This window comes from Amblyraja radiata, chromosome 25, assembly GCF_010909765.2.
Source record: "Amblyraja radiata isolate CabotCenter1 chromosome 25, sAmbRad1.1.pri, whole genome shotgun sequence".
Taxonomy (NCBI): Eukaryota; Metazoa; Chordata; class Chondrichthyes; order Rajiformes; family Rajidae; genus Amblyraja; species Amblyraja radiata.
Genome location: NC_045980.1, coordinates 4,540,321 through 4,684,499, shown reverse-complemented (window position 1 = coordinate 4,684,499; position 144,179 = coordinate 4,540,321). Strand labels below are relative to the sequence as shown.

At 43.9% G+C, this 144,179-nt stretch overlaps 1 protein-coding gene across 2 annotated transcripts; it reads left to right on the top strand.

Moving 5' to 3' along the window:
• The first annotated feature begins 29,040 nt into the window (after nucleotides 1-29,040).
• On the top strand, nucleotides 29,041-94,995 carry suds3 (SDS3 homolog, SIN3A corepressor complex component). Of its 2 annotated transcripts, none has more exons than XM_033043103.1 (12): nucleotides 29,041-29,197; nucleotides 48,681-48,753; nucleotides 61,942-61,997; nucleotides 62,209-62,280; nucleotides 64,708-64,727; nucleotides 78,040-78,196; nucleotides 79,089-79,184; nucleotides 80,662-80,723; nucleotides 81,534-81,555; nucleotides 81,697-81,802; nucleotides 90,432-90,516; nucleotides 94,209-94,995. In XM_033043103.1, the coding sequence occupies exons 1-12, from the start codon at nucleotides 29,086-29,088 to the stop codon at nucleotides 94,305-94,307; spliced, it is 960 nt and encodes a 319-aa protein (XP_032898994.1). In that variant the 5' UTR covers nucleotides 29,041-29,085; the 3' UTR covers nucleotides 94,308-94,995. The 2 variants fall into 2 exon arrangements, with proteins under 2 accessions (XP_032898994.1, XP_032898995.1); XM_033043104.1 differs by having other exon boundaries at nucleotides 29,092-29,197; nucleotides 48,658-48,753.
• The last annotated feature ends 49,184 nt before the right edge of the window (nucleotides 94,996-144,179 follow it).

The window sequence follows — 144,179 nt, the reverse complement described above, 5'->3', positions numbered from 1 at the left end:
TGGAGCCTGCCTCCACATCTGCAACCAGTGCAAGCCAGGTTCTAACCATACAATGTGGAAAGGATATTTTCTTGTTAAACTTGCTTCTCTTCCTCTTTATTTTGTACCTGTTTTATCCACCCTTCCAAAAGCAAACAGCCTCACTTTATCGAATCAAATGAACAATTCTATAAAAACCTATTTGGATCCTCTCAAATGCCTTGCAATCGTTTGGCAGCCAGATTAAGCATTAAACTCCAGCCCATGCCAGATCAGTGTTTTATAAAAATTCAGCATAAAATCTATTTTTACTCTCAATGCCTCTTTTGAAAAGAAGAAAATCAGGTATGTGTTATTGACTACTTTTTCAACCTGTCAAGTCAAGTCAAGTCACGTTTATTTGTCACATACACATACGAGATGTGCAGTGAAATGAAAGTGGCAATGCTCGCGGACTTTTGTGCAAAAGACAAACCAAACAAACTATAAACACAATCATAACACACATATACCTTTACATAATAAATAATGGAAGGAAAAACGTTCAGTAGAGTTAGTCCCTGGTGAGATAGGCGTTTACAGTCCGAATGGCCTCTGGGAAGAAACTCTTTCTCAACCTCTCTGTTCTCACCGCATGGCAACGGAGGCGCTTGCCTGACCGTAGCAACTGGAACAGTCCGTTGCAGGGGTGGAAGGGGTCTCTCATGATATTGTTGGCTCTGATGTATAGTTCCTGCAGGGGGGCAAGTGAAGTTCCCATAGTACGTTCGGCCGAACGCACTACTCTCTGCAGAGCCTTCTTGTCCTTGGCAGAGCAATTCCCAAACCAGATGGTGATGTTCCCGGACAAGATGCTTTCCACCGCCGCTGCGTAGAAGCACTGGAGGATCCTCGGAGACACTCTGAATTTCCTCAATTGCCTGAGGTGGTAAAGGCGCTGCCTTGCCTTACTCACGAGTGCTGAGGCGTGTGATGCCCATGTCATATCCTCGGAGATCTGGACTCCCAGATATTTAAAACAGTTCACCCTATCCACAGGATCCCCATTTATCCTCAATGGAGTGTACGTCCTCGGATGATGTGCCCTCCTAAAGTCCATGATCAGCTCCTTCGTTACTCTCCTGTTACTCTCATTGATTTGTCCACAAATATCTCCGGGTCATTTTGTTCCTCTGTCTCTTAGAACAGTCCCCTTATTATTACCTTTCCTTTTTCTTCCTACCAAAATTCATCACCTCATGTGGATTTGCATTAATCTTCATTGACCGTACATCTGCGTACAGAGCAGCACAGTGGTTCAGCGGTAGAGTTGCTGCCTCACAGCACCAGTGACCCAGGTTCAATCCTGAATTTTATGCTGATTTCTATAAAACACTGATCTGGCATGGACTGGAGTATTATATTCAATCTGGCCGCCAAACGATTGGAAGGCATGTCTGTACGAAGTTTGTACATTCTCCCCCAACTGCATGGGTTTTCCCTGGGTGTTCCAGTTTCCTCCCACAGTCAGTAGGTTAGTAGGCCTCGGTAAAGATTGTAAATTGTCCCTTGTGTGTAGGGTAGTGCTAGTGTGCGGGGATCGCTAGTCGGTGCGGACTGGGTGGGCCATAGGATCTGTTTCCACATTGTATCTCTAAACTAAACTAATCTGCCTTTCCTATCAGCCTGTTTACATTCCTGTTGCATGATAAAAGTTGATGCCTATAACTACAGACAATAAGGTACACACAAAATATTTATGGTATTTGCAGCCTGACACCAGCATTACAGTTTCAATTTGGATGTTATAATGCAGATAAAATATTCAGATATACAATATGGCGCTCCCATCTTAATGTTACTGCACCGTCACATGATAATGAATAGCAATATAACAAAATGAAGAAGCAAAGAATTATTACAGGCGAAACTGCTCTCCAAGTGTCATATATCTTTTGCACTATGTAAATTATTAAACACAGAAAATTATCTAAAGTTCTTAGGCATTTAATTACATTAATAATCTTTCTGATGCATGGGATTTTAAAAAGGTCCAATGATGACCAACATTAATTTTTGTGCGATATTATACTTGACAAGGTAAGTGACTCATTCAAAAAGCTTAAAGTAAAACTGATATCACAATTGAAGAAGAGGCTCCAAAGCTATACAAGTCTTCACTGTCAGTACAAAGCAAAAAAAAACACTACACTAAATGGAAACAGTTTCATCTGGCTACTGGATATACAAACTGTTCCTTCACAGTGCGGACTTACCCGAGTCACCCTGCCAGATTCTGGCACTGGTTGCAGCTAAGTTATCCAATAGAGGGACATGGATCCAAAACTGCCCTTATGTGGCAAATTGGTCAAGGATCATCTAACAAAGTGTGGCATAACTAACAATACTAACTATTTGGGAAATACCAAAAATGTTATGTAATTCATAGTGGGATGCAACTGCGGTTATATTTCTTCTTAAGCAGGTCACTAAAGGAATGCATGGAGCCATCTCTTGCACAAGTCACATGAAGTATATGCACCTGCTGGATTTGGACTGTCCAAAATACAGGTGGAAATGCTGAAGATAGGGTCACATAAAAAGCAGGACCAAAGACACTCTCAATCACAAAGGAAATTTCCAAGCGGTACGAAAACCCGTTTCCAATGCCAGCTGCCCAGCCTGGGATAATCTAGGCAACAGCAACAGAGTTAAAGTATCGGGCCAAGGATACAACCTGCAAACACCACATCCTTCCCCCCTTCTTTTCCAGTTTTCATTGGTGGGATGGCAGTGGAGTTAGCAGCTTGAAATGTCTGGATGTTAACATCTTGGATGTCTTGTCCTGGACCCAGCACATTGATGTTGTCATGAAAGTGTGGCCCGTCAGTGCCTCTACTTTTGTAGACGTTTACAGAGATTCAGCATGTCAACAAACATTCTCAGTCTCCATCACAGGAAATAGACTATTGACTGACGTCTATTACAAACCTAATGACTCCTACAACTATCTCAACTACACTTCTTCCCACACTGCTTCCTGCAAAGACTGTATCCCCCTACTCCTAATTCTATGCAGCATCTGCGCCCAAGATGATGTGTTCCATACTGATGTCCTCACTCTTTGATGACCTCAGATGTCCTCATTCTTTAAGGAACGGGGGTTCCCCTTTCTAATCATAGATGAGGCCCTTACTCGTGTCTCCTCGATACCCCACAGCTATGCCCCTGCTCCCCCTCCACCTAGTCCTTACCTTCCACCCCATCAGCCATCGCATACAACAGATAATTCTCTGAAATATCCGCCACCTCAGACAGGATCCCACCACTAGCCACATTTTCCCATCTCCACCCCTTTCCGCCTTCCGTAGAGACCGTTCTGTCCACAAGTCCCTGGTTAACTCATGCCTCCCTAACCAAACCACCCCCTCCCCAGGTATCTTCCCCTGCAACCGCAAAAGATGCAACACCTGTTGTTATACCTCCACCCTCGACTCTGTCCAGTGACCCCGACAGTCCTTTCAGGTTAGGCAGAGGTTCACTTGCACCTCCGCCAACCTCATCTACTGTATCCGTTGTTCAAGATGTGGACTCTTATACATAGGCGAGACCAAACGCAGACTGGGCGATCAATTGGCAGAACACCTTCACTTAGCCTGCATGAACCAACCTGATCACCCAGTTGCTGGACACTTGAATTCTCCTTCCCATTCCTACACAGACTTTCTGTCCTCGGTCTCCTCCATTGTCAGAGTGAGTCTAATAGCAAATTGGAGGAACAGCATCTCATATTTTGCTTGAGCAGCTTACTGGTATGAATTATTGGTATGAATATTGATTTCTCTTACATCAGGTAGCCCCAGCATTCCTTCTCTCTCTATCCCTCCCCCACCCAATTCGCACTTGCTTCTCATTTTCACCCTACAAACAGCTTACAATGGCCTGTTTCCTTTATCATCGTTACTTTTTTGCAGATCTTTCATTCATTGATCTTTATCTCTCAACATCATCGTCTATATCTCTCGTTTCCCTCATCCCTAACCAGTCTGAAGAAAGGTCTCGACCTGAAACGTCACCAATTTCTTCTCTCCAGAGGAAAGATCTGACTGACTCACTACCAGCGCACGCTGACTTCAGGATGGCTGCTATGGAGAGGAGACGGTTGCCCACCTCTGTGCAGTGTGGATTCGCAAAGAGAGTCTGGAGAGGTCTGCAAGGATCCCTGTCACTGTTTATTCCGGACAGCTTCGTCACAGAGGACTCGGTGATTTACGGACTGTTCCCAGGGCGCATTCAGAGACTGACATCGAGTGCTGCTGGAAGGTCAGCAACTCAGTGAAAGACGCTCTTTGGTCTGCCTGAGCGTCGTTCACCACCCAGCGGAGCGAGATGTCCGTCGGGAAATGTTGCCGACTGGCCCGCTGCAGACTGCCGGAGTACGTGCTGAGGGACGCACTGAAGCTCGGTGCAGCCAAAACCAAAGCTCGGTGGGAGAGGACCACAGTCTAGGTTCCTTCCGCTGCTGGACATGGGGAGGGGGGGGGGCAGAGTGTAGTGGAGACGCCCCTCAAAATAAGGGAAGGGATTCCACGCCAGTGGGCCACATGTGGCAAGGATGGGGGATAAATATGTGAAATTTGAGCAATGTATGTAGACTGTATTGAATATTTTGTATAGCCTCCGAAAATGTCAGATGAATTTTTTGCACGGTTCATGTATTGTATATTTATTACCTGAATAAAGTCTATTTTGAAAGTTTAAAAAATTCTTCTCTCCAGAGATGTTGCCTGTCCCGCTGAGTTACTCTAGCTTTTTGTGTCCATCTACAGTTTAAACTAGCATCTGCAGTTCCTTGATACACATTCTAACAGACAGTTGCACCATGGCAATTCAAACGCACAAGAATGCAAGAGGCCACAGAGAATGGTGAAAGCTCACACCATCATATAAAGCATCTACATGAGACGCTGATCTAAGAATGCAACATCGAGCAAAGGATCCCTACAAAATCCAGGCCTTGCCTTCTTCTCGCTGCTAATGTCAGACAGGAGGTACAGAAGCCTGAAGTTCCACACCACTAGATTCAGGAGTAGCTACTTTCCTACAACCACCATATTCTGAACCGAACTGAACAACCCTATCCCGACCACCCCTTGCACTACCACAAACTTGTTTTTTTTTCCATTGTGTTTTGCACTAATGCACAGCTTTTCTATGCACTGTCTCGTATAATTTCAGGATGCTGTCTATGTACCTGCGATGCAAGCACAATTTTCTTGTACCTGTGCACATGGCAACAAACTCAACTTGGCCCACAGCACTCGGACTCAGACCCCCCCCCCCCCCGGTCTCTGCTCACACCCGGCCTCAACAGTCCACTGCTGGCTCTTCTCTCACTCGCACTTGGCACCCATACCCACCCCTTCCCCTGTTGTCCACTCCCACCCCACAGTCCCCTCTCCATGCTCCCGTCCTTGGGACCCTCTGATTCCTCCCGCTCCAGTCCCCCTCTCCGCCCCCTCCCACCCACGTCCCCCTCGCGCCCTAGTCCCAGTCTACCTCCCACCCATCCCTCTCTCTGCCCCCTCCCACCCGTGTCCCTCTTTCTGCCCCCTCCCACCCGTGTCCCTCTTTCTGCCCCCTCCCACCATGTCCCTTTCTCTTCCACTTCCCACCCTTGTCCCTCTCTGCCACCTCCCACCCTTGTCCTCTCTCTCGCTGCCCCATCCACCCTTGTCCTCTCTCTCTGCCACCACAATCTCTCTACCCTCACCCACCCCTGCTCTCACCCACTGGTCTCTGCCCCCTCCCACCCTTGTCCCATTCTCTTTGCCTTCTCCCACACCTTTCTCTCCCTCCCCTCACCCACCTTGTCTCTCTCTGCCCTACCTACTCCTGTCCTTCCACACCTTCACCTCCCCATATCCCTCCACACCCTAGCTCCATCCACTGATACCCCTCCGTCCATGTCCCCTCTCTGCCCCACCAGCGCTGAGCAAGGTCCCGCACCCGCCCTGGCGGGTTACCGAGGCTTAACTGGGCGGAGGAAGCCCTAGGCGGGGCAGGCGGGGGAATTGCTCCTCGGCGCCGATACCCCCCTGTACTGTGGGGCGAAAGTTGACAGGTGGGCCTGCAACTCGGTGAACCCCTCCCTCCTTGCCTGCCTGCCTGCCACCGCCACTACCGCTCTCGGGACAGACAGAGCACGACTCGACTTCCTGGTGAAGGCCACACAGCGCAGGCGGAAGCGCCGTCCGCCCTCCTCCCACACATAAACACACGGGCGCTGACAGCCGTCGCTGCCGCTGCCTCGGGGAGCACGGCGGGCGCAAGCGGCCCCGGCACATACACACACTCACACTCACGGGTCACTGTGCTAGGGCCGCCGTCTCCTCCTCCTGCCATCCAGTCTCCACTCCGGCGCAGCCCAGCGGGCGCTCGTCGCCACAACCAATATGGCCGCTCGTGCGCGCCGCCGGGCGCGAGCCAGAGATGCGCGCGCGCGCCCCAACTGCCAGCCCCGCCCCGCGCCGGCGGCAGCGCGCGCACCCCAACTGCCAGCCCCGCCCCGCGCCGGCGGCAGCGCGCGCACCCAGCGGCTGGAGCACCGGCCTCTCATCGACAACTCGACACCAAAGCAACAAGCTGGAGTAACTCAGCGGGACAGGCAGCGTCTCTGGAGAGAAGGGAATGGGTGATGTTTCAGGTCGAGACCCTTCTTCAGACAGAGAGTCTGGGGAAAGGGAGACACCGAGATATGGAAGTGTAAGGTGTACAAACATAGAAAAAAAAATAGGTGCAGGAGTAGGCCATTCGGCCCTTCGAGCCAGTACCGCCATTCAATATGATCATGGCTGATCATCTAAAATCAGTACCCCGTTCCTGCTTTCTCCCCATATCCCCTGATTCCTTTAGCCCTAAGAGCTAAATCTAACTCTCTCTTCAAGACTGTGAAAATGATAATGGGTCGCCCTTCAGGTTACTGTTAAATCTTGCCATTCTCACCTTAAACCTGTGTCTCCTGCCTGGTTCTTGATTCCCTTACCGTGGATAAAAGACAGTGTATGTAACAGGGCTGCCAACTCTCACGCTTTGAGCGTGAGAATCACGCCCTCAAGCAAACTCTCACGCCCTCACGCTGATCAGAAATTTCTCACGCTCTGTGGTGAGAAATTCGGTGATCAACAAAAGTGTCAAAACTCGGATAAACTGCATGGTCCGCGGGTGTTGGAGAGCCGGGGCTGAGGGAGGGATGGAAGCAGCGGGCGGATACAGATGCGGGGAGCCGGGACTGGTGAGTTTGCGGGGCTGACGAGTGTTTGCGCGGCTAGCGAGTCGCTCGCTGCAGCTTCGGCCGTGGAGCACTCCGGACAGTGCGAGTGTCCCGGGCCGTCGGAGGCGCTGCTGCCGCGAGAGTCTCTGTGCCGAAGGGACAGGCTCTCAAAGGGAGGTGGAGAGAGAGAGGGGGAAGGAGACAGGGAGACAGTGGGGAGAGAGAGAGAGGGTGTGAGAGGAGAGAGGGGAGAGACAGAGGAGGGGAGTGAATGGAGAGAGAAGAGGGAGAAGGGAGAGAGAGGGGGGAAGAGAGAGGGGTGAGGGAAGAAAGAGGGAGGGGAGGATGGGAGAGAGGGGTGGTAAAAGGGGGAAGAGAGAGGGGGGAAGAGAGAGAGGGGTGAGGGAAGAAAGAGGGAGGGGAGGGTAGGAGAGAATGGGAGAGGGGTGGTAAAAGAGGGGGAAGAGGGAGAGATGGGGGGGCAAAGAGAAAGGAGATAGACGAGAAAGAGGGGAGAGAGAACAAGGGGGAGTGAGGTGGGAGGGAGATATGGGGAGAGAGATGGGAAGAGATGAGAGAGAGAGGGAGGGGAGAGAGAGGAGAGAGAGAGGGGAGAGTGTGTGGAGAGGGAGAGGGGATAGAGGGAGGGGGAGAGAGGAGAGAGAAGAGGGGGAGAGAAAGAAAGGGGGGGAAAGAGGGGAGAGAGAGTTAGGGGAAAGGGGAGAGGAGGGGGGAGAGAGGTGGGACGGAGAGGGGGAAGAGAGAGAGGAGAGAGAGGGGAGGGGAGAGAGTGAGAGGGGGGAGAGGAGAGACAGAGAGGGTAAAGAGAGATGGAGGGGAGAGATTGAGGGGGGTTAAGAGGAGAGAGAGTGCATCCTGGAGGACAACCAGTGGCTGCTGGAAGTAAGTACCAAGCACTGAGTAGAAACGGTGGAAGATAGTGGACTTCAAATGGGGGTGGTTGGAGAAAGCATCTTGCTTGTCTGCTAGATTTTCACTTACTGTAACTGCAGGAAAAATGTTCCCAATGTTGGGGGCGTTCAGAACCATGGGTCACAGTTTATGAATAAAGGGGAGGGCCAGTTAGGACTGAGATGGAGGACAAACTTTCTTCACGCAGAGAGTTGTGAATCTGTGGAATTCTCTGCCACAGAAGGCAGTGCAGGCCAATTCACTGGATGTTTTCAAGAGAGAGTTAGATTTAGTTCTTGGGGCTAACAACATCAAGGGATATGGGGGAAAAACAGGAAAGAGGTACTGATTTTAGATGAATAGCCATGATCATATTGAATGGCAGTGCTGGCTCGAAGGGCCGATGGCCTATTCCTGCACCTATTTTCTATGTTTCTATGCTTGAGTATATGGCAATAAAACTCGATCACTTGATTTTGAAGCATTAATGCATGGTGGAGGTATAATGTAGTCATAGAATGATACAGTGTGAAAACAGACCCTTCGGCGCAACTTGCCCACACCCGCCAACATGTCCCAGCTATGTTACCTGCTTTTGGTCCATACCTCCAAACCTGTCCTATCCATGTATCAGTCTAACTTTTTCTTAAATGTTGGGATGGTCCCTGCCTCAACTACCTCCTCTTAAATATACTTCATACAAAAAACATTGAAATCATACTTCCACAGTGCACTAAAACATGATTTTAATACATCAAATTTCAAAACGTTCTTACCCTTGGAGGGGGGACCCCCTTCTTCCACACCCTCTCCCCACTCGGTTGCTCCACTCCCTCACCGGGTACCCCCAAGGCCAGTGATCAGTGATCGCACAGCCTCCCCCCTTTCAAAAATGCTCCAATCCAATTTAAAGCATATATATTGTATTCAAGTGTAAGTTAAAAGACTCGCTGCAGTATGCACCGTATTGCACAATTCCAATGGGAGGGGGACACCCTCCCACCCCCCCCCCCCCCCGGTCGCTATGCTCCCTCGGGTTTGGTCTCTCGCAATTTCTCACTCCCAACTCTCACCCAATGTTGGCAGCCCTGATGTATTCACCCTATTATTTCCCTTGAGGATTTTATACTCCTCCATAAGATCAACCCTTAGCTTAAGGAATAAAGTCTTATCTTGTCTAAACTTTCCCTATAGGGGGAGTTGCACCTAAGATCATCGGGTCAAAGGGCATGACGCACGGTGCAGCTCAATCCATGTGGAGGACATGGCAACTTCCGGCATATACTGTTAACACACGGAACGCGTACCTTCTTACCTGTTAAAAACCGCCAAAATTGTCATTTTTTGCGCTATAAATATTTGTGGGTGCTGTGATTGAAATCGGGAAGGTTTGCTCTGAACCCGAGCACCAAGGTGTAAGCGGCCGAAGGAGCACATCCCTCGGGACAGCCCCCACTCTGCCCCCCAGGTCCGCGCTGTCTGGCCACAGCTGCCCTCCGCCCCTTCTCCCTCTGTGCCGCACTGTCACGGGGCTGTGGGTTGGCAGCGCCCACACACGCCGGGGTCAAGCGGGGCCGGGGCCAAGGTGGAGCGGGGCCGCGGCTCCAGGCAATGTCAGCTGCAGCAGAGTTGGGGACGGACTGCTCCCTCCGCCCACCCAGTCACTGACCGCGCTGCATCGGCACCCCAACCTCTTCCAATACCGCCCCCCCTCCCCGACCCCCTCCTCCTCCTCCCACCCCTGGCCGCGGGGATAGATGGCCTGGGGGGTCCAGGGGTGTGCAACCAGTCCGGATGCTGGGCTCGAAGAAGGGCCTGCTGTGCTGAAAGCTCATCTGCAGTTCACTGCGTGTACTCCATTTGGAATTGCATGGCAACAGTACGGGTTACGGGTCGTGACCTCGACTGCGTGCAACCCCCCTTTAGCTCAGGCCCTTGAGACCTGGCAACATCCTTGTAAATCTCTGCACTGTTTCAAGCTTAATGACATCCTTCCTACAGCAGAGCAACCAAACAGAACACAGGACAAAGTCATCCTGTACAACTGTAACATAGTGAGCCAACTTCTATACAGTATTCTTACTGGTGAAAGCCAATGTACCAAATACCACCTTTACCACTCTTATCCACCTGTGACACCACTTTCAGTGAACTATGTGTAACTATTCCTAGATCCATCTGATCTACAACAATCACCAGAGCTCTGACATTGGATTTTAGGAAACCTACTATTCCAGCAACCTTGACCAGATTAATCGATAGGCTCATCACTGACTCTACTCTTAGATCTTCTACTTTATAACACTTCGCGGAGCTCTACCATTCGCTTCAAAAGTACTGCCCTGGTTTGACTTCCTAAAATGCAATACTTCACACTTATCTGCATTAAACTCCATCAGCCATTCTTCAGCGATTGCCCAGTTGATGACCCTGCTGTATTTTTTGATAACCATCTTCATTGTCTATTATAGCACCTACTTTAGTGTCACCTGCAAACTTACAAATCATGCATTTGGAGATGAATTTGGTTGAGATTATGGTGTTGAAGCTGGAGATATAATGAATAAATAGGAGCCTGCCGTGGATGTCCTTGTTATCCAGATGTTTCAGCAATTAATGTAGGACCAGCGATGTAGAGTCTGCCATGTACTTATTGCAACGCTAGGCAAACTGTAGGGGATCAAGGCTGTTTGGGATGCTAGATTTAATGTGCGCCATGACCAGCCTCTCAGCGCACTTTGTGATGGTGGACGTCAGACTCACTGGATGTAGTCATTTTAATATTACATTTCCTTTCCCCGAGTCTAAACTAGCTGTACAAACATGGACAGACGTGGAAAGAAGCACCGATCCATGGGCGATACCACTTTCAACCTTTCATGAGTTAATGTACCCCATATTAAACTTAAAACTTTATTTACGGCCCATCAATCAACTGCCACATTTTATATCATAGTGTGCAGCTGTTTTCCAATAGCCTTTAGCAGACTGAGCAAGCAACCAAGGCAGCATTACCATCATTTCTGCAACTGGCCATGTCTTGTAGATAAGGAGCTAATCAGTATGATTCTCCACTCCTCATCATTATCTTGCGATTCCTGCTGTAAGTGCTTGCACATTGCCATCAGGGCAAAAATGATAAATGTTCTTAGGAACTAAACAGCTGTAGGCACTCGGAGTCAAAGATTACATGTGAATAATAGTTACTTGGACAAAGCCATGCAATCCATATGCAGAACAAAACATGAAAGATTATATTGGGGATTGACTAAAGTGATCTATCCATGATTCTTAATTGTGAATATTCAGTTTGCACAATGTTTCAATTTTAGTTCTGGGTTTTACTTATCATCAAAGCTATTAACAATTGCTTGTTAACAATTTTGAGCTGAAATTTAAAATGTGATATGCTGATGGTTTTATCTTAGATGTGAGTTTAGTTTGTATTGAACTGCGCTTGCCATCCATTAAAATGGATACTTTACTTTAAAATCTGGAACCTTCATTCACTTTTCATACAAATTTAATTAGATCTGCAAAGAAACATGTTATTGTTTTAAAGGATTCTTTTCTAGGGATGATAAACAAGGCTTATCATAATCTTCCTGATGACCAGTGTTTACACATATTTGCATAAAAACCAGTTCCTCCATTGGAATTACGTACTTTCAGTGAGTCAATTACTTTCTCTAGCCTGAAGTGATTCACTGATCAGTGACACTTCCGAACAGAATGACTCACTTAAAGATCAGGAAGCTAGTTCTGGAAAATGTGTAGGTGGACTATGACCTACAATTGTGGCTTGGTGTGTTTTATTTGATTGTCCCCTTCCACATATCAATTCCAACACTAAATATTTCTCCATCCCCCAATGACCTTTCAACTTTGTATCTATAGATATTTAACATTAATTTTGAACAGCAAGTTCTATCTAGAATACTTAATAATTATCAATACATTTACAATATGAATATCATGCTGTGGTTGTTTCTGGTTATAGATTATGTATCATGTATTCCAATTGGCTTTCTGTCTGTTCATCTCTGCGCAATATATTGTCATGGAAACTCATTTCAAAATCTCGAGTGTGGCACCTTATCAAAGGCCAGCTCAAAGTCGAAATAAGCCACATAAACTCCTTCACGTATTTCTATTCTGCTAGTTACAAGTTCAAAAAATTCCAACACATTTATCAAACATGGTTTCTCTTTCATGAATCCACATTTATTCTTCACAATTCTATTTCTATTTTCCACCATGTGAATAATCATAATCTTTCCTTCTACTGATGTTAGGTTAACAAGTCTGTGGTTCCCCGCTTTCTCTCTTTTTCCTTTCTTAAATTGAGGGGTCTTTATTTGCCACCTTACAATCAATACAATCAGTTTTATTCATCACATTGCACATAAAGTGTTTTGAAGGAACGGGCTGCACCGTCGACCTGTCCTCGTGGCCTACCAGCGGGCCTGGAGCGGCGTTTCCTGAGGGGACCGCCCAGAACCTCGGCTTCGGCGGCGGCACAGCGCTGGAGCTCTATCGCTGAGCGGAGCGGCGATGCCTTGCCCGGGTCGCCGCGCTGGAGTTCCGGTGAGCTGAAGACCGCCGAGTAAAACATCGCGGAGCTGCGGGTCTGCGGAGCGGGCGGCGGCGCTGAACTTTTCACCGGGAGTCTGGGATCTAGCGACGAGATCGGCAGTAGTGGAGCTCCATCCGGCGTGGCCTTGTTGGCTTCGGAAGCCGCAGTCTCGAGTAAGGAGGCGGCCGTTCCAGGTGTCCCATGCCGCTGAGAGGATTCTCCCGACGCCAGAGCACCATCACCTGGCGAGAACGGCCTGGAACATCGGACCTCCGTAGCGGCAACTGCGGAGGCCTCAATAGGCCCGACTATGGGTGGACGTGGGGATGGGACTGGACTTAGTGCCTTCCCTCATAATGGAAACCATTGTGGGGGGATGTTTTTTATGTTAAAGTTCTTTATTATTGTCATGTTTCTATTCTTTTTTATGTGCTGCATTGGCAACAAGAATTTCACTACACCTAGGTGACTAATAAAATAACCTTTGAAGCTTTGAACCTTTGAAAAGCTTTTGTTGCTTGCTAACCAGTCAGCAGAAAGACATGATTACAATCGATCCATTTACAATGTATACATACATGATAAGGGAATAACGTTTAATGCAAGGTAAAGCCAGCAAAGTCCAAGCAAGAACAGTCTGCGGGTCATCAAAGAGGTCAATAGTAGTTTGTCACTGTTCTCTGGTGGTGGTAGGATGATTCAGTTGCCTGATAACAGCTGGGAAGAAACTGTCCCCGAATGCAAGGGTCAGAACCATTAGTCAACGATCTTATAAAAAGCAAAATGTTCTGTGATATTGATGGGCATTGAATTCAAACAATAGAAGGCAATGAAATAATGTACAAAGGTATACAAAATACCTAATTGATACACGGTTTTATGGTGATTCTTCTCATTGATACACGATTTTATGGTGATTTTTCACCTCCTCTCTAATGTACAACCAGAAACAACCACAGCATGATATTCATATCATAAATGTATTGATAATTATTAACTATGCTAGATAGAAATTGCTGTTCCCAAACCAAGCTGTGATGCATCCGGATAAAATGCTTTCCATGGTGCAGCTGTAATAAAATGCTTTCTATGGTGCACCCATTGTTGATTAAATATTGACTAGTTTCTTCTCCACAGTTCATGTCTGACCTGTTGAGTATTATCTCCATTTTAATTTCATTTCAGATTTTCAGTATGTGCAATATGTTGTACTTGGATGATTGTAATTGAGTCGTTGTATAAGATTAAGAGTATTTTAATGATTTTTTAAAGAGATTTGGTGAAACCCTACCTAGCATGCAATTTGACGCATACGTCCTTGTATTTGATGAAGAATAAACAGGCTACAAAGGACAAACAACAAACCGCTCTCAGGTTGTTGCATTTGTTTGAGATATTGAATGGGATGGGTTTTTAATCTCTGAAGTTTGGTAAAGGATATCACTGAAACATGACATTCTGAGAGGGTGTAGCAGGGAGATGCTGAAAAGCTGGACAATCTAACGTAAGAGCCTTAGTCTAAAGAAGTGAAGCAGTTGCATAGAGGGGTGGGAGATTGCAACCTTCACGTGGTCCACCCTGTTTCGACTAATGCAATCAACCCAACGTGCACAATCAAATAAGATCAAATAGAACAAGTTGCCCTACAACATTAGTCTGTGCACGCCATACGCAATAAGAAGTTGCATAGAAGTAAATGAGGAAATAACTCTTCATTCAGAGGATTATAAACCTCTGGATTTTTTTTTATTCCAGAGAGCTATGGATGTGAGCACATGCAAATAAGAGACATAATTTGGGACATCAAAAGAATTAAGTATTTTGAGGAATTGGTAGGAAATTGATGTGACAGTTCAGCCATGATCATATTGAATGGAAGAACTTTTGGTTATTCTTTGCTTCCCGTTTTCTTAAAATCCATTAGCAGAGGTACACAGCTGGAATTCTAATTATGAGCTGCATCAAGATGTTATCCAAATAAGAAAAGCACAGTACATAAAACAACTTCTTAATAAAATAAAGACTGCCTAATAAAGGAAAGCTAATTTTAAAACAAAGCCCCATTTCAGCAGTACTACATAATACTGGATTATTTTCCAAAATATTCTCCCCGTTTCCATATAAATAAGGAAGATCACTAATAGTGGATTAAAAATTCGAACACATTAGATGTACATGAAGAAATTGCAGATAACACAATTTTATTACAGTGAAATAAAACAATTTAAAGCACTGAAACGTTTTAAGATGGAGCTTGAATCTGCTGAGGAACTTACACTTACTTAATTTCTACAACTGCTCACTCTAATAGACTCAGTTTAATTCAGTTTTATTAATAATATGTTTTCTCACCATCTGTAAGTGTTTTGCAAGGTCAGCATTCTTTAACTCTCATTGCCTTGGTTGAGTAGCTTGAAATACCACTTTGGAGTACAAGAGTAATTCAGCCTCAAGCATGCACAACTGAAGTCACATAATCTCTAAACTGGATAAGGAAACAAGTTTTTCTTCCTTATTTAATGCTAAAATTAGTTTGGCATTTATGTCAAAGTTAGCAGTTTCAATTATAATTTTACTTAAACTTCCTTTTGGCTTATAAATTAAAAACTTGACAGTGGAATCTTAAAGGTTAATTAATTGAGATCTGTCTTGCTCAGTGGATTATTATTTCTATAGCATCGCCACATCAATGCAACCTTCCAATTAATTTTAGTACTATTAAAAACCATCTCCACCTTACAAATTCCATAAAACATTGAATGTCAGCATGAACAAAACTCACATGAGCAATGAAATGGTCATCCAATGTACAGTATACTGGTGAAAATTAAGTCATAGATTTCTACTTTTCCAAGAAGCAAAACAAGTCAAGTCAAGTCAAGTTTATTTGTCACATACACGTACGAGATGTGCAGTGAAATGAAAGTGGCAATGCTCGCGGACTTTTGTGCAAAAGACAAACAACCAAACAAACTATAAACACAATCATAACACACATATTCTTTTACATAATAATTAATGGAAGGAAAAACGTTCAGTAGAGTTAGTCCATGGTGAGATAGGCGTTTACAGTCCGAATGGCCTCTGGGAAGAAACTCCTTCTCAACCTCTCCGTTCTCACCGCATGGCAACGGAGGCGTTTGCCTGACCGTAGCAGCTGGAACAGTCCGTTGCAGGGGTGGAAGGGGTCTCTCATGATAACACCAGGCACAGCCAGAATTCTATTGAGCCATTATTCTGAAACAGTAGTGCAACTTTTCCTGATGAATGTTAAATTACTTGATATTGGGAAAAATTACAGAGCAATTTTAATTTATAAATGTTGATATAAAAGACGCTTCTCAACTGTAAAACTAGAATTATCCAAAATAATTGAATTTGCAAATGCAAAATAGAAAAGTCAAGCCTGAAGTTTACTGCTGAAATTAAATTCCCAAATTATTTATATTCCAATCATGACAACAGGAAGTAAGGCGTGGACAGGAAGTGTAAATTGTTGCGAAACTTTCTGACTGCTGAATATCAATCACTCTTTCAGCAGCAAATCCAAAACTAGACATGAGAAATAAACCGCTGGTTTATTTTCTGATTTTGATCATTTGTCTTTAACCTGATAACCAAGTACAAGGGATGTGGATACTTTATTTATCTTGATGGAAGTAATGCAGATGTACTTATAAGATTGTCATTCTAAAATTAAGTACTCTGCACAATTTCACTACTTAAATGATCTAACTGAGCTCATTAAAACATATACACTTAAGTGAACTCGATGAGTACTTTAACATTCAGTTGGTTGTGCAATAAACATGTCTCATTGCTCTTTGATTGCAGGAAGTCTTGAACATAGAAACATAGAAACATAGAAATTAGGTGCAGGAGTAGGCCATTCGGCCCTTCGAGCCTGCACCGCCATTCAATATGATCATGGCTGATCATCCAACTCAGTATCCCGTACCTGCCTTCTCTCCATACCCTCTGATCCCCTTAGCCACAAGGGCCACATCTAACTCCCTCTTAAATATAGCCAATGAACTGGCCTCGACTACCCTCTGTGGCAGGGAGTTCCAGAGATTCACCACTCTGTGTGAAAAAAGTTCTTCTCATCTCGGTTTTAAAGGATTTCCCCCTTATCCTTAAGCTGTGACCCCTTGTCCTGGACTTCCCCAACATCGGGAGCAATCTTCCTGCATCTAGCCTGTCCAACCCCTCCAACATACCAAGCCAATGGAAGAAAGGGAAGTATTGGCGTGAGTCTCCCAGAGGAATTCCAAGGAGCTGCCAAATTATTCAACAATAATTTCTATTTATATGGCATTTTTGATTTCTGAAGATGCTTCAAAGGAGTGCCAACAGACAAAATTCCATGCCTGGCCACAAAAGGAAATAGACAGTCAGGTTATCCAAAGACTACTTAAATTGCTTCTTTTATTTCCAAGATGTGGTGGTTACCCATCCATAATTACCGTTGAGAATGTGGGAGTAACTGCACTCACGAAGTGTTGCAATTTCACTAGTGCAACAACGCTCTTGGGTAGAGAGGTCCAGGATTTGGAAACGGGAACAGAGAAGAATTGGCAATATAGTCAGGATAGTGTGTGACTTGGAGCGAAACTGCAGGTGATGATGATTCTTGACACCTCCTATTCTCATTCTTACTGGTCGTGGAGGGATGGAATAGGTTGACAAAAAGCACAAATAGTGCCATGGACCAATAGAGTGCTTTTTTAAATTTATATGCTGTAAATCTGGGTAAATGTTAATGATTTAATACATTGGCAAAATGAATTATGTCTGTTCACACGTCTGGATTTTAACATATTATTTCCCAAACACATACATTATGATAGGGTTTAATGGCTAGTATAAAGGAATATTTAAGCAGATGCCCTTTGCTGATTTCTACTCTGAAGTATGTTGTACTAGGGTTCAGATTAGAGCAGTCTTTATTGTTACTGCTGAGGGTCTAGTATGAGTAATTGTCAGGAGAAGTAAAGAGCTGGATATTTCCAGACTCAACCAGATACCCATAATCACTTCTTATCTGCTCCAACCAGGACTGGATGTGGAAGGCTGATCTCACTTTGGATTAGAGATATCTTGTTTCATTGTGATTCTGTGCTGACTGATGAAGTCATTGTGGGATCCATAGACTTTAGATAGATGGGGAAGGAGGTTCCTGATGGGATGATTTGGTGGATGGCTTGAGGTGGTGCAAATCATCTGTGGTTATTGCTTGCTTCCTGTATGCTCCTGACCTCTTGGTATGAGGTTTGCAGTGCTACTCTAAAATCTCTATTTAGAGTAGTCATGGGCCAGGGATTTGCAGGAGTCAATACAATGTATTTTTTTAAGGAAGTTTTGAGATCCTTTAATCTTTTCCACTGATAGTTTGTAATGTCTTTCTGTAACAGAACTTCAAGCAGAGTGCTTCTTTTGGGAATCTGATGTCAGGCATACAACTGATGTGACTTCCCCATTGGTGCCACATGAATGAAATGAAACCAGGCCGTCAAAAGATGGATGTTGGTCTTGTTGATGTTCGTTTGTTTATTCTTCTGGTCAATTTAGAGGAGTTTTTGAAGATGGCATTGGTAGTATTTCTACAGTGCCCGCTGTAAGTGAAAGTGAGTAGAAATGTACAGAATGGCACCGATTCACGTCAACCGATGTTGTCCAAATGGCTGACTGCCAGTTGCTACTTTCATAATTAATGGCCAAAGCCAGCCAAATTCAGCCCTGCCAGCAATGTTAATGTTAATGAAAGTCAAAAGAAATTGTGATGAAAGCCAAAATTGTGCAATTGTTTGAAATGTGCAATAAAACCAGAAATTACTGTGAGTGCTCAGTGAGTCATCGTCTGTGGAGAGAGAAACAGGATCAATGTTACATCTAGACGCAAGGAATGCTGGTTTACAAAAAGAGACAAAGTGCTGGACTAACTCAGTGGGTCAGTCAGCATCTCTCGATGACATGGATAGGTGACGTTTCGGGGTCAGGAGCTGTTACCATTGAAACTAGTTTAGTGGAGTCGAGACCGTGAGTTGATTTAACGAGCTTTATTGCAAATGGTTAAACAAAGAACAACGTGAGTCTGTGAGACGGCTAAATAAACGATGTTGCTACCACAAGGGTGGTGCTCCGAATGAATGGGCTCAATCAAAAGCGCGCGAAACCTCCTCCCCGCACCCACGTGACTGGGATAGCCAATCCGAGGGTTCGACTACCCCAAGGCACCAGCAGGTGCCATTACAGGATCCCCCCCCCCCCCCCCCCCAGAACCCGAGGTACGGAACCGAGCAGGGACCCGGACGCAACGACCAGAAAGCGTGGTCAGCAGAGGCGCGGCGGGCGTAACACTCTGGACCAGCTGAACAGGGCCAGGAACGGGCAACGGGGTGGAAAGAACAGGAACAACTGGGTCGGGGGATTGCTCGGGGAACGGCCGACGGACGACCTCTAAGTCGGGGCCAAGGTGAAGGTGGCGACGCCGGATCGCAGCACCCGGAACGGCCCCTCGTAGACCCGCTGCAAGGGAGAGCAGTGGGCGTCCCTGCGAATAAAAACATAAGCACGATTCTGCAAAGCCGACGGCACATGAACTACAGGCAAACCATGCTGCGAAATAGGCACAGGAGCTAGCCCGCTCACCCGCTCCCGGAGGCTCGCCAGCAATGCCGGGGCGGAGTCCACCTGCCCGGGGGCGGCGGGGAGAAAATCCCCGGGCACCCGCAGGGCCGAGACATACACCAGCTCGGCAGAGGAAGCTGCCTAGTCCACTTTGGGGGTGGTGCAGATACCGAGGAATACCCTCGGTAACTGGTCCACCCAGTCCGGACCCGTGAGCCTTCAGCGCCGATTTAAGGTGTCTGTGAAAACGTTCAACCAGTCCATTGGCGGTGGTATGGTGTAACCGGGTCCCGTAGAGCTGGACGAGGGAAGACCATAAGCAGAGGTGAACTGTGCCCCCCCCCCCCCCCCGTCAGTGGAAATATCGGACAGAACCCCGAGCCGGGCAAACCGGACAGGGCCCGAGCACAAGCCGTGGCGGAGGTGTGCGAGAGCGAGATCGCCTCTGGCCACCGCGTAAAACGGTCCACGATGGTGAGTAGATGCGTGGCGCCGCAGCAATCGGCCCATCAGGTCGAAATGGACATGCAGAAACCTGTCCACGGGAACGTCGAACTCCTGCACCGGAGGGCGCAAGTGCCGCTGGACGTTGGAGGTCTGGCAGGGGATGCAGGTACGTGCCCAGGCCACCATCTGCTTGCGGAGCCCGTGCCAAACGAACTTGGCCGCCACCAGTGCAGAGGTCGCCCGTATGGATGGATGGGCCAGTCCGCGGATGGAACCGATAACTTGGCGACGCCAACTGGTGGGGACGATGGGGGCGAGACCGGCCTGTGGAGACATCGCAAAGGACCACGGTGCCCGCAGCTCCACTCGGGACATTGCCCAACTGGAGGGCAGAAACAACCGTGCAGTAGTCCGCCATCCATGTGTCCGCACCCTGCACCGCAGCCAGCTCGTCGTAGTCCACGCCGAAACGGAGGGAAGGGCAGGAACAAGACATCGGCAACGGTGCTAAGTTTGCCTGCGATGTGCTGGACGTTCGTGGTAAACTCCAATATGTAGGTGAGGTGCCGCTGCTGGCGGGCAGACCACGGGTTGGAGATCTTACCCAAGGTAAGGGTTTTGTGGTCCGTAAAGGCAGTGAGCACCCGGCCCTCCAGGAAATATCGAAAGTGTCTGATGGCCAGGTACAACGCCAGGTGCTCGCAGTCGAAGGCGCTGTAGTTGCGCTCAGGGGCGCGTAGTTGACTGCAAAAAAAGGCCAGCGGCTGCCAGCGGCTGCCAGCGGCCGACCACGGACTGCTCCAGGACGCCGCCCACAGCTGCGTCCAAGTCATCCACGGTGAGAACCGTGGGGGCGGAGGCCCGCGGGTGGGCCAACGTGGTAGCGTATGGTAGCACTTTCGAACGCCGCGTCCGCCTCCGAGGACCATTCAAACTCCCACGGCTTGCCTGCCAGGCACTGGAACGGGGCGCATGATGTTGGCAGCTGCCGGCACGAAACGGTGATAAAAATTCACCATGCCGACAAACCTCTGCGACCCCTTCACAGTGTGTGGCCGGGGAAACTGCCGAATGGCCTCGACCTTTGAGGGTAGCGGGGCAGCGCCCTGGGGTGTGACGCTGTGCTCCAGAAAGGAGATGGAACAGAGGCCGAACTGGCAGTTAGCGGGGTTGATGACGAGGCTGTGCTCGAGGAGGCGCTGGAAAAGGGTCTGTAGGTGGGCGATATGCTCATCCTGTGTGGGGCTGGCAACCAGAATGTCGTCCAGGTAGATAAACACAACGGCAGACCCCGCCTGACCTGGTCCATAAGCCACTGGAATGCCTGCGCGGCGTTCTTTAATCCGAAAGGCACACGGAGCCACTCGAACAAGCTGAACGGGGCGATCGTCGCAGTTTTAGGGACGTCGTCCGGGTGAACGGGGATTTGATTATAGTGCCGGACGAGGTCGACTTTCAAGAAGAAAGCAGCACCCTCGAGGTGTGCAGAAAAGTCTTGAATGTGGGGCACCGGGTAGCGGTCTGCCGTGGACATGGTGTTCAGACGCCGGTAATCCCCGCATGGTCTCCACCCACCAGATGCTTTGAGAACCATGTGCAGTGGGGATGCCCAAGGGCTGTCCGAGCGCCGGACGATCCCCATGTGCTCCATTAGCTGGAACTCGTCCCGGGCGATGCGCAGCTTGTCCGGTGGTAGACGGCGCGCCAGGGCGCATACTGGAGGGCCCACATTGGGCATGTGATGCACGACCCCATGTTTGGGGGCTGCCCCGTTGAAACGGAGAGTGAGGAGCTCAGGGAAGTCGGTGAGTAAGGAGGCATAGGGGCCATCAACCTCGGCGACGACACTGAGCTGTGTGCTGGGTGGGGGCGGGGGGCCGCAGGATCAGGGAGCCAAGGGCTGATCACGGAGTCATGCGCCCGCCCCGCACATCAACGACGAGGGAGAACATACGCAGGAAGTCGGCACGCAGGAGCGGCTGAGCGACGTCGGCCACGATGAACGTCCACTTATACGGGCGGGAGTCGAACGTAAGCGAGAGGGTCCGCGTGCCGTAAGTACGGATGGTGCTCCAATTGATGGCCGAGAGCACTGGGCCCCGCTTACCAGTATGGGTGTCGCGTCCAGTCGGCGGGAGGATACTGACTATAGCCCCGTAGTCGATGAGGAAGCGTCTGCTACAGCGATGGTCGCGGACGTAGAGGCGGTTGTTTGGGCCGATCGTGATCGCCTCTGCAGACGATCGGCCGAGGCATTTCCCTGAAACGAGCAGGGTTGACGGCAGCGTAGCGCCTCAGCGTCCCCATGTGGAGATGATAGAAGCACCATTTGTGCTTACCCTGGGTTACGGCGCGCTGCCGTGGCTCTGCGGTGGAAGCCGTGGGCGGGGCATTGTCGCGGTCACGCCGATGCGAATGGCGTGCTGGCATGGAAACTTGGTTGATGGCGCCGCCATCTTGTTATTTTCGCCAGCCAAAGTTCGTCGTGCCCGTTCGGCGAGCTGCAGGGGGTCGGTGAAATCAGCGCCAGCGAGCATAAGGCAGACGTCGTCCTGCATCTGCTCCAAGAAGGTCTGTTCAAAAAGCAGGCACGGATGTTGGCCGTCCATGAGAGCAAGCATTTCTGCCATCAGCACGGACGGCTTGCGATCGTCCAACCCGTCCATGTGCAGGAGGCGGGCGGCGCGGTCCCGGTGGCTGAGCCCGAAAGTGTGAAGAAGGAGGGCTTTGAGGCCTTCGTACTTAGCGATCGCCTGCGGGTATTGCAGGAGAGGCAGTAACCGCGAAAGCCGTCTCCTGCGTGAGCGCTCCGACGACGTGGAAGTACTTCGTATCGTCCACCACTATGTTACGAAGGTGGAATTGTGCCTCCACGTGGGCGAACCACATCTGAGGCTGTTCGGGCCAGAACACCGGCAGCTTGAGGCCGACGGCGCTCTGTTGAGCATGGGGAACGCCGTCGGGAATGGCAGCGGCTTGCATGTCGGCGTCTAATAACGATTGGGCGCGTCGGGATCACCAGTTTAGCGGAGTCGAGATTGTAAGTTGATTTAACTAGCTTTATTTCAAACGGTTAAACAAACAACACGAGTCTGGGAGACGGCTAAATAAACGATGTTGCTACCACAAGGGTGGTGCTCCGAATGAATGGGCTCAATCAAAAGCGCGCAAAACCTCCTTCCCGCACCCACGTGACTGGGGTAGCCAATCCGAGGGTTCGACTACCCCAAGGCCCCAAGCAGGTGCCGTTACACTAGGTTGTAATGTGCAATTCAGACTAATTGTAGAAGGTGGGGAGAAAGTTGAGAAAAAAAGGTGAGTCGCTGCCTCTGGTGTGGTCTGGAGGGATAATTGATACATAATTGTGAAAATTAGTGCAAAAGCAAATGAATTAAATATAATGGGCCTCAAACAAAATATACTAAGGTTGTCCGAAGAAGGGTCTCGACCTGAAACGTCATCTATTCGTTCTCTCCAGAGATGCTGCCTGTGCCGCTGAGTTACTCCTGCTTTTTGTGTTTATACTAAGATTGATCCAGGCAAAAAATGTTTGAGATTCTGAAGGAAGGAAGGAGGGTGTCAGCCATGGGTAGGAGGTATGGCAATTTCTTTCTTGGACTCCTTGCATTGTCTGTCTTCTGACGCCCCAAAAAATTGGAATATTTAGAAACGCCTTTAAAAAAGGTGTTTACCCCATTTGCTCGAGACAAGAAAGTGATTCCACATTCAGGTACCACACTTGTTACACTTTACTGTGGGCACTATGACCCTTCGCTTTTAAACTTCCATAATGAGGGGATGGGGTAGCTCTGTTGGTGAGGAATGAAGTTCAGTCCCTTGCAAGGGGTGACATTGAAACAGGCGATGTGAAGTCAGTATGGATATAACTAAGGGTAAAAATACCTTAATGGGACTTATCTACAGGCTCCCAAACAGTAGCCTGGATATAGGGTGCAAGTTGAATCGAGAGTTAAAATTGGCATGTCGTAAAGGTAATGTTACAGTTGTTATGGGAGATTTCAACATGCAGGTAGACTGGGAAGATCAGGTTGGTACTGGATCCCAAGAAAGGGAGTTTGTGGAGTGCCTCCGTGATGGATTCTTAGAGCAGCTTGTACTGAAGCCTATCAGGGAGAAAGCAATTCTGGATTTAGTGTTGTGTAATGAACCAGATTTGATAAGGGAACATGAGGTTAAGGAGCCATTAAGAGCTAGTGACCATAATATGGTACGTTTTAATCCACAATTTGAGAGGGAGAAGGGTAAATCGGAGGTGCCAGTATTACAGTTGAACAAAGGGGACTATGGAGCCATGAGCTGGCCAAAGTTGACTGGAAAGATACCCTAGTAGGGATGACAGTGGAACAACAATGGCAGGTATTTCTGGGAATAATACAGAAGGTGCAGGATCAGTTCATTCTAAAGAGGAAGTAAGATTCCAAGGGGAGTAAGGGGTGACCTGGGCTGACAAGGGGTCCGGGCGTCGGAGGAGGGAGATGGCAGCCCTGCCGGCAGTCTGTTCGTTTTTTAATCCCTTTTGTTATTTTTAGCGTTTGTTTAAAGTTTGTTTAAATGTTCTTCTGTTTGTTTTATGTGGGGGGAGAGGGGGAAACTTTTGTTTTTCAAGTTCCTACCTTCCCGGAGAGGTGATCAATTTTCAGGATCACATTCTCTGGGCTCTGCGGCCTAACATCGATGGAACTGGAAGCCGCCTTGGACTATCGTGAGCCCCACCACGGGGCGCGGACTTACCATCGGAGCGGATCCCTTGCCTGGGATCGCTCCCACCGCAGCCTGCGGACTTACCATCAAGGGCTCGCAGTCTCGGGAGAGGCTAGTCGGGAGCTCCAATGCCGCAGAAGGTTCGTCCAGCCCCGACGCGATGTTTGATCGCCCGGCTCGAGCGAGCTGACATCCCCCCAATGCGGAAGCTGAACGCCTCGACGCTGAGGGCCCGAACGCCGCCGGCTACGGGAGTCAAGACCGTCCCGTCAACGGGGGACTCGAGGCCCCCGACCGAGGAAGAACAACAAGGGAAGGACTTGGAACTTTATTTTCGCCTTCCATCACAGTGAGGAACGTGTAGTAGTCACTGTGATGGATGTTTATGTTAAAATGTGTTTTCTGAGTCTGTTGCTTTTTTTTAAATTGTTTGACTGACATGGCCAGTGAAATTCACTACACCAATTGGTGTATGTGACAATAAATGAACATATGAACTTATGAAGTCAGGGACAGTATAAAAGTAAAAGAGAAGAAGTACAACATAGCAAAGATGAGCAGGAAGCAATGTTTAATGAGCAACAGAAGATAACTAAAAAAGTAATACGGGGAGAAAAGATGAGGTACGAAGGTAAGCTAGCCAAGAATATAATGGAGGATACTAAAAGATTCTTTAGGTATGTGAAGAGGAGAAAATTAGTTAAGACCAAAGCTGGATCCTTGAAGACTGAAAAAGGAGAATTTATTATGGGGAACAAGGAAATGGCAGATGAGTTGAACAGGTACTTTAGATCCGTCTTCACTGAGGACACAAACAATCTTCCTGATGTACTAGTGGCCAGAGTATCTGGGGTGACGGAGGAACTGAAGGAAATCCACATTAGGAAGGAAATGGTATTGGGTAGACTAGTGAGACTGAAGGCTGATAAATCCCCAGAGCCTGATGGTCTGCATCCCAGGGTACTTAAGGAAGTGGCTCTAGCAATTGTGGACGCACTGGTGATCATTTTCCAACGTTCTATAGATTCAGTAATCAGTTCCTGTGGATTGGAGGGTAGCTAATGTTATCCCACTGTTTAAGAAAGGCGAGAGAGAGAAAACAGGGAATTATAGACCAGTTAGCCAGACATCGGTGGCGGGGAAGATGCTGGAGACAATCATAAAATATGAAATAGCCGCACATTTGGATAGCAGTAACAGTATCGGTCCGAGTCAGCATGGATTTACAAAGGGGAAATCATGCTTGACTAATCTTCTGGAATTTTTTGAGGATGTAACTAGGAAAATGGACATGGGAGAGACAGTGGATGTAGTGTACCTGGACTTTGAGAAAGCATTTGATACGGTCCCACATAGGAGATTAGTGGGCAAAATTAGGGCATACGGTATTGGGGGTGGAGTGCTGACATGGATAGAAAATTGGTTGGCAGACAGGAAACAAAGAGTAGGGATTAACGGGTACCTTTCAGAATGGCAGGCAGTGTCTAGTAGGGTACCGCAAGGCTCGGTGCTGGGACCGCAGCTATTTACAATATACATCTGATTTAGATGAAGGGATTCAAAGTAACATTAGCAAATTTGCAGATGACACAAAGCTGGGTGGCAGGGTGAAGTGTGAGGAGGATGCTATGAGAATGTAGGGTGATTTGGACAGGTTGGGTGAGTGGGCAGATGCATGGTAGATGCAGTTTAATATATGTGAGGTTATTCACTTTGGTAGCAAAAACGGGTAGGCAGAATTTTATCTAAATGGTGTCAAGTTGGGAAAAGGAGAAGAACAACGAGATCTGGAGGTCCTTTTTCATCAGTCAATGAAAATAAGCATGCAGGTACAGCAGGCAGTGAAGAATGCGAATGGCATGTTGGCCTTCATAACAAGAGCAGTTGAGTGTTGTAGCACAGAGGTCCTTCTGCAGTTGTACAGGGCCCTAGTGAGACTACACCTGGAGTATTGTGTGCCGTTTTGGTCCCCAAATTTGAGGAAGGACATTCTTGCTATTGAGGGAGTGCAGTGTAGATTCACAAGGTTAATTCCCAGGATGGCGGGACTGTCACATGCTGAGCAGCTGGGCTTGTATACTCTGGAATTTAGGATGAGAGGATATCTTATTGAAACATATAAGATTATTAAGGGTTTGGACATGCTAGAGGCAGGAAACATGTTCCCGATGTTGGGAGTCCAGAACAGTTTAAGAATAAGTGGTAAGCCATTTAGAATGGAGATGAGGAAACACTTTTTCACACAGAGAGTTGTGAGTCTGTGGAATTCTCTGCCTCAGAGGGCAGTGGAGGCCGGTTCTCTGGATACTTTCAAGAGAGAGCTAGAAAGGGCTCTTAAAGACAGTGGAGTCAGTGAATATGGGGAGAAGGCAGGAACTGATTGTGGACGATCATCCATGATCACATTGAATGGCGGTGCTGGCTCGAAGGGCCGAATGGCCTACTCCTGCACCTATTGTCTTTTGACCATTGCGTCATTTTTAAACTTCCTAAGTGCAGTTGCATTTTCTTGTGCATGCATAATAGAAAATAGGACTTAATCCAATGTCGTGGATGGACCGTCCACTCCATAATTTGTGGACGGGTGTCATATTATTGCCGTCACTGTTAAGCTCCTTCAGCCACTACAAAATAACCAGGATGGTCTTTTAAATGCAAAGTATGCTACGCTATTTGGAAGATGTTAACTTGGTTTGCACTAGGATTTGTCAGAATTAACTTTAACGTTGGTATGTACACTTTTTAAGCAGTGGGAGGCACGTATAAAGAGTTCGTACTAATAAGCAGACAGCTTGGCTTTAACTGGTAACTTTAAAAACTTAAGTAAACTGGGGAAACGTACTCATCTCGATCTTTTATTGTGATTTGTAAAAAATCTGAAATGAAAACATAATAATAAAACAATCAAAATAGTAAAACATTCAGCAGGTCAAGTGAGAGACATTTTGGACCTATGACATTGGAAAATAATTCATTAAGAGAGTGATCATATTGAATGGCGGTGTAGGCTCGAAGGGCCTAATGGCCTACTCCTGCACCTATTTTCTATGTTTCTATGTGAGAGAGAGAGAGGGAGAGACTGCAGCTGCTGGAATCTTGAGCAAAAAAAAAATCTATGTTTTTTTTCTGCTCTGGAACAAAGCAGGTCAGGCAGCATCTGTGGAGGCTAATACCATTGGAAGAAGGGTCCTGACTCAAAACATCACTTATCTCCGGAGGTCCTGCCTGCGTTGAGTTACTCAATCAATTTGAGTCTTTAGTAATTTAGTGGGCCAGGCAGCATCTCTGGAGAGGATAGGTGACATTTCGGGTTGAGAACGCTCTTCAGAAGGCATTAGCCTCCAGTCTCGAAACTTCACAAATTCATTTTATCCAGAGATGCTGCCTATCCTGCTGAGTTACTCCAGCTTTTTGTATCTATCTTCAGTGTAATCCAACATTGCAGTTCCTTTCTACACACTTTGTGTTTTTATCTGTGGAGGGAATAGACAGACAACATTTTGAGTCGGGACCCTTCAGACTGATCAGTCTTTGATGCCATCTGCCACAAGGGTTATAAAAGTTACAAGATTATGTGAACTGTTGCATTAATTAGGAGATAGAATTAAGTTGTTTCGTGATTGACATGACATTTTGTCTCTCATATAGGGAGAGTAATAGCTCAGTGCAGAATGTCAGCATGAATTGGAAAGATCCCAGGACTGGGACTGGTATCAAGTTGGAAAGGGTACAGAGAAGATTTGCGAGGATATTGCCAGGACTCGAGGGTCTGAGCTATAGGGAGAGGCAGAATAGGCTGGGTCTCCATTCCTTGAAGCACAAGAGGATGATGTGTATACAATGATGAGAGGAATAGATCAGGTATATGCACAGAGTCTCTTGCCTAGAGTAGTGGAATAGAGAACCAGAGGACATAGGTCATAGGACATAGGTGAAGGGGAAAAGATTTAACAGGAACCCAAGGGGTAACTTTTTCACACAAAGGGCGGTGGGTGTATGGAACAAGCTGCCAGAGGAGGAAGTTGAGGCAGGAACTATCCCAATGTTTAAGAAATAGTTAGACAGGTACATGGATAGAACAGGTTTGGAGGGATATGGCAGGTGGGACCAAAGATTGTAGACTCTTGCTCTAGTATCTTTGGGTGGGACTAGTGTAGCTGGGACATTGTTGGCCGTTGTGGGCAAGTTGGGCCGAAGCTCCGCTTCTATGATCTTTGGGCTGAAGGGCCTATTTCCACACTGCGCCGCGAGGACCCGGGAGAGCTGTCCCCATCACTGCCTGATGGCCATTTCCCATCTCCGTCTCGCTCGAACGCCGATTGCTGCTCGTCGCCGGGGGTGACCGGCTGTCGTGCTCCTCGTGTAGTCACCGGGCGGCGGCGGCGGCGGATTGTGTGGGCGGTTTAAGCGCAAGGCCCCCGCAGGCAGAGCGCCGGCCGGCCGGGCGGGAGGAGGGAGAGAGAGGGAGGGAGGATAGGATAGGGGGAGGGAGAGAGAGAGAGAGAGAGCCAGGATAGGGGGAGGGTGTGAGGGAGAGGGGGGGATAGGGGGAGGAGAGGGGGGTAAGATGTCCGCCGCTCTCCTCTCGCCCATTGTGGACTATTACAACGACGAGGAGGAGCTGGATAGCGTGGACGACGAGGACGAGCGCAGCGTCCGTTGCCGCGACTCGGATGAAGGTGATTTGCGCGGAAGGAGAGGCGGGCGGTTGCTGCCGCCGGGTGGTGGGCCTCGCGTACCAAGGCGGGCGGGCTGGGCTGGGCTGGGCTGGGCTGGGCTGGGACCGGGGAGACAGGCTCCCCCGGCGGGCAGGGACCGGCTGGAAACGGGGAGTCAGGCTTCCCCGGCGCTGCTTGGACAGTGGGCCATGGATGTCGAATACCCGGCAGCTACGGCTACGAGACTGGACAAACTCTTTAAAAGTCACCTCTGTTTCTCATTGATTAATTTACACGCCATATTTCAATTGTCTGGCTGTACGTTTGTGTATTTCTGCGGGTTGCAGTCACTCCAGGGTAGAAGGCCGAGGATGTTGAATAGCTTTGCACACATCAGTAAACAATTGAATAATTGCATCCCATCCAACCAAATCTTGGTGTGGTATTGCAAGGACACGCATTCCCACAGTCCATCTCCGTGGGGTTGTTTGTTGGTAGGCGGTGATGGTCTTTAAAGCCAGTCCTTGGTCTCCATACTTGAACATACTAGAACAAATAAAGTACCTGGAATGGTACACTGTGTTTAACCTGAATTGTCCACATACTTGAATTGTTTTTAGGAATATAAATCTACAGCGTTTTAAAAATAATTTATTACAAATAATGCAACCAGTATGCTTGCAGCAGGAACATATTGTAATTCTATGAAAGGTCAGTTATTTTAACATTGTGAGCTAAGGAAGGGATATTGGCCAGGACATCTCAACAGATATTCATGTTCACATGACTTGTAATTATTCTGTTATTTGCCTTTAGTGTCTTGTGGATACCCATTTTTTATATTTTCTGAATCTATCCTGTTTCGCACAGTGATTGTGTTGCATATGAATCCTCATTGAAGTTTGGATAATTGATCTAAAGATGATGTGACCTGATGATAGGTATGATTAGATTCTGATCTAGTGTATATTTTGTGAAAACATATTTGGGATCAGGTCATCCTTTACTGGTCTCAATCAGTACTTTATTTAGGTCAGGATAATTTATTACGGATACTGCATGTGCTCCCATTGCCTGATAATATTTGCTGTTCCATCATCCAAATTGGTCGTGATTTCAATTGTTATATTTGTAATAATGAAATGTAGCAAAAAGTACACCGGTCAAGTACATTACTGTCTTGGAAAAAACACTAATCATAGAATGGAAAGATGTCAAATCAATTTTTAAATAATACTAGACCAAGTGCAGACCCGTTGGGTCTGTTTCCCCAATAGCGTTTGCAGGGGGGGGGGGGGGGATGAGAAGAGGGGAGGGAGGGGAGAGGAGGAGGAAACGGAATCGATTTGGGAGGGAAAGGAGAGCGGGGTAGGGGGTGAGAGATGGGGAGAGATGTGGGGGAGGGGGGATGGGAGGGGAGGAGGGAGAGGGGTGGGGGGAGAGAGGGGAAAGAGTGGGGAGGGAGAGTGGAGGGGAAGGGGGAGAGAAGTGGAAGAGTGGGGAGGGAGGGGTAGCGGGTAGAGGGGTAGGTGGAAGAGGGACGGGGGAGTGGTGGAAGAGGGACAGAGGGGTAGGGGGAAGGCGGTGGTGGTAGAGAGGGGAGGAGGGTGGGGGAGAGAGGGATGGGTTGGAGAGGGAGAGGGGTGAGGAGAGAGAAACATAGAAATTAAGTGCAGGAGTAGGCCATTCGCCCCTTCGAGCCTGCACCACCATTCAATATGATCGTGGCTGATCATCCAACTCAGTATCCTGTACCTGCCTTCTCTCCATACCCCCTGATCCCTTTAGCCACAAGGGCCACATCTAACTCCCTCTTAAATATAGCCAATGAACTGGCCTCAACTACCTTCTGTGGCAGAGAATTCCAGAGATTCACCACTCTCTGTGTGAAAAATGTTTTTCTCATCTCTGTCCTAAAGGATTTCCCCCTTATCTTTAAACTGTGACCCCTTGTTCTGGACTTCCCCAACATCTGGAACAATCTTCCTGCATTTAGCCTGTCCAACCCCTTAAGAATTTTGTACGTTTCTATAAGATCCGCCCTCAATCTTCTAAATTCTAGCGTGTACAAGCCGAGTCTATCCAGTCTTTCTTCATATGAAAGTCCTGATATCCCACGAATCAGTCTGGTGAACCTTCTCTGTACTCCCTCTATGGCAACAATGCCTTTGAGCATTGGGCATTGTGACATCACACGATGGAACGTTCACCAGGGGCTGGGGCTGGGGCTGCTTCTATGGGTGAGAAGCCAGTTTAGTTTTGAAATATTGGGGGGGGGGGGGGGGGGGGGAGAAGGATTTGATTAAAAATGTGTACTTAAACACGACGAAATGTAATGAGGAGCGGATACTTAGAAAGAAAAGTGAAATCTCTACCGAAATGGAAAAGATGTCGGCGATTCTGCGTCTGGTTTCGGTGTTGCAGGGAATCAAAGGAAGAAAGGCGGCCGGCAGCCGTCCATGTAAATGGATCCATTCCGATTGGACATCTGCGAGTATTGGGCATTGTGACATCACACGATGGAACGAATCAAAAGGCAGAAAGGCAGCCGGACGGACGGCAGGCGGCAGCCACGGACTTTTATATAATAATACGTCAGGTAGCATCTGTGGAGGGAAATGGAGAGGTGGCCTTTTGGGTTTGGACACTTCAGTCTGAAGAACAGTCCAGACCTGAAACATTGTCTGTCCATTTCCTTCCACAGATGCTGCTTGATTTCTGAGTTCCTCCAGCAGTTTGATTGTTGCACAGGATTTCAGCATCTTCAGTCCCTTTTGTGTCTCCATGACAGCTGTATTTCTGGGCTTGGTTATTCATGGTGCTACTGAGATAGATTTTGAAGCTCCTGAACCAATGGTATACGCTGCCCATGCCACTCTTAGTGCATCTTCTGAAATGGATCACTGACTCATTAACTGAAGGAGAGCAGTAGGCGGTAAACATCAGAGCGTTCCGTTACCCACATTTATTCTGATGCTGTTATTAAAGCTCATAGCAATGTTGAGGACTCCAGATCCATTCCTTCCTGACTTTAATACCACTTCATTACTGAGGGCTTGTTTTTCATATTGTGCACGATGTAGACTGGGATAGTACTAGTTTGACACAAAATGCTGGAGTAACTCAGCGAGACAGGCAGCACCTCTGGGGAGAAGGAATGGTGACGTTTCGGGTCAAGACCCTTCTTCAGACTGATGTCAGGGGAGTGGGCGGTACAAAGATAAAATGTAGTCGGAGACCATAAGACTGGTGGGAGAATTGGGAAGGGGAGGGAATGGAGAGAGAGGTGGAGAAAGCAAGGGCTACTTGGAGAAGTCAATGTTCATACGGCTGGGGTGTGAGCAACCCAAGCGAAATATGAGGTGCTGTTCCTCCAATTTGTGCTGGGCCTCACTCCGACAACAGAAAGGTCAGATTGGGAATGGGATGGGGAGTTAAAGTGCTGAGCAACCAGGAGATCAGGTAAGTTTAAGCGGACTGAGTGGAGGTGTTCAGCGAAACGATAGCCGAGCCTACCCTTGGTCTCCCCGATATACAGGAAGCGACACCTGGAACAGCGGATACAGTAGATGAGGGTGGAGGAGGTGCACGTGAACCTTTGCCTCACCTGAAAAGACTGTCAGGGTCCTTGGACGGAGTTGAGGGGGGAGATAAATGGACGGGTGTTGCATGTTCTGCGGTTGCTGGGAAAGCACCTGGCGAGGGGTTGGTCTGGGTGGGAAGGGACGAGTTGACCAGGGTCTCTGCAGAAAGCAGAAAAGGGTGATGGGTAGATGTGGCTCATAGTGGGATCCCGTTGGAGGTGGCAAAAATATCAGATTATGTGCTGTATGCGATGGCTGATTGGGTGGAAGGTGAGGACAAGGGGACTCTGTCCTTGTTACGAATGGGGGGATACAAGTCCGACGTCGGGGCTGCGGGACGTCCTCAGCGGCGTGGACACCAGAGTCGGCCGCCTCCTACCGGAGTCGGCGGCTTCCAAAGTCCGTGGGATCATGGTCCAAGGATAAGTAGGAGGAGGTGTCTGAGAGTTGTCGCCTGTCTTAGCCAGGTGAAGAGGTCAGCGTGCCAGACTAACACTGCACCTCCCTTGTCGGGTTTGATCTGAGAGTCGTCGTCTGGCCTCAGCCCGGAGAGATATGTTTAAGTTTTGCCTTCCATCACAGTGAGGAGGACTCACTGTGATGGATGTTTATGTGAATTGAATTGTGTTGGTGTGTGTCTTGGTTCTTTTTTTTGTATGGCTGCAGAAACCAAATTTCGTTTGAACCTCATGTGAGGTTCAAATGACAAATAAAAGGTATTGTATTGTATTGTCAGCGCGCCAGAGTACCACGGCACCTTTCTGAGAGTTGCAGCCTCACCTCAGCCCGGTAGTGGTCAGCACGCCAGACTGACCTCTACGATACTACGGGATGGTACTGGGGATGTCTTGGACATTGGCAAAAGGTATGATTCTGTGCGAATGAATCCGTCAAATTTTGAAATGACGGATGGCTATTACAGTAACTTGTTAGTCCATTTCAAAATGAAGCGCCAAACTCAGTACTGTGTGCCTGCAGTCCATATAAATGGGACGGTAAGACAGTAAATTTCCTTCCCTAAGGGACATGTGAGTTGGATAGGTTTTATGGTAACACAGCAGTTTTATGATTAATGTTGATGATATTTGCAAAGAATGCTTACACTTTTCCCGCAGTACCAAGGAATATCAAGGCTTAGATCAGGCATCCTTTCGAATAGAATCCTTGCAGCCCTAATCATTGCAGACTAGTATTTATTAGTCCTTGGAAGGTGAACAGCACTTCACAGAGTGAAATTGGAGTGCATTGTTTACAAAAACGTCGCTTGTTGAATTATCCTGCATTGGGAGATTGAGATGTTCTAATAGTGTTAAAGCATTGGAAAGGGTAGTCAGCGAGGAAATATTTCATTCTGGGGATTCATCAGGAAAAGTGGACATCTTATAGTTTGAGCTTGTTCAATTGGGAATGAAATTAAGCGATTTTTCCATTCATCTCTGAATGAATGAAAATGTAGCATCCAAAAGTCTCACATCCTACATGTTGGTGATATTTGGTCAATTAATGCATTTGAGATTGAGAAGAATAGATTGAGTATATAAAAGATATAGAGCTAAGGTAGGAAAGTAGAATCAAGATTAAATTGATCTTGATGTAGATTTATCTGGTTGTGTTTGCTGTTTTAATTATGTAGATGAGTAATAAAATTGAGGATGCCGACTGTGAAAGTTGGTGACTTCACAGAAGCAAAGAGGATGGGGAAATCTGAGAAGGCATTGCTAGGTGAAGTTGGATGTAAACTACAAGTGATGTACAGGGAGTGAAGGAAGATGAGATCTCTGGAAGGAAGCTTTTTAGGTTCAGGTGAAAAGCAAATGACAGTTTTTTAAATGAGAAAGTTAAAATAGTATTTGTTTTGCATGAAAGTCAGTAAGACACGAATGCCACAATATCCCCACATTGCTAAGCCTTATTCTGATAGGATGTGTCAAGTGGCTGATAAAGGGTCGGGATTAAAGAATGGCCATGTCCAATTATTAATGTGATTAGGGTAGGTTGGAAAGGCCATAATTATAGTAACATGGAAACAGTGTTTCAATTTTGAAGGAAATTACCTGAAATTCGGGAAATTCCGGTTGTCTTCGGGTAATTTTAGGGAAATGAAATAATTTCGGGAAATTTCCTGGCCCGGTAAGCCTTCCCCAACTGCGCATGTGCGACTGCTGCCCCAACTGCGCACGCGCGGAATCCGGGCCCACTGCACACGCGCGGGGAGACTCCAAAGGGTCCAATCAAGCCCGCAGGATGATTTGCGGAAAAAAAGTATGTACCTGTATATTTACGATCATCCGCGCCTGCGCAGTTGGGGGAGGCCCGTTAGCCGCATTACAATTGAAAATGGCGCCGGTGACGCGGTAGGTACGCCAACGCCCCGCACGTGCGCAGTGGGCCAGGAAATTTGGAATTCTATTTCCAAAAATTGGGTTTGGAAGCACTGCTTGGAAGAAACCACATTTCAGCAATTTTGTGATAATATGGGAGCTAAATACAAGACGATCCTGTTGTAGAGTTAATGGAAAGAGGAATGTTTTTATATATTATAAATTTATAGATTCAGGCATTGTCATTGAAGCTAGCATTTAATTCACATCCTTGTTTCTCTGTAACTTCAATTTTAATCTGCAGAGGCAATCTTGAACCATTGCACGCTCTGTGGTGAGGACACTCCTCGAGTGTTTAGTTTAGAGATACAGCACGGAAACAGGCCCTTCGGCCCACCGAGTTCGCAACGACCGGAGATCACCGCACATTAACACTATCCTAATCGCACCAGGGACAATTTACATTTTTACCAAGCCAATTAACCTACAAACTAGTACGTCTTCGGAGTGTGGAACAGAAGATCTCGGAGAAAACCCAGGCGGTCACGGGGAGAACATACAAACTCCGTACAAACAGCACCCACAGTCGGGATCGAACCAACTCTAACACTATGCCACTGTGCTGCCCTTGGTGCTCCTTGATGTGGTGGAGGAATGATTTCACATTTTGTTCCAGTGATGATGATGATGGGTGGATTGTCACCTTGTCATGGTGGAGAAGCTTGTGTGGATCTGAGATCCTGAGAACGATGCCGTTTGGAGCTATGCTCCATGGCTGTAAGGTCGAGGGGGAGGTCTCTGACAAAGAGCAATCCAACCAAGACCTCAACGGTGGAACAAGTGGAGGACGATGGCTGACCTTAGTGGAGCGTCACAATGGCTGGGAAGGCGGATGAAGGCTGCAGCAGAAAAGGGTCTCCGGTCGTCTTGGACTCCATGCCACTGGATTCTGACCCAGATCTGTCGACCGTGGGGTAGCTGTCTGTGCACCAGTCTCCTCACGTTAAACAAAGTCACACAAAAAAACAGCCTGAGTTTGACGATCAACAGGGATGGAGTGGGTGCATGGAAATTGAGCAGAAAAGGAAGTGGGAATGTGCTACCCAAGGTGAGGGGCGGGGAGCTGTATGGGATGGAAGATGAGTGAAGGGTAAAGGAACTAATAAGGATGGGGGTAGACAAAAAGGCTGAGGAACTCAGCGGGTGAGGCAGCATCTATGGAGCGAAGGAAATGGGCATCATTTCGGGTCGAAACCCTTCTTCAGACATGGGGATTGGGAGGATGATGATGAGGGGAAATGGGTTGAAGTTAGTGATGCTGATTATGGTGGGGGGGTGAATTCAAGTAATCAAGGTATTGAGGAAGGGGAACTGAGGAAAATAATAAGCTAAATCTGTGCACAGAGTTTAGCCTGTGCTTGGTTTGAACTACTTTGCCATTAGACCAAGACATCACTCTGTTGTGTGGCATCTGGCGTGCAATGTATTTTTCCTGCGGAAATAAATCACATGGGGCGCACAGTGGCGCAGCAGTAAAGTTGCGACCGTGCAGCGCCAGAGACCCTGGTTCAATCCTACCTACGGGTGCTGTCTGTACGGAGTTTGTCGTTCTCCCCGTGACCTGCGTGGGTTTTCCCGAGATCGGTTTCTTCCCACACTCCAAAGACGTACAGGTTTGTAGGTTAATTGGTTTAGTATAAATGTAAATCGTTCCTATGTGTGTAGGATAGTGTTAGTGTGTGGGGATCGCTGGTCGGCGTGGACTCGGTTGGCCGAAGGGCCTGTTTCTGTGCTGTATCTCTAAACTAAACACAGGCACCTTCCATTTCTTAGCGGAAGTAGGTCATGCACAATTCCGAAGGACTCCTCAAGCAGGAGGTGTATGGTGCAGTGTGCACCCCTCTCAAGCAAATCTCTGCTGGATTACGTTGGAGCTGCACTCAACCAGGTCAGTGCACGTCACTGATTTATGCTTATGAAAAGCTGAAAGTTTAGGTGGTTTGTGCTGTGAATCACAAGGGATCCTCAATCTTTGACCTGTACTTGGTGCTACAATATTTATGTGACTGGTCCAATTGAATTTCTGGTTTGAAGAAGGGTCTCGACCCAAAATGTCACCCATTCTTCTCTCCAGAAATGCTGCGTGTTTCGCTGAGTTACTCCTTCGGTTTAAACCAGCATCTGCAGTTCTTTTCCACACAAATTTCTGGTTTTGTGTGACCCCCCTGGGATGATCATGGTAGTGGGTTCAACAATAGTAGTGCTATTGAATGTCAAAGGGAAGTGATTCGATCTACTTCTATTAACTTGTATGTTTGTGCGGCCAGATATCCTGAGGTTTACACAAACACTAAAAAGTATTCACTGCGGAATCAGTGGTGCAGGTTAAACTGAAGATAAGAACTATTAGGTTGAAGGTGTGGAATGCAGCTTTAGGAATAAAAAAAATAGTTGGATGACATTTTCCACATGAGGAAGCCTTTGTAAAATAAGGGTTCTAGGGGAATGAGGATCTTTGATACATGTTCAGAAAATTTACAGTTGTCAGATGTTAACGAGATGGGCAAATTGCATCACTTTAAGTGATTTCAAAATCGATGTAGCATCATGTCCAGAGTTCAGTTGTGGTGTGAATAGGTAGGATTATGGTTGACCGCATACTTCACGTTGCTTAGAGGGTGGTGCCATCCAGTCTGCCTTGGATTGCATGGATTTGTGACTCCCAAACCTGTATTTGTGTGAAGTGGTCCCATGACTCTTGATTACGTACGTACTGTAAACCTAGATCAAGGATAGCAAATTTTATTTTAGCACCAGTAAATCTTGTGCTCTTCCGGTTTGTGCGGTCTTTCTATTTGCGCAAAAACGGTACGTGATAGTGCTATGATTTTCTGCGAGCTCTCTCACCATTCTGCTGTGCTGTGAGTGCACCAAGTTTCGTTCCGATTGGTGGTCTATTGTGAAAGTTAGCGAGGTTTAAAAATCTTAAAAACTGCGCGGGACGGTCCGCCCCTTCCTGCGTCTTTACTGGAGCTGAGGGACACTGCAGGTGGCCAGCGGCGTGTCCAACCAGACACAATTTTTGGAGGGACCGGAAGCGGCGTGGTGCAGGAAATGTCGCCAAACGGAAAGCGGAGACTGATCCCGGTGGAGGAGAATGACCAATGACCAGCGCCCGCTGTGAGTCCCCATCGCACCGCCAGCTCCAGCCCCTCCCCCTCTGGTCCCCCTCGTAGCCTCCTGCCCCCCTCCCCCAATATATCCCCCTCTTCTCAACAACTCCCAACTTTTCCCTGAGTTTCTGCCTCCGTCCACACACCCCCCCTCCCCTACAATCCCCCCCGCCCCCACACAGTCCCCCGCCCCCACACAGTCCCCCGCCCCCACACAGTCCCCCGCCCCCACACAGTCCCCCGCCCCCACAGCCCCCCACCCATACACCCCCCCTCGCCCCCACAACCCCCACCCCATCCACACCCCTCCCCCCTGCCCACACCACCCCTCCCCCCGCCCACACATGCCCACCAGCAGCTGCAGTTCCTTCCTACATGTACCAACTACAATCCTGTTGCTCTCTATTGATACAGAATGAAGTGACAGGAATTAAATTAAGAATCTTTGTATTACTAACAGAAATGAGAAAAATATTTGATTACAAGCGGAGTTCTATTTGCACGGCAATAACTAATGTAGTATTATCTCATGGTTTAAAGAGTGAAAAATGGACAATGCTTTCACTCAAAGAACCAAACAAAACTTCAATTGCCCTTAATTGATATTCTTACTCTCAGCTTGTTGTTACACTTGAGAGATAGACTTTGCTTGTTTTACATTGTCCCATGATTAGTTAAAGGAATCCATGACTCAAGATAAAGTGTGATCAAGATACTTTAGTACGTTAGTGAATGCAAATTGAAGGTAGGCCTGAGTTTTCCTGAGGAACAGTGATAGTGGAGTACCAGTACTTTTCCCCTTCCTCGTTAAAATGGTCATATTAGGTGTTTGCCTGGATTTGCAGAATATACTTGTCCAATGGAATCCCGTAGTGACGTAGTGTCTAAAAAAGGGTCGCGACCCATAACATCACCTATTCCTTTTCTCCAAAGATGCTGCCTGACCTGCTGAATTACTCCAGCATTTTGTGCCTGTCCGGTTTAAACCAGCATCTGCAGTTCCTCCCTGCACAAGGATGTACAGTTCTCCAGATCCCAGACTGGAGAATCTGTCCACTATGGTGCAGCCTCATCAGCTCCATTTCTTTCAGTGTGGAAGGGCAAGGGACATATACAAATACAAATTAATTTTCAACTTTGTTACTTGATTTTAATTTCTTCAATTATATTTAAATAACAGATGGTGTGGCTTAGCCACTGTCATTTTTTTCAGCTAAAAGAGTTTGAAGATTAAGACCTCAGATTTGACACAAAATTGATTGTCCACCAGGGAACAGGGGCCCTCTATCCTTTTGAGGATGGACTACCTACAGCAGGCATGTCAAGGCACTGGTAAAATACTACAGTTGACGGCTGTGTAAAGTCCTTCAAATTCACTGGAAGAACAAACACATCAATGTTGGTTTTCTCTCCTGGTCTAAGGCCTATAGGGAGGTTTCACGGCAGTCGGGTCACGACCCATGACCCGTACTGTTGCTAGGCTACTCCAAGTGGAGTACACGCGATGAACTGCAGGTAGGCACTTACCACTATTTCCACCGTTAAAACCCGCTGAGATTGTCAATTTTTGCGCTGTAAATAATGATGGAAATCGGGGTAAGCGTGAGAGACATTTAGCATACTTCAGAATTCCAAAAGTGAGGAGAAATGATGGTAATTAGAAACGAGAGCTGAAGGGGACAACAACAGCCAGAGTGCTTGGTGAACATTGGCCGTTTGCTCACTGCATTTCATCAACAGTAAGGCATTATTTGTGTTTTTTCTTGATTCCTTTGGTATCTAAAAAGTTTCAGAAGTGATAAATCTGTCTGGAATTTTTTTAAATCGCCCATGGTTCTCGTGGGTTTTTACATACAAAATGAAAACGCATCGGAAGAAAAATTTACATCCAGATTTATCACTTCTGAGAATTTTTAGATACCAAAGGAATCAAGAAAAAACACAAATAATGCCTTACTTGATGAAATGCAGTGAGCAAACGCGATAATTCCCGATATTTTCAATGTTTACCAAGCACTTTAGCTGCTGTAGTCCCTTCAGTTCTCGCTTCTCTATACCTTCATTTCGCTTCACGTTTGGAATTCTAAAGTTGGGTACATGTCTCTCACACTTAGCCCGACTCCCACAATTTTTTTCAGCGCAAAAAATCAACATTTTGGCGGTTTTTAACAGGTAGGAAAGTACGCGTTTCTAGCATTAATAACATATACCAGAAGTGACGGATGTCTTCCAGTTGGATTTAACGGCTCTGTGCGTCGAGCCCTATGACCCAATGACCTTTTGTGCAACCACCCTATTCATATGGTTTGCCCTCGTTTCATTCTGGGCAGACTACCTCGTTCACAAGGCTTGTGTTAGACCCAAAAGCTGATACTCCACTCTAAGTCTTGTCATGGGCAGACACTACTAGGCAGTTTGAAGAAAGTGGTGTGCTCAGCTATGTGAAAAAAATATGCTCAGGTTATACTGATATTTCTAGCCTTTAGTGGAAACGGGTATTTTGAAAATCGTTAGTCCATGCAACAGGGGCACACAAAAGACTAGTGTAAACAGCAGAAGCAATGGATCAATTTGTAAACTATCCACCTTTCCATGTTATCAGCCACTAACTGCCACATCAAGAGAAGATCCTACCCAAGGAACCAGAGAAGACACATGTCCTCACTAGAGACTATCTATACTTTATTCAGTGCCGGTCCAGCAGCCAACATAATCAAGGACCACTATTGCCTCAGCATTCCTTCTCTGCCACTCTCCCGTCGGATAGACGATGCAAAAGCTCAAAAGAGCATGCCATCAGATTCAGGAACAGCTTCTTCCTTGCTGTTAACGGGCTCTTGAACGGATCTATCATACTCGGGATGACATCTTGATCTTCTAATCCACCTCATTGTGGCCCTTGCATTTTATTTTATCTGACTTTCACTTTAGGTATAAAACTCAGTTTATTTTCTCATTTGCAGTATCTAATTTATTCACGTATGGTATAATTTGCCTGGATGTCACACGATACAAAACATTTCACTGTCTTGGTGCACAATAATAAACTATTGCCATTTGGCCTATGCACAGTGGTAAGATTAATGACTTGTCAATGCCAGGGAATTCTGTGCCGATATTTAGCCTTGCCTTAATGTTCTTTTTCCCCTCAGTTTATTCTTCAACAATATTAAGATATTGATTCTTAAACCAACAATTTGTAATTTTTTTGCATTATTTATTTTTTAAATTTTCTTTATTGTTGATCTTTTAAATATTTTCTTGTTCTGCAATCTGAAATTTTCATGAGACAATCGCAGGTTGCAGATCACTTAAGCAGTCTGGGCTGGCTGTGTTCAGCTGTTAAGTATAAATGATGTGGCAACTCCTGGTGCGTAATTGGAAAAAAAAAGAGGTTTCTTATGGATTGGTGATGTCATAAGCAAAGGAATGTTTATTGTCTCTTTTAACTGAGTGGCTTCCGAAGCCATTTCAGAGAGAAGCTTGAGTTGACCACATTAATATTTCTTGAGTATGTAGATAGGCCTGAATGGGGCAAGTTTCATTTCCTTTCTTGAAGAATATTGGTTAATTGAAGGTGGGCACAAATGCTGGAGTAACTCAGCGGGATAGGCAGTTCTTGGGAATATAGAAGGAAACTGGAGCACTTGGAGGAAACCAACGCAGTCATAGGGCATACGTGCAAACTCCACACAGACAGTACCCAAGGTCAGGATCAAAGCTGGGTCCCTGGTGCTGAGGCAGCAGTTCTGGCTGATATGGGTGAAGTTGATGATCATGCAGTAATTTTTGCTTGCATTACTTATGATAGCCTTTCATTCTAAATTTATTTCAATTAATTGAATTAAAAATTTCTAAATGTTGTGCTGAGATTCAAAATATAGTGCTTTGGGTCAGAATTGCTGACTTTGTGTTCTAATTTGGTAACTCCTGCATATTACTGAATCCCTACATTAATCCCACCTTGCTACAAGTTAAGGAGATGGAGCTGTGCCATTTCTGTTGTCTTGTGACCCGGAAGTTCATCGTGTTGCATTTGAGCTGAAAAATACAACGCCTGATCTCATGGCAGTTCAGTTGTTGAAACTGCATTATTTCCAAAACCCTTCTGGATGAATTGTTGAACACGTCTTTGATATGTTGATTTGGAAGATGGCATTTATCAATTCACGCTGCTGGTTGAGTGCAGTGACAGTCCTTGGTCCTTCTGATAGTCCCCAGGATCACGTTGAGGAATTGTACTTTTGCATCGTGTTATACGGTCTGACATCCAGTTAATTTAATGTATTTTTTTTTGTTTATAGTTGAAGGGGGTATAAATTTCATTTAATTTATTTAAATAATTAATGTTTTAAAACTTTGTGTGGAGTTTGCTTTAGTTAATTGCTTTTAACTGTGTTTGGTACTTTGTTTTGCTTTTAAATTACAAATTATTAAGATCTATACTAGGTATGGGAGCTCTCCTGTTGCAGCTTTTATATTCAGTATTATTAGGTATAGGGTTTGCCATTTGGTAAAGACTTTATTAGGTTTTCGGCTTTTTGGTGTGACTTTGGAATCCTTGTTCTGTTCAGGCCACATGTTGAATTCTAGATTTTGAGTGTCAGATCTAAGTATGGATCCAGGGGGATTGTGGCTCTGACCCCCTCCCAGAAATTCTGCTACTATATTCGTGTTCCTATTGCACACCAAATGTTTGTTACACACAATCTCAAGTCAACTTTATTTGTCACATACACGTACAAGATGTACAGTGAAATGAAAGTGACAATGCCTGCGGGATTGTGCAAAACAACAGAACAGAACAGAACCAGTATTTACATTTTTTTTAAAAAGACACAACAGTAATTACGCCCCGGTGAGATCAGAGTTTACAGTCCTAATGGCCTGTGAGAAAAAACTCCGTCTCATCCTCTCTGTTTTCGCAGCGTGACAGCGGAGGCGCTTGCCTGACCGTGGCTGCTGAAACAGTCTGTTGCTGGGGTGGTATGGGTTCTTCATGATCTTGCTGGCTCTGGATCTGCACATCCTGGTGTATAGGTCCTGCAAGGGGGGGGGGAGTATAGTTCCCATGGTGCGTTCGGCCGAACGCACTACTCTCTGCAGAGCCTTCCTGCATTGGGCAGAGCTGTTGCCAAACCAGATCGAGATGTTCCCGGTCAGGATACTTTCTACAGCACCAGAGTAGAAGGATTGAAGGATCCTCAGATATTACCTCAGCTGCCTGAGGTGGTAAAGGCGCTGCCTTGCCTTTCTGACCAGTGCGGCAGTGTGTGTTGTGCATGTCAGATCCTCTGTGATGTGGACTCTCAGATATTTAAAGCTGGTCACCCTATCCACAGTAGTCCAATTTATCCCCAGTGGCGTGTACGTCCTCGGTTGTTGTGCCCTTCTAAAGTCCACAATTAGCTCCTTAGTTTTAGTGACATTCAAGAGGAGGCTGTTCTTCTGACACAAGAGTGCCAGGTCAGCCACCTCGTTCAGGTAGGCCTTCTCATCGTTATCGGAGATCAGGCCCACCACCACTGTGTCATCAGCAAACTTGATGATGGAGTTGGCGCAGAACCTGGCCACACAGTCATGTGTGTACAGTAGAGGGCTGAGGACATAACCCTGGGGGGATCCTGTCTTCAGGGTGAGGGGGTTGGAGGTATGTCTTCCCATCTTGACCACCTGGGGCCTGGCAGTGAGGAAGTCCAGGACCCCGGCACACAGGGGAGTGTTCAGTCCCAGTTCCAGCAGCTTCTCAGCAAGTCTGGTGGGGACTATGGTGTTGAGAGCTGAACTGAAATCAATGAATAGTATCCTCACATAGCCCCCCTTCTGACTGTCAAGGTGAGAGAGAGTGGTGTGCAAAACCTGGGAGACCGCATGATCCGTGGATCTGTTTGGACGGTGCGAGGGAGGAAGGTACAGATGGAGTTCTTGAACAGCCTCTCGAAGCATTTCATGACCACTGAGGTGAGGGCCACTGGTCGGTAGTCATTCAACCAGGCTAGAGAGGCATTCTTAGGCACTGGTACAATAGTGGACCTCTTGAAGCAGGCATGGACCACGGACTTGGCCAGGGAGAGGTTGAATATTGTGGTGAACACTGGAGCTAGCTGATTAGCACAAGACTTTAGTACTCACCCAGATATACCATCTGGGCCGACAGATTTCCTCGTGTTCACGCGCGTCAGAGGCATCCTCACATCGTGCTTGGACACAGAGAATGTGTGCCTTACTCCAGCCTCGCTAGCCAGCGCGCTGACGATGTTGTTGTTAGCCGGCAATCTATTGGATTATTAGATTTTTTGCAGTTTGTTTAAGGAAAATGTTTTAATTGTAAAATTCTTTAAAAAAACTGCTAAAACACAAGTAAATGATGCTCATTTTGTCTGAAAATTTGAGGATAAGGAAATAACCAAAGGGGCCAGTGTGTAGCCAGTTTTGAGCACTGATTCATGAGAACAAAGAGTGTACACTATCATGCCTATATAATTGAGTATATAAAAATGCTAAATATCTGAATTTCTCCTGCTGTTGTTGCTCTACCTGCTGAGTTTTTACAACAATTTCTTTTTTTTTTGCTTCACAAGTGATTTGCAGTGAATACAATTTGATTGGATTCACTGCACCAAACCAAAAGGATGTCAAAACATCGATTAATTGAGTCTTTACATTTTGTACCAAGCCATATATGGGGCAGTACAGTGACACGCTTGTGGGGTGGCTGCTTCATATGTAACTGTTCACGTCCAATTCTTGCCTTGTGTGCACTGCATGTGGTGTTTGCACTGTAACTATGTGGTTTCCTTTGGTTGCTCTGGATTTGGGGTCAGCACAATGATGGGACCTTCGGCCAAACACGTCCGTGACAACCAAGATTTCTCCACATTCCAAAAGTGGGTTGGGAGCTTAATTGATCTCTGTAGGTATGTGGGGAAATGGTAGCATCTGAGAGATGGAGAGTTGATTGATGGTAACATGCGTAGGTCTATTTGTGTTGGAATCATGTGAAAATGAATGCTTGAATGTTAGTGTGGACTTAGTGGGCCAAAGAGCCCATATATATCCTTTTTCTTTTTAGACTTTAGACTTTAAAGATTTTGGAGATATAGCGTGGAAACAGGCCCTTCGGCCCACCAAGTCCGAGCTGACCAGCGACTAATCTGTACACTAACATGATCCTACACACTAGAGACGATTTATAATTTTACTGAAGCCAATTAGCCTTCAAACCTGTACGTCTTTGGAGTGTGGGAGGAAACCGGAGCACCTGGAGAAAACCCAAGCGTTCACAGGGAGAATGTAGAAACTTCGTACAGACGGCACCCACAGTCAGGATCGAACCAGGTTCCCTGGCGCTGTGACGCAGCAACTCTAACGCTGCACCACTGTGCCGCCCTCTATGACAATGAAATGTGCAGCAAACTCTAAACTTCTGAAGTTGTATTTATTGCCACATTATAATAAGAAAAAAAGTCATGCAAGTTTGTTATTGACCAGTTAAGAGTGTTGAGTTCCACAAGAATCTTTTGTAATGTGTGAATTCATAGAGCAGCAACTGTGATAAACCATCAACTTCCTTGGAGGATACCATCCGCAATGTATGGTGAGAAAAGGTTGTCAATTTCCTCCCTGCGGTAGAGCTGCTGTCTTACAGTGCCAGCGACCCAGGTTTGATCCTGATTATGGGTGCTTGTCTGTACGGAATTTGTAAGTTCTCCCCGTGATCGCGTGGGTTTTCTCTGAAATCTTCGGTTCCCTTCCTATCTCCAAAGACGAATAGGTTTGTAGCTTAATTGGCTTGGTTTGAATGTAAAATTGTCTCTAGTGTGTGTAGGATAGCGCGATGGTCGGTGCGGACTCTGTGGGCCGAAGGACCTGTTTCTGTGCTGTATCCCTAAACTAAAGTAATAAGCAGTGCTTTGCACAGTGCCCTCGATAATGTTTGGGACAAAGACCCATCATTTATTTATTTGCCTCTGTACTCCACAATTTGAGATTTGTAATAGAAAAAAATCACATGCGGTTAAAGTGCACATTGTCAGATTTTAATAAAGGCCATTTCTATACATTTTGGTTGCACCATGTAGAAATTACAGCAGTGTTTTTACAAGTCCCCCCATTTCAGGACACCATAATGTTTGGAACACAGCAATGTCATGTAAATGAAAGTAGTCATGTTTAGTATAGGGTGGTTGCACGTAAGGTCATCAGGTCAAAGGGCGTGACGCACGGAGTAGCTCAATCCTTCTGGAGTACAAGGCAGCTTCCGGCATACACTAGTACCACATGCCACACAAACGTTCCTACCTGTTAAAAATCGCCAAAATTGTCAATTTCTGTGCTGTAACAAATTGTGGAATTAGTGGTAACCGTAAGTGAGAAACGCCAAAATCACTGCTGCTCACTGACTTGCGAAAGAGCAGCGTGCCGGCATATTTAGGGCAAGTCCCGGCTGGAGGGTGACTGAACGCTCTGAACCAAATGCTTTAGTATCTTTGCTCTGAACCCGAGCACCAAGGTGTAAGTGGCCGAAGGAGCACATCCCTCAGGACAGCCCCCACTCTCCCCTCCCCCCGGGGTCAGCGCTGTTCCGGCCACGACCGCCCACCGCCCCGGCTCCCCCTGTGTGGCCGCACTGTCACGGGCTGTGGGTCAGCAGCGCCACACACGGGGCTGGGTGGAACGGGGCCGCCGGTCTGGGCATCGGACACACGGGAACGAAAACCTGGCAACGTCCCCGTCAGCTGCAGCAGAGTTGGGGACAGTCTGGTCCCTCCACCCACCCAGAGTCACATGTGGCCCGGGGTCCACGAGTGTGGAATCAGTCAGCGTGGAGTCCGGATGCTGGGACAGAAGACGGGCCCGCTGTACTGGCAGCAATAGTAAGTGCTTACCTGACGTTCATCGCTTGTACTCCAGAAGGCGTTGCGTTTCAACAGTACGGGTCACGGGTCGTGATCTAGACTGCCGTGCAACCTCCCTATTTTGTTGCATATCCTTTGCATGCAATGACTGCTTGAAGTCTGCGATTCATGGACATCACCAATTGCTGGGTGTCTTCTCTGGTGATGCTTTGCCAGGCCTATATTACAGCTATCTTTAGCTTATGCTTGTTTTAGGGGCTAGTACCCTTCAGTTTACTCTTCAACATATAAAATGCATGCTCAATTGGGTTCAGATCGAATGATTGACTTGGCCACTCAAGAAATGACAATTTTTTAGCTTTGATAAAACTCCTTTGTTGCTTTTGCAGTATGTTTGGGATCATTGTCTTGCTGTAGAATGAACCGCCAGCCAATGAGTGTTACGACATTTGGTTGAAGTTGAGCAGATAGGATCTGTCTATACACTTCAGAATTCATTATGCTACTACCATCAGCAGTTGTATCATTAATGAAGATAAGTGAGCCAGTACCTTCAGCAGCCATACATGCCCAGGCCATAACGCCCCCATCACCGTGTTTCACAGATGAGGTGGTATGCTTTGGATCTTGGGCAGTTCCTTCTCTCCTCCATACTTTGCTCTTGCCATCGTTCTGGTTAAGTTAATCTTCGTCTCCTCTGTCCACAAGACCTTTTTCCAGAACTGTGGTTGCTCTTTTAAGTACTTCTTGGCAAACTGTAACCCGGCCATCCTATTTTTGTGGCAAATCAGTGGTTTGCATCTTGCAGGATAGCCTCTGTATTTCTGTTCATGAAGTCGTCTGCAGGCAGTGGTCATTGACAAATCCACACCTGACTCCTCAAGAGTGTTTCTGATCTGCCGGACCGGTGTTTTGGGGTTTTTCTTTATTATAGAGAGAATTCTTCTGTCATCAGCTGTGGAGGTCTTCCTTTGCCTGCCAGTCCCTTTGCGGTTAGTAAGCTCACCAGTGCTCGCTATCTTCTTAATAATATTCCAAACAGTTGATTTTGGTAAGCCTAAGGTTTGGTAAGCCTAAGCTGATGTCTCTAACAGTTTTATTGTCTCAAAATGGCTTCTTTGATTTTCATTGGCACAACGTTGGTCCTCACGTCGATAAACAGCAATAAACGTTTCCAAAGGTGATGGAAAGACAGGAGGAAAGACGAGGTGCTGAGAGCTCTCTTATACCTGCATTAAGAAGGCAATTAAACACACCTGAGCAATTACAAACGCCCGTGAAGCCATGTGTCCCAAACATTATGGTGCCCTGAAATGGGGGGACTATGTATTGCACAGCTGTAATTTCTACATGGTGAAACCAAAACGTATAAAAATGGCCTTTAATAAAACCTGACAATATGCACTTGAACCACGTGATTTTTTTCTATTTCAAATCTCAAATTGTGGAGTGCAGAGGCAAATAAATAATTGATGGGTCTTTGGCCCAAACATTATGGAGGGCACTGAATATGACCCTTTTACTTTTCACCATAATGATTGAAAGGAATACTGTTTTAAATTTGACAGATACAGAGGATGCAAGCGAAACAGATATTGCCAATAAGCAAGATGACGAAGACTACCTGGAAGTGAAGGAGCAGTAAGTATTGTTGCCCAAGTAAAAACCTTGTTTGCAACAAATAGTTGTATTTTGAAGCTATTGTGTGTGGTGACTTGATTGAGAATTCAAAATGTCGAAGGCTTTGATACTGTAATTCAAATGGACTTTGGCAGGTATTGCTTGACGAGCAGACCCTTAGCAACTGAATGTTTTTATAAAATGAAAATCAGCAAATGATGGAAATTTGAAATATATGCAGAAAATATTGTAAACAATCAGCAGGTCATGCCGCATTCTGTGGAAGGAGAAATATTTCACAGAGACATTTTGCCCGTACTGGAGATGAAAGAAAGCAAGTTAGTTTGCAATATCAGCAAATGTAGGGAAGAGATGGTCAGGACAAAGGGAATATCTCAAGACAGTGAGGCCAGGTTTGCCACAGATGCTGCCTAACTGTTAGTTTTCAGTTCTATTTAGTTTTAGAGATGTAGCCTGGAAACAGGCCCTTCGGCCCACTGAGTCTTCACTGACCAGCAATCTCCATACACTAGCATTATCCTACACACTAGGGACAATTTAAATTAACCAACTAACCTACAAACCTGTATGTCTTTGGAGTATGGAAGGAAACCGTGACACGTAGAGAAAACCCACACTGTCATGGGGAGAACGTACAAACTCTGTACAGTCAGTACCCATAGACAGGACCAAAGACAGGTCTCTGGCGCTGTAATGCAGCAACTCTACCGCTGCGCCACCGTGCCGCAACCTGCCAAATGTTCAGTGTTTTCTATTTTTAAGATTTTAAAAAAATGATGATTGCCATATCTTTTACAGGTCAATATTTAAGGCAAGGCAAGGCAAGGCAACTTTATTTATATAGCACATTTCATACACGAGGCAGACTCAAAGTGCTTCACATAAAAACATGTCATACAATAAAATGAAATAATAAAATGAAATAAAATAGAAGAACTAAAAGAAAAGAAAAGCAAAATTAAAAATGCATTATAAAAAGTGCAAAAGTTAAAAGTGCAATGTAGTTAAGATTTAGCTGAAATTTAACGCTCTCAGTATTTGCGTTTAGGTTGTAAAACTCATTCTGCAGCAGTATTTAATATAAACTAGACTAAGTGGGACCCGTTGAGTCCCTGTCACACAGGAGGCTTGGTTCCGCAACGCAATATTCCACCACTCACCCATAGCCCCCAACCGCACAGGCGCAGCTCATTTCCCCTCATCCCTAGTACTCTCTCCCCCCTCTTCACCCTCCCTCTTCTTTTCCCTCTCCTCCTCCCCTCTCCCAATCCTCCCTACTCCCCTCCTCTCCCTCTATCCCCTCTCCTCACCCACTCTCCCTCCCTAGGATCTCAAGGTTGCCGCTCCTCTCCCTTCTTGCGTGCCCCGGAAGAGCGGATCCTCGGCTCAGAAGCACCAGCAGCTACGGCCGTGTGGGCGGGGGTGGGGGGGTGGTGGGTGGTAGGGGGGGGGGGGGGGGGGGGGAAGGCTCGGAGAAAAGACGGGGGGAGGGGGGATTATCATGTGGGAGGGGGACCAGAGGGATGGGGCTGGAGCTGTGGGGCGTTGTGATGGCGGTGCGTTTGGGACTCACAGCGGGCGTTCTCCGCCGGGATCAGATTCTCCGATTTTCGATTGGCGACATCTCCCGTGCCAGGCTGCTTCCGGTCGCTCCGAAAATTGTGTCCGGTTGGAGACTTCCGCCGGCCTCCCTCAGCTCCAGTAAAGGCGCGATGGCGCAGGAAGGGGCGGACCATCCCGCGGAGTGACAGGAGAAGAGACTAATCCGCGCGGCGCTGACTACCAGGAGAGGAGATCGATCTGCGCAGGCGCGGTTTTTAAGATTTTTAAACCTTGCTAACTTTTACATTATACCACCGATCGGACGAAACTTGGTGCACTTGCAGCACAGGAGAACGGTGAGTGAGCTGGTGAAAAATCGTAGTGCTATCGCGTACTGTTTTTGCGCAAATAGAAAAACCGCGCAAACCAGAAGAGCACAAGATCAGAGTTTTAGTTATGTATAAATTGATGATTTAGTATAAATTATTACCAGTCTGTAACATTGTTTGACTCATCATAAACTATTGTATTTTTGGAAAGATTGCCTCAATCTTTGTTTCACATTAGGTTGTATTTAGTGAAATGTTGTTATTAATTGCTACCACCATTGATTTTGTTGCCTTTGTTGAGTTGCCTTCCCCTGATATGATTTTGAGTTTCTGTTCATTTCCTATTGAATTGATGAGGTCTCGACACTGCGATAAGATAAAGCAGCTGAATAAAACTCTCTATTGCTTTTGAGAATTTGGGAGAACAAATGGTTAATAAATGGTTGCCAGAGCAATAAAGTAGTATTAAAACATACCGTGCCCTCCATAATGTTTGGGACAAAGACCCATCATTTAAATATTTGCCTCTGCACTCCACAATTTGAGATTTTTAATGGAAAAAATCACATGTGGTTAAAGTGCACATTGTCAGATTTTATTAAAGGGTATTTTTATACATTTTGGTTTTACCATGTAGAAATTACAGCTGTGTATATACATAGTCCCCCCATTTCAGGGCACCATAATGTTTGGGACACATGGCTTCACAGGGTTTGTAATTGCTCAGGTGTGTTTAATTGACTCCTTAATGCAGGTATAAGAGAGCCCTCAGCACCTAGTCTTTCCTCCAGTCTTTCCATCACCTTTGGAAACTTTTATTGCTGTTTATCAACATGAGAACCAACTCTTGCCAATGAAAGTCAAAGAAGCCATAATGATACTGAAAAACAAGAATAAATCTGTTATAGACATCAGTCAAGCCTTAGGCTTGCCAAAATCAACTGTTTGGTACATCATTAAGAAGAACGAGAGCACTGGTGAGCTTACTAATCGCAAAGGGACTGGCATGCCAAGGAAGACCTCCACAGTTGATGACAGAAGAATTCTCTCTATAATAAAGAAAAATCCCCAAACACTTGTCCGACATATCAGAAACACTCTTGAGGAGTCAGGTGTGGATTTGTCAATGACCACTATCCGCAGAAGACTTCATGATCAGAAATACAGAGGCTACACTGCAAGATACAAACCACTGGTTAGCCGCAAAAATAGGACGGCCGGGTTACAGTTTGCCAAGAAGTACTTAAAAGCAGGGCTGTAGAGTCAGAGTCGTCGAGTCAGTGTCGGAGCAATTTTGGTGCTGCTGAAGTCGGAGTTGGTAAAAAAAGTCCTGACTTCGACCACAACATAAATTTCAGAGAATTACAATTTGTAATCATGTATTGTCTTTCTGCTAATAGGTTAGCACGAAACAAAAGCTTTTCACTGTGCCTTGGTACACATGACAATAAACCATATAACCATATAACAATTACAGCACGGAAACAGGCCATCTCGGCCCTTCTAGTCCATGCCGAACACTTACTCTCATCTAGTCCCATCTGCCTGCACTCAGACCATAATCCTCCATTCCTTTCCCGTCCATATACCTATCCAATTTATTTTTAAATGATAAAAACAAAACCTGCCTTCTCCACTTCCACTGGAAGCTCATTCCACACAGCTACCACTCTCTGAGTAAAGAGGTTCCCCCTCATGTTGCCCCTAAACTTTTGTCCCTTAATTCTCAAATCATGTCCTCTTGTTTGAAACTTCCCTACTTTCAATGGAAAAAGCTTATCCACGTCAACTCTGTTTATACCTCTCATAATTTTAAAGACCTCTATCAAGTCCCCCCTTAACCTTCTGTGCTCCAAAGAATAAAGACCTATCTTGTTCAACCTTTCTCTGTAACTTAGGTGCTGAAACCCAGGCAACATTCTAGTAAATCTCCTCTGTACTCTATTTTGTTGACATCTTTCCTATAATTTGGCGACCAGAATTGTACACCATATTCCAGAATTGGCCTCACCGATGCCTTGTACAATGTTAACATTACATCCCAACTTCTATAGTCAATGCTCTGATTTATAAAGGCCAGCACACCAAAAGCTTTCTTTACCACATTATCTACATGAGATTCCACTTTCAGGGAACTATGCACAGTTATTCCTAGATCCCTCTGTTCAACTGCATTCCTCAATTCGCTACCATTTACCATGTACGTCCTATTTTGATTTGTCCTACCAAGATGTAACATCTCACACTTATCAGCATTAAACTCCATCTGCCATCTTTCAGCCCACTCTTCCAAATGGCCTAAATCTCTCTGTAGACTTTGAAAATCTACTTCATTATCCACAACACCACCTATCTTAGTATCATCTGCCCATGATATGTAAACAGGCCATAAACTAAATAAGTGATGAAGGTGATCAATGCGAGTACGGTAGTGGATGTTGTCTACATGGATTTTATTAAGGTTTATTAAGGTTTCCCACGGTAGACTGATACAATACAATACAATACCTTTTATTTGTCATTTGAACCTCACATGAGGTTCAAACGAAATTTGGTTTCTGTAGCCATACAAAAAAAGAACCAAGACACACACCAACACAATTCAATTCACATAAACATCCATCACAGTGAGTCCTCCTCACTGTGATGGAAGGCAAAACTTGTCTCTCCCCTGCTCTCCATTCCTCTCCCGAAGTTGAGGTCAAAGTCCCCGGCGGGCGCTAGCAAGTCCGCGGCCACTCAAAGCCACGCCGGGCGATGTAGGGCCCTGCCCCGGGTCTTGATGTTGGAGCCCCCGGCGGGCGCTAGCAAGTCCGCGGCAATTTACAGCCGCGCCGGGCGTTGTAAGGCCCCGCTCCAGGTCACTCTCAACCCCGCAATTCGGGCGGGAGAAGTCGCCGTTGTCGGTGCAGATGAAGATGCATAAAATTCACACTGACATGGTTGTAAGGACTCACAACTGGTTTATTGATAGAAGATCAAAGGTTGTGGTTGAAGAACAATATCCAGGCTGGAGTTCTGAGACCAGTGGAGTTCCACAGGGATCTGCTCTGAGATCTCTGTAATATACAAAGAACTTGGACATTAATGTCAATAGTTGGTAAGTTTGCAGATGGCACCAAAATTGATGAATTGGTCAAGTGGGGAAGGCCATCAAAGTATACAGTGGGACATGGATCAGCTACAGAAATTGGCGGACAAATGGCAGAGTATAATCTGAGCAAGTGTGGGGTGTTGCACATAGGGAGATGGAATGTAAGGGCAATGACAGTTAATTACAAGATCCTTAACAGCACTGATGTATGGAGGAATCTTGTTGTCCAAGTCCTTTAGTTCTTGAAAGTGGCAATGCAGGTAGATTAGTAAAGAATGCATATGGCATAATTGCCTTCATTGGTCAGGGCATTGAGTTTAAGAGTGGGGAAGTCATGTTGCAGATTTATAGGTCTAAATTTACTCCACATTTGAAGTATTGTCTGCAGTTCTGATCACCCATTACAGTAAGGGTGTGAGGCTTTGGAGAAGGTGCAGAAGAGGTTTACCAGACTGTTGCCTGGAACAGAAGGTAATAGCTATCAGGAGAGGTTGGGAAAACTTGGATTGTTTTCTCTGGAGCGTCAGAGGTTGAAGGGAGATCTCAAAGTACATTGAGAGGCATAGATAGGGTAGACAGGCAAACCTTTTTACTAGGGTACAAGTGTCAAATATGTAAGCGTAAGATTAAACCAGGAAAGTTTGAAGGAGCCAAGTGGGGCAATTAGCTTTTAGTGGCTACTAGTTTGCACTGCCAGTGGTGGTTGGCATTTGGTGGTATTTGAGACTTACAGATACACAAATGGATAGGCAGGGGGTGGAGGGATATGGATCACATGCAGGCAGAAATTTGTTTAACCTGACATGTTTGATATAGATATTGTGGGCTGAAGACCTTTTTTCTTTGCTGTACTATTTTATGTTCTGTGAAAGGAGGTATTTGACTAAGCTTTGCCAGGCACTATGCAGCCTCTGGGGCTGCTCCACTTTGCTTCTGGACCTCTATTCTGGTTGCCTGCTTTTGTTCCATCTCGAGGAGTGGAGCAATTGCTACCGTGCTTGACCTCTGGTGATAGTTGTTTCTAGGAACTTTGTACAGAATCTTGTACATTGTGCACCAAACCACAACAGGCTGATCTATCTCTCCCTCCTAACCCCATTCTCCTGCCTTCTCCCCATAACCTCTGACACCCGTATTAATCAAGAATCTATCTCTGCCTTAAATATATCCACTGATTTTGCTTCCACAGCCTTCTTTCCACAGCCTTAATTCCATAGATTCACCACTCACTGACTAAAGAAATTCCTCCTCATCTCCTTCCAAGGCTTTTAAAAATCTTGGAAACCGCGCATGCGCAGATTGTTCTCTCGACTGGTCGGGATGACAGAAATTGCGGCTTTTTACACGTAAAGAGGGCGTCGAAATAGTCGTGGGAATTCATAGACATACTCGTAGGCGTTCGTGGACATAGTCGTGGAAGGTCGTAAGAGTTTGTAGATTAGCACGATCTTGATTTTTTTTTTTAGGTCCTTTAAATTCGGCAGAGGTTTTGAATTAAGTCATGAAAGTGGGACCGGCCATTTACTTCTCCAACTCTAGTTTTAATCTATCCACTACTGACAATCTTCACTCATAGAAACAGCAGCAAATTGGTGCTGGAGTTGGCATTCGGCACTTTGAGCCAGCACCGCCATTCAATATGATCTAAACTGATCATCCAAAATCAGAACCCCGTACCTGCTTTCTCCCCATATCCCTTAATTCCGTTAGACCTAAGAGCTATATCTAACTCTCTACATCCAGTGAATTGGCCTGTAATGCCTTCAAATTCACAACTCTGGGTGAAAAATGTTTTCCTCGTCTCAGTCAGTCCTAAATGGCCTATCCCTCAAATGGCCCATCCCTCACTGTGTCCCCTCCCTCGTGTGGCACCATTGTACCCGTCATCTCTCCCTCAATAGTTCCCATTTATTACCATCCTTATCAAATTCTCAGATTTTGGCTTTTGTGTCCGCACTCATTGCCCTCCAGTCATTGTCTCCATCTTTACCCTTCCCTATCTATCTATCTTCTTCCTTCTCTCCAGAGATGTTGCCTGTTAGTAACAGGGGTTAGGGGTCAGAGTCGGATACACAATAAATCAAGGAGTCGGAGTGGACTCCACAGTCCTGCTTAAAAGAGCAACCACAGTTCTGGAAAAAGGTTTTGTGGACAGAAGATATGAAGATTAACCTATATCAGAGTGATGCCAAGAGCAAAGTATGGAGGAAGGAGAGAAGAAACTGCTCAAGATCCAAAGCATACCACCTCATCTGTGAAACATGGTGGTGGGGGTGTTATGGCCTGGGCATGTATGGTTGCTGAAGGTGCTGGCTCACTTATCTTCATTGATGATACAACTGCTGATGGTAGCAGCATAATGAATTCTGAAGTGTATAGACACATCCGATCTACTCAAGTTCAAACAAATGCCGCAAAACACATTGACCGGCGGTTTATTCTACAGCAAGACAAACATTCTGCTAAAGCAACAAAGGAGTTTCTCAAAGTTAAAAAATGGTAAATTCTTGAGTGGCCAAGCCAATTACCCGATCTGAAACCCATTGAGCATGCCTTTTATATGCTGAAGAGAAAACTGAAGGGGACTAGCCCCCAAAACAAGCATAAGCTAAAGATGGCTGCAATACAGGCCTGGCAGAGCATCATCAGAGAAGATGCCCAACAACTGGTGATGTCCATGAATCGCAGACCTCAAGCAGTCATTTCATGCAAAGGGGCAAAGCGGAATCTCCAGATTGCCCGCAATGCTCAGGCAAGGGGACGTTGGAGCACATCCTGAGCTGTTGCCCAAAGGCTCTTGGGCAGGGCTGGTACACCTGGCGTCACGACCAGGTTCTTAAACACATTGCAGAAGGCATCAGCATGGGAATCAGCAGCTGTAGACGAGAACGCCCCACCACCCAGATGATCACCTTCGTGAAGGCCGGAGTGCAGCTGCTAAGAACCACAGCAGCCAGGAATCAGTCAGGAATCCTGGCAACTGCGCAGGACTGGCAGCTTTCCGTAGACCTGGTGAAACAGCTGAAGTTCCCACGGCACATTGCCACGACCACCCTGAGGCCAGATATCCTCCTGGTCTCAGAGGATACCAAAAACATCGTCTTGTTGGAACTGACTGTGCCGTGGGAGGTCCGTCTGGAGGAGGCCCACGAGAGGAAGATGGCCAAGTATGAAGAGCTGGTCATAGACTGCCGCAAGCAGGGCTGGAAGGCAAGGTGTATGCCCATCGAGGTTGGCTGCAGAGGTTTTGCAGGGCAATCGCTCTACAAAGCCTTGAGTGCACTGGGCATAAACGGAGTGGTGAGGAGAAAGGCCATCAAGAACACCACAGAGGCAGCGGAGAAGGCCTCGAGATGGCTCTGGATCAGGAGAGGAGGTCCATGGGGAGGAGCGAATGCCACCTGAACACATGTCGTAGTCTGATCAACCACGGCTGGGTCACCTAGGTGAGGGTGTCTGATGTTGAAAGTCCCGAAACACCCAATGACCCCAGGTTACATCACTGATGATGTGTTCAGGAGCATCTATCGATGTATTTCTATCAATATGACTACTTTCATTTACATTTACATGACATTGCTGTGTCCCAAACATTATGGTGCCCTGAAATGTGGGGGACTATGTATAAAGACTGCTGTAATTTCTACATGGTGAAACCAAAATGTGTAAAAACGGCCTTTATTAAATTCTGACAATGTGCACTTTAACCACATGTGATTTTTTTTCCTATTACAAATCTCAAATTGTGGAGTACAGAGGCAAATAAATAAATGAGTCTTTGTTCCAAACATTATGGAGGGCACTGTAGAATGCCTTCTCAAATTATTGTATGTCACTGTTGAATTTAGGAAGAGTGGAAGAACATATCTGTTTTATGGAATGTAGTTTGAAATCTTCTAATCAGTAGATATTGATGCCAAGCATTTTTGTTTCTTTGATAAAATGTATTTCAAAAATTATTTTGTTTTGGTCAGCGTTTAAACCTGTTTAAAACTTGTTTTGCAATGAAAGGAATCAGTGGAATTATTTTTGTTAATACTGAGCTGTAATTTTCCCTTAATTAATGCTTTCTGTATTTGGGCTATGTTTAATGTACTGGTTAATGGTATTTCTCTGAGATTTTTAGTTACATGTTTTGTCCAGGAGGAACTGATGACAAAGGTTTAAAACAATGTTAAGTACTGCAGATGCTACAAATAGAGGCATAAGATCCTGGAAATTTGTAGGAAGGGACTGCAGATGCTAGTTTAAATCGAAGGTAGACAGAAAATGCTGGAGTAACTCAGCGGGGCAGGCACCATCTCTGGAGAGAAAGAATAGGTGACGTTTCAGGTTGAGAAGAAGAGTCTCGACCTGAAACGTTACCCATTCCATCTCTCCAGATATGCTGCCTGTCTCTCTGTTACTCCAGCATTTTGTGTCTCGATCTTGGAAATTATCAGTGGAAGATAAATCTGAGAGGAAAAAAAATCAAAGTTAATAACAGCAACCCTTCACCAGTTTAGAAGTTACATTCAGAGGGATGGTGGGAGAGAATTATAATTGGAAGGTCTGTGATATGGTGGCAGCAGTAGGAATTAATTATCAGATGATGGTGTATGGCAAAAAATGATGGAGAAGGGGGACATGAAGGACAAAAAAAATTGGCTTGGAGAGCATTTTTAAATGCTTGCCAGAATCATTGTCAACAAATACTGTACAGAATATCATCTGATGGAATAGTTGAAACAACTGAACTCAGTGAGCAAAGAACAAACTGCTTAAGGAGCCCAGCAGGCCAGGTAGCATCTGTGGGAGCAAAGGGATAGTTGACATTTCAACCCTGTATCAGGGCATAGCTTTTTGCTCCAGTTTACAGCGCCTGCAGTCTGTTGTATCTCTACTGAACTTGGTGTTGAATCTGAAAGGCGGTTTATGTCCCAAATCAAAAGCTCATCCTCAAACCTAGTTCTGTTGGAAAAATATAAGACATGGACATCAGAATGTATTCTAGGCAGAAACATGAACATGAACAGTAGCGTTCAGGTGACAAGATGACCTAATCTGCTTTGATTTCCAAGTTGCGGGTAAAATCACATTGGGCAGCAAACCATTTACAAGTGTAAATATCTATTTTTTTACAGAACAGATGCACATTGCAAATAGCCCAACACCATATTTTTGTTCTTGTTTTTGAAATATAACAGCACTTAGAAACATAGAAACATAGAAATTAGGTGCAGGAGTAGGCCATTCGGCCCTGCGAGCCTGCACCGCCATTCAATATGATCATGGCTGATCATCCAACTCAGTATCCCGTACCTGCCTTCTCTCCATACCCTCTGATCCCCTTAGCCACAAGGGCCACATCTAACTCCCTCTTAAATATAGCCAATGAACTGGCCTCGACTACCCTCTGTGGCAGAGAGTTCCAGAGATTCACCACTCTCTGTGTGAAATCTTCTACAAATTCCTAGTATGTTATCTTACTGTACCACTTGAAAGGAACCGATAATACAAAATCAAAACATTGTGAGGATTAGATATCTGAAATAAAAACAAAATGCCTGAAATACTGAACAGGTGATTAAGTGCCAGTGGAAAGAAAAATGATAACATTTTAAATTGAATTTTGAGTAGTGGATTTTAAAATGGACATTTAACATATTTCCAAATTGCATTGTAATTTCTCCAAGGCCAGTGTTGGTAATTTAAGATCTGCTTTCGTATCAATTTGTTCAGTGCGTTAGGATTTTTCTATCCTTGTTTTCTAATTAAAATGGTATTAAATATTGAACAGTACAGCACAGGAAGACCACAATGTCCATGCCTACCATAATGGCAGCAGATAATCCATTTCTTTCCATTCCCTGCATATGCAGTGCCTATCTAAAAGAATCTTAAATGCCACTATTGTATCTGCTTCCACCACCAAATTGGCATGCGTTCCAAGCACCACCTGTTTTTTCTCTCTTGCCCAGCACACCTCCCTTAAACTTTGCCCCGCACATCTTAGAGCTGTACCCCCTAGTCGTTGACATTTCCACCCTGGGATAAAGGCTGACTGTACCCTATCTGTGTTTCTCATAACTCATATCAGATCTGCCTCAGATCTAACTCTTATCCCAACTACCCACTATGTCCTCCTCCTTGGTGACTACAGGTGCAAAATATTCATTTTGTACCTTGTCTACATGGTGAATACAATTGCAAAGTTCTCATTTAGTATCTCGCCTACATGCTCTGACTAGAGGCATAAATTCTCTTGTTGATTCTTGAGCGATCTTACCTTCTTGGTTACTCTCTTATTTTTAATATAGATGTGAAAAGCCTCAGGATTTTCTTTAATCTGACTCACCCAGGACATGTCATGGCCCCTTTTGGCCTTTCCAATTTACCACTTGAGTTCGTTCCTGCTTATTCCTCAACATATATCTTGATAACCATTTTTGTTAATGGTTTCTAAAAATGTTTTCCAATGCAAATCTTGTTTTTATAAGGAGAAGAGAGAGAATTAGGAAATTAATTTACATAGTCTTTTCAACAGATCTTACAAAATATTTTCCAGAAGATGTGATGCTTTTGAGTATTATCATCATTATTATTATACAATACATGGGCAGATACTCTGTGTATATATATATTACGACTATGTGGGAGCTTGTTATACTCCTGTACACAATGTTGCCCATATGTACTCTTTAACAATCGTACCAATGACCAAATAATTTTATTTATTGTTAAATGTTTGGCAAGACATCTTAACTCGCCTCAATAGCGCCCATGTGTTCTTGTTAATCAACCTGGTTTAACATCCCAGTCAATAGAAAACAGGAAGTCTCTCTCTGAGTCTGAAGGTAGTGTTTAAATAGCATTAGTGATTTGAGCACAGAAATCTTGGCTAATGTTCCAATGCAGCAGTGAGAGAATGTTGTACTGTCAAAATTGCAGTGAAAATAATGAAAGTTACTTCCATTGAAAGTAGTTTTCACTGTGATTCACTGAACTTTTCAACGTTGTTTTAAGTGGAATGGGAAACTTAACTGAGTTTTTAAATCCAGAGTGAAAAGTACAAACAAAGCGATTTGGCTTATGTTTCTGACTACTTCTAAATTAGCTTGTATTGCACACAGGCTAATCTGTAGGTTACATACAATATACGTGAACCATTTAAAAAAAAAATTTGACTTTTAGATATGAACTATTTCAAGAGATTAATATCTGAAATGTGTACTACCTACTTGCCAACTTGAGTTATGAATATTTTGGAACTTGATTTGAAGTGAGTCTCCTCAAACTGGACCATAAAAACATAGAAAATAGGTGCAGGAGTAGGCCATTCGGCCCTTCGAGCCTGCACCGCCATTCAATATGATCATGGCTGATCATCTAACTCAGTATCCTGTACCTGCCTTCTCTCCATACCCCCTGATCCCTTTAGCCACAAGGGCCACATCTAACTCCCTCTTAAATATAGCCAATGAACTGGCCTCAACTACCTTCTGTGGCAGAGAATTCCAGAGATTCACCACTCTCTGTGTGAAAAATGTTCACACAGGACCAGGACCAATATAGGATTGTGTAGGATCTTTGAGCACAATTAGAAAAAGTGTTGCGAGGATGAAAGTTTTCATGAAGATGGAAGATCATGATAATCTTAATATTTTCACCACACTAATACTCCAGTGAACTGGCCTAATATTTCTGAGTTTAGGTTCATTTCCTATCCAAACAATTTGAGACACAAGGAACTGCAGATGCAGGTCTACTAAAAATGACTATGTGCAGGAATAATTCAGCGGGTCAGGGAGCATTTTTTGGAGAACATGGATTGGTGATGTATCGGGTTTGGGCCCCTCTTCAGACTTTGACGGTTTGAACATTGTAATACATGACCATGTGGCATAAATTGTAAAATTTCATCTGACTGGAACACCTGTTTCACATCATAGTGATTTATCCCTATATCCTTGTCAGCCATTCTAAGGTATCTCTCCAACCAGGTAGAGGTTAATATACAGCCTTGACATTGGCATTTTCATGATTAATTTAAAACAAATCTATCCTGTCCATATAAATTTGTATATTAATGTGTTTTTCAGAAATAATACAATGACATTCTAAAAATAGTCAGCATTACCATAATCTATATTTGTTGCAAGTACACATTATGATCCAGAACAAGGTTACACCAGATGTATTAATTGTATATAAATTAATTTGTTTTCTTAATTTTATTCCTAGGATGTACCAGGAGAAATTAACATCTCTTAAGAGACAGCTCCAACAATTACAGGAAGGTAAGTACCATGTTTTCAAATCTTGGAGTGAATGGCTAAAACAATTACAGAACGTATGTCATTGAGTGGCGGCGTAAAATGGCAAATGACATACCATCTGTATTCATTTAGCTAATGATTTACAAAGGATTTCTACATCCTCCATTTGTTGTGTTAAAATATCATACCTAATGCAACCATTTGTTTGAAGTAATACATCTGTGTATTATAGGTACCTTGCAAGAATATCAGAGAAGGATGAAGAAATTAGATCAGCAGTACAAAGAAAGAATACGAAATGCAGGTTAATTTTAGTTTGTAATGTCTTTAAGATTAAAACTCTTTGTTTGATTGTTTCCACAATATCTTCTGCAGCTACAGATTATAGAATTCAGTAATGTTCCACAACAATGGATCTCAGCCAGTTGGTTTAACAATATTAGAAAATAACTTGATCTTGTCATAGCTAAGCTTAATTTTGGCCACTCGCAAACATTTTTGACTTTTTTGGTTACATTTATATTTTATATTACTATAAACAGAGTTAACACCAATAGTGTCTTTAAAAAATGGCGTTGACTGAAAAGACATGAAGTGTTTTATATACTTTAATCATAATAACAAAAAATATGCCATTAATTTATTGTGGCATGGTAGACTTAGAAAATAATTTTTTGAGTGATTAGTTAATGAAAATGCATGTTAAAAATGATGCCAACTGCAGATTCTGGTTTATTTATTAAAAAAACACAAAGTTCTGAAGTAATGCAGATGGTCAGGCAGCATCCCTGGAGGATATGGTTAGGCAACGCTTTGGGTTGGGATCTTTATTCATCAGATTGTAGTAGGGAGAAGAAATCTGGAAAAGAGGCGGGGCAGGACAAAGCAAGGCAAGTGAAGGATTTTTTTAATTGGCAGATAGTTGGACAAAAGCTAGAGATGTAAGATTGTCCCCTTCAACCTATATTTCTTCCTCTGGTTTCACATTTAAAGGGGCTGTCCCACTACGGCGACCTAATTGGCGAGTTTAGAAGAGTTTGCCCTCGACTTATACTCGCAGCATTGTCGACATGAGGTCCTAGGAGGTCTTTGTAACTCTCAAAAATGCCCGCGAGTAAAAAAAGGTCGCCATGGAAAAAATCAATATTTTTTTTACTCGTAGGTTTTGTCGAAGTAGGTCGTAGTAGGTCGGCATGTTATTCATAGGTAATCGAGGGTAGTCAAAGGTAATCAAAGGTAGTTGAAGGTAGTCGTAGATAGTCTTCAACATAGTCGAAGGGAGATCGAAGGAGTTCGTCTACACTCTCCACTATTCGGTGTCCAATTTTCCCGAAGCTAGTCGAAGCTAGTCTTCAACATAGTCGAAGGAGATCGAAGAAGGTCTTCTACATAGTCGAAGGAGGTCTTCAAACTCTTTTTCAAACTCTCCTAAACTCGCCAATAAGGTCGCCGCAGTGGGACAGCCCCTTTACTCCTCTTTCCTTATTTTATATTCATAAACAGTGAACTGAGGAATAAACGTAGCTGTTATTATTTAATATTCTTTTGTATGATTTTTTAAAGTAAAGTTGGAAAACATCAGAATTTCACATTGCATGATTTAGACCAGTGCTTCTTAAACTATTTCAGTGTCATTCACCCTTGAGTCTTTATCACAACATTTCATTCACCCTCGACTAAATTTTCTTATGTTTATTGGTAATTTTCGTCTTATTCTCCTTTATGTATAATTTTATATATAATTTATTTTGTCACATGAGCAAAAAACATAAATTAACTCATTTCTTAAGTGTTTATTTTATTCAACTTTTTGAACAACCTAAAAATCTGTAAATAAAACTAGGAGTAAAAAAAAAGTTTAATTACCACTGGAGTTGGAAAATCATTCTATTAGAATGATAAAAAATCATTCCAACGTCAAAACACTCGGCTTCAGCCCCATCCTACTGTTTTGGGCTTTTATTACTGCAGTTTTTGTCTTGGAAAACTAGGTCAAACAACCTTGTAGTATGTGAATTAATATATTAGTATCCAACTAATATAACTTTCTATAACTCTCCCCAACGAAAGCTCACAATACGACCAAATATCAACTCTGGTAGCTAAATTGCTGCACGTAGTAAAATTAAGGGCCTGTCCCACTTGGGCGTCATTTGTTCGTAGCAGGTGGCGCGCGAGGATTTTGAGGATCCCTAAATCCCGGGGCGCCGCGTGCTACCGCGCGACACTGCCTACGCCACCACGTCTCATCACGCGCCATGCGCATGTAATGCACGCCATGCACGTGTTACGCGTGCGTCGGATGCGTAAATGATGTGCAAATAATGGCCAAGTGGAACAGGCCCTTTACTGTTCTACAGCTCTTCTGGTCTTCCCTGAAAGGTTACATTACAGTCAATTTGGGAAATATCCTGCTACTTTGAAATTAGAAAACCATCGGTAGAGAGAAAAACATATCAAATTTCCAGCTCCACTGCCGTTAAAAACAATAAGAGTTTACCAACCACTTTAATGGCAATGCCTTTTTTAAGTATAGAAACAAATATATGAATATCTGAGTAAATTGTCATCCGCCCTTCATTCACCTCTCTAGTTCATTCACCCCAAAATAACTTCATTCTCCCTTGGGTGAACCATTCACCAGTTTAAGAAGAACTGGTTTAGACACAACAGTTAACAACTTAAAAGTGCATGTTATTGATGTGAACATTTTGTTTGTTTTTTCCTCCAGAGCTCTTTCTGCAACTGGAGGTGAGTGTTTTACAAATTTAAAATTTCCTTAGCAATTCAGTTAAAACATAACTATCTTAGTATAAATTAATGTTATAATTCTATTCCATGGCACTATGTGCTGTACTTGGAAACATTGTGGTGCCATATGATAATGGAATGGAACTTCTGTTTTATTGGACAATTATTTACATTGCTTCTACGTGGTTTTAACTATGTGGAGGGAAATAAATGTATTGTATTTCTGCTTCGCCTCATACCTAGCTGTTAGAAGTCTCTGAACAGATTGCTGCCAATGAGAGTTGGCATAGTAGTAGATTTAAATACAATAAATGTGTAGAGCAGGGGTCGGCAACATTGTTCTACATGGGGGCCAGGACGCATGTCTGTGAGCGGATGGCCGGCCACATCTATCACGTGTACACACGGATCCGGCCCCGGATGGCAGGTATCAAATCACGTGTTCACAGAAGGTAGACAAAATTGCTGGAGAAATTCAGCCGGTGAGGCAGCCTCATGAAACCCTTGCATTTCTCACCCGCTGAGTTTCTCCAGCATTTTTGTCTACCTTAGATTTTTCCAGCATCTGCAGTTCTTTCTTAAACGTGTTCATAGAAAATGCGTGGCTGTGCCGGCGGCTTTGCGCAGGATGCTGTTCAGCCAGATCTCCGCGCTCGGGGCGGGCTGGATGATTACGGGGAAAAAATCTGCCTGTGGGCCGGATGATTTCGGGTTACGGGCCGCATTCGGCCCAGGGGCCGTAGGTTGCCGACCCTTGGTGTAGAGTGTGTCTATACAATTGAAGGTATATAACCTTTATGGTTAGATGCTGTCCAAAATATTCAATATTTGAAGCAACAAAACACATGTGGGATTCTTCTCTTGCCCACGAAGGCTGGGTTTTCATTTCCTCAGTTCCAAGCATATGATGTTGGAAGAGAAAAACAATTTTCTGGAGGATTACTAATATGGTAGATCAAGATAAAAATTGCAGGCATGTGGGGAATAACTTGTGCCCTGTTTAATTAGAGGGGGTACAGCATATTTTGCAAGGAAAGGGGCAAAATGTTTTTATTCTTTTCATTTGGTTTTTAAGATTAAAGCTTGTGCTGGAGATAGAACCTCCCATATTTCTGCCCAAAAGTTGGCAAAAAGCTTTATTCAAAGGATGAATCACACTATACCTCTGTTTGTAAACTGCTGAACATCACTCAACATGCTCAGAGCATACTGCTTGCTTTAAAGACTGTCGCAATTTGCCATTCCAAGCACTTTGTCACAACCATAAGTGACTCACAATGGCCATTCTATTTTTGAAAGACCTAATGTTAAAGTTACATGCAAATCATAAAATGCTTTCCAGCATACGTGAAGGACCATTCTGCAGAACTGAAGGGTTTAGCACCAAATACCTTGTTCATCAAGGAGTCATGGTCAGATTTATTATTTTGGGAGCAACGCCGTCCATGTGAGAATTGCTCGTTTCTAAGCTTCCCCCCAGTCTAGTTTTAGGAAAAACACTGAATCAAGCACTTGAAACAACAAAATGTTATTTTACTGAAAGCGCGTCACAGATCACACACTGTACCTATCCCACCGCGGGTTCGATCCTCGCGTCTGCCTGTTCAAGCCCTCTAGGACTCGCTCAGACAGAGGCATGCCAGAAGGTTACGCGGTCTTGAGCGCTCTTCCAGAAGATTGACGCTGAGCCTCGTGATCACGGACTTTTATATGTCCCGGGACCTCGAGGGGCCGAACCACATGGGTGATCTCTTAATCACCCAATTACAGATATTGATTAACCCCATACATAACAGGTATTTCCTTAACCCAATGATACAACAATTCAATACATTGTATTCACAACGGACTTCGAGATGAAGTCAACTTGGAAACATTTACCCTGATTAACAGAAAACCCAGACAAGGCTCAACACCTCATCCAATCAACAGTTGGCTAAGTCAGACTCTGCAACATTATTTACAACTATTTACAAGGCGTATGTCTGGTTTGCAGCCATCCAATCCATTCTATGCATTTTGCACCAGATTGACAGGGTTTGTAAGGCTTCCCATTATTTGCTTGCAAATTGTATCTAAGCTCCAGCCTGTCCCAGCTCTGCAGAGAGTAATTCCAATTTGACCAAATCTCCCAGCAACCCTGAAACTTAACCCCATTTTGAACTCCTAGCTGGTCCAATTTAACCAGGATTAACATTCCTTCCTTTTATCATAATGATAACTCATCATTAATGATAACTAAAGTGGCTCAATAATCAGCTAACTAGATATACATAAGTGTGCTTAACATTTCCCATCCATCCGTAACACAAGATGATGAAGCGCCCCGAGTTTTCATGGGCATGACTTCACAAGTCCTGTCTGAAGAGTCTTCACCTCCTGAGTTTTCGTTGGCGCGAATTCCCTCCATCCTTCCACAGTCAAACCTAAACCCTAGAAAATCCTAAGAAGCTTGGGACAAAGCAAGTTACCATCACGCACTCATGCTTTCCCACACATTCACTATTTCTATTTCACTTGAACCTATCCCTATTCTATTATCTATTGAACCTCTTGTATTGTACTATATCCCTATTCCTATCTGTTCCCTAACGTACTCTTTATTATTCTAGGATCGACATCAAATAGCCTTCTTCATACTCACACGGTGTTACTATGTATATCTGGTGACAGGTAATCTTATAAATTTCAGCTGGGTTCAGTCCAGATTCCCCTCCAGGCATGACTTTAATTTGAAACAAACCATAACCAAATTCAGTCTCAGCCTTCAATTTATTATTCAAATTTCAATGCCCATTTCCTCTTCTCATTCCACAGCATTGTAGCCGATAATACAATTCCCTTCCAATTGCTGTGGAATTCCCAGCTGTTCAAATTTAAACAATTAATTTATTTTGCTCTTAATTTCATCCTAAAAAATGCCAAATCCAGGGACAATTTCTTTCCACCTTGATAATATAAACCTCTTTACTATCAAAGGTTAAACAATTCAAATCCATTGGGCGAATACACATCGGCTCTACTATTCCCAATACAATCCAAGTTTCCCCCCCACAGTTAACCAAGTCTGTCCTCCATTTTCTCTTATTTGTGTGTGCACTCCTCACTATGATATGCTAATTCTCCACTATGTTGGTTCTTTACTCGATTACCTCTTATTATGTTAGCTTTTTACTAAGTTGGCTTAGTTCTCTGTCTAGGGGTTCTCGCTTTTATTCTACTGGCTTTGTTCGTTGTCTAACCATATAACCATATAACAATTACAGCACGGAAACAGGCCATCTCGGCCCTACAAGTCCGTGCCGAATAACTTTTTTTCCCTTAGTCCCACCTGCCTGCACTCATACCATAACCCTCCATTCCCTTCTCATCCATATGCCTATCCAATTTATTTTTAAATGATACCAACGAACCTGCCGCCACCACTTCCACTGGAAGCTCATTCCACACCGCTACCACTCTCTGAGTAAAGAAGTTCCCCCTCATGTTACCCCTAAACTTCTGTCCCTTAATTCTGAAGTCATGTCCTCTTGTTTGAATCTTCCCTATTCTCAAAGGGAAAAGCTTGATCACATCAACTCTGTCTATCCCTCTCATCATTTTAAAGACCTCTATCAAGTCCCCCCTTAACCTTCTGCGCTCCAGAGAATAAAGACCTAACTTATTCAACCTATCTCTGTAACTTAGTTGTTGAAACCCAGGCAACATTCTAGTAAATCTCCTCTGTACTCTCTCTATTTTGTTGACATCCTTCCTATAATTGGGCGACCAAAATTGTACACCATACTCCAGATTTGGTCTCACCAATGCCTTGTACAATTTTAACATTACATCCCAGCTTCTATACTCAATACTCTGATTTATAAAGGCTAGCATACCAAAAGCTTTCTTTACCACCCTATCTATATGAGATTCCACCTTCAAGGAACTATGCACGGTTATTCCCAGATCCCTCTGTTCAACTGTATTCTTCAATTCCCTACCATTTATCATGTACGTCCTATTTTGATTTGTCCTGCCAAGGTGTAACACCTCACATTTATCAGCATTAAACCTCCATCTGCCATCTTTCAGCCCATTTTTCCAAATGGCCTAAATCACTCTGTAGACTTTGGAAATCCTCTTCATTATCCACAACACCCCCTATCTTGGTATCATCTGCATACTTACTAATCCAATTTACCACCCCTTCATCCAGATCATTGATGTACATGACAAACAACAAAGGACCCAACACAGATCCCTGAGGCACCCCACTAGTCACCTGCCTCCAACCCGACAAACAGCCATCCACCATTACCCTCTGGCTTCTCCCATTCAGCCACTGCTGAATCCATCTTGCTATTCCTGCATTTATACCCAACAGTTTATCCTTCTTAACCAACCTTCCATGAGGAACCTTGTCAAAGGCCTTACTAAAGTCCATATAGACAACATCCACTGCTTTACCCTCGTCAATTTCCCTAGTAACCTCTTCAAAAAATTCAAGAAGATTAGTCAAACATGACCTTCCAGGCACAAATCCATGTTGACTGTTCCTAATCAGACCCTGTTTATCCAGATGCTTATATATATTATCTCTAAGTATCTTTTCCATTAATTTGCCCACCACGGAAGTCAAACTAACAGGTCTATAATTGCTAGGTTTACTCTTAGAACCCTTTTTAAACAATGGAACAACATGCGCAGTACGCCAATCCTCGGGGACTATTCCCGTTTCTAATGACATTTGAAATATTTCTGTCATAGTCCCGGCTATTTCTACACTAACTTCCCTCAATGTCCTAGGGAATATCCTGTCAGGACCTGGAGACTTATCCACTTTTATATTTTTCAAAAGTGTCAGTACTTCTTTTACTTTGAAACTCATAGTATCCATAACTACTCTACTCGTTTCCCTTACCTCACATAATTCAATATCCTTCTCCTTGGTGAATACCGAAGAAAATAAATTGTTCAATATCTCCCCCATCTCTTTTGGCTCTGCAGATAGCTGCCCACTCTGTTTCTCCAATGGACCAATTTTATCCCTCGTTATCCTTTTGCTATTAATATAGCTGTAGAAACCCTTTGGATTTACTTTCACCTTACTTGCCAAAGCAACCTCATATCTTCTTTTAGCTTTTCTAATTTCTTTCTTAAGATTCTTTTTACATTCCTTATACTCCACAAGCACCTCATTTACTTCATGCTGCCTATAATTATTGTAGATCTCCCTCTTTTTCCGAACAAGATGTCCAATTTCCCTTGAAAACTAGGGCTCTTTCCAATTTTTACTGTTTCCTTTCAACCGAACAGGAACATAAAGATTCTGTACTCTTAAAATTTCCCCTTTAAATGTCCACCATTTCTCTTCTACATCTTTCCCATAAAACAAAATGTCCCAGTCCACTCCTTTTAAATCATCTCGCATCTCATCAAAGTTAGCCTTTCTCCAATCAAAAATCTCAACCCTAGGTCCAGTTCTGACCTTCTCCATAATTATATTGAAACTAATGGTATTGTGATCACTGGACCCGAAGTGCTCCCCAACGCATACCTCCGCCACCTGTCCCGTTTAAGTTCCTAACAGGAGGTCCAGCACTGCCCCTCCTCTAGTAGGTACCTCTATGTATTGCTGCAAAAAACTATCCTGCACACATTTTACAAACTCCAAACCATCCAGCCCATTTACAGAATGTGTTTCCCAGTCTATGTGTGGAAAGTTGAAATCTCCCACAATCACTACCTTGTGCTTACTACTAATATCTGCTATCTCCTTACTTATTTGCTCTTCCAATTCTCGTTCCCCATTTGGCGGTCTATAATACACCCCTATAAGTGTTGCTACACCTTTCCCACTTCTCAGTTCCACCCAAATAGCCTCCCTAGATGAGCCCTCCAATCTATCCTGCCAAAGCACTGCTGTAATATCTTCCCTGACTAGCAATGCAACACCTCCACCTCTTGCCCCTCCAATTCTATCACACCTGAAGCAACGAAATCCTGGAATATTTAGTTTCCAATCACAGCCCTCCTGCAACCATGTTTCACTGATCGCCACAACATCATACTTCCAGGTGTCTATCCAGACTCTAAGCTCATCATACAATGCTCCTAGCATTAAAATATGCACATTTAAGAAACCCCCCGTCTCTTCTTCTCTGTTTATTTCCTTTTTTTTCTTTCTCCTCTTGTGTCCGAGTGCTTCCCTTTTCTGCTTCCTGCCTCCCATTCTGTCTACTAGCTTTCTCTATTTGAGTCCCTCGCCCCAACCATTCTAGTTTAAAGTCTCCCCAGTGACCTTTGCAAATTTCCCCGCCAGGATATTGGTCCCCCTCGGGTTCAAGTGCAACCCATCCTTTCTGTACAGGTCCCACCTTCCCCAAAATAAGTCCCAATGATCCAGAAACTTGAATCCCTGCCCTCTGCACCAGTCTTTCAGCCACGCATTTATCCTCCACCTCGCTCCATTCCTACTCTCACTGTCGCATGGTACAGGCAGTAATCCTGAGATTGTTACCTTTTTGGTCCTTTTCCTTAACTCTCCTCCCAAACTCCCTAAATCCTCCCTTCAGGACCTCTTCACTTTTTTTACCTATGTCATTTGTACCAATATGTACCACGACCTCAGGCTCCTCTCCCTCTGATTTCAGGATATCTTGGATGCGTTGAGACACGTCCGAGACCTTGGCACCAGGGAGGCAGACCACCATCCTGGTCTCCCGACTGCGTCCACAGAAACGCCTATCCGACCCCCTAACAATAGAGTCCCCAATTACTATTGCCCTCTTCTTTTTTTCCCTACCTTTCGGAGCAACAGGGCCGGTCTCTGTGCTGGAGGCCTGTCCGCTGTCGCTACCCCCGGGTAGGCTGTCATCCTCATCCGTACTCAAACAGGAGTACTTATTTGCAAGGTGTACCGACATTGGAGTACTCCCTCGTTCCTACCTCTGCCCCTTGCCCTTCCTTAGCGTGACCCACATGTCACTCTCCCGTGGTTTTGGAGTGACCACCTCCCTATAACTCCCCTCTATGACCTCGTCACTCTCCCTAACCAGACAGAGGTCATCGAGCTGCTGCTCCAGGAACCTAATATGGTCCCTTAGGAGCCCCATCTCTCTGCACCTGGTGCAGATGTGGACGTCTGGAGGGCCATCCGACACCATGGCCTCCCACATCTGACATCCAGAACAGTACACTGCTCTGACTGTCATTCTCTCGCCTTACCCTGGATCCGATACCAGTATAATACAATAGAAACTGCTGGGAGAAATCAGCAGGTATCTGACACAAACAGCTGCTCCCTCTTGCCCTTTAAACTGCACCTTTATTATATAAACAAAAAGCACTGTATCTTTAGCCCACTGTACCCTTAGCTCACTGTACCTTTACTAATGCACTGTACCTTTAGCCCACTGTACCCTTAGCCCACTGTACCTTTACTAATGCACTGTACCTTTACTAAAGCACTGTACCTTTAGCCCACTGTACCTTTATTAAAGCACTGTACCTTTAACCAGAAAGCAGAAATGCTAACCTGAGGTTGTACCCAATCAGCTGCTTCCACTAGTCTGCTTCCGCCAATCAGCGGCTTCCACCAGAAACCCTCCCTATGGAGTGTGGAACGTTACGGGTTTTGGTAAAAGCCCTGACCCTCCTCCACTCGCTCCAACGGTCCCGGGCCTCTGTGAAAACAAGCCCCGCGCCCGATTTAAGTACTCACCGCCCTGACCCTCCTCCACTGTCTCCAACGGTCCGGGCCTCTGTGAAAACAAGCCCCGCGCCCGATTTAAATACTCACCGCCCTGACCCTCCTCCACTGTCTCCAACGGTCCCGGGCCTCTGTGAAAACAAGCCCCGCGCCCGATTTAAGTACTCACCGCCCTGACCCTCCTCCACTGTCTCCAACGGTCCCGGGCCTCTCTAGGGGTTCTCATTGCTAAGTAACTCTTCTAGATGGTTAGCATTGATCTTCTGAGGGAAACATACAGTTTCGATCTACCTCATCATTTTATTCTACCACCTTGCGATTCCAGGGTATGTCTTAATTCCTGATATCTGCTAACGTCTGTCCCTTCCGTAATGGTGACTAAATGGTCCAGTCCTATCTTTGACTATCTCCTGTGGGTGAGACAAAAGAAGAATGCTAAATTAACAGTCAATTCCCTAACAATTCTGAGACTGTATCCAATAAGCCCTTTTTGAATTAATTTACTTATAACTAAATTTTGCCGCAAAGTGAGTATTTTGCCCTGAATCACAGAGAAATTCCTTTTTGTTCTGATTCAATTCTAAAGAGGAGCCATCCCAACAGTCATTATAAGTTGTTAGTGTTCTTTCTTTTTTGGAGATGATTCAAGTGTCCTTTATTCTCTTTCCTTTTATTCTTCCAGTAGCTAGGTGATATTAAAGTTGGGCACTAGGGTAGGTCCTTTATTCCCCCTTCCTTATGATGGTGTTGGTTACTAGGGAGTGGAGATACTGAGGAGCATGTCGCTCTGCCTGCTGGCCTTCCCAAATGTCTTAAAGGGGCAGGACAGTATCAATTCGTCCTGCTGGACAGTATCAATTCATATCTGTTGTATGGTCTCCGTGAACCTTTTTCTGCGGAGCTACATTACCTTTCGCTGTCTTCTTCCCGTTCTTGGGGGTCTGTGCATTATTCTACCTCATTCCCCAGATAGTCGCTTGTTGACATACTGTCCTGCAGGCACAAAACTCAGTAATACATTAGCTCAATATCTTCTTTTCCCCACTCCCATTCCTCGTGCACAGTAAGTTTGTTTCTTCTCTCCCAAGTGCCATTTCCATTCCTCAGTTGTTATCTCTTCCCACGCTAGTTTCTTTGTTCCCTTTCTTACTTTCTTTATTGCCCCTTGATTTTTCTTCAGTCCAGCTATGTTCTGTCTTCTCACTGGACACTCCTTACTCCAGTGACCTGAATGGGTGCAGTTTAAATAAGCTCCTTGATTTACAATCTTCTTTGCTCTAGGGGGGTTTCTGGGGTAATCATAAGAGGGTTTATAATTTTCTTCCATAAAATTTCCACTTTTTACTATAATAGTATATACAATCCGCTCATTCTGGTAAATTACTTGAGAGGGATCTAGAGTAGGGGTCATGTCTCCACGCCCACAATTCCAGAGTGGGTTGGGGAGTCAGGGCTGAGAAAATGGGTTAGCTTGAGTAAATGGTGTGCTTGAGTTCTCTTGGTTCCTGACATTCGGACCATCTCTCTCTTTGGTTTCTTGGGTCCCAGTAGTTTCTTAAATTAGAGGACCTCCCGTAATTCCTTGGATTTCGGATGTCTCTATATTCTCTAGGATCTCTAAGTTCTTCATAATCCTGGAAATCCCTTCTTTGACTCCTCTTTTTCATCTGTTCCTTTATTGGACAGGCCCTACTCCAATGTCCCATCCCTCCACAAGTATAGCATTGGTTAGACAGCATTGTGGGTCTTATTCTACCCCTGGGTTCCATTGAAATGGGCTCGAGATTGGGAGTATAGTAGTCTGAATAATCTGGGACCCTAATTTCTCCTAATTTGTAATTTGCTGGCACTCTGGGGATCCATGGTTCAGATTTAGGTTTTGGTAATTCTTCCTTTGCTGTGCGTTCACTTTCTCCTAGTTACAAGATAATTTTCCTGGTTCCTACCTTCCTTCCAATAATCTCACAGCTCTGGCTATTTGACTGGCTCGGCTCTCAGACCAGTTCCTGTTATTAGTTTTAATTAAATCCGCTATTTTAGTGGGGGGGACAATTCAACAAGACCGCGCAATATTGAGGGGAACTTACTCTATTTTGATAGTCTAAATCACCTGATTGGTCTATATATAATCTTGAAATGCGGTCTAGAAATATTTCTGCTCCTTCACCCTTCTCTGGTTTTATTTCCAGGACTCGGCTTAAATCGCCTGGTTTCTGAAATGTTTTTGCAAGTACCGTTAAAACAGCCTCTTCTCTTGCACTGTCATCCGTTACCGCGCCCGCCAATGCTTCATAAGTCGGGTGTCCTAGGGCTACTAGAAATTTGGTATTCTCAGCTGGATTAATTATCTGTTGTATGGTCTCCGTGAATCTGCATGATATACACGCATGGTGGTTCGCAAATACTCTATAAAGGCGGCAGGGGACTTCTTCCTATCAGGGATTCTGTTTAGTACTGCCATTGTTTCATGGGGCTTCCACGGCATACGGATGTCTGGAACGCGGGGATTATTCATACTCACTGCGCTGGCCGAATCTGCTATACCTATTCCTTCCCTTACTGGTAACTGCCTATGGGCTACCACACGGAAACCTTGGGTGGGGCTCAAAGTCTCCAGAGGTTTCCGTTCAGGTTTCCTAAGTGGGACAGGGGCATAAGTAATCTTCTTCGTGGCGCAATCAATCAGTGGGATGACTCCTCCCCCGACGCAGCGATCGAAGGAGTACAACCCCTGATCAAACCACCCCGATTCAGATTCTTACAAAACAATCTTAAACAAATATGAATATCTAATTCAAACACTACTTAAACACACTCTCGCTTCAAGTTTTTTAATCTGTAAACACTCGCACAAGCAGCAACACAATGATGGTCCGCGGACTTAACACCATCTAAATCTTAACTTTTAATTATTCCAAATTTATTTACATACAGAGAATATTTACAAAATCTGGATCCTATAACAGTACGGAAAGCTATCTTTTACAATTTACAAAATGATTTAAAGCACTAACGCACAACTCACAAACACTCGATCTCGACGCCGCGTCACGCTGGTATCACGCAATGAACCTCTCCCTCTGATACCGAAGATTTTCCCATTCCTAGTTCACTATTTGCTGAGCGGTAGTATTCCCTAAATGATTGCTTTTTTCCCCGAATGTTACTATCCCTCTGTTAAGACTGGGCTTCTATTGGGGGACCTCTATCCATCCTCTCTAAGTTCGACAGAATTAGTGGTACCCTTCGCTATTCGGATTACTTTACGTCAAGTTGGGAGGTTCCCGTCTCTCAGGTACTCTTCGCTATCAGGTACTAATCAACAATCGACCAGAGGGTGACTATTAACTGTTGATCAGCCGCTATTCGGAATCGATCACGGACATGCACCAACTTCGAAGTTCTATATACAGGAATTCGAATCCCACCTTACGCAGAACTTCAATATGAAATCCAGTATTTGGAAATTTCACTGCAAATATAGACTTGAACTCCTAATTTTTAATGCGTATCTTTCTTACTACGCGGGCTCTCGAATCAGCTAAAATTGCCCAATTAAATTCTTGAACAAACTAGAGTATTCCGGCCAATCTATACCCAGTTTATCCAAGCTCGGTACCTTCTCGAGTCTCCTCGTCCCAAACTTCAGGGAGAGACTCAGATACCTACACACAGACACACCACACCCTCTGCTAAGTACCGAGGATCCTGTGCCTAGCCGCTTCGCGCTGTGAATTATCGATGCCGTTCTTCGAAGCGCACCTTTTCAATTCGCGCTCCCGGCAGCGATCTGATCGAGGGTGAGAGCTGTCTTTTAATACATCACCTAATTCGGAAACCAAGTCTAACCCTGGGCCTCTCCTCGCCCGATGAAGCGAGTTTGGCTCTCGTTAAAGGCAGCTGCAGTCTGCCCAACTACGACCAGTTTTAGGCCTCTAACCAAGGAAAGGGCCTCTAACCCAACCCCACCCTACCAGGGCCTCTAACTCCAGCCTCCAACCCAAATGCGTGCTAACCACTCCCCCGTGCTTGCTAGACTCTGTTCTAATGATCTTGATTAGACCCTTTCCCAAGCGAATGGTCGATCCGCTCTGATTCATGAAGTGCCGAAATTCAATGCGAAAACCGCACTGTGGGCCCAATTTCTGCACTCGTGATCGAAATAGCTCAGCAACCTTGATCGCAAACTTGTGTTTCGGGGTCTTTTGATTTCCCGGACGAGCCACCAATGATAATTGCTCGTTTCTAAGCTTCGTCCCAGTCTAGTTTCAGTAAAAACACTGATTCAAGCACTTGAAACAACTTAATTTTATTTTACCAAAAGCGCGTCACAGATTACACACTGTACCTATCCCACTGCGGGTTCGATCCTCGCGTCTGCCTGTTCAAGCCCTCTAGGCCTCGCTCAGACAGAGGCACTCCAGAAGGTTACACGGTCCTGAGCGCTCTTCCAGAAGATCGACGCTGAGCCTCCTGATCACGGACTTTTATGTGTCCTGGGACCTCGAGGGGCCGAACCACATGGGGGTGGTCTCATACTCATCCAATTACAAATATCGATTAACCCCATACATAACAGGCATTTTCCTAACCCAATGATCCAACAATTCAATACTTTGTATTCACACGGACTTTGAGATTAAGTCAACTTGGAAACATTTACCCTGATTAACAGAAAACCCAGACAAGGCTCAACACCTCATCCAATTAACAGTTGGCAAAGTCAGACTCTGCAACATTATTTACCACTATTTACAAGATGTATGTCTGTTTTGCAGCCATCCAATCCATTCTATGCTTTTTGCACCAGATGACAGGGTTTGCAGAGCTTCCCATTCTTTGCTTGCAAATTGTATCTAAGCTCCAGACACTCTGGCACCTCTCCGCAGACTGTCCCAGCTCTGCAGAGAGTAATTCCAATTTGACCAAATCTCCCAGCAACCCTGAAACTTAACCCCATTTTGAAGTCCTAGCTGGTCCAATTTAGCCAGGATTAACACATGCAAGTTGTCCTTCCTCAAGGTACAGTAGGGTTGCCAAAATAGACATGTTAATCCTGTATCTAATCCTCTCGTTTTCCCTCACCAGCCAATTGTGAGGTCCTTGGATTTTAGAAAAAGTCACGAAATAGCTCATTAGTCTTGCGTAATAGTTGCAGTTGATTTTTTTTTCTCTAGCACTGCAATTTAAACTACTCATCTCAAACATAACTGGATTGGTGGGAACAATTGTAGAAAAGCAGAAATGTGCAGCCCATGTGGAGACTCTTTTTGTTTACAACAATTGTTCAAGATAATCTCACTGATTATGCTCTTAAGTGACAATAGCAGAATTGCACTTTTTGGTATAAGATGGTTACATTTATTCAAAGATCTATCATCTAAAAGTGATGTTTTAACATTGTAGAAGAGGGGGCAGGCAAGTTATGAGGTGATGCATTTTAAAAAAAGCTTTTATATTGGCCTCTACCAGTTTCAACGTCAATATATTTTTCTACTTTTTCTCTTGATTTGTACATTCTGAAGTAAGTAATACTGAAGTTTTTGATTGGTTCTATTCTAAGCTACTTTTACTTTTAAAGCTATTATTATGAGCCATTAAATGTGTTTCTTATTGCAGACAGAGCAAGTGGAAAGGAATTATATTAAAGAGAAGAAAGCAGCAGTGAAGGAATTTGAAGATAAAAAGATTGAGTTGAAAGAGAATCTTATTGCTGAATTAGAAGAAAAGAAAAAGATGATTGAGAATGAGAGACTAACAATGGAACTCACAGGAGGTGCGTGGAACTAAAATTTATCGTCCCTTGAAGTATTGCATGGAATATTGATGTTAACAATGTTAACAAGTTGACTTGGGTTTTGACAAATTGAATTGTGGTAGCACAGTAAAAATGTGTCTCTAAGAACTGTTAAATTGAAAATTATTAATCATTGAATTTAGCTGTAGTTTAAATGGTAGAATGTGATACGATCTGAAGGGGAGAGAATTATATGCAAATACAAATGCACTTTATTAAATTTTCTGAAGTCATGCTCATTTTCAGTATTTGCAAACTGAGTGAATGCTGTTATGGGCCTGTCCCACTTAGGCTAGTTTTACACGACTGCCGGCGACTGTCATAGTCGTAGTAGGTTGCCGAATAACTGGCGAATGGACCCCCCTTCAACATAACATTTGAAATAGAATCATTACTTTAACAACAAAAAAAACAAAGTCAGCACCGGCGACCACCCACGTCACCTGGCGACAACCTACCTGGTGAACCATGATCACATTGAATGGCGGCGCTGGATCGAAGGGCCGAATGGCCTACTCCTGAACCTATTGTCTATTGTCTATTAACCTGGCAACAATTACGACAGTACCTACGTCAGGAGAAGTCAAGCTACGCTCATTGGAGTCAAACCCACTGTTGCCGACTGTCTGAAAAATTTTCAACATGTTGAAAATCCAGCAGCGACCAGAAAGACGCTACGACTCTTTGGGCGACAGAGGAGACTACTCACGATTATACAGGCGACACCCCGGCGACCATGTGGCGACAGCCTAGTCGCCTGAGTCGCCTAAAAAATAGCCTAAGTGGGACAGGCCCTTTACATGTTGTGCAGGAGTATAACATTGCTTGGGATTTTGCCTTCAATGCTGTTAACTGTATTTGCATATTGCAGATTCTATGGAGGTGAAGCCAATAATGACCAGAAAGCTGAGGAGGAGACCTAATGATCCTGTTCCAATACCAGACAAAAGACGAAAACCTGCACCTGATATCCTTTTGTTAAATTAAATATCTGTCTTTCAGATAATTCAGATACTAATGATCTGTAGTAAACCATTGACGTGATGTGTTTTAATTATTCATCTGTGTCACAATTATGAATTGAATCACTCTGCCATTGGTGGCTGTAATTTTACCAGTTAAGGGCCAAGTTATGGAATTTTTAAAGGTGGATAGGAGATTAAAATATTTTGAGGAATATTTTAGGCCTGAAAGCAAGTTCTGAAGCTGCAGCCACTAGTGGTGAATTGGTTATTTGGGGATGAACAAGCCATGTACATATCTCCGAGGATTCGAGAACTGGAGAAGAATCCAATGGTGAGAAAGGATTTGAAAATGCAGTTTTCAGAAACCTCAGGTGGTGGGTGAATGTGACATTGTAAGTTAAGTTTTGGATGAGCCTTAGAAGACCTGACAGACCAGGAGTGTTTGGAATGTTGGAACTATCTTTACAAAAATACAGTGATGATAGTTTCAGCAGTTAGATAGATCAGTTTCAGTTTAGTTTATTATCACGTGTACCGTGGTACATGAAAAGCTCTTGTTGCGTGCTAACCAGTCAGCGGAAAGACAACGCAGATTATAATCGAGTAATTTACATTATGTGGATACATGATAATGGAAACTAATGTTTAGTGCAAGGTAAAGCCAGTAAAGTCCGATCAAAGATCGCTCAAGGATCACCAATGAGATAGATAGTAGTTCAGGAATGCTCTCTAGTTGTGGTAGTTCCATGCAGGCTGGGTATTCAATGAATTCTGAGGATCGAACCTATTCGCTTTTTAAGTGTGGTGATAGGAGTGAAACAGGTTGAAATGTTTGAAATAAAAGCATGATGGTAGCGGGGAAATACCAGATTTTAGTTGCCAGTGAGACCCATAACATCACCGCAACAGGCTGGGCAGAGCAACTATTTGAATTTATACGTGGCAAGCTCCATTTTGGACTCGTTAATCCAATTATCCATACTAATCCTATGTATGAAAAGGGCCTTATTTCAAGTGGATGGAGATTTCTGATGGACCATAGCATGAGGCTTGGGACTGATGGTTGACAAGATGCATATTGTAATGAACAGATTAGCGTAGGAATTGGCCCTTTGGCCCACAGTGTTTGTGCTAACCATGATGCCAGTTTAAACTGCACATCTGCCTTCATGTCTTCTGTATCCCTCAATTACCTGTCTGTTCATGTTTGTCTAATTGCCTGTTAAACATTGCTATCATATCTGTTTCTACCACTTGTCCTGGCAGCACGTTCCAGGCACTTAACTCCGTTGCTTTATAAATAATCTTGTCACGTAAACCTCCTTTCAACTTACCCACTCTCTTAAAGTTATGCCATACATAGAAGAAGAAATAAACAAGTGTGATTAATTCAAGGAAGATATATTATATCACTACAGCGTGATATATTAATCAGAATCCTAGAAACTATTTTGGTGTGTTGTGCTTAACAATAAATACCGCAGTTAAATTACTTGTTAACAGAAGAACAGATAATGGAGGATCTGCGAACTCTTAATAAGGTGATTTACTTGCTACTCTAAAAACTGGATAATTAAGTGATTATGTGCTAAGAGTTTTTGCTAACAAAACTAGGCAAGCATCATATAAATTGAGATGCGACCAGACTAAAACTGGAGATAAGAAAATTGTAACCATTTACACAAAAGCATTTCACTTCACTACACCTGGGTGTATGTGAATGTGACTAATAAAATACCTTTGATACCTTTGTCACTGCGAAGTGGAAAATATTAACAATGATACTGTAATTATTTTTAATGTTCATAAGTCTGGATATTTTGCTCACAAGGTAATCAATACATGAGACATTCTTCTTTTCTTCCAGCAAATAAATATACTTGCACGAAGACCCAATGTCCGGTCTCGATTGCTGGGCATACCTTTTACTGGTGATGGGTCATTAGTTTTTAAATACGTTGCATAGTCTGATGAAGATTTGGCTGGAGTGGAAGATCAGCTGTTTCAGAACAAGCTAAAATGTCAAGAATTTCATCCCATTGATAGTTGTAGGTTTCTCCTATTTTGAATTGCTAAACTGCTGTTGGCAAAATGGGCATCCAGAAAAGCAGTTTATTATAGCAGCGTATTAGTCAAACACTCAGAATGGGCCAGATTCTGCCTGAAAGGAAGCTTTGATTTAAAAAGGATTTTAAATAGAGCAGCTTAGTTTGTGAATTGTTAATTGATGATTAATGTAAATATCAACCAAAACAATTACATTATTTTTTTCTTAGTTTGTGCTCATTGGTCAGTGATCTGAAGAAGTTTAATTCTCAAAGAAACTAATACTCTTGTCTCTTAATTTTCAGCTCAAATCTCCAAAAAGACCAGGTAGTTATGCTTGTTATATACATTTGCGTGATTATAAAAATGGCTTAAAAACTAATATTGCACAGTAAAAGTAAACACTGGCGAAACAGGTTTTTTGTTGCTCCAGTCTGTTCCTTCACCCATTGTTTTTTTTATTATCAGCATCCCCGTCTTCTCCTGAGCATCCCCCCAGCACACCTGCTGAAGCACCAGCACAAAGGTATGAAGCACGAATCGAAGATGGAAAATTATATTATGATAAGAGATGGTGAGTTAGAAATTCGCATTTTTTCTATACTTCATTTTATTATATTTCAGCATAATTGGCACACATTCATGTACACCATCTTGATGCTACAGCACAGACTTGGTTTATTTTGATCATTACATTTTGAAGTCAAACAGCTAGTAATTACTTTTTTATTCTACATTATTAAAGTAATTCGACTATATTTTTAAAACCATAAAAGATAACACCATTGTTTAGCTGCAGTTGTATGAATTTCTATTTCTTTAAATACTTTTCTTTAATTTGTGTGACTTGGGATTGAACAAATATCCATTTGCTCCCCTCTGGATGTAAAATAAAAAGGCCACTAGATGGTGATGCAAGTCCACTATTTCCAAACCTTCATTTGAAGCATTGCTAGCTGCTATTGTAGTTAAGATTCACAGAACAATTACCTGATAATGCTGATTACTTCCCTTGGGGATGTAGTTGATGCACACAGCATGCTATGAGTATGAGCTATAGTGATATAAAGGTTTAAGTTGTCCATTCTAGATTTTTATGAAAGAAAAAACACGAACCAAAAATGATCAAATGTCAGAGGAAAATGTATTTAAAGCGGGCATTTACTTGATCTTTGAAATGATGGAACTGAGAGTTTTATATAAACATAGGTAGTTTGGAGGTAAAGCAGTGCAAACCTCTTTAAAGATAAAGGTTAATTAATAGTGACACAAGAAGCTGCAGATGCTGGAATCTTGCATGGAACACAAAGTGCTGGAGTAACTAAGCAGGTCAGACAGCATCCCTGGAGGACATGGATAGGTGACGGATAGGAGCACATTGGAACACATTGCCAGGGTGAATGTGGAGGCAAATACGATAGTAGTGCTGAAGAGGCTTTTAGATAGGCATATGGAAGTGCAGGGAATAGAGGGAGATAGATCATGTACAGGCAGATGAGATCAGTTTAACTAGGCATCATGTTTGGCACAAACATTGTGGGATGAAGGGCCGGTTCCTGTGTTGTATTTTCTATAGGTTTAAGGTGAGAGGGGACAAATTTAATAGGAACTTGAGGGGAACCTTTTCAGATGGAGGGTGATTAGTATATGAAATGAGCTGCCAGAGGAGGTAGTTGAGGCAGGTACTATAACAACATTTAAAAAATATTTGGACAGATTCATGGATAGGAAAAGTTTAGAGGGTCATGTGTCAAATGGGACTAGCATAGATGGGGCATCTTGATTGACATCGGCACATTGGGCTGAAGGGCTTGTTTATATGTTATATGACTGTTTGGGGGCAGAACTGTGGAGCAATGGTAGAGTTGCTGCCTGACAGCCCCATGAACCCATGTTCAATTCTGACTACAGGCGCTGTCTGTAGGTTCTCCGTGAGTTTCTTTCCGGGTGTTCCGCTTTCCTCCCACACTCCAAAGATGTACAGGTTTGTAGGTTAATTGGCTTCTGTAAATTGTAAATTGTCTCTGGTGTGTAGGATGGTGCTTCTGTGAGGGGCGATCGCTGGTTGGTGCGGATTTGGTGGGCCGAAGTGCCTATTTCCATGCTGTATCTCTAAAGGCTATAGACTCGGTGACTGTCTCTGTCTCACTTGGAAGGGCTGCTGAGGTCCTTGGATGGATGTGAGGAGGAGGTATAAAGGCAGGTGTTATGTATCCTATGGTTTATGGGGAAATTACCAGGGGAGGGGGCGGTTTGGGTGTAAAGGGATGAGTGAATGGATGGAACTTGCTGACTAATACCAACATGTTCTGAACACATTGTTTTGGAGTAAGGGCTGAATTTTGGTGCTGGCACTGTCCAAACACAGAATCAGCTGACAGATTTGAGTGAGTGAATCTGTCAGTTTGCTCTATTGTTAGATTAAATGGTAAGGTATGGCAGATGGAGTGAAGAGGCTAAGATTGGATCAGCCATGATCTTGCAGTATGGTGCAGTAGTCTTGAGGGGCTACCAGACTGCTCTTGCTGTTGTTTCATTTGGTCTTTTACGGATTCCCTCAATGAGCTCTAGTTTTGCACGGTTAGACTTGGGCCTAAGAATTGGAAGCACATGGATTTCAATAGGAACTTTGGGCAAATATTAAGGAGATATAAAGGGAAGGCAAGTTTTTTTTTGTTTTTTTTTTTAAATGATCGTAATATTCTTTATTATTATTGCTCTTTAAACAAATTGAAACCATTAAAAAAAAATGTCCTGGATGTCAGACACTTTAAAAGAACCGTTTCTTCTATGTTTAAAAATCACCATCAACCTTTATAAGGCTTTTGGAGATGGGCTTTTCTCACTGCTTGGGCCACACCAGTGGAGTTACTTCTACCATAATTATTTTACCTAACAGTACACAGTTCACAATATTACATCTCTTTGTGTGATGGTTTTCTTTCTTGCCTTTGTTCCCCAGAATAAAAATATCCTCAAAATCCTGGATCAATGTTATATAAACTTATACTGAAGGTCCACGTACCGAGATGCCATTGAAATTCCATATGAATGGATACCACTATCTACATATTTTTTCCAAACATTTTTATTGCTTGGTTCAACTTCAGAATCATGCTACATTGCCATTATGGGATTGTGTTTCTTCTGTATATATTAAAATATAAGAACAACCCTTTAAGGCCATATTGTCGTTTGGATCGATCATTATTTCTTTGAACTGGTGATAGGAAATGAACATTGGCAGCCTAATGCACAGATATTAGTATGCAACCGATAATCTTCCTTTGTCATCACTCCTGCACTTTACTACTATTGCTTTGCCCGCTGGCTGATTCATACACATAAACTGCTTTCCCTGATTCCATGTTGTTTAAGCAGCTTGAAGTTGGGATCCATAAGGAGTTAGTCTATTATCATTGGAAAATCTGCCCCTTCAGTGTTAAACTTGCCTTGAATTCAAATTACAGCAGGGAGCTGCCTTGAAAAAGAACCATCATGTTTGTCAGGCTAATTGTTCAATTAAACTAATACACACCAATCTAAAAATCCTTGTGATTATGATACGCTAATGCTGTCATCATGATCAAAGCTGAACAACCTTTAAATCCTCCTGAATAATAGTTTGAGCTGATAGATTAACTGATTCATTTGGCTTTTGTGTGGTCAAATTTCCACATGCACATCTGATTTAAAAACCTTTTGTTTTGGATCTTTACCTGGGTTGTTGGTTTGCTAATCTTGAAGAAGTAAATTCCTTCCTATCCCAGTTGGGGGCATCAGATGCCTTTTTAATTCTTAATTATGTTTTGCAGTTTCCTCAATTTACGCCAGGTGGCCGTTTCAAGATTGAAGCTTCATTTCTCAGTTGTGCTTTGAGCAAATTGGTTATATTATAAGGCATTGATTTACTCTAACCAAGTAATCTATTCTCTCCAAATACACTTCTCCATGCTCAGGCAACATTTTTCCCACATGATAAACATCAGCTCAAGATATTTCACTGATTTCCTTTGCCAACTTGACTTGTGTCTGCTATCCTCAGGCTTTCAATCTACATGTAGTTATTAGCAATTGAGTAAATCTTTCATGAAATGTCTTGATATCCAAACCACTCCTATGTTGCTGACTGATTAATCTCCTCCCTGGGGCCATTAATATTTATCAAATCTTTTATTTTTTCTTGAGTGATAAATGTTAAAGCATGCAACACAATTCAAAACAATGGTAGTGAAATGAATGAGGATTAGTTGAAAATTATCTAAAATAGATAATGGTAGAAATACTCTTGTCAAGAAGTATCTGGAAGTATATTGGGAGTGAAATATAACATTTCAGATCTATGACCTCTCATGGGCACTTTGCTGGTGATTTGCTGGTTAGTATATTAATTTTGGTAAAAGCATTTTCATTTGCTTTGAATTCTGATGAAAAGTTATTAACCTGACAACGTAAACTTTTTAAAATCTGTCCACAGTTGGCTGCTTGCTGAGTTTTCCCAAAATGTTTCTGTGTATTTCAGATTTCCAACGTCTGTAGTTTTTTTGAACTTTTTTGACAAGTACCTGATTTTCTTAGTCAAATAAACAACACATCCAGTCATTGTTCTCTAAATCAATGCAATAGCTGCAGTCAACGAATCTAATTGAACGAGTAATGATGTAGTCATTAAAACAAAAACAGACAATTATGCAATCTGATTAACGTTGTAAGAATCAATTATCACCTGCCTTGAGGTAGTTTAGTTCACTAGAATTATTATTTTTGGTGTGACATTAATCAGTCAAAAATCTACCAGGCCATTCATCCAGGAAGATAGTTTTCCCTGTTACACTGGCAATACAAATAGTATCATATATTCTCTTAATCACGGAAGAATTTTTGCGGCTAATGATTGGTGGTAAATCCCGAGTAGGCCATACTGTGCCTGAAGCCCAGTCTGATAGGTTGTAACTCTATGTAACCATGTATTCGAGAGAGTTAGATTTAGCTCCTAGGGCTAAAGGCATCAAGGGACATGGGGAAAAAGCAGGCACGGAGTACTGATTTTGGATGATCAGCCATGATCATATTGAATGGTGGTGCTGACTTGGCCTACTCCTGTCAAGTCAAGTCAAGTCAACTTTATTTGTCACATACACATACAAGATGTGCAGTGAAATGAAAGTGGCAATGCCTTGGGATTGTGGAAAACAACAGAACAGAACCAGTATTTACATTTTTTTTTTAAAGACACAACAGTAATCACTCCCTGGTGAATTCAGAGTTTACAGTCCTGATGGCCTGTGGGAAGAAACTCCCTCATCCTCTCTGTTTTCGCAGCGTGACAGCGGAGGCGCTTGCCTGACCGTAGCAGCTGGAAGTGGTAGGGGTCCTTCATGGGGTGGTAGGGGTCCTTCATGGGGTGGTAGGGGTCCTTCATGATCTTACTGCCTCTGGATCCGAACTTCCTGGTGTATAGGTCCTGCAGGGGGGGAGTATAGTTCCCATGGTGCGTTCGGCCGAACGCACTACTCTCTGCAGAGCCTTCCTGTCCTGGGCAGAGCTGTTGCCAAACCAGATTGAGATGTTTCCGGTCAGGATACTTTCCACAGCACCAGAGTAGAAGGATTGAAGGATCTTCAGAGAGACTTTGAATTTCCTCAGCTGCCTGAGGTGGTAAAGGCGCTGCCTTGCCTTTCTCACCAGTGCGGCAGTGTGTGTTGTCCATGTCAGATCCTCTGTGATGTGGACTACCAGGTATTTAAAGCTGGTCACCCTATCCACGGTAGTCCCATTTATCCCCAGTGGCGTGTACGTCCTCGGTTGTTGTGCCCTTCTAAAGTCCACAATCAGCTCCTTAGTTTTAGTGACATTCAAGAGGAGGCTGTTGTTCTGACACCAAAGTGCCAGGTCAGCCAGCTCCTCCAGGTAGGCCTTCTCATCGTTATCGGAGATCAGGCCCACCACCACTGTGTCATCAGCAAACTTGATGGAGTTGGAGCTTAACCTGGCCACACAGTCATGTGCGTACAGTAGAGGGCTGAGGACGCAACCCTGGGGGGGATCCTGTGTTCAGGGTTGAGGGGGTTGGAGGTATGTCTCCCCATCTTGACCACCTGGGGCCTGGCGGTGAGAAAGTCTAGGACCCTGGCACACAGGGGAGTGCTCAGTCCTAGTTCCAGCAGCTTCTCAGCAAGTCTGGTGGGGATTATGGTGTTGAAATTTGAACTGAAATCAATGAACAGTATCCTCACATAGCGCCCCTTCTGACTGTCAAGGTGAGAGAGAGTGGTGTGCAAAACCTGGGAGACCGCATGATCCGTGGATCTGTTTGGACGGTATGCGAACTGCAGCGGGTCGACGGTGCGAGGGAGGAAGGTGCAGATGGAGTTCTTGATCAGCCTCTCGAAGCATTTCATGACCACAGAGGTGAGGGCCACTGGTCGGTAGTCATTCAACCAGGCTAGAGGCATTCTTAGGCACTGGTACAATAGTGGACCTCTTGAAGCAGGCATGGACCACGGACTTGGCCAGGGAGAGGTTGAATATTGTAAACACTGGAGCTAGCTGATTAGCACAAGACTTTAGTACTCACCCAGATATACCATCTTTGCCTACAGCTTTCCTCGTGTTCACACGCGTCAGGGCCCTCCTCACGTTGCGCTTGGACACCGAGAATGTGTGCACACCCCCAGCGGTGCAACTCCCTCCAGCCTTGCTAGCACCTATTTTCTATGCTAGTCTAAGTGCCTCCATTAAATTAACCTACAAAGGAATTCAATCTAGATTATGCAGCCATCCTAAATTTAACCACTTAGGTTTTTAAAGCTGGTCACCCTATCCACGGTAGTCCCATTTATCCCCAGTGGCGTGTACGTCCTCGGTTGTTGTGCCCTTCTAAAGTCCACAATCAGCTCCTTAGTTTTAGTGACATTCAAGAGGAGGCTGTTGTTCTGACACCAAAGTGCCAGGTCAGCCAGCTCCTCCAGGTAGGCCTTCTCATCGTTATCGGAGATCAGGCCCACCACCACTGTGTCATCAGCAAACTTGATGGAGTTGGAGCTTAACCTGGCCACACAGTCATGTGTGTACAGTAGGGGGCTGAGGACGCAACCCTGGGGGGGATCCTGTGTTCAGGGTTGAGGGGGTTGGAGGTATGTCTCCCCATCTTGACCACCTGGGGCCTGGCGGTGAGAAAGTCTAGGACCCTGGCACACAGGGGAGTGTTCAGTCCCAGTTCCAGCAGCTTCTCAGCAAGTCTGGTGGGGATTATGGTGTTGAAATTTGAACTGAAATCGAATTGTATTGTTTTGGTACCTTCTTCAAGGATGATATGTCCTTCCAGCAGTCAAATGCTTGCGACTAAATGCAAAACTTCAGATCTTGTTGGACCAAGGGTCTGTATAAATGAAGTATTACTTCATCTCCCTCATAAATTAACAGCTTGTAATGCTAAACAAGCTGGAAAGCATACTAGACACCAGGAACTGCAGGTACTGGAATCTTGAGCATAACACAAAGGGCAGAAGGAACTGAGCTGCTCAGACAGCACCTCTGGAGGGAATGGACAGGTGCTGTTTTGGGTCAGCACTCTGCGCCAGACTCTGTTTCGGGTTGGGACCTAAAATGTTAACTGTCCATTTCCTGTCAATTTCAAGAAAATTAAAATAGGAAATTTTCTCATCTCTGTTATGATTCAGAAATGTTGTGGATTTTTTGAAGTATAAAAACATGGACCAAAGTTTGGTGAACTTGATGGTGAAGTGCTTTGAGAGGTCGATTATGGTGCATATCAACTACTACCTCAATAAGAACCTGGACCCACGACAATTTGCCAACAGCCACAATGGAGGATGTGAACTCGCTGGCTCGCCACACTGCACTGGACCACTTGAACAATAAAAACACATATGTCAGGCTGTTATTCATCTACATCTCGAAGTTTAACACCAGCATGCCCTCCAAACTGGTTACCATGCTCACAGAACTGGGTCTCTGCACATCCTTTGGCAAAAGCATCCTCGACTACCTCATCAACAGAACATAATTGGTACGAATTGGCAGCAACCGATAACCTCAATAACCATCGGCACAGGAGCACCTAAAGGCTGTGTGCTCAATCCCCTGCTCACTCTACCCATGACTGTGTAGCCAGACACAGTTCCAAATCCATCTTCAAATTTGCACACAACACCACTGTAGTTGGACAAATTCGTCAGAATATAGGAGGGAAATCGATCAGCTGACCAAACAACAACTTTGAGTGCCAGAACAACTTTGCTCTCAATGACAGTAAAACCAAAGAACTGATTGTTAACTTTAGAAGAGGAAGGCCGATGGTCCACAGACGTGGCTTCATCAATGGAACGTTGGTGGAGAGAGTCAAAAACCTTAAATTCCTGGGCATGCATATAATCTGACGATTTGTCCTGGACCCTGTACTTTGATGCAGTCATAAGGAAAGCCCACCAATGCCTCTACTTCATAAGAAGACTGGGGAGATTTGCTATGTCGACAAATACTCCCTTGAACTTCTACAGGTATACAGTAGAGAAAAATCACGGCCTGGTTCTGCAACTCGAACACACGGGAGTGTACAAAATTGCATAAAGTGGTGCACACTGCCCAGTAAATCATGGGTGTACTGACCTTCCCACCATCAAAGGCAGAGGTCACGTTCACTGAACATTTTATGCTTTATTTCTCGACATTACTGCTTAAAGTTTAAAAAAATCAAAATACCTTGAATTTCAAACCGACCAGCTTCAACTGATGACGTCAACTGATGGCATCACAATGGATAGACTAGCAGGGGGAGGGCGAATTGCTATTGTAATACGCAGGGCAAGTGCAATTGGAATTTTTTTTTGTAGAACACTGCAGAGGGAGGCAATGGGGCAATGGGGGTGCTGGAATTTTACATTCGGGGACAGCTTGAGTTGGAGGACCACGCCTCCTGTGGGTGCTACGGGTAGGGAACAGGTGCGCTTGGTCTAGTTACATAAACTCTGCTTCCTGTGTTTGTGTTATATAATATACAAGACAATAATAAATCAAATTCATGTTTTACATGAATTCGATCAGAACATGCTCAGCGGTGAATTGGAGTGCCAATCTGGATACTGAACTCTGACCTAAAGACAAAGCTTGAAATGTGACGCATGAATTACAAGCAATAATTTGAACTGTCTTTACAAATATTGGATTTTTTTGTTCTTTAGGTATCATAAAAGTCAGGCTATCTATCTGGAATCGAAGGAGAATACGAAGATTGGCTGTGTAATTAGCTCTGTTGGAACAAATGAGGTACTTTTACAATTTTTTTTTGCCAGTGTGCCTTAATGTACCAGCATCCTGATCTATAAATTGATTTTGATATCTTCTTTTAAAGAAGGGGTATGGGGGGTGGATAATTGTGTGGCTAGCGGGTCGAAATTGTGTGGCTAGCAGTACACCAGGGTCAGACAGCCCAATCAGGTAAAGAGTAAAATGGTTATAAAACAATAGATTATTAAACTACTTGTGCACCTGTAATCTGTTTGCAAGATAAGTACTTAGTAGTTTAAATGTCAAGGTTCATTAGTAGTATTTGCTATTTGTAACGTAATCCATACAGCAAACCTATTTTGAAATTATAATTGTTATTAGTAGAGTTGCTTCTTGGGTGTTTGGTGCCTGTTACTTAAAATTGTACTTTATTTCATCATTTAATACTAAGGAATTTAGAAGCAACAATTTTAAATGGCAATTTGAAGGGGGGAAAACTGTTCTGTTCAATTATTTTATAATGTGTCCTACTTCACATTTGCATATCTGTCCCATTTTAATTTCACAGCTTTTCAGTTATTCAGAATCCTATCTTGAAACTTCTGGTATCCAGAGCAACCTTTTTTTACAGAAATCTTATTTTATGGAACAAAACATTGATGCAATAACGTGATTTTTGTTGATTATTTTGAAGAAACAATTTGAGACATTAGTTCAGTACATTTCAGAGCTTTGCTTTTCTGTGCACGGGGATTATTCGGACATAATGGCCATAATCTATCACTCCTGTGCTTGCCAGCCATTAAAATGAAAGGAAATTGAAGATAACTGAGCACAGAATGTCCCTATCTAATATCTTTTTCATTTTAATGCATCTTGTTGAAAGTTTTGAAAGCTTTTGAATTAGAAAGTTGTGGATAGAAGACCCAACGTTTAAATTTGAACACAGAAGTCTAGACCTCAGTCCAGTACTTGGGCATTGCTGCATTGATATAGAAGTGGCCATTTAGAAGAGATGCTTCAACAAACCATCATCTCAGTTGAGTATTAACCAAAAACAGAATAGTGGCTATATTAAAAGGCAAGTTGGAGAGTGCTACCTGCTGCTTATCCAATATTATGCCTGAGCCATGACCTTGTTATTGTTGATGAAATTGTGTTGGGCACAAATGGACTACAGCAGTAACTGCAGTTGAGAAGTGCTTAGAACATAGAACAGCCAGCCCACAATGTTTGTGCTGAATATGATGACTAGTTGAACTGATCTCATCTGCCTGCAAGTGATCGATATCCCTCCATTCCCTGCAAATCCGTCCGAAAGCTGCTTAAATGCCCAAATCGTATCTGCCCCCGCCTCTAGCAACGCGTTCCAGGTCCACGCCACCCTCTGTGCAAAATAGAAAATTGCTTGCTTATCTCCCATTATATTGTCTCCCTCTCACCTTCTTTACCACCCTATCTAAGTGCTGCCACCTTTAATGAGATATTAACTTGGACTACAAGATCTCTCTGCACAGCATTGCTAGTAAGGGTCTTGCCATTAACTGTATTCTCCTTACATTTAACCTCCCAAAGTGCAACACCTCACGCTTGCTTGGGTTAAACTCCAGCTGCCATTTTTCTGCTCATTTCTGCAGCTGACCTCCATCCTGCTGTATCTTCTGACAGCATTCTTCACTATCTGCAACTCCTCCAATGTTGGTGTCGTCCCAGTACAGATCCCTGTGGAACTGCACTGGTCACAGATCTCTAGCAAGAATATTTACCTTCCACCACAACCCTCTGTCTCCTATGAATGAGCCAGTTCCGACTCCATAGACCAAGTCATCATGAATCGTGTATATCTTAACCTTATGGATCAGCCTACCATGAGGGTCCTTACTAAAATCCATGTATACAACATCCACGCTCCCTACCTTCATCAATCTCCTTTACCACTTCGTCAAAAAACTCAATCAAGTTAGTGAGACAGAATCAGCCGTAAACAAAGCCATGCTGGGTATCCCTAATTAGCCTATTCTCTTCCAAATGGGAGTAAATCCTATCTCAAAGAATTCTCTCCAATAGTTGCCTTGCCAGTGATATGTGGCTCACCGGCCTATAGTTCCCTGGATTCTCTCTATTTCCTTTTTTAAACAAAGGAACAACATTGCCCACTCTCCAGTCCTTCATTAGCTATAAAGCATTCTTAGACATCTTTGGTGATAGGTGACTAAAGGTGCAGTATCAATGTAAATTCTTTATTTTGTATCTCCTTCTCTCCATGACTAGCCAAAGAATTTGTTGCATTAAATAATTTATAATATCAAACCAACCTCAATTGCACACATTGTGGCAAAAATGTAAAAATCCTGTCAATTCTTGAGTAACAAGAATTTATAATGTAACAAAACATTCAGTACAAATTAAAAACAGGCCAAATTTACAAAATAAATAAACATAGAAACAAGGAACTGTAGACGCTGGTTTACAACAAAAGACACAGTGCTGGAATAACCCAGCAGGTTAGGCAATATATCTGGAGAACGTTTTGGGTTCTTCTTCAAACTGATGGTGGTGAGAGGGGGGAAGAAAGCTGGAAGAGAGGAGGGGCAGAACAAAGGGGACATGCTGGGATTATTGCAAAGCGGAGGGCTGTATGTTCAGAGGGGGTGAGGTTAAAGTGTAGGACAAAGCCTGGCAGGTAATAGGTGGATACATGTTAGGGGTGTTTGGATAGCGGGTTGGTTTGACAAAAGCCAGAGATGAAAAGATAAGGTGTGACACAAAAGGAATGAAGAGTTGCAAATTGTGTAGCTGGAGGAAGGAATATAGCTGGAAGGAGAGGGCGGAGGGGAAAATAGGTGCAAATTCAGGTGGCGGTGAAATGGATGCGAGTCTCCAAGTGGGGAGAATAGGTTTGAGTCCAGTTGGGGGGGAGAAGTAGGAGCAAGTCCAGGAGGGGGGGAAGTAGGTGTGCGTTCAGTTCGATTTCTCCCCTCCTTATCCTCCTCCATTCCTTCCTCTAGTTTTAGAATTTGTAACTCTTCAATCCTTTTATCTCACACCTACTGTCTTTTCATCTCTAGCCTTTGCCCATTTCTAGCCTTTGTCATTTTAATGGTGAATACTTTATTGGATGTACAGTTTTCGCTTGGTGCTGGCATCTGCAACGTAATGGTGAAATAAAAAAATTAAATAGGAGATGATTTATTTCTAAACAGTTGATTGCTATTTCAAGCAGTTCCTTGGTGTGATGCATTGAGGAGAGAAATTTGTCAATTGGTTGCCATTGCTAAATGATTGGGAAGAGTATTGGCCATCGCCTCCTGCGCATTGAATTGCATTGAAAGCAGTGGAACTGAATGTTGCAAGGTGTGTTCAACTGGTATCTTATCGCTCAAATTTTGGCATTCATGATCAGTGATTAAATTACTCCCCTAAAACGTACAATGTCAAATATCAGTCACATAATTCCAGAAATGGAAGAAAATATAACGGTTGATTGTGAATGAAGGGGAACTTCTACTGTACTTGAGTGAAATGCCAGTTAGCAATTAAAGTAATATCAATTCATCACACTTCACAGGGAAAAAAATCACGCACACTCATAGTGTACCTAACATATGTTTTCAAGGAGAAAATCACTTTTTATTTGATCCTTGCAGACATTTGGGGTTGCTCTGAATAGCTAATATGTAATAATTTAAATGAAGGAAATGGAATGCTCATCTAATTTTTGTTTCTCACAGATATGGGTGAGGAAGACCAGTGATAGCACAAAGATGCGTATATATCTAGGACAGCTACATAGAGGAGTCTTCATTATACGGCGGCGATCTGCTGCCTAGAACTCTTACCAAGTTGTGTTGGAAGCCGGCATCTCCTTATCTCACTGCACTCAGAGGTGAACTCTTCATTATTTTTATATGGAAACCTGTATTAAAGCAAAAAAGCTTCTTGACAGACTGAAGAACGTGAGCTTTGAAGACACTTTCCAATGCCATCTCAGTTTTGATGGTTGTGCATATTTTTTAAGAATAACGTTCACTTTTTCAAGGATTTCTCTTTGCTTCCATCTTCTTCCAAGATTGAACTGACCATTCTTTGTGGCTGGAAGCTGCCAATATGTGGATTGTTTCATTTATTCCAGACAACAGAGTGAAAACCAGTTTGCTTCAGTGCTGGGCAATCTGAACATTTTTACCTGAACAATTATTGCCCTTGTTTTTTGAGAGGACTATGTTTTGTACATGCTGTTTATTTTGTATTAAATGCTTTATCATAGTCACTCTTGGGCACAAGCCAAAAACATGCATTTGTTTGTTTTTACAAGTATGTTAAATAACATGGTTTCTTTGAATAAATCAACTCAAGTTGATGGTTTATATTATGCTGTATCCTTTAATAAAACTGAAAATATAGGTAGCCTACAATTATGATTAATGCTGTTGATTTATATCTTTAAATTTCTGCTGTTTTTCCTTAAATAATGGTTCATAACACACAGCATTGGAACAAAATTAAAGCAAATAATTTCGCTCTAGGTTTTTATTAGTAGCTTAAAAATTGCTAAGTTACAACTATGTAGAAAGAGGTGGAAATTCAATTACTTAGATATGTGAGGAAAATCAACATTATGAATAACACAATCGAGGCTACAAAAATAATTTATTTTTTAATTGAAATGTTTTCCGTTCTGTTATTCTTCAGTTTTGAATGTGAGAATGCAAGTAATCTATCTTATTAACTGAATGGTACATTAAACATGACACTGAGTTGAAGCTGAGTTGAGGAACAAACATCTCTAAATGTCACCTTTGAATATTTTTCAGCTACAGCTATTTTAAAGTATCCTAAATTCCAAGTAATTCATAATGTAATACAATATTTTTAACTGCAGTTATCTTGTAAATGAATCAGAAAAATGCATGAATTCAGTGAAAATGAAAATAATTGCTTCTGCTTCAAAAGGATTTACTCAATATATGGAAGGTTGCCACTTAAATGTCTATTTTTACACGTAACAATGCAGTGTTAAACATGTGGATGTACGGGCAGTTATTTGGTACAGTGTAGCATTGTACACTTGTGCTCTGAACATACACTTTGAAATGTAATGGCAAAAGGTGCTTATATTAAGTAACCTTTTCTCAAAAGGTTGAAATTACCCATTGGAAGACCTCATTTAGCCAATTGCATCTGTGCTATCTCTCAGCATTCCCATTGATCCCATTCTCTCATTTCTATTGCATGCATGTCAGTTTCTACCTATTTTTCCTGCTACCCATCTCGAAGAGTAATTTATAGGTGCTAGTTAACATACCAACAAATCTTTTCGAAAGTGTGAGAAGACTAGAACACTTGGAAGCCCACGTGATGATAGGGAGAATGTGCAAACTTCAAATGGACAACATCTGGGGTCAGGATTGACATTGGGTTGCTGAAGTTGTGTGGCAGCAGCACTAATTATTCTGCCTCTGTGGTAATTGAGAATTTTCTTGCCTAGTTAATGATATCTTCAGCTATTTATGCTTTGCGTTTTGGATTTTTCCCTGTTGAAATCTGTAATTCATTCTTTTAAGATTAATTCTGAACGTTGCTGTTTTAACTATGCTATTAATTACCAATCCTAATATTTCCTTTAGCTCATTGTTGATATTTTTGGGTTGATTATTCTGTTGATGTGCATGGGAGACAATTCTTATGTTAAAGTTGCTCAATAAATACAGGTTTACGTTTCTTTTACTTGCAAAGTTAGAATTTCAGAAAGAAGAATGCTGCTGCCTTTGGATGCAAAGCTCACCAAATGACAAACAGTCCATACGCATTATGTACATAATTACACTCCGCTCAAGTTACTCCTTCCCATCCATGCTAAAAAAATGAATGTCCCGAATCATCAGGAACTTGGGCTCTTCTTATCTAAGCAGAGAGATGAAGGGTTTTGAAAATCAAGAAGGATTTGGATCAAGTAAATGGGGAGAACTTTTCTTGTGGTCTTGAAAGTCTACATACCATGCACAAATTTAAGATTTGAATACAAAAGAATAAGGTAGTTGGATTTTTTATTGCATGGAGGATGTTAAAACACAAAATGCCACTCCCAAAATCTCGTGGAAGTTGGCCTAAATTGATTTTTTTTAGTGGGCATGGATAAATATTTAAAATTAATAAATTCAAAAGGTAAGTGTAATAGGGTTGAAGTGGATAGATAGAGAGCATACGTGTGATGGCATCCCTGCTTTGTAAGGTTTAATGGCATTCCATATTCATTTGGGTAATATTGCATGCATATATCACAATCAGTAATGCTTTTGATGTATGTTATTTGCTGCAATATTTTCGACCAAATAATTAATCTAATTTGCTAACAAATTGCTGAAAATGTGTGAAACCATGTAGAATGTTGTAGTATGGCCAAAAATATTTTGCCTGTGATCGAAACTTAGAAAAATAGGTACAGGAGTAAGCTATTCGCCCCTTTGAGCCAGCGCCGCCATTCAATATGATCATAGCTGATCATCTAAAATCCGTATACCGTTCCTGCTTTTTCCACAGATGCCTTGATACCTTTAGCCCTAAGAGCTACATCTAACTCTCTTGAAAACATCCAATGAATTGGCCTCCACTGCCTTCTATGGCAGAGAATTTCACAGATTCACAACTTTCTGGGTGAAAAAGATTTTCCTCATCTCAATCCTAAATAGCCTACCCCTAATTCTTAAACTGTGGCCCCTGGTTTTAGACTCCCCCAACATCCTTTTCCTGCATCCTTTTCATGTCCAATCCCTTAATTATTTTATATAAGATACCCTCTCATCCTTCTAAATTCTAGTGAAAGCAAGCCCAGTCGCTCCATTCTTTCATTATATGACAACCCCGCCATCCCGGGAATTAATCTTGTGAACCTACGCTACACTCCCTCAATAGCAATAATGTCCTTCCTCAAATTATGAGACCAAAATTGCACACAATATTCCAGGTGCGATCTCACCATGGCCCTGTACAACTGCAGTAGGACCTCCTTGCTCCTAAACTCAAATCCTCTTGCAATGAAGGCCAACATGCCATTAGCTCTCTTCATGGCCTGCTGTACCTGATATGTTTTTGCCTTTAATTATTTATTAGATTTTCTTCAGTGGACAAAATTACGTTGAACCAGTTATGCAGTTAATTGTCTTTTAGTTCAAAAGTATAATTATATACCTATTAAAAGTCTGACCTTGGATGTGTGTGTGTGTTTGTTCGTGTGTGTGTTTGTGTATAATCACATATTCTCGAAAAAACGACGAGCTAACGGTTAACTTTTTACATATTCCGGTAGAGATTTTCCCCCTGGAGTCCGAAATCACCTTATCTGAAAAATTCATCCTTTATTTCTCGAGTTATTCATGAAAATGTTAAAAAAATCTGAAAAGACGTTGAAAAAAATACACTGTCTTCTGTGACATCACCCCCCCGACTCCCCCCACCCCCCATACTCGGGACCTGCCATCTGGAACCTGCAGCCGGGAGCCTCCAGCCGGGAGCGAGGGAGTATTGCATTCGAGAACCAGTCCTCTCCTGTGATGAAGCGCCCCACCCCTCTACCCCCTTCCTTATCTGCCCCCCGCCCGCTCCCTCTGGCTCCCTCCCGCTCCCTCTCTGCCCCCCACGCCTCCCGTGGTGGCTACCGGTTGGGGACGGGTGCGTTGGAGGAGTATGCAGCTAATATTTGTTTTATTTTGCGAAGGCTTGGTAAGTTGAAGTTAGATATAAGTAAATAGTAAATTGAACTTGAACCATATATTGGTTTTATTTAGAAATATTAAATCACTGGCAAATACAAGCAATTAACTAATTTGGGAAGCAAAGGAGAATGATGACTAAGCCCCAATATTTCTGAAAGAAATTGGGAAGTGTAAAATCATTTATGGCTGGGGTGGGATGTAATTGCAGCTCGACATTTCTCCATTGGTAAAAACACAATTGTTATTATACACTGGCTTGCCTTTTGTTAAAATATATACAAATCTAGTCTGCTTAAAGTAATGTGAAGTACACATAATGCAAATTCATAATGTATTATTAATTTGCAAAGCTATCTTAAAAATATTTTTGGTCAAAGTCTCAAGTTGGATCACTTCTCTCCTTGTATTATGAATTAGTTAAATCATCTGCAATGTATTACTTCAATGCCCATCTGTAATATGTGCATTCATCTTTCTGCCAGTGTAATGCTAAGGTAATCAATGTTTTCAACAGTCCTTGTCTTCGTTTGTGCAGGATGACTAGCAATGGTGCGGCCGAATGAGATTGAATTGAGCCATTCTGCATTTTGCCAGGAGATACTATTAACAGGAAAAGAAATGTGCAAATATCCTAGTTCTGTGACGCCTATTGCCACAATCAGATTTGTTTTGATTATCAACCAATTTTACAGCTTGAAAAGTGCCACTACTGATTGAGCTAATAATAGTATGCACATTAGTAGTATGCAGTTTGTGCATTGTCAAATCATGAAAAGAAATGTTTTTGTATTCAAATTACTTTGATCATTGTTCCATATGCGTTCTTATGGCAGCGCTTATGGTCTCGGGATTAATGCTGTTTTGTTTTAATGATGAGAACCAGTTTAATCACTAAATTACTCAGTGGTTTAAAACTTGTAATTTCTCTCAGATACTTGCATTAACAATGAGCTGCAACTCGAATGTGATATTTCTATTGAAAAAAAATATGAGCTTGCGTAATCAGGCTGAAATATTAATTTGTTTCTTCAGAATTCGTCCTGAATATTTCCAGCATTTATTTAATTTATTTAATTCTTTATTTCTAACAGAATAAAAATAATATAAAGCAAGTGTGGAGCAGCATACAAAAAACAAAAAAAAACAAAACAAGAATATTTATAAAGTGTCATAAACAATATTTATAAATAAATGAATCGTATGTGTCCAAAAAGGAGCAGGAAGAAGCCAAAGCTGATTAATTCCCACCCCTTATTCAACTGATAATTATCTTGTACAAATTTAGCAGCTATAAGCACCTATTTCCATATGTACACCAAATTATTTACATTTATACACTAATCAAATATTTACAAAGCCATACAATAAAAGGGAAAAAACAAAAATGAAAAAAACCCTCATATACTATACAGTATCTCTTAGTCATATATACAACCCATAACCCTATAATCACCCTTCCCAATACAATCAGTATAACAAATATCCCACTCAAAATCACCTATCCTCATCCCAATATCCTTTTTTTTTTAAAGTGTTTTTGTACATCTTTTTAAACTGAATTATGTTTGTGCTAAGTTTTATCTCCTGTTCCAGACCATTCCACAAATTCACCCCACAGATTGCTATGCACATGCTTTTAAGAGTTGTTCTGACATTTAGTTTTTTTTTAATTAAGTTCCCCTCTCAAATTATACCCACCCTGTCTTTCCATAAACAGATTTTGTATATTTCCTGGATGTAAATTATTTCTTGCTTTGTACATGATTTGTGCAGTCTTAAATTTAACCAGATTGGTGAACTTCAGTGTATGTGACTAAGAATAATAAATTGGTATGTTCAAGATATCCAACGTTATTGATAATTCTTATTGCTCTTTTTTGTAATGTGCATAACGGCTGTAGGTTGGTTTTGTAGGTGTTACCCAATATCACCACACAGTAACTCAGATATGGCAATATGAGTGTATTATACAGAGTATGTAATGATTTGTGGTCCAGAATGTGTCTTGATTTTCCCAATATTGCTATAGACTTTGCCAGTTTTGCTTTGACGTGGTTTATATGTGGTTTCCAGCAGATTTTGTGGTCTAAGATCACACCAAGAAAGTTGTTTGTGGAGTCGATGGTAGCCCCCCATTTAGGTCATTGGGGATGATGATTCTCAGGAACTTAAAAGACTCCACAGATGTGTATAGTGTTGTTGATGGTGAGTGGGGTGAGGGGAGGGGGAGCTCTCCTAAAGTCTACAATCAATTCCACTGTCTTAAGAGCATTGAGCTCTAGATTTTGTGGTCTAAGATCACACCAATTTTTTCATATACTCTTTCTATACTTATGTTAACTATTTTCAATTGTACATGAGGGTTTGTTTTATGTTTTCCAAATAGCATAATCTTTGTTTTGCTTAAATTTAGAGACAATTTGTTGACCTCAAACCACTGTTTTAATTTATTCATTTCTGATTTGATGACCTCCAAAAGCTGTTTCAAATTGTCACCGGAACAAAAAATATTTGTATAATCGGCAAATATAATCAATTTCACTATATTTGATACTCTGCATATGTCGTTAATGTATATTATGAAAAGCTTTGGACCTAACACAGACCCTTGAGGTACTCCACAAGTTATGTTCATGTAAGTTGATTTATGTTCACCTATTTCTACAAATTGTTGCCTGTGTCGTAAATAGCTTCTCACCCAATCCAATCCAACCACTCTGATGCCATACCTATCCAGTTTCATGAGTAAAATGTCGTGATTTACGGCATCAAATGCTTTTTTTAAGTCTAGGAATATTCCCACTGCAAGTTTTTTATTATCTATGCAATTTGTGATTTCCTCGATTAGTTCCATTAGTGCCATAGATGTTGATCTGTCTGTCCGGAATCCACATTGACTGTCGACCAAAAGCTTATGTTTTTCAATGAAATTGTCAAGTCTTTCTGTAAAATGTTTTTCAAGGATCTTGGAGAATTGAGAGAGTAAAGAAACAGGCCTGTAATTTGGGAAATGGTGTCTATACCCAGTTTTATGTAATGGTATTACTTCTGCTATTTTCATTTTGTTCGGAAATTTACCGGATTGAAAAGACAAGTTACAGATATGAGTTAATGGTTCTGCAATTTCTTCAATAACGTTTTTTACTATAATCATATCGATATGATTTAGAAGATTAAGGGGGGATCTTATAGAAACGTACAAAATTCTTAAGGGGTTGGACAGGCTAGATGCAGGAAGATTGTTCCCGATGTTGGGGAAGTCCAGAACAAGGGGTCACAGTTTAAGGATAAGGGGGAAATCTTTTAGGACCGAGATGAGGAAAACTTTTTTCACACAGAGAGTGGTGAATCTGTGGAATTCTCTCCCGCAGAAGGTAGTTGAGGCCAGTTCATTGGCTATATTTAAGAGGGAGTTAGATGTGGCCCTTGTGGCTAATGGGATCAGGGGGTATGGAGAGAAGGCAGGTACAGGATACTGAGTTGGATGATCAGCCATGATCATATTGAATGGCGGTGCAGGCTCGAAGGGCCGAATGGCCTACTCCTGCACTATTTTCTATGTTTCTATGATATCATTCCAATCAGTGGAGGATTTGCTTTTACATTTTCTGACAGTGTCTACAACATTTTTTTCACTTGTCTAAATTTCACTTCTCTAAAATGGCGGCGGCGCGGGCACATCGCGACGCCCTGTGTCTCCCAAAAATGGGAAAAATAGCGACGATTCCCCTTGTATCCATCTCGTACAGCCGACAGGAACTTCTGGACTTCGGTTCCTGCGGCTGCAACAACTTTGGGCGATCTCCGTCTTCCGTCTGAGCTCATCAGAGCAACAGAGCACCCGACTGGAGACCGGCAGGTGAGCCGCGGGGTTGGAGACCGCCACCCGACCCGCGGTCCTCACCCGACCCGCGGAGCTCAACTGACCCGCGGAGCTCAACCGACCCGCGGAGCTCAACCGACCCGCGGAGCTCAACTGACCCGCGGGGCTGGAGAACACCACCCGACCCGCGGGGCTGGAGAACGCCAGGTGAGCCCCGGGGCTGGAGAACGCCACCCGACTTGTGGAGCTGGAGAACGCCACCCGACCCGTGGAGCTCACCTGACCCGCGGAGCTGGAGAACGCCACCCGACCCGTGGAGCTCACCCGACCCGCGAAGCTGGAGACCGCCACCCGACCCGCTGGGCTGGAGAACGCCAGGTGAGTCCCGGGGCTCGAGACCATCAGCAGAGCTGCGGGGCTGTAGAACGCCTGCGGAGCCACGGAGACGCAGACGCGGAGCAATGGAGCGGCAGAACACCAGTGCGCACCAAGCCAGCTCGGCCGACCAGAAGCACCAACAGACGGCGACGCGTACAAAAGCACCGCCGGGGACGCAGAGGTGGGTTAAAGGCCAGGTTAGCGCTAGCCCCACACAGGGTGGCGATTCCTAGCCTTTTCCTCGCCAACGTGCGCTCACTGGCAAACAAAATGGACGAACTCCGGCTAAGGATCACCTCCCACAACTGGATCAAAGACTGCAACATTCTGATCTTCACGGAAACTTGGCTCAACACCGACGTTCCTGACAGCGCCATCCAGCTAACGGGGCGTCATTTACTCCGAGCGGACAGGACATCAGACTCCGGTAAGACCAGAGGTGGGGGTCTGTGCATTTATGTAAATAAAGCATGGTGCACGGACTCCACCATCATCGAGAGTCACTGCTCAGCTAACCTTGAGTTCCTCTTGGTTAGATGCAGACCGTTCTATCTGCCCAGAGAGTTCACCTCCACTGTTGTGACTGCAGCCTATATCCCTCCTGATGCTAATGCCAAGCTTGCAATGAAAGAGCTGCATACTTCCATTAGCAATCAACAGACGCACAACCCCGAGGCAGCCTTCATTGTTGCGGGTGACTTCAATCACTCTAACCTGAAGACTGTACCCCCCAAATTCCACCAACATGCCTCCTTCCCCACTAGAGTAGACAAGACACTGAACAAAGTCTACACCAACATGGCTGAAGCTTACAAAGCCATCCTCCTCCCCCACCTTGGTCAGTCTGATCACGTCTCATTGTTCCTGCTCCCTAAGTACTCCCCACTCATCAGACGGGTTAAACCAACTGTGAGGACAGTTAAAGTCTGGTCAGAGGAAGCGGACTTCACACTTCAGCAGTGTTTTGGAAACACTGACTGGAAGGCGTTTGCAGCCCAGGCCACCCTTGACTCCCACACGGACATTGATTCCTACACATCCTCTATTCTAGACTTTATAAACTCCACCATCAATAGTGTCACCTCCCTCAAACAGGTGACCATATTCCCGAATCAGAAGTCATGGATGAACAGCGAGGTCAGGCTACTGCTGAAAGCACGGGACACCGCTTTCAGGTCAGGCGATGCTCGAGCCTACAGCTCATCCAGGGTTAACCTGAAGAGGGGCATCAAGAAGGCCAAACACTGCCATAAGCTCAGGATTGAGGAGCACTTCAACAACAACTCCGACCCCTGACGCATGTGGCAAGGCATCCAGGCCATCACGGACTATAGACCCTCCAACACCACCCCCACATCCAGCGACGCCTCCTTCCTTGAGGAGCTTAATCACTTCTATGGCCGCTTCGACAGGGACAATCTAGAGACAGCCATCAAGGCTGTGCTCCCTGCCGATCACCAACCCCTCACACTCACCCCCTACGACGTATACGTGGCGCTGAGTAGGACTAATGCACGTAAAGGCTGCTGGCCCTGACGGCATCCCCGGGCGCGTGCTCAGGGCCTGTGCTGCGCAGCTGACAGACGTCTGGACTGACATCGTCAACCTGTCACTTGCCCAAGCAGTTGTCCCCACGTGCCTTAAAACCATCTCCATCGTGCCAGTGCCAAAACACTCCACTGCGGCAAGCCTCAACGACTTCCGCCCAGTTGCACTTACCCCCATCATCACTAAGTGCTTCGAGAGGTTGGTCCTGGCACACCTCAAAAGCTGCCTACCCCCCACACTGGATCCCTATCAGTTTTTCCTACCGCAAGAACAGGAGTACGGAGGATGCCATCTCAACGGCACTTCACTCTGCCCTCTCCCACAACAGAGACACTTACGTAAGAATGCTGTTCATCGATTACAGCTCAGCATTCAACACCATTATACCATCTAAACTGATCACCAAACTCGGTAACCTGGGCATCGATCCCTCCCTCTGCAACTGGATACTGGACTTTCTAACCAACAGACCACAGTCTGTTAGGTTAGACAAGCACACCTCTTCAACCCTCACCCTGAACACCGGCGTTCCACAGGGCTGTGTGCTGAGCCCCCTCCTCTACTCCCTCTTCACCTATGACTGCACACCTGTACATGGTACTAACTCCATCATCAAGTATGCAGATGATACAATGGTGATTGGCCTCATCAGCAACAACGATGAGTCGGCCTACAGGGAGGAGGTCCAGCACTTAGCAGCATGGTGCGCTGACAACAACCTGGCCCTTAACTCGAAGAAGACCAAGGAGCTCATTGTAGACTTCAGGAAGTCCAGGGGCGGCACGCACACCCCCATCCACATTAACGGGACGGAGGTGGAACGTGTTTCTAGCTTCAGGTTCCTGGGTGTTAACATCTCCGATGACCTCTCTTGGACCCACAATACCTCAACTCTGATCAAGAAGGCTCACCAGCGTCTCTTCTTCCTGAGGAGACTGAAGAATGTCCATCTGTCTCCTCAGATCCTGGTGAACTTCTACCGCTGCACCATCGAGAGCATCCTTACCAACTGTATCACAGTATGGTATGGCAACTGCTCTGTCTCCGACCGGAAGGCATTGCAGAGGGTGGTGAAAATTGCCCAACGCATCACCGGTTCCTCGCTCCCCTCCATTGAGTCTGTCCAAAGCAAGCGTTGTCTGCGGAGGGCGCTCAGCGTCGCCAAGGACTGCTCTCACCCCAACCATGGACTGTTTACCCTCCTACCATCCGGGAGGCGCTACAAGTCTCTCCGTTGCCGGACAAGCAGGTCCAGGAACAGCTTCTTCCCGGCGGCTGTCACTCTACTCAACAACGTACCTCGGTGACTGCCAATCACCCCCTCCCCCCCCGGACACTCCTCCCACAGGAAAAACACTATGTCTGTATATATGCTAATGTAAATATTTATTCAAATCATATGCTATGTCGCTCTTCCAGGGAGATGCTAAATGCATTTCGTTGTCTCTGTACTGTACACGGACAATGACAATTAAAGTTGAATCTGAATCTGAATCTGAATCTTTGCTGAAAATGTCTCAATCATGCTAGTTATATAAAATTGTAATTGTCCACCACTTGAAATACAGTATAACATTTTGTTAAATATTAAAGAAAATATTGGTTGTTTGTATAGAAAAAACAACTTCACTAGTGATAGATCAGATATTTGCGAAGTATTAAGGCTGTGAATAGGGAGCAGCACAGTTCTGAGAAACAAACATTTCATGATCTTGACACCGTTAAAACATTTCATAGTCAATAAAGTACTAAGAAATATAACCCACTATTGAAGGTTTGAAATGTGGTAGCCAACTTATACATAGGAAACTCCCACAGACCACAATATATATTTCAGTGATGTTACTTCAGGGAAATATATTGTGCAGATCTCAGGAAGATAACACTGGAATTTATGGACACTTTTTGCATCCACCTGAAACAAATGGATCCTTGGTTTACTGAATCATCTGAAACACACCATGTCTGGCAGTGTTGATTTCCTCAGCACCTTGTACATTCTCTGGTGGGAGAGCTCCAATATTAAGGCCATGCTAAGCATATTGATATGTTTAAAAATGTCCCAAAACGTCACCCATTCCTTCTCTCCAGAGACGGTGCCTGTCCCGCTAAGTTACTCCAGCATTTTGTGTCTACCTTTGATTTAAACCAGCATTGCAGTTCTTTCCAAAACATGATAGAAGCATAGAAAATAGGTGCAGGAGTAGGCCGTTCGGCCCTTCGAGCCTGCACCGCCATTAAATATGATCATGGCTGATCATCCAACTCAGTAGATTAGATTAGATTAGATTAGATTATACCTTTAATAATCCTTTTCAGGAAATTACAGTGCCACGACAGCTTCAAGACAGACATAACACCACACATTTCCTCAAATGGCTTCCATACTTAACAAGTTAAAATACAAGTTAAAATACAAGTTAAAATACAATTAATTAAAAAAAAAAGTGCAGTTATTTATGCGCATTATATAATCTTATAGCAGCTGGTAAACAGGACTTCCTATGTCTCTCAGTTTTGCACATTGGTGCAATCAGCCTCTGACTGAAGATGCTGCTCTTGATCACCTTCAGGGCATGGAGTGGGTGAGTGGGGTTGGTCATTATAGAACCTAGTTTGTTCAGAGTTCTGGCCTCTGCCACCTGCTGGACCGTTCGTTGCTCAGCCCCGACCACTGAGCCGGCCTTCCTGATTAGCTTGTCCAGTCTGTTTTTATCCGCTATACGGGCGCCATCTCCCCAACAGGCCACAGCAAAAAACAGAGCACTGGCCACCACTGAATGGTAGACACTGCACAGTAGGGGTTGGCAGATATTAAATGACCTCAGCCTCCTTAAAAAATACAGTCGGCTTTGTCCCTTCCTGTACACCGCCTCCATATGACACTTCCAGTTCAGCTCACTGTCAAGCTGCACCCCAAGGTACCTGTGATTAGCGACCACCTCCACCTCAGTGCCCTTAATGGTGATCGGCGTTGCTTGAGTCCTCCTCCTCCCCCTCCTGAAGTCCACAACTATCTCCTTTGTTTTTTTGGTGTTAAGATGGAGGTTATTGTGTGCGCTCCACTCCACAAAGTTACTTATTATGTCTCTATACTCCTCCTCATTGCCCCCTTTAATGAGGCCGACAACAGCTGTATCATCCGAAAACTTCTGCAAAAAGCAGCTGTTGGTGTTACATTGGAGATCCGCTGTGTAGATGGTAAACAGGAACGGAGCCAGCACAGTTCCTTGTGGAGCCCCTGTGCTGCTCAAGATGGTGCCCGAGACACTGTTCTGTAGGCGCACGTACTGTGGTCTGAGGGAAAGGTAATCCAAACACCACAGTACCAGTGATGGATCCACTTTCATCTTCTCCATCTTCTCCCCTAGCAGTCGGGGCTGAATTGTGTTGAAGGCGCTTGAGAAGTCAAAAAAAGTAATCCTTACAGATGCATCAGTAGTGTCCAAATGTGTGTACACCCTCTGCAGCATGTACCTGTAGCAGCATCTAATCCTGTACCTGCCTTCTCTCCATACCCCCTGATTCCTTTAGCCACAAGGGCCACATCTAACTCCCTCTTAAATATAGCCAATGAACTGGCCTCAACTACCTTCTGTGGCAGAGAATTCCAGAGATTCACCACTCTCTGTGTGAAAAATGTTTTCCTCATCTCAGTCCTAAAAGATTTCCCCCTTATCCTTAAACTGTGACCCCTTGTTCGGGACTTCCCCAACATCGGGAACAATCTTCCTGCATCTAGCCTGTCCAACCCCTTAAGAATTTTGTAAGTTTCTATAAGATCTCAATCTTCTAAATTCTAGCGAGTACAAGCCGAGTCTATCCAGTCTTTCTTCATATGAAAGTCCTGACATCTCAGGAATCAGTCTGGTGAACCTTCTCTGTACTTCCTCTATGGCAAGAATGTCTTTCCTCAGATTAGGAGACCAAATCTGTACGCAATACTCCAGGTGTGGTCTCACCAAGACCCTGTACAACTGCAGTAGAACCTCCCTGCTCCTATACTCAAATCCTTCTGCTATGAATGCTAACATACCATTCGCTTTCTTCATTGCCTGCTGTACCTGCATGCCTACTTTTAATGACTGGTGTACCATGACACCCAGGTCTCGTTGCATCTCCCCTTTTCCTAATCTGCCACCATTCAGATAAAAGTCTACTTTCCTGTTTTTGCCACCAAAGTGGATAACCTCACATTTATCCACATTATACTGCATCTGCCATGCATTAGCCCACTCACCCAGCCTATCCAAGTCACCTTGCAGCCTCCTAGCATCCTCCTGACAGCTAACACTGCCCCCCAGCTTCGTGTCATCCGCAAACTTGGAGATGTTGCATTCAATTCCCTCGTCCAAATCATTAATATATATTGTAAATAGCTGGGGTCCCAGCACTGAGCCTTGCGGTACCCCACTAGTCACTGCCTGCCATTGTGAAAAGGACCAGTTTACTCCTACTCTTTGCTTCCTGTCTGCCAGCCAGCTCTCTATCCACATCAATACTGAACCCCCAATACCGTGTGCTTTAAGTTTGCATACTAATCTCTTATGTGGGACCTTGTCGAAAGCCTTCTGAAAGTCCAGATATAACACATCCACTGGTTCTCCCTTATCCACTCTACTAGTTACATCCTCGAAAAATTCTATAAGATTCGTCAGACATGATTTACCTTTCATAAATCCATGCTGACTTTGTCCAATGATTTCACCACTTTCCAAATGTGCTGCTATCCCATCTTTAATAACTGATTCTAGCAGTTTCCCCACTACCGATGTTAGACTAACTGGTCTTATGTACCTTATGTACTCATTTGGTTTGAATGACTATGTAATTTGTGTTACAGTAATGAGATGGTGCAGGCAAGAGGTGGATGTTTTATTCCTTTTTATACTGGTTAGACTTTCGATACTTCAGTGAAGAGTTAAAATCTGAAGCTATATGATAGTTCGGCTTACAATGCAACTAAATCCATGAGACCTTGTGAAGTGTATTGAGTTTACAGAGTTTCCTGACCTTCATTGTTCCATCAGCCAACATAACGAAAGATAGATATTAAGTTATGAAGGTTCCTGGACCTGAAGCATTAAAGGGCCTGTCCCACTTACGCGGCTTTTTCGGCGACTGCCGGCACCCGTCATAGGTCGTTACTGGTTGCTGAAAATTTTCAACATGTTGAAAATCCAGCGGCGACCAGAACAAGGTACGACTCTTTGGCGACTACTCACGACCATACAGGCTTTACCCTGCGACATGTCGCCAGGGTGTCGCCTGTATTGTCGTGAGTAGTCACCCAAAGAGTCATAGCGTCTTTCTGGTCACCGCTGAATTTTCTACATGTTGAAAATTTTCGGCGACCTATGACGGGCGCCAGCAATCGCCAAAAAAGTTGAATGTGGGACAGTCCCTTAACTGTTTCTCTTCCTATGGATGCTATTGAGCCTTTCCAGCATTTTCTGTTTTTATTTCACATTTTCTGCATCTGCAGGGTTTTTTGATTTCCAGTTATTTTGCCTGGCTGCATTATGAGCAAAATTGATAGTTACCTGCGATAATGAATTGAGGAGGAGGGGTTAGTCTGGTCTTTTCAGATCCCTAATGTGGTGATAAGATGCTTTATTTATTCTCATTACTGTTAACTCTTTCAATCCCGATTGGCCTAAGATATTTCTCCAAAACCTTCATGGTTTCACTATTTCTAACTTCCCCATTGCATTAACATCGAATCCACCACTTTAGTAGTTATCAGGGCACAAGACCCAGCCTACTTTATACAGTGTACTCCAACTGAATTGCACCTTTCCATACTATTGGTGTCAGTATCCCATGAATAGAAAAACCTGCCTTCCAGGTAATTTTTCAGCCATTCATATGCTTATTTGCATGTGACTAACATAGCAAACCTTTCTGGAAATTCCACTTTTTAAATTTGTGCCTCGCTCTTCAAATGTCTGCAGCAGAAATTAGTGTCAAGATGTCAAGAGAGTCTAGAGTGTTCTATTGTCATATGTCCCATATAGAACAATGAAATTCTTACTTGCAGCAGCACAACAGAATTATGTAAACAGAATAAACCAAACAGAATATGTATATTCTGTGATATGCCTGGCAGGATGAGAGAGTCCAACTCCAGCCTAGAATCCACTTTGTCATGTGGAGTTTAATGCTGATAAGTGTGAGGTGCTACATCTTGGCAGGACAAATCAAAATAGGATGTACATGGTAAATGGTGGCGAATTGAGGAATGCAGTTGAACAGAGGGATCTGGGAATAACTGCATAGTTCCCTGAAGGTGGAATCTCATGTAGATAGGGTGGTAAAGAAAGTTTTTGGTGTGCTGGCCTTTATATATCAGAGCATTGAGTATAGAAGTTGGGATGTAATGTTAAAATTATGCAAGGCATTGGTGAGGCCAATTCTGGAGTATGGTGTACAATTTTGGTCGCCAAATTATAGGAAAGATGTCAACAAAATAGAGAGAGTACAGAGGAGATTTACAAGAATGTTGCCTGGGTTTCAGCAACTAAGTTACAGAGAAAGGTTGAACAAGTTAGGTCTTTATTCTTTGGAGCGTAGAAGGTTAAGAGGGGACTTGATAGAGGTCTTTAAAATGATGAGAGGGATAGACAGAGTTGACGTGGATAAGCTTTTTCCATTGAGAGTAAGGAAGATTCAAACAAGGGGACATGATTTGATAATTACGGGACAGAAGTTTAGGGGTAACATGAGGGGGAACTTCTTTACTCAGAGAGTGGTAGCTGTGTCGAATGAGCTTTCGTGGAAGTGGTGGAGGCAGGTTCGATTTTATCATTTAAAAATAAATTGGATAGGTATATGGACGGGAAAGGAACGGAGGGTTATGGTCTGAGTGCAGGTAGATGGGACTAGCTGAGAATAAGTGTTCGGCACGGACTAGAAGGGCCGAGATGTCCTGTTTCCGTGCTGTAATTGTTATATGGTCATGGTACTCAGAGCTTCTTATTTCCACCTATGACATGACGCTCTGGGGATTTATCCCCAAACATATAGTTGTGCCATCAAAAGCTCCCAGTCTGGAAGAGCGTCAGAGGTGAAGAAGGAATCTGTCCTCTTTTTTTTCCAGCATGACAGCATTTGTGCACCCTTTGCCCTTTTTTTTTTTTTTTATTTTTTTATTTTTTTTTTTTATTTATTTATTAGAAGTAGACATATTATACAATGTAATTACATATTATAGTAGAAAAAAAACTTTTCATATACACCAGTCATACATTATTAAAATTTTCCATTATCAATTACTTCTGCTTCTAGTATTTTTATTTTTTATAGAAAGCGAGAAAAAGAGAGGGTAGAAAGTTACAAATAAAAGAGGAAGCAAAAAAAAAAAAAAAAAAAAAAAAAAAAAAAAAAACAAAACACAACAGAAAAACAAGGAAGGTGGAATGGGTTACCTGTGATACATCAATGGAGATAGGTTCGTAGGTTATAAAGTATAGAGTATAGTTTTTCATCTGTTCCTGAGTTCAAGTTTCAGCTGGGTCCTCGTGCTGTGCCAGTCTATCCCTTCAGATAGTTAATGAATGGAGCCCAAATTTTATGGAAAAGATCTTGTTTGTCCATTAAGACAAGTCTAATTCTTTCTAAGTATAGGGTCTCCGACATTTCCGTAATCCACATTTTGATTGTGGGGGTTGTAGGGCCTTTCCAAAATTTTAATATTAATTTTTTTCCGGTTATTATACTGTAATTGAGGAAGTTTCTTTGGTTTGTTGTGAGTGTTAAGCTTTGTTCTGATATTCCAAGTATTATTAATTTTGTGTCTGGGTCCAGTTTTGTATTAATAACTTTTGAAGTTATTTCAAAAATATCTGTCCAGAAATGTTTAAGTTTTATACAGTTTGCAAAAGTATGTGTTAAATTAGCCTCTAAATGTAGACATTTATCACAAATAGGAGAGATTTGTGGGAAAATTCTATTTAGTTTTATTTTAGAGAAGTGTAGTCTATGTAAGACCTTGAATTGTATTAAAATATGTCTGGCATTTAATGAACATTGATGTATTTGTTGTAAACTTTCGTCCCACATATCTTTCGTGATAGGATGACCTATTTCAATTTCCCATTTGTATCTATGTAGTTCGGTCGGTGGTACCTCGTTATTTAGTAGGGTGTTATAAATATAAGCTATTAGTTTTTCAGTATTAGGATGCTTGTTCAGACACTCATCAAGAATTTCTGATTCCCTATTCTTGTAAACTTGTGTATTAGATTTAACATAATCTCTAATTTGTAGATATCTGAAAAAATTATTTGAGTGCAGTCCATAATTCAGTTGTAACTCTTGAAATGAAAGAAAAGTACCTTTCCCATAAAGATGTCCTATATTTTTGATTCCATGATTTTTCCATTGTGTGAAACCTTTGTCCATAAAGGATGATTTGAACAAAGGATTATTTACAATGGGAAGGCAGAGTGGTATATTATTCAATTTTAAATCTTTTTTTATTTGTTTCCAAATTCGTATTCCACTATGTATTATGGGGTTTTCTTTATAGGTTTTTTTGTGCTGTTTTGTGGGGGCAAATATGATCGGTCCAATTTCAAAAGGTAGACAGTCTTCCTTTTCCATCATTAGCCAATCTGGTTGTTGGTCCATTTCTTCCAGCCAAAAATTCATGTTTTTAATATGGACTGCCCAAAAATAAAATAAGAAATTTGGCAAAGCCAGACCTCCATTTATCTTTGATTTACATAAGTGTTTTTTACTTATTCTATGATTCTTATAATCCCAGACAAAACTTGTAACAATGGAGTCGACTTTTTTGAAAAAAGTTTTTGGGATATATATCGGAATTAATTGAAGTAGGTACAGTAGTTGCGGTAAAAAAATCATTTTTATAGCATTAATTCTCCCAAGCATTGAAATGGGGAGTGTTTTCCAGTATTGAATATTCTTATGTAGTTTATTCAGTAAGGGTGGGAAATTTAGTTTAAATAAAGAGGTATATGTCTTAGTTACCCAGATTCCTAAGTATTTAAATTTATCTTTAACTATTTTAAAAGGGGATTGTTGTATTGTATGTAAATTAAATTTTGTTATTGGCATGATTTCGCTTTTATTCCAATTGATTCTATATCCCGAAAACTGACCAAATTGAGTTATTAGATTTAATAGGTTTGGAATACTAGTTTCTAATTTTGTAATATATATTAGTATATCATCTGCATATAAGGAGATTTTATTCCTTGTGTCTCTAGTATTGTATCCAAATATTCCTGGATGGTTTCTAACGCTTTCTGCTAGGGGTTCAATTGCAAGAGCAAATAATAGTGGGGATAGTGAACATCCTTGTCTACAGCCTCTAGAGAGATTAAATTTAGTTGATAACATTTTGTTTGTTAATATTCTAGCTGTTGGGTTAGAATATAACAATTTAACCCATGTGCAGTACTTCTCTCCTAGTTGAAATTTTTCCATCACCGAAAATAAATATGGCCATTCTACCTGGTCAAATGCTTTTTCAGCATCTAACGAGATAATTGCTAGCTCTGCGTTGGGGATTCTATTGGAGTATATAATATTAAATAATCTTCTCAGATTAAAAAATGAATACCGTTTGGGGATAAACCCTGTTTGGTCAGGATGTATTAATTTACTGATCACTAAGCTCAATCTATTAGATAGAATCTTAGTTAATATTTTCTGATCAGTATTTAAGAGGGCTATAGCTCTGTATGAACCTGGGTCTTCAAGATCCTTGTCCGTTTTTGGTATAAGTATGATTGTTGATTCATTTAGAGTTTCTGGGAGTTTCTGTTGAGTATAAGCATATTTGTACATTGTCTGTAGGCGTGGGGAAAGCAAGTCATAAATTTTTTTATAAAATTCCGAATTTAGTCCATCGGGTCCTGCCGACTTTCCATTTTTTAAGGACTTTATTGATTCTTCAATGTCTTTTATCGTAATTTCAGCCCCTAGCAATTCTCTCTCTTTCTGATCTAGACCCGTAAACTTACAATTCTGTAAAAATGTTTCCATTCCCGTTGATTGTTCTGTTATTTTAGATGAATACAATTTTTGATAGTATTGTAGAAATCTATCATTAATATCTTTAGGCAATGTTAATGTTTCTCCCTTATCTGTTCTAATTTTGTATATTGTTTTTTCCCCGTCCAATTTGCGAAGTTGACGCGCTAATAGTTTTTGTGGTTTGTCACCAAATTCAAAATTTAATTGTTTTGTATGTTGATAAAGTTTTATAACTTGGTCTGAGTAAATCTTGTTTAATTTATATTTCAATACTGCAATTTTATTGTGTTTTATCGTGGATTGTGCTGCTGCATTTTCTGTGTCTAATTGCTTTATTTCCATTTCCAGTTTCTTTTGTTTGGCCCTATTCTCTTTATTAAAAAATGATTGGGAAGAAATTAATGCTCCTCGTACAAATGCTTTAAATGTTTCCCAAAGAAGCGAGGCAGAGATTTCAGGGCTATCGTTAGCCTCAAAAAACATTTTAATCTGTTTTACTAGATATTCATTACATGACTTATCTTTTAAGATTTGGGGATTAAATCTCCATTGTGACTGTGTCTCTGCCATTCCGTTTACTTTGATCATAAATGTTAATGGGGCATGGTCTGAGATTATGATGTTGTGATATTGTGAGTTATAGGTGAATGGGATAAGTTTTGAATCTACCAAAAAATAGTCTATCCTTGAGTAAGTTTTATGTACTGGTGAGTAAAATGAATATTCTCGGCCCGATGGATTTTCAATTCTCCAGACGTCCTTAATATTAGTGGTATTAATGTATGAATTTAAAAATTCACTTGATCGAGATTTTAGTTTTCTTTGAGTTGATGATCTGTCCAAACAAGCATCCAATGTACAATTTAAATCTCCACCAATTATTAAGTTTTGTTGTGTACCTTCCGGGATATTGTTAAGAATTCTCTTAAAAAACAGAGGGCTATCAAAATTTGGTCCATACACATTGAGGAGAGTCACCTTTTTTAAGTATAACTCCCCTATTATTATAATATATCTGCCTTCAATGTCTTCTATCGTTGATATATGTTTAAAGGGTATACCTTTACGAATTAATATTGCAACACCTCTTGATTTATGTGAGAATGAAGAATGGTACGCTTTAGCAATCCATTTTGCTTTCAGTCTATGTTGTGCTTCCTTTTTAAGATGTGTCTCCTGGAGAAATATTATATCTGTTTTCAATGATTTTAAATGTGCTAACACTTTGCCTCTCTTGATAGGTTCATTAATTCCCTTAACATTCCAACTACAGAATTTAATTCCCTCACCCCCAATTTTTATATTCATGTCTTGCATCTTGTGATTAAGTGGTAGAGCAGATGATTCAGCACACTCAACCCTACCTTATACTTGAACTTCAGGTAGATGAATTTTAGGTCACGTCTGTTTTCCATCCGAACGTATCTCCTTAAATAAAATATGCAATTCCATTCCATATACAAAATATAATGTGATATAAGATAAAAAAGGTGATAGCTAATAGGGTTAGTAAAGTGTGGAAAGTAAGAAAGAAAAGCAACTACAACTACAATTAGTGCAGTTAGTGATAGCCACCCTAATGTGGCTAAGCATCTATGGACTTCCGTAGCTTTTGGTTTATAAAAATACTAGCTCCGTGCTTTCCTTAAAAGGAAAGTTTCCAATTCGATGCATACAATTTGTGGGGGGGAAAGAAATATTGATTATATTCCATTAATGGTATAATTAATAGTCTCAAATTGAGATATTAGTTTTGTATAATCTAAACATTTATCAAAGAATAATCAAAAACGAAAACATCAGGGCAAGGGCCATCAGACATTTCTCATTATAAAATACCTGAATCATACTTTACTTATATTTCATACTTTTAATTAATTCTTAAATAATCTAAATAATCTTGTTATCATTAGTTAGTGTTAGTTAATATTCTTGATTATTAATAGTTGTTAGAGGTTAGAGGTTAGTACTAGAATGTTAGTTTTATATATATCCGTTGTAGGAAATATACCCAATTCTTATTGCGAATTTTAGGCAACTCTTAAATATAATAGTTTAAAGTTTAGAGTTCCATATCTTCTCTGCGAGATAGGTAGGTGTTAAGAGTTGAATATTTTTCAATCTTCGATCTTGTCCTCGACGTTCTTGGCAAATTCAAATGCTTCCGTGTGCTTGATGAAGAAGTATTCCTTCTTCTCGTAACTGACTCTCAGTGTTGCGGGGTATAACAGTCCATATCTCAGATTCTTTATGTTCTTCAGTATTCTTCTTGTTTCTGTGAACAACGCTCTTTTCTTAGCAACTTCCACGGGGTAATCTCTGAATACGCTAATCTTGTCTCCTTCATATACAAGATTTCTGCTTTTACCAATTTTCCTCATCATGTCATCCAATACATGGTCATATTGGACCTTTACTATCATTATTCTTGGTCGGTCGCCCACCTTTGGGCGACCCACTCTGTGCGCTCGGGCAAGTAATGGCGCCTGATCCAGGTTCAAAATTGTTTTCAGTACTTCTGCAGCAAATTCACGGGGGTCACGAGTCCCCTCTCTGCCTTCCTGGATGCCCACGATTCTTAAATTCTGACGCCTCTGTCGTCCCTCCAAGTCTGTACATTTTTCAGTTATTTGATACAATAACTTTGATAGGCGTTGGTTCTCAGTGATGAGTTTTTTTGTAGTTGCGGTGCTTGTCTCAGCAAGTTCCTCAAGTTCTTTTACAATCTTGTAGTGTTGGTCTAATGTCAGGAGAATAGGTTCAAGTTTAGAATCAAATCTGGATTCCATCTTATTCAGTTTTTCATTTACTTCTTCAACATTTTGGGTCATATCTCTTTCCATATCTAATTTCCAGTCTTCAAGGACTTCGTGTACCATCTCTGTAACTTCTTCTTTAATTTGGTCTTTCATTTCTTTTTTAAAAGATGCTAGATCCTCTTTAAAGTCCTGTCTAAGATTTTTAAGTTCCTCCTTAAGGAACGTTTTTAATTCTTCCATCTCAGTCTTTTTCTTCTTCTTTGAGATGTCTTCTCGGGATGCTGTTAAACCTGAGGCCGAGGCTTCAGTTGGGCCTACCTCTTTAGTCTTGCCGTTTTTTGCCTTGTGGGGGGGAGTATGTTGAGTCGACATACTGCCGGTGTCGCGCGCCTGATGACGTCACGGGCTTAGTTCAAAACAATCGGTCCTGGGTTCTGCAGGTAGGATCTGTCTTTTCCTCCCGTTTTTTCGGATTTTTCACGGAGCTAGCTGGCGCGAGTCTCTCCTACTCCATAGCACCACCGGAAGTCACCCTTTGCCCTTCTAATTGCCCATCAGCACAGATAGTCCAAATGTTGCCACCTATAACAAGATGAGCACAAAGATAGACATAAAAAGCTGGAGTAACTCAGCGGGTCAGGCAGCATCTCTAGAGAAAAGGAATAGGTGACTTTGAAATGACCGAACACCAGGCTACCTAAACACCGACACTCAGCCACCTCTCAATGATTGAAACCTTCTCCACTCCAAGTCGGCAATAATCCAACTTGGTTTCCGCAGGGTTGACGTGGGGTGGGGGGTAACTGCAGTACAACCGTCCTAGGGCAAATAAAGGCATATGGAAGGTGAGTACCATGGGAATAAACAAGGATGATTAGTCAACAGTTGTATGGCTTTGCTCCCGATAGAATGTATAATGACGTTTAGGATGTTGATTGTTTTGTGAGTTGTCCAGAAAGGAACGTGTTAGTTGTAGAGTAATGGTAATACCGCAACTGTGCTGCTGCAAAGAATTCCTTTTTCTTTGTTATTGCTGGGCATTGTACATTGAACATTGCAGGGAGATTATCGTTTGTTGCTTATTCTTATTGCCACCCTGTGCTGCCATAATGATCCTAATGATGGAGCTTTGGCATTACTGTTACAGAGCCAGTTGAAACTGAGTTGGCACAAAAAGCACAAGGAAATGTATTTACGTGGGGATATTTTAAGACTAATGTTGGCATGGGTTAATAAACTATGTGACATTTGTCATTAGATTGATATCTCTTGTAACCTTCACATTGCTGCCATCCAAGTAGAAAAAGCACTTGCTGCAGGCACCACACTAATGTTGGTCTACTCTGTCAGTTCAGTGAGATTCATGGGGCATATAGTGTAATAAGTGATAGGAGCAGAATGAGGCCACTCAGCCCATCAAGTCTACTTCAACAATCAATCTTGGCTGATCCATCTTTTCCTCTCGACCCCACTTTCCTGCCTTCTCCCCATAATTATTGACACCCTTACTAGTCAAGAACCTATCAATCTCCACCTTAAAAATATCCATTGACTTGGACTCCACAGCCTTCTGTGGTAATAAATTCCACCAATTCACCACCCTCTGACCAAAGAAACTCATATCCACATTGGTCAGGAAATGGTGTTAGGTAAACTGTTGGGACTGAAGGCAGATATATCCCCAGTGCCTGATGGTCTGCATCACAGAGTACTGAAGGAGGTGGCCCTAGAAATCGTAGATGTAGCCAATGTAACCCCAACTTTTTAAGAAAGGAGGGAGAGAGAAAATGGGGAATTATAGACCAGTTTGCCTTACATCGGTAGTGGGGACGATGCTGGAGTCGATTATTAAAGATGTAATAGCAGCGCATTTGGAAAGCAGTGACGGGATCGGTCAAAGTCAGCATGGATTTATGAAGGGGAAATGTTCTTGCAGGAAAAATGTTCCTCATGTTGGGGGAGTCCAGAACCAGGGGGTCACAGTTTAAGAATAAAGGGCCTGTCCCACAAGCATGCGACTCCATGCGGCAAGCGCGACCTAACGTGGTCGCTTGAGCCGACGGCCTCGTGGGGCCGGAGCCATATGGAGTTGTGCGGAACTGGTCCCGACATCGCGCGGGGCTCCGAAAAACTGACCGTTCAAAAATTCCCCGCAGCAACGGCCTGCCGGCCCGCAGCCGCCTCGACGGGCGTGCGCAGCGTCTTGATGGCGTACATCACTCGTGAACTTCCCGCGGACTTCGCTCGAACTTCACGCACTCACTCGACCTCCGCGCGGCCCCCGCTTCCGGTTTGGTCGCGCTCACCACATGCAGGCACATGCTGGTGGGACCGGCCCACTACGGGGATCACTCTACCTCCGCGCGGCCCCCGCTTCCAGTTTGGTCGCGCTAGCCGCATGCTCGTGGGACATTTAGGACTGAGATGAGGAAATACTTTTTCATCCAGAGAGTTGTGAATCTGTGGAATTCTCTGCCACAGAAGGCAGTGGAGGCCAATTCACTGGATGTTTTCAAGAGAAAGTTAGATTTAGCTCTTAGGGCTAAAGGAATCAAGGGATATGGAGAATAAGTTGGAACGGGGTACTGATCAGCCATGATCATATTGAATGGCGGTGCTGGCTCAGAGGGCCGAATGGCCTACTGCACCTATTTTCTATGTTTCTCATCTCCTTACTAAAGCTGCGTCCTTTTATTCTGAGGCTATAGCCTCTGGTCTAAAATTCTCCCTCTAGTGGAAACATTCTACATTCACTATATCCAGGCCTTTCACAGTTCAGTAGGTCTCAATGAGGTACCCATTCATCCTTATAAACTCTAGCGAGTACAGGCCCTGTGCCATCAAACACTACTCCAGCATTTTGTGTCTATCTTCAATTTAAATCAGCATCTGCAGTTCTTTCCTACTCATCATATGTTAGTAGACTGCCTTGGATGTGGGAAACCAGCATTCGAGAACATTTGAAAAACAAAATCCTGGAGTAACACAACGGGTCAGACAGCATCTGTGGAGGGAATGGACAGACTGTGTTTCCCCCCCTCTGTGATTCCTGCTACTCTCCCGCTTTTTGGCCAATGTTGCGTTTGTATTTTGCTCAAGATTCCAGCATCTGCAGTTCCTTGTGTCTCCATTAGAGAACACACAGTGTCTAATTGGACTGGAAGGTGAGTAACCTGAACTGCCTTATCTGCCCTCTGCTGCCTTCCACCTGAAGAATATCAGACATATTGCACGATAGGTGACATAGTTAGGGAATTTCTGTTTTTGGTGAATTCTGTGCCGATCTTATCGATGTTCATGAAAAAGGATTGCACAGACTGATACCCCCAGTTAATGGCTCCCCATCAAAACTAGATTGCAAGCTTTGCACGGAATATCTGACTCTGAATTCCCTTTAATACTATGGGACGCGAGAATAGAAATATGCTCAGCAAGGCAAGAGCTGAAAAAGGGTCTCGGTAATTGAACAACATCAAATTACTCTGCAAAATTGATACAGTAATTTGAATGCTAATCCTGCTGGTAGGCAACAAAAATTAACTTCCACAAAATTATAAAATAAGTCAAATACTTATTTTTGTGTACTCTGTTCCTGGATCTGGTTTCAAACTCCTGCAGGGCATTGCAGCGCAATTAATCCTCCAACTAAAAACAAGGTCAGACTAAATACAATGCAAGTCAGTAGGCAATTGCATGCTTCTGACCAAAATGTCAGTATAGGTCCAAGAGAGTGAAGATAGACACAACATTCTGGAGTTACTCAGCGGGACAGGCAGCATCTCTGGTGAGAAGGAATGGGTGACGTTTTGGGTCAAGACGACAGATGGCACAATGGGCTAAGTGTTCGGCTGGCAACCGGAAGGTAGCTGGTTCGAATCCCGCTTGGAGTGCATACTGTCGTTGTGTCCTTGGGCAAGACACTTCACCCACCTTTGCCTGTGTGTGTCCTTGGGCAAGACACTTCACCCACCTTTGCCTGTGTGTGTGGATGTAATTATGTGAAGCACTTTGGGGTCAATGCAAGTTGACTAAAAATGTGCTATATAAATAAAGAAATTTATTTAATTTAAGACCCTTCAGACTGGTTAGGGATAAGGGAAACGAGAGATATAGACGATGATGTGGAGAGATAAAGGACAATGAATAAAAGACATGCAAAATAGTGACAATGATAAAGGAAGCAGGCCATTGCATTGTTAGCTGTTTGTTGGGTGAAACCGAGAAGCTGGTGCAACGTGGGTGGGGGAGGGATAGAAAGAGAGGGAATGCCGGGGCTACCTGAAATGAGAGAAATCAATATTCATTGATTCGTCGCTGGGCTGTAAGGTGCCAAAGCAAAATATGAGATGCTGTTCCTCCAATTTGTGTTTAGCCTCACTCTGACAATGGAGGAGACCTAGGGCAGAAAGGTCAGTGTGGGAATGGGAATTAAAGTGTTTGGCAACCGGGAGATCGGGCAGGTTCAGGCGGCCTGAGCGAAGGTGTTCAGCGAAACATCTCAGCTCTCCGACTCCTGAGTCAGATTATTATGTATTTATTTATTTATTTATTTAAATATTTTTTTGTTAGAAGCAGTGTACAGTAGTATAAAGCGTGGCATAGGACATAACACATTTCGTGTACAACTTCCATTTTAAATTTAACAAAAGAAAGATAACACAAGAAAAGAAAAGCGAGAAAAGGAAAGAGTGAAAGAAGTTGTGACGTGTAAACCCCTGGGGTGCCTGGGGTTAACAAGTGATATTGTAGAAAAATAAAGAAAAATAAAAAGAAAGAAAGAGAAAAGAGAGACAAAAGAAAGAAAGATTAGAAACAGAGAAGGGATATACCTACTTCATATCTCACCCATCACCCAGTTCAGAAACGGTTATTCTCCAGAGACGGTTGCACCATACTATACTTGTAATAAATCAATGAAAGGAGACCATATCTTTAAAAATTGCTCTGATTTTCCTGCTAAGACGAGTCTCATATCTTCAAGATGTGGCATCTCAGACATGCTTGTTATCCACATTTTGAGCGTTGGGGTGGGTGCATATTTCCAAAATGTAAGTACAGGGTATCAGTTTTATTTCTCTGAGTCAGATTCTGATGCACTGTCTGTACATAGTGTTTGAGGCAAGTCTCATTAACAGGTATGTTGGCTGTGGGGATACAGGAGCAAGGGACAGAGTTTACCCACACTTCGTTCAAGGTCAGCAGTCATCAGACGTGTTCCTGGGTCAGAAATTGGACTGAAAAAATACTTTAAAAAAAGTAAATTATTTACTTTGTTATAGGTTTAAACAAACTCTTCACCCATTAATAAGTGCCCCCCTTATGCCCACCTCCATTCCAAATCCCAGAATGAGAAAAATAACTGCTAATTCTGACCCTCCTAACTGCTTGAGCTTCGCTCCCCACCCTGATCATCTACACAACCGATTCTCCTGATCTCATCTGAAACTTCTATCCAAACCCCAACCTTTCTATGGTTTCTGTTGGAGGGAATCTTGTGTATCCTGAATCTGGTCCTGACACAAAGAATATGAGTGGTTAGTTTCTCAACCAAGTCGGTTTATTCAAGGCCATGACAGTACGGACTGAAAAACAATCTGAGAGAACCCAAAGTGTTTTAAAGATCCACAGCCTCTTATACTCTGTGTTTCAATGGTTAGATGCGGATATTACACTTTTGAAATAATTCATCACTGATAAACATCTTTTTTTTCAGTGACTTTTAACCTGTTAATTAATTAAACAAAAATCCTCTTATTTCTCTGACAAATGGGTGCAATATATAAAATGTGCAGCCAATAGACATTAGGTGCAGGAGTAGGCCATTCGGCCCTTCGAGCCAGCACCACCATTCAATGTGATCATGGCTGATCATCCCCAATCAATACCCCGTTCCTGCCTTCTCCCCATATCCCCTGACTCCGCTATTTTTAAGAGTCCTATCTAGCTCTCTTGAAAGTATCCAGAGAACCGGCCTCTTCCCCACCACCGATGTCAGGCTAACTGGTCTATAATTCCCTGTTTTCTCTCTCCCACCTTTCATAAAAAGTGGGATAACATTAGCTACCCTCCAATCCACAGGAACTGATCCTGAGTCTATAGAACCGTGGAAAATGATCACCAATGCATCCACAATTTCTAGAGCCACTTCCTTAAGTGCCCTGGGATGCAGACCATCAGGCCCTGGGGATTTATCAGCCTTCAGTCCCATCAGTCTACCCAACACCATTTCCTGCCTAATGTGAATTTCCTTCAGTTCCTCCGTCACCCCAGATCCTCTGGCCACACGTACATCAGGAAGATTGCTTGTGTCCTCCTTAGTGAAGATGGATCCAAAGTACCTGTTCAACTCATCTGCCATTTCCTTGTTCCCCATAATAAATTCACCCTTTTCGGTCTTCAAGGGTCCAACTTTGGTTTTAACTATTTTTTTCCTCTTCACATTCCTAAAGAGGCTTTTACTATCCTGCTTTATATTCTTGGCTAGCTTACCTTCGTACCTCATCTTTTCTCCCCGTATTGTCTTTTTAGTTATCTTCTGTTGCTCTTTAAACATTACCCAATCCTCTTGCTTCCCGCTCATCTTTGCTACGTTGTACTTCTTCTCTTTTATTTTTATACTGTCCCTGATGTCCCTTGTCAGCCACGGTCACCCCTTTCTCCCCTTGGAATCTTTCTTCCTCCTAGGAATAAACTGATCCTGCACCTTCTGTATTATTCCTAGAAATACCTGCCATTGTTGTTCCACTGTCATCCCTGCTAGGGTATCTTTCCAGTTAACTTTGGCCAGCTCCTCCCTCATGGCTCTATCGTCCCCTTTATTCAACTGTAAAACTGACACCTCCGATTTACCCTTCTCCCTCTCCAATTGTAGATTAAACTTGACCATATTATGATCACTACTTCCTAATGGCTCCTTAACCTCAAGTTCCTTTATCAAATCCGGTTCATTACATAACACTAGATCCAGAATTGCCTTCTCCCTGGTAGGCTCCAATACAAGCTGCTCTAAGAATCCATCACAAAGGCACTCTACAACGTCCCTTTCTTGGGGTCCAGTACCAACCTGATTTTCCCAGTCTACCTGCATGTTGAAATCTCCCATAACAACCACAGCATTACCTTTTCTACATGCCAATTTTAACTCCTGATTCAACTTGCGCCCTATGTCCAGGCTACTGTTTGGGGCCTGTAGATAAGTCCCATTAGGGTGTAGGGAGGAACTGCAGATGCTAGTTTAAATCTAATATAGACACAAAATGCTGGAGTAACTCAGCGGGACAGGCAGCATCTCTGGAGAGAAGGAATGGGCGATGTTTTGGGTCGAGACCCTCCTTCAGACTGGTGGAGGCAGGTACTCTCACTATATTTAAGAACTTGGCATACTGGGCCAGCCCCATTTGTCTGCATTTGGCCCACAGCCCTCTAAATTCTTCCATACATTTATCTGTACAAATATCTTTTAAAAGTTATAATTGTACCCGTTTTTATAGCTTCCTTTGGAAGCTCATTCCAGACGCATGTTACTCTCCAAATGGCAAAGTTATCCAAGGTCCCTCTTTAATCTATCCCCTCTCAGCTTAAACCTATGCTTCTAGTTTTACTCTGGTAAGAAAGACTGCGACTCACTTTATCCATGCGCCTTAACATTTTGTACACCTCATTAAGATCATCCTTCAGCCTCCTTCATGCCAAAGGGAAAAGTCCCAGCCTATCCAACCTTTCCCTATAATTCGACAAGCCCCAGTGACATCTGAGCTAATGTCTTCTGCACCCTTTCCAACATCTGCCAGGGAAATTTAATCTTCAGTTTAGGGTTAGCTGAAACCAACCCCCTCGTTGCCTAGAAAGTGATTACATTCATAAAATTAGAAAAAAAAAGTCAAAAAGAAGTTTCTTTAACATTTATTTTTCAACTCGAGTGATGAATTTTGAGGATCGCTATTAAGTTATTTAATCCACCATGCTTTCTGGGAATGTTTCCTCTGCCCCAACCCACCCACACACACATAGAGGTAAGTGTGCACATACACACCCCACATCATAAATCACCTGGAGTCTCAGACTGAGGCAGAATCCTTGTTCCTTCTTGGGGTCTCATTCAGCTGGAGGTCATTCATCGCTCACCAGCTCCAGTGTACTCCAAGTCTGGATTAGTTAATAGCCAGCAAATGTTGCTCCTGTTGCAAAGGTTAGTGAACAGGTGGGAATATTCTGTAGTCTGCTCAGCAAGCCTGCCAGGTGGCACAGTGGTAGAGTTCAGTGCCAGAGGCTCAGCTTCGATCCTGACAATGAATGCTGTCTGTATGCAGTTTCTACCTCCTCCCCGTGACCTGCGTGGGTTTTCTCCAGGAAGCTCAGATTTCCTCCCACACTCCAAAGATCTACAGGTTTGTAGGTTAAGTGGCTTGGTATAAATGTAAATTGGACCCAGTATGTAATATGCGGGGATTACTGTTGGGCGCGGACTCAGTGGTCCGAAGGGCTGTTTCCGCGTTGTATCTCTAAACTAGAAAAAATAAAGTAATAACTACCCAATCTTGCTACGTTAAGATCGTAGGTGCTGGCAGTCATGGCTCATTGGTGGATTGGACATCATTGCCTGAGATTTCACTGAAAACATTCTCCTTTTGAGTTAAGTTTATTTTTTCTCTCTATTCTACCCCCCATTTTGCCAGTGAAAAGTAAATCATGATGTCTGCTTTCTTTGTTACCACAATAAAACCTATTGTTTCCAGCACCTGCAGTGCCTTTGCATCGACTATACTTCAATGCAGTAATGAAGGTTTAGTTTAGTTCAGAGATTCAGCGCGGAAGCAGGCCCTTCGGCTCACCGAGTCCGCACCGACCAGTGATCCCCGCATATATTCACTATCCTACACACACTAGAGACAATTTACACATACACAAAGTCAATTTACCAACATACGTCTTTGGAGTGTGGGAGGAAACCGAAGATCTCGGAGAAAACCCACGTGGTCACGGGGAGAACGTACAAACTCTGTACAGACAGCACCTGTAGTTGGGATCGAACCCGGGTTTCCGGCGCTGCAAGTGCTATAAGGCAGCAACTCTACCACTGTGCCACAGTGCCCGCCACTGTGGTGTGTTGATCCATCCTGTGCTGCTAAACCATGTTCTATAAAATTGTGGGACCTCTTTCAAACCCCTCCCCCCCTCCACGCCCCCAAACCCTTCCCACTGATACAACCCTTCCTGCACCAGATGCTCCTTTGCCTTCTTTAACCCACTTCCATCAATCCTAGCACTGAAATTAAAACTTCTTGACCCACCTTTATCTCATCTTGTCCCTTAGCTCCAATTTAATTAACTTACCTATTAATTTATTGTGGACCACAGCATAATAAAGAAGAGACATATATTGGAATCAATGATGCAAATGTCCTCTATGACCCTGCACACCTGCTTTATCCTGAAATTCCACCTTCAATATTGTTCCTAAACTCCTGATTTTCCCCAGCCCACAGAGTCTCATTCAATCTTGTAAAGTCTCTCCTGCTCCAATGTAGGTGTGAAAGCCTTCAGTCCCAACATTGTTTCTCTAACACTTATTATCGACTTAGAACCTGTCTACATGCCTTGCCTTTGGGTTTGTTCCTGACCTCCACTGTGACTGATCTGTCCTTTGTGAGATAATTGTGCTTTATTACCATCTGGGTTCATTAGAGATACTGCATTGGAACAAAACAGATTTCAATGTCCTGGGCTCAAAAATCAATCAGATATCTGATAAGTGAATGCCCGTGTATACGTTAGGACATTTTTTTCATGATTTTTTTGGGGGATAAATGTTGGTCTTTTGATATTGGGGAAGTGCATAAATTATGTCCAATGCATTAGTGCTTTGGACAGCTGTGGAAGTTATTTTTGATCATCCGTGAAACTCAAACAATAGAAGCTTCATAGAATGGCATCTTAATGGTAGCACAAGTAAATTGCATGGTTTTAAGCTCCCTTCCTCCTTTGTGGGAGATTTCTGACCAGAAATTTGTAGCTGAAAGCAAAACAACATTAATTGACGAAGAAGCTCTTTGGGGAACAATTTTCAGACTTTTATAGTCAATTTACAGCCATTATTTTTTTGATAGAATTACTTTGGTATTTGAAATGTGTACAGTATTTACACATCATTTTGAAGGCTATAATGGAATTTCCTGACAGGGATTTAAGTACTGAATATAAACCTGAAATATTACAACAGACTGGCAAGAAAGATCCTTTAAGATTAGATGAGTCTAACATTTCAATTATTCAGTAAAATCACTATTTTCACAGCCAAAGATAGTTTCCATTGTCCAGTCTATGCTCACCCTTCTACTTGACTAGCAATTGGTTTATAATCATACACAGGGTATAGGCAATGCTTGGAAGACCAGGCTTGGTTTACCCCTGAAGATGGTAGTTAGCTGCTTTGTGCAATCATGCAGTCCTTCTGATGGAGTCACTCCAGAGTGCTGTTGAATAGAAAATGTATGATTTAGACTCCGCAACAATAAGGGGCCAGTAATAAATGTCCAGGTGGAGATAGTTTGTGGCTTTGGACAGAAATGTGCATGGAGTACTTTATCTATATGCCTGCTTCCCTTGATTGTTCTTGTTGCAGTGGGTCATGTATTAGGGTTGTCCTGTCAAGAAAACTTGAATAACTGCAGTACATCTTCTTCTGGTCGACAAGCATTGCAGCCATGGTGGTCCTTGAGGTACCAATCAAGTTGGTTGCTTTTCCATTGATCATATAAAGCTTGATGATGTTGAAATTACACCCATCCGATCCGGGCAGGTTGAGAGGATAACATCTATGTTTGGCTTTTTGCTTCATGAAAAGGCTCAGATCATTAGAGAAGTGACATTAATTTCTGGTGCCAAGCACCCGAAGCGATCTTGCAGTCATTCCATTTATGTGGCTGGTCCTGTTCGATTTCTGGTCAGTGGTGATATCTTAGGGTGTTAAATGCCAGGAGGACATAGTCAGGCTCTTTCCCCCCTGTAGTACAGCAGATTTCCTCTTCTCAAAGGCATGATTGAACCAGATGGATTTTTATGACTATCTGATAGATTTTGTGGACTTTATTACTCAGACCAAATAAAATAAAAAAATTATATCACATTATTAACTGAATTCAAATTCCGCAGCTGGGAATTGAACTTGTATCTGTCAATTGGTAATCCAGGTCTCTGAGTTATCTGACCAGTTGCTACAACAATATACCCAGAATACACAAATATCCACAAGCAATCTGGAAAAGAATAGTGAAAGGCCTGGATAGAGTGAATGTGGAGAGGATGCTTCAACTAGTGGGAGAGTCTAGGACCAGAGGTCATGGCCTCAGAATTAACGGATGTTCCTTTAGGAAGGAGACGAGGAGGAATCTCTGTGGTCAGAAGGTGATGAATCTGTGGAATTCAATGCCACAGACGGCTGTGGAGGCCAAGTCAGTGGATACTTTTAAGTCAGAGATTGACAGATTCTTGATTAGTATGGGCGTCAGGGATTATGGGGAGAAGTCAGGAGAATGGGGTTAAAAGGGAACGAGATCAGCCATGTTTGAATGGCGGAGTAGACTTGATGGGCCAAATGGCCTAAAGGGGCTGTCCCACTAGGGCAACCTAATCTGCGAGTTTAGAAGAGTGTCTTCGACCTTCAAACTCGCAGCATGGTCGACACGTGGTCCTAGGAGGTCATATGAGGTCGTTGGAACTCTCCTTCATGCTCGAGGGAAGTTCCCAAATACTCGTGGCCTCAGCTAGGTGGCGGAAATTTTTTCAGCATGTTGAAACATTTTCCGCAAGCAAAAATTGGTCAGCATGGTTCTTTTTGACTCGTAGTGCAGTGGAGTGAGGTCACTATTTAGTTACAGGCAGTCGAGGGCAGCCTTAGGCAATCTCCATCGCTGACCCGGCATTTTGATTGGCTCATTGGAGTCACAGGACCAAGGAAAACCGCCGGTAGGTAAAATGCCCGCTAATCTTTATTATACTTAGTGTCTCCACTACTTCTCCCCCCCCTCTCTCTCTCTCTCTCTCCCTCTCTCTCCCTCTCTCCCCCTCTCTCTCCCTCTCTCTCCCTCTCTCTCCCTCTCTCTCCCCCTCTCTCCCTCTCTCTCCCTCTCTCTCCCTCTCTCCCCCCTCCCCCCTCCACGCTCTCTAAAGGACTCACTGTGGCAGCCATTTACCTTCCTCTTCATCGCGCAGACAGCGCTCCCCAGCTTTCCCTTGCCCCGCCTTCGCGATGTGTGCATGTGCATATGTGTGTGTGTGTGTGTGTGTGCGCGGTCGGTCGATCCAGCTCGCGGTTTCAACGAGGACGGTCGATCCAGCTCGAGGCTTTCCAGGCGAGTGCCCTGGAGCTTGAAGGTCGAAGACAGTCTTCTGAACTCGCGGATTAGGTCGCCCAAGTGGGACAGTCCCTTAATTCTGTTCCATGAACTTATGAAAAGCATCCGCCTTATGATTAGTTTGCCATTCTTGAGAATAGGGACCTCTTCAACTACTGTGTAGGAAGGAAAGAGCAGTCTGAAGAAGGGTCTTGATACGAAACGTCACCCATTCCTTCTCTCCAGGGATGCTGCCTGTCCCGCTGAGTTACTCCGGCATGTTGTGTCTACCTTCATCTATTGTCGAGGATTGAAGCGGGTATTGGTCCTCCCTCTGCCTGATGTCAATGACAATTCACATCATTATTCTTTGGTCACCGCGGGTGTAAGATAATCTTCATGGACAGAGCCATTGGTGGCCCCAGTGAAGCTATACACAAATGAAATGAAGAGCAGAAAGCTCGCTGAAAGACTCTTGATACCATTTGTGGCAGCAGAATAAAAATTAGTGCTCCAATTGCAAGTAAAGTCCACAGGGAACATTCTTATTATGCCTTGTCAGCACACATTCATTTGGACCATGATGCAACAAAGTTAAAAACAAATTTGTGTACACACATACAGTTTACTAGCTTGATGGAAGACAATGATGTTTAAATAGGGTTATTATAATGCGATTTACAGACCCATCATTCTTAATAAAAGGTCATGTTATTATGTGCCTGTATTATTGTAGATTAAAAGTATCTCCTGAGCTTTATTTCATGATTAATTTTCACAATTGGAATCATAGAATTACTGTAGATTTAAACAGGCAATTCCTCTTAACAAAAGCGTTCAGTAGTTATCTCCCATGTGGGAAATATTGCTTAAAGGAAAAGAAATAATGTGATGTGAGAGTCATTTTCTTCACACAGTTTCTGGACACCTCCATCTAGATCGTTTATATTCAAGCAGAAGAACCGTTAAAATAAATATTTAGATGTGTGGATAAACTGTTATTTAATTACTATAACTGCTATAATCAGTGAAGATAGTGAAAATGAATCCTACCAAGAAACATATACCTACAAGCAAATGGGACTTATTGAGATCCTCACACTGCACAATTGAAGCACAAACATTCACCACAACAATTCTGAACTACGAACTGTCTTGTGTTCTGTATATGGTGGGCAGCTTGATTGTAATCATGTATAGTTTAGTTTATTTAATTTGGAGATACAGCGCGGAAACAGGCCCCTCAGCCCGCCAGGTCCGCGCCGACCAGCGATCCCCGCATATTAACACTATCCTGCTCGCACTAGGGACATTTATTACATTCATCTACATACCCGTACGTCTTTGGAGTGTGGGAGGAAACCGAAGATCTCGGAGAAAACCCACGCAGGTCACGGGGAGAACGTACAAACTCCGTACAGACAGCACCCGTAAGTCTGGATCAAACCCAGGTCTCTGCCGCTGTGAGGCAGCAACTCTACCGCTGCGCCACCGTGCCGCCCCATAGTCCTTCTGCAGACTGGATAGCGCGCAGCAAAAAAGTGTTACCTGTACCTCGGTACACGTGACAGTAAACTCAACAAAACTTGAAGCCAAGCTGTAACTGTAGCTGATGGTCACAACAAACACTTGTAGTTTCTGGATTCCCTTTTTACTGTGTGAAATTGTATGTTGAATCCTTGCATAGCAATCATGGAAGATAAGGAGATATATCAAGCCTCTAAATTGCTTCCCAGTTGTTTGAGAGTGTGCTGCTAGGACAGATTTTATTTTACCGTTACAATACTTAGAACAGCAGTAAGGTGCCCTCTGACTCTAGGTACGGGCATCATGGTAGGTCAGAAAAACACAGAGCACCTCTGGCGATCACCTTTCTACAGTCGTTACAGGTACAAAGCTGTTCTCATGGAAAAAAACAATTGGTGGTCCATGATGGAGCTGTACACAAAACATAATAAATAACAGGACAGTTTCTGAAAGCCCTGTATAATGCTCATGGCAGCAGAACACAAAGAGAAATAGTCTTGAAATGACCAGTAAATTGTACACTGAACCTCTTTATTACACTTCCAAATCTGCCCTTAGTCTAATGAAATATTAACAGTATTATAATTTGCTTTGAAATTTGTGTTGCCACTTATTAATGTGTTCCTTCTGTATTTAGTCAAATACTACCGAAATTCAAATGGTGATGAATTATTTACAATTTCCCAAAGGCAGATAGTTATTTTTGTACAACAGCAGTCATCGTCATGAAGATTATGTTGAACACTTGGTATGTTTAATGGTGGCCATTTATATTAACCTTAATCAGTGTTTACTTTAATAAACCTCTGGTTTTATTGAATACTAGACCAAGTGGGGTCCGTTGGGTTCCGTTCCCCCCAACGCAATATTCCACCACTCACCCATAGCCCCCAACTGCGCAAGGCGCGACTGAGGGGTTCCTGTTGCCAGGCCAGAGATCCCCGTTGTGACGCGAGTCACGGCAACCCTCCCCCAACTGCTCCTCGCCATCTCTCTTCCTACCCCTATCCTCCTCCATTCCCCCTCATTCCCAGCACTCCCCACCCCCTCCTCTTCAACATCCCTCTTCTTCCCCCTTGTCCTTCTCCCCCACTCCTTTTCTCACCTCTCCTTTCCTCTCCTTTCCCCTACCCTCAGTCACTCCCTCCCTCCCTCCCTCCATAACCCCTCTCCCCTCCCTACCCCCCTCCTCTCCCTCCCTCCTCCCTCCTCCCCCTCAATCCCCCCAGTGTCCCTCCTCACCTCTCTAGGATCTCGATGTAAACCACTGCTGGCCCCGTTTTGTACTTGAGGTGGGGGCTGGGGTGGGGGGGGGGGGGGGGGCAAGCATCCTGGAGCAGGGGAGGGAGAGGGCTTGAGGTGGGGGCTGTCAGGAGGGGGGGGGGGGGGTGGCAGTGAGCATCCTGGAGCAGGGGAGGGAGAGGCCGAAGAAGCTCGGAGAAAAGATAAGATGGGGAAGAGCCATGAGGGAGAGGGGGTATCACGGGGGAGGGGGGCAGGAGCCAGCGAGGGGGTCCAGAGAGGAAGGGGCTGGAGCTGGCGGTGCAATGGGGACTCACAGCAGGCGGAGGGGGATGGCTTCAGGCGGGGGCTGTCAGCGCTCGGTGGTTAGGGGGAGCGTCCTGCTTGGAGGGGGGTGTGTGGGCGGGGGGTTTTGTGGGAGGAGTGGGCTGTGTGGGCGGGGAAGGGGGGTGTGTGGGTTGGGGGGTGAGGGTGGGGGGGGGGGGTTGGCAGGGGGGCCTGTGGGCAGGGAGAGAGCTCGGAGATATGACGGGGGTGTGCGGGGGAAGGGGGGATCATGGGGAGGGGGGGCAGGAGTCAACGAGGGGGGCCAGAGGGGAAGGGCCTGGAGCTGACAATGCAATGGGGACTCACAGTGGGCGCTGGTCGCTGGACGTTCTCCGCCGGGATCAGAGTCTACGCTTTCTGCTAGGCAACATTGGTGACATCTCCGACTACGGGCTGGGCTGGGTCTCCGACGCTGGGCCGTGCTGGGTCTCCGACACTGGACTGGGTCTCTGATGCTGGGCTGGGTCTCCGACGCTGGACTGGACTGGACTGGGCTGGGCTGGGTCTCCAGGGCTGGGCTGGGTCTCCGACGCTGTGCTGCTCCTGGTGGCTTCGGGCTGCATCTCCAACCCAATCTCCCTCCGAAAATTGTGTCCTTTTGGAGACGTCCGCTGGCCATCCAGAGCCTCCCTCAGCTCCAGTAAAGACGCGATGGTGCAGGAGGGGGCGGACCGTCCCGCGGAGTGACAGGAGAAAAGACCAATTCACGCGGTGCTGAACGGCAGGAGTCGAGATCGATTTGCGCACGCGCGTTTATTAAAGATTTTCTAAACCTCGCTAACTTTTACATTAGACCACCATTCGGAACAAAACTTGGTGCAATCGCAGCACAAGAGAACGGCCAGTAAGCTGCCGAAAAATCATGGCGCTATCACGTACTGTTTTTGCGCAAATAGAATGACCATGCAATCCAGAAGATAACAAGATCAGAGCTTTAGTTATGTAAAAAAAATGCATATAAATATGGATAGATAGATAGAGGATATATATAGAGATAGAGATTTCACCTTCTAAGATTGTGCTGAAATTTATGCCATTAAGCATAAAAAAAGACATCATTTGATAGCTGTTGGATTTAAATATGAACAATATTTTAGTGTGAGGAACTAGCCAGTAGTCGTAATGGAGAACAACTTCACTAGCACTGAAAATTAACTTCTGGAAGTATGGACTTGTATTCATCCAGAATTAAATGTTGTTAGAAATTTTCAAATAGAAAAAAGTTATATATCCCATAATTTTCTTTCTGCCTCCTTTGACTTTCTTACTTAATCCTATTTTGTTCGCTCTTTTCTATCGCAATCAAATTTGAGATTTAATTCAGTAATCTAATCGACTCTTCCTGGCTCAACTTCTGTGTACTCATGAGAGTTTCTATTAGAAAAGCCCGCAAGAAGGCCGATTCACTGGATGTTTTCAAGAGAGAGTTAGATATAGCTCTTCGGGCTAATGGAACAAAGGGCTGTGGGGAGAAAGCAGGAACAGGGTACTGACTTTGGATGATCAGCTCTGATCATATTGAATGGCTTTAAGGGCCGAATGGCCTACTCCTGCATCTATTTACTATGTTTCTCTGTTTCTAAAGAAGTGAGTAAGTGCAGGTCTAACAAATAACTTCTGTGTTTGTTCTCTGCTCAGAACAAAGTACAAGATACATTTATTCGTCACATATGCCAGATGGCAACAGTGAAATGAAATTCCCATACAGCCATACAATAAAAATAAAGAACACAACACACTATAGAGTTTGACATAAAACATCCCCACACAGCAGAATCAGAGTTCCCCACTGTGTGGGAAGGCACCAAGGTCAGTCTCTTCCTCCACTGTTTCCCATGGTCAGGGCCTCTCCAAGCCCTCCGCAGTTGCGGCTACGGGCGGCCCGATGTTCAGGACCGCTCGCCGGGGTGTTGTAACTCCGACGTCGGGGCTGCGGGACGTCCTCAGCGGCGTGGACACCAGAGTCGGCCGCCTCCTACCGGAGTCGGCGGCTTCCAAAGTGATGCCGAATATATTTGTTAGGATTCATAGAAACATAAAAACATAGAAAATAGGTGCAGGAGTAGGCCATTCGTTCCTTCGAGCCTGCACCGCCATTCAATATGATCATGGCTGATCATCCAACTCAGTATCCTGTACCTGCCTTCTCTCCATACCCCCTGATCCCTTTAGCCACAAGGGCCACATCTAACTCCCTCTTAAATATAGCCAATGAACTGTGGCCTCAACTATCTTCTTTGGCAGAGAATTCCAGAGATTCATCACTCTCTGTGTGAAAAATGTTTTTCTCATCTCGGTCCTAAAGGATTTCCCCTTTATCCTTAAACTGTGACCCCTTGTCCTGGAAGGTTATCCTTCGTCCAGAAGGATAGGAGAAATAAAGAAACACACTTAATTTGTCATTTTGCTAACCAGTAAAACCAAGAAATTTAAAAAAAACTTTTGAAACCAGAGCCTTCCACTGAGATGTGTTCAAAAGGGAACTGCAGATGCTGGAATATCGAAGGTACACAAAATTGCTGGGGAAACTCAGCGGGTGCAGCAGCATCTATGGAGCGAAGGAAATAGGCGACGTTTCGGGCCGAAACCCTTCTTCAGACTGATGGGGGGTGGGAGAAAGAAGGAAAAGGGGAGGAGCCCGAGGGCGGGGCGGATGGGAGGGTGGGAGGAGACAGCTAGAGGGTTAAGGAAGGGGAGGAGACAGCAAGGGCTAGCAAAATTGGGAGAATTCAATGTTAATGCCATACGGACGCAAGGTCCCCAGACGGAATATGAGGTGCTGTTCCTCCAATTTCCGCTGTTGCTCACTCTGGCAATGGAGGAGACCCAGGACAGAGAGGTCGGATTGGGAATGGGAGTTGGCTGATTCCCTTCCACACAGTGCTTCAATGTCAAGTGCACATGAGTAGCTGCCATATTAGGAAAGGCATTTGTGACTCTGACCTTGAACAGGGTATGCAGAAAAAGCAGAGTACTTGTCACACCGGCCTGATGTGTTCAGCAGCAGGAAACACTGCAGAAGTGTGCACCCAAAGGCAGTATCAACGACATCCAGATAGTTTGCTGATTGAAGTTGATTGAGTGCTGCTGCAATTCAACTAGTGTTTGCTGCTTATAATATTTGAATTTCAGAACATAAGAAATAGAAGGAAGGTACATCTGGCCCAGAAAAGGCAGCTTCCTTGTTCACCAGCAGAATGGCTCATCTCTAAACTCATACACCATTTGTTAACATAGCCCCACAACCATTTTACTTATAATATACAAAAGCCCTCTGCTCTGAATACAATCAATGACTAAGCCTCCATAATTTTCCTGTAGAAAATGCCAAAGATTTACCACTGTTTGAGTGAAGAACTTTCCCTTCATTTCAATCCTAAAGAGCACAGCCTTTGGTTTAGAATAGTTCTGGATTGGGATCTAGGAAAGAGCATTCCCATCGTGGCCCTGTTTCCACCAATCTTTCCACCACCACGCACAAGAAGCACAAGAAGCACAAGACGCCATTGTATGCAGATGCTGAGAAGTGTGTTCAGCTTTGGCTGATCAATGTCTAATCTTGTGATGTGGACTCCATAAGAATAAGTTCTGGATTCCTCAGCCAGGAGACACATCTTCTCTGCATCTACCTAAAGGAGCCCTCCCAAGAATTACAGAAGTTGCAATGAAATCACCTCTCATTCTACACAGCTCGAGAGAACAGAGGGCTAGCTGACTCAGTCTCTCCTCATAATAAACTACAACCTCAGAAACAAGCCTGGTGATTCATCCCTGCACTTCCTTTATAGCAAGCACATTTAAGTAAGGTGACCAACATTGTACACTATGTTCTAAATGCAATCTATATATAATTGCAGTAAGACATATGTATTTTTGTACTGAAACTATCATCTCGCCAATTATCTGTTCCACTTGCATTGTAGCTCTTAATGGCTCATATGCAGGGACATCCAGTTCCACCGATGAATAAATCCCAAGGATAATGATGCATGATAAAAAGGCGTCACAATGAGAATCACACAAGAAACTTTGTGCCAATATAGAAGTGAAGAGAATAACAAATGGTAGTGTACAGAGCCTGCTGGGGAATGAACCAAACTGTGGGGAATGGTTTCCAAGGCAGGCAAATGCAATGCCTTGCATACATGCAGGTACGCAGAGTGCAAATATGTTTACGTTTTACATTTTAGTTTAGTTTAGAGATACAGCACAGAATCAGGCCCTTCCGCCCACCGATTCCGCGCCGACCAGCGATCCCTGCACATTAACACTACCCTACACACAGAATGGACAATTTCTATTTATACCGAGCCAATTAGCCTGCAAACCTATATGTCTTTGGAGTGTGGGAGGAAACCAAAGATCTCAGGGAAAACCCACGCAGGTCACGGGGAGAACCTACAAACTCTGTACAGACAGCACCCGTGGTCAGGATCGAACCTGGGTCTCTCGGGCTCTACTGCTATGCCACAGTGCCGCTCCCCACAACTAATTAAAATTATTTGGGAAATATGGATTGGAAATGTTAAAGCATAAGTTAAAAAAAATACTTGAAACCAAAATTAAAGAGTGAAGTAGATGCAGGCAGGAGGAAGTGGATATCCCAGCAGAGTGAGGAACATTCTGCATGTTTATTTCTCGATATTGTGGCTTAAAGTCTCCCTACATCAATGTTCCACCAAGCTGCTCCAGTGGGCCAGCAGTAAAGCTCTGCTGTTGATGCTGACAATCCACCAGTGTTTCGACAGGCAGCGTAAAGCAGCTTTTATTATCACAATCACTTGCTGGCGGAACTGTCAGACTAGTCGTTATTCGAGCTGACTTTTGTAATGTAACTGTCATAATGTTCCCGTGTTCTTTGCTCATGGATTTGTGTAGTAACAGGGCTTGAGTTGTGAGGCTTTGATATTAACCATGTCTCATTAACATGAAGCAGTCAGTGCTACCAGCAAATAAAAAAGATACAAGCATTGAAAGGATGCAATGTTCAGAGCTGTTTCCAGGGGAGTGAATGGGTTTGGGGTGGGGTAGGGTTAAGGGGCTGTCCCACTTGGGCGACCTAATTGAAGAGTTTAGGAGAGTTTGAAAAAATGTCATGTTGTAGACCTCCTTCGACTATGTAGAAGACCTCCTTCGACTATGTAGAAGACCAGCTTCGACTAGCTATGACTAACTTCGGGAAAATTGGACACCAAATAGTGGAGAGTGAAGACGACCTCCTTCGATCTCCTTCGACCTCCCTTCGACCTCCCTTCGACTATGATGAAGACTATCTATGACTACCTTCGACTACCTTCGACTACCCTCGATTACCTACGACGAACATGCTGACCTACTACGACTAAACCTACGAGTAAAAAAAGTAGCGATTTTTTCCATGGCGACCTTTTTTACTCGCCGGCATTTTTCAACGTGTTGAAAAATACACCGCAACCTAGCTGAGGCCTCGAGGACATGGGGACTACTCTCGAGCATGAAGGAGAGTTACGAAGACCTCCTAGGACCTCGTGTCAACCATACTGCGAGTATGAGTCGAGGGCAAACTTTAGGACTAATGTCGATGGAGATGGATCTTGGCCAGGGTTGGTGTCTTGGATGTAGACCGTAAAGGGCCTGTCCCACTTAGGTGATTTTTTCGGCAACTACAGGTGACTAGGTTGTTTTCACATGGTCGTGGGGTGACGCCTGTATGGTCGTGAGTTGTCTCCTCAAGTCGCCTAAAGAGTCGTGACGTTTTCTGGTCACCGCTGGATTTTGAAATGTTCAAAACTTTTTGGCGACTGTGGGCTTGATGTAGCTTGTCTTCTCCTGTTGTAGGTTGTTGCCAGGATGGCAGAGGTTGTCGCCAGGTGACGTTGGTTGTCGCCGGGTGCTGACTTTGGTGAAGTCCATTGACAACTAGCTACATCAACCTACGTCAACCGATGACAGGTACCGGTGACTGAATTGTCTTCAACTGTCTTCAGTTGTCGCCGACAGGGTTGTTGCTTGTCGTAGCTTGTCGCGGATGGACGTAGGTTGACTTCGGTTGCCGTAGGTTGTTGCCTGTGTGGCCGTAGGTTGTCGTAGGTGTGGTCGTAGGTGGACGTTCTAAGGCACGACGATTGGGTCGCCTGTTGTCGGTAGCATTCCGTAGCTTGACGTCGACTAGGTGGTATGTTGTCATAGACATTGTCATAAGGGGGGGGGGTCCAGTTGCCGTTGTTTTGGCGACCTGCTACGACTGTGACAGTCGCCGGCAGTTGCCGAAAAAATCGCCTATGTGGGACAGGCCCTTAAGGGACTGGACGAGATGGAATCAAGGTATTTGGACATGAGTTTGGGGGGGGGGGCAGGAACAGGCTGAAATAATGGGTCTGGGCGGGGCAATTCTGCTGGTGGATTTTGGCAAGGAAATAGAAATGGGCCGTGGGGTTTTGGGAAAGTAGAGGCTGGTGGCTGACGAGAGCAGATTGCTGAGATCAGTAAGAGTCTGGAAGATGGCGACCTGGTGTTCATCATGGGTTTAAAGTCAAGGGGGTATGAGAAGGTGTCTGTGAGCTGACACCTTGCCTGAGCACGGCAGAGGTCAGCCTACCAGACTACAATAGGTTTGATGGCAACATTGGGATTTTTACTGAGTGAGCGGTGGGCTACCTGTTCAGAAGGCATGAAATTGGAGTGGGTAAGGGGAGTGGAGAATTCACGATGGTTGATGTTGCTCCGGCAGTTTTGGGAGAGTGTGGAAGGGAGGATGGTGGGAGATGGGGTTGTCGTTGGGTGTGAGGAGGGGGGTGAGGACTCCTTGATGGAGAAATGGAGCTGGAGATGGATGTGATGGAAGATGAGTTAGACATCTTCAAGTGTGGGCCAAGGAGTTCAAAGATGACTCCTCTTCTCGGGACAGACCATTCAGCCTTGGAGAAGGGGAGATTGGGGAGAATGGTGAAAACCCAACAGGGTTTGGGTAAGGGTCAGTCACGGGCTCTGCGGAGGGCCGAGGTAGGGACGGAGACCTGTTGGAGGGAGGATGGGGGTTCAGAGGGGAGAGGGGTGTGCAAGATGGTGTAGTAATGCCAACATTGCCTCATCAGCCTGGCTTCCTGGAGGGGGGTGGAAGGGGTAAGGGAGATATGGTTGCACATCCAGGTGGGGCTCAGAGAGACTGGGAGGAAAAAGAGGGGGGAGAGGGAAGGGACTTTGTAGATTAGTTACCTAACATTGGAGAACTCAATGTTCATACCATTGGGTTGTAAGCTTGTGGAATACAATGTGCTGTTCATCACTCATGCAAAGGAGGAGGTCCAGGGCAGAAAGGTCAATGTGGGAATGGGAAGTTGTTAAAATGATTAGTAAACATTAACCTTGCTCACAGAACTCATCTCCAAATACTTTGATTCTATCTTATACTGTACTGCCTTGTCCTGTCTTTTCTAACATACATCCAAGATATCATACACACCCTTGAACTCTTCATAACCTTCAATTCCTAGGCCCTCTTTGGCTCATCTTTCCCATGGATGTCCAGCCCATTTACACCTCCATTCCCCACCAGGAAGCCCTCTGTTTCTCCCTCAAGCAGTGACCCAATTATTTCCCTCTCCTTACACTGTCATCTGCTTGACGGAACATGTTTTCACCACTCGTGTGTAGGAAGGAACTGTTCACATTGAAGATGGACACAAAATGCTGGAGTAACTCAGCAGGACAGATAGCATCTCTGGAAAGAAGGAATGAGTGACCTTTTGGGTTGAGACCCTTCTTCAGACCCGAATCTGAGACCAGACTGAAGAAGGGTCTCGACCCAAAACATCGCCCATTCCTTCTCTCCAGAGATGATGCATGTCTCGCTGAGTTATTCCAGCATTTTGTGTCTATCTTCAATGTCATCCCTTTCAACAACCCCTGTCACCTTGATCCACATTGCTTCCCAGACTTTGTCCCACCCTCACCTCTCTTCCTGCTTGCTCCCCTACAATCAGTCTGAAGAAGTGTTCCAACCCGAAACATCACATATCCTTGTTCTCCAGAGATACTTCCTGACCCGATGCGTTACTCCAGCACTTTGTGTCTTTTTTTGTAAACCAGCATCTGCAGTTCCTTGTGTCCACATGGGAGCGAGGAAGCACATTGACTGCAGCAGTTCAAGAGGGTGGTTTACCATCACGTTCTCAAGCATAAATGACAGTGAAAATCAAATGCAGCTTTTGGCAGTGATGTCTACATCTCATGAATAAAACATTCAAAAAAACACCACTGAAAAGTGTTGATGCTGCAGGATAACCAGACCCATTGAGTGATCTAATGCTCCCATTAATTCCAAGAAAATGAACTTCACTTTTCAATTCTGTCTGGTTAATTAATTAATTTTGATTTTGAATGTTCTTTTGAAAAGCTCCCTAAATATCTTTCCTCTCATCCCTACAAAATTGTCCCAGTCGTATTTCCAGTTTGGGATATTAATTGGTGATGCCTGTATAATGTATTTCGATTAAGAGAGAATTCATTTCCGTAGAGCAACAAAACCGGATAACAGTGAAAGGATGCAATCCCTTTTTACAGCATCCATATATTTGTGTAGAGCTTTGTTTTAGTGAACTCTCACTGTTGGTCAGCAGGGTAATTGCATTATTAAAACGTCAGAGATGAACACCATCACTCTGAGTTCACCCCTGCAGACACTGCTCAAATCCTCAAAGAACTGGTGGACTGCAGCTGAGAGGTAGAACCACCTTCAGCAATGCCTCTCTGATACGGGCAGGAAAAGATTGACAAGTTGCATTAGCAGAATTGACAGTTCTGAGAGGAAGCTTCTAAGTCACAACCGTGGAGGAGGGAAGAACTGTCCTGACTCAGGCGGCAACATGACTTTTCAATTAAGGAGATTCAGTTCAGTCTGAGCCCTTCAGGTGCTTGAATCTCCTGTACATGCGCTGTTTACAAATCAGCTCGGACTGAATCCAAAAGGCATTAAAATCTTGTTTGCTGGTGGGCTGGAGTATATTCATTACACTCTAGCTAATGGCTTGTGTCACCTGGAAAAGTGAATGACCCCAAGCAGGGACATTGAAGAGAAATATGTTTATCCAGATCTATTTGGGTTTCAAGGTGGTGAATGCAACATTGTCCAGTGGTGGAAATGGAAGATAATTTCCTCTTTGAAACTCTTACATGAACTCTTCGTTCATTAATACTCCTCAAATATTATGGTTCAGAGAATGTTATCAGTGGATCAAATAGATAACCTGCTTGAAATTATTTAGCCCAAGGCAGTTGCTCATTTCATCCTTCCTTGTGAGCTCTGATCTAAAGAGAAATGCTGTGGGTACTGGCCGCCGTTCCATGGAAGAAGTTGATTAGAGCAAATCATACGCGGTTCACAGACTGGCCACTTTTGCGGGCTGGAAGAGTCTGTATCCCACGTGTACATGGAGAGTGTGAGGTTGCAGCCCCTGTTCCAACATCTAAAGGGTCTTCTCCTTCCTCCTGGCTGAACCTCACACCCACCATCCTCATCTTTGGACACCCTGTGCTTAGGGGAGAGGGTAGGGGCTGAAGATGTCCTGGTTGGGTTGCTCCTGGGCCTGGCCAAGCTGGCCATCCGCGGGTCACGGCGCCAGGTGGAAGAGAGCTCTGCCCGAGTCGGCTGCAGGTCCTTTTTACGGGGTTACACCGCGCCCGGGTGGTACTTGAGAGGGACTACACGCTCTCCACGGGCACCCTGAGGGAATTCCGGGACCGTTGGGCTCCATGTGGGGTGGAAGTCATCCTCAATAAGGATTGTAATATAGAGGTATACTTCTTTATTTAGTATATTTGTTTGTCTTGTATTATGGTGGTGGATTTTGTTTTGTTTTATTTTGTACTGTAAAATATTATTGATAAGATAAATTAAATTGTTTTTGGCTAAAAAAAAAATCAGAGTAAACCATTGCATCCTTCTATTTTGGTGTAAGCAAATTTAAAACTTCATGGACCTTCTGGCCTCTGTCAGTTTCCTTTGGCCAGGACTAAGGAACTTTATACATCTTACATGTTTATTCCTTTACTACACTTATGTAAGAAGGGGACACATGCTTATTTGTTAATGTCGTTTCGAGATCACCAGTGTTAGAGATCAATGATGGCCACTATCTCTAGCACCATCACTGACTTCATCAACTCCGGCTCTCTGCCCCCCCCCCCCCAAGCCTCCAACCTCATCGTTCCCCAGTCCCGCACGGCCCAATTTTACCTTCTCCCCAAAATCCACAAACCTGACTGTCCTGGCAGACCCATTGTCTCTGCCTGTTCGTGTCCCACTGAACTTATTTCCATATACCTCGAATCCATTCTACCCCCCCTGGTTAAATCCCTCCCTACTTATGTCCAAGACACTTTACATGCTCTTCGTCTCCTCCATGACTTCCGTTTTCTAGGCCCCCATCCCCTCATCTTCACCATCGATGTCCAGTCACTCTACACCTCCATCCCCCACCAGGAGGGTCTCAAAGCCCTCCATTTCTTCCTCGACCGCAGAACCAACCAATCCCCGTCTACCGATACTCTCCTCCACCTGGTCCTTACCCTTAATAACTTTTTGTTTGACTCCTCCCATTTCCTCCAAATACAAGGCGTAGCTATGGGCACGCGCATGGGCCCGATGCCTTTGTAGGGTACGTCGAACAATCCTTGTTCGAGGCGTACCATGGCCCTATCCCTAAACTCTACCTCCGCTACATCGACGACTGCATTAGTGCTACCTCCTGCACCCACACACAACTCACTGACTTCATCCATTTCACCACTAACTTCCATCCTGCACTCAAATACACCTGGACCATTTCCAACATTTTCCTACCATTTCTAGACCTCACTATCTCCATCGCAGGTGATAGACTTCTGACCGACATCCACTATAAACCCACTGACTCCCATGGCTATCTGAACTACATTTCTTCCCACCCTGCTTCCTGTAAGGACTCCATTCCTTACTCCCAATTCCTCCGTCTATGCCACATCTGCTCCCAGGATGAGGTGTTCCACACCAGGGCATCGGAGATGTCCTCATTCTTCAGGGAACGGGGGTTCCCCTCTTCTACTATAGATGAGGCTCTCACCAGGGTCTCTTCTATACCCTGTAACTCTGCTCTCACTCCCCATCCCCCCACTCGTAACAAGGGCTGAGTCCCCCTAGTCCTCACCTTCCACCCTACCAGCCATCACATACAACAGGTAATCCTCCGACATTTTCGCCACCTCCAACGGGACCCCACTACTGGCCACATCTTCCCATCTCCTCCCTGTCGGCTTTCCACAGAAACCGCTCCCTCCGTAACTCCCTGGACAATTTGTCCCTTCCCACCCACACCACCCCCTCCCCGGGCACTTTCCCTTGTAACTGTAGGAAATGCTACACTTGTCGCTTTACCTCCCCCCTTGACTCCATTCAAGGACCCAAGCAGTCGTTCCAGGTGTGGCAGAGGTTCACCTGCACCTCCTCCAACCTCATCTATTGCATCCCCTGCTCTAGGTGTCAGTTGCTCTACATCGGTGAGACCAAGCGTAGGCTTGGCGATCTCTTCGCCCAACACCTCCGCTCAGTTCGCATTAACCAACCTGATCTCCCAGTGGCTCAGCACTTCAACCCCCTCCCACTCCAAATCCGACCTTTCTGTCCTGGGCCTCCTCCAGAGTGAGTCCCACCGTAAATTGGAGGAGCAGCACCTCATATTTTGCTTGGGCAGTTTACACCCCAGCGGTATGAACATTGACCTCCAATTTCAGGTAGTCCCGGCTTTCTCCTCCCCTTCCCAGCTCTCCCTAAGCCCACTCTCTCCACATCTTCCTATCTTCTTCTCGTCCCCCACACCCTCACATCAGTCTGAAGAACGGTCTCGACCCGAAACGTTGCCTATTTCCTTTGCTTCATAGATGCTGCCTCACCCGCTGAGTTTCTCCATCATTTTTGTCTATCTTCGATTTTCCAGCATCTGCAGTTCCTTCTTAAACATTTAGTGCAAGGTAAGTCAACAAAGTCCAATCAATGATAGTCCAAGGGTTACCAGAGAGGTAGATAGTGGTTCAGCAC

Bases quoted from the DNA above. Each gene is read 5' to 3' on its own strand.
- suds3 (XM_033043103.1), top strand. From the start codon at position 29,086: ATGTCCGCCGCTCTCCTCTCGCCCATTGTGGACTATTACAACGACGAG. The intron at 48,754-61,941 runs GTAAGTATTGTT...TTTTATTCCTAG, and splicing joins TACCTGGAAGTGAAGGAGCA to GATGTACCAGGAGAAATTAA. The intron at 61,998-62,208 runs GTAAGTACCATG...TGTGTATTATAG, and splicing joins GCTCCAACAATTACAGGAAG to GTACCTTGCAAGAATATCAG.